This window comes from Monodon monoceros, unplaced genomic scaffold (genome assembly GCF_005190385.1).
Source record: "Monodon monoceros isolate NGI ecotype Baffin Bay Population unplaced genomic scaffold, NGI_Narwhal_1 Super_Scaffold_12, whole genome shotgun sequence".
In the NCBI taxonomy this organism is placed as follows: domain Eukaryota; kingdom Metazoa; phylum Chordata; class Mammalia; order Artiodactyla; family Monodontidae; genus Monodon; species Monodon monoceros.
The window spans coordinates 158,551,280-158,670,813 of NW_021703768.1; the positions used below are offsets into that span (position 1 = coordinate 158,551,280).

General features: G+C 53.3%; 3 protein-coding genes across 5 annotated transcripts; 2 read left to right on the forward strand and 1 right to left on the reverse strand.

Annotated features, from left to right (window-relative positions):
• Positions 1 to 11,559: 11,559 nt before the first annotated feature.
• ZFR2 (zinc finger RNA binding protein 2) lies at positions 11,560 to 54,290 on the reverse strand. The gene is made up of 19 exons (XM_029218138.1): positions 54,238 to 54,290; positions 35,123 to 35,354; positions 33,860 to 33,980; positions 33,188 to 33,391; positions 32,785 to 33,059; positions 29,865 to 30,047; positions 27,842 to 28,052; positions 26,529 to 26,689; positions 25,622 to 25,741; positions 24,153 to 24,292; positions 23,865 to 24,000; positions 23,192 to 23,382; positions 20,246 to 20,417; positions 16,982 to 17,120; positions 15,417 to 15,514; positions 14,892 to 14,987; positions 13,365 to 13,476; positions 12,510 to 12,607; positions 11,560 to 11,772 (listed from the first exon to the last, which is right to left on the reverse strand). The coding sequence occupies exons 1-19, from the start codon at positions 54,288 to 54,290 to the stop codon at positions 11,560 to 11,562; spliced, it is 2,955 nt and encodes a 984-aa protein (XP_029073971.1).
• Positions 54,291 to 76,300: 22,010 nt separating this feature from the next.
• ATCAY (ATCAY kinesin light chain interacting caytaxin) lies at positions 76,301 to 97,215 on the forward strand. 3 transcript variants are annotated; one of them, XM_029218995.1, is made up of 11 exons: positions 76,301 to 76,493; positions 79,665 to 79,886; positions 81,238 to 81,423; positions 81,848 to 81,950; positions 83,547 to 83,678; positions 84,347 to 84,433; positions 88,406 to 88,504; positions 89,237 to 89,272; positions 91,676 to 91,747; positions 92,750 to 92,782; positions 94,626 to 97,215. In XM_029218995.1, the coding sequence occupies exons 1-11, from the start codon at positions 76,409 to 76,411 to the stop codon at positions 94,633 to 94,635; spliced, it is 1,065 nt and encodes a 354-aa protein (XP_029074828.1). In that variant the 5' UTR covers positions 76,301 to 76,408; the 3' UTR covers positions 94,636 to 97,215. The 3 variants fall into 3 exon arrangements, with proteins under 3 accessions (XP_029074828.1, XP_029074826.1, XP_029074827.1); XM_029218993.1 differs by lacking the exon at positions 94,626 to 97,215 and having other exon boundaries at positions 92,750 to 93,219; XM_029218994.1 differs by lacking the exon at positions 94,626 to 97,215 and having other exon boundaries at positions 91,676 to 91,708; positions 92,750 to 93,219.
• A 7,675-nt stretch (positions 97,216 to 104,890) lies between these two features.
• Positions 104,891 to 109,260, forward strand: NMRK2 (nicotinamide riboside kinase 2). The gene is given in 8 exon segments (XM_029217967.1): positions 104,891 to 105,046; positions 106,822 to 106,912; positions 107,480 to 107,528; positions 107,613 to 107,769; positions 108,121 to 108,192; positions 108,567 to 108,591; positions 108,593 to 108,674; positions 108,947 to 109,260. Coding segments are annotated over 8 exon segments (588 nt in total). The 5' UTR covers positions 104,891 to 105,020; the 3' UTR covers positions 109,033 to 109,260.
• Positions 109,261 to 119,534: the final 10,274 nt, after the last annotated feature.

Here is a 119,534-nt window from a genome sequence, read left to right on the forward strand (position 1 = left end):
TTTTCCGCCTTGCTATCATACACCTTCCACTGCACCAACACGGGATGAAAACGTGGTTGTGCCCCCCCCCCCACTCCACACTCTATACCCTTGCATAGCTCCCCACTGCCCGAGGACAGAGCCTCAGATGCTCAGTCCGGCACTCAGGGCTCTTCGTGTTCAGCCTCCAGCTGACCCCCCGGGCCTCGTCTCCTGCTCCTACCAAGTATCTCCCAGTCTGGCAGTGCTGAACTGCAGGAGTTTGCCTGGCTGTCCCCTCTGCCTGGGATGTCTCCTACCCCCTTGTCCAGCGGGCATCCCCAGCTCTCGCCATCTTTCTGAAGGCTTCCCCACGCTTCTCAGAGTAAGACCCCACTTCTATGCCCTGAAAGGACAAAACAGTAGCCCTCTTATCTTGCTGTGTGAAGGGCGTGGACCTGGCCTTAGTGACTAAGCCCATCAGCCTGCCTGAGAAGGAACCAGCCCAAGGGAAGCAGAGAGACTGAACCCCTCGGGGAGAATTCAAATGCTTGGATCCAGCCATGCCTGGAGTTCATGCTCTACCTAGTGTTGGAAGCTGGTCTTTGCTTTTTGGTGGCTTCAGGAGGGGGTTTCTACCACTTGCAACCAAAGGGATTCTTAGTACTGAAAATGGGACCAGGAGTTGGGTGTTGAAATGAACAGAATCCGGGCTTCCCTGGCGGTCCAGTGGTTAAGACTCCGCGATTCCAATGCAGGAGGTGTGGGTTCGATTCCTGGTAGGGGAACTAAGATCCCACATTCTGAGTGGCCAAAAAAAAAAAAAAAGAAAAGAAATGAACGGACTCTATGATGTGGAACTGGTGAGTCAGATTAGGTTGCCCTAAACCCAGCTAGGAAGAGGGAACTCCTGGGTGTCCCCTTCCACAAGCTGATAAATCCGCCATCCACCCACCGGGTCAGGTGGCGCTGGCAACAGAGGAGCCCTGATGGACCTACCCCATCCCCCTCCCAAAGACCTTTCTTTTGCTCGTCCAAATCTCACTGTTCATCACCTTTCTCATCTTTCTCCTGTTTTCACTGTTGCAGTTTGCCCAACCCTCCCTTCTCCAAACTCCTGGAGATTATTGGGGCCAATCCTCTCTCTTTGGAATTGGAGCAGCTGAGACAGAGAGGCGAGGCTGCTTGCCCTTGGTCACACAGCTGGCTGGGGCTGAGAGTCAGGCCCGCGGACTCCCCCACTGGGGTTCTAAACTTCTCAAGGGCGGGGCACATTTCTTATTCTCCTTTACTAATACAGAGGAAAATCGTAGTAGGCATGAACAAAGGGCATCATGTGACAGGCACTTTACGTAATGCATCAGTTGGAATTAGGATTGGCTACATGGGGTGGAAGACCCCCAGTGCTAGAGGTTTGAATTAGATAGGAATTAATCCTCTCTGAGGGAGGCAATCCAGGGCTGTGACGGGGACCCAGGCTCCTGCGTCTTCTGGCTCTGCCCCTCTCAGCACTTGAATTTCCACCTCCTGATACAAGATGACTGCTCAAGCTCCATCTATCCCATCTGCATTCCAGCCAATAGGAAGCAGGAAGTTTCAGAGACCAATGGTGCACCTCTTCCCTTTAAGGACTTTTCCTGCAAGATGCACATGACATCTTCCCTTCTTCCCATTGGGTAGAATTTAGCTACAAGGCCAAACCCAGGAGCAGGGGAAGCTGGGAAATATGGACTTCACACTAGGGGCCAAGGAAGAGGGGGAGGCAGGAGCATTGGCCTCCTCTTCCTCAAAGCTCCCAGGTTCACGCCCACCTCAGGGCCTTTGCATTCCTGTTCCTCCTGCCTGGGACACTTCCCCAGACATACCCAACATTCCAGAAACCCCACAGAATATTTCAACCCGCTGACACTTCACACCCCCTTCCTTTGAAGCTCTGTAGAACTACCACGTTCAGACCGAACATATATTTTACTTTATCTTGTTCACTGGCTGCGTCTTCTCTAGAACGTCAGCTCCCCGAAGGCAGGGATTTTGGACGGTGTCATTCACTGCTGTGGCCTCAGTATCTGGCACACAGCACGTGCTCAGAACATACTTTTTAAGCCAGTGAATGTTGGGGAGAGAAGAGGTAATGAGCAGTGCCTGTCACTTGTGAGGTGAGCGCTCTCATTGGACCCATTTTGCAGATGAGAAAGCTGAGGCTCGGAGGGTGCCATGCTCCAGGACATGGGGAGTGGTGGGCTGGGCTTTAAGCTCAGGCCCGTCTGGCTCCAGGGCCCACATACCGGCTGCCCGGCAAGGTGTGGGGCACCCGGTCGACCTCCCAAAGGGAATGCGCCAGTAACAGCTTTCTGGATGTGGAGGGGCAGGTGAGGCAGGGCAGCTGCTGCCAGGTGTGGGGACAGCTGAGCTGCGGGGCCCCAGTGGATCTTCGGCTGAAGCACGCTGGATCAGACTCGGCTGGATCAGACTGCCCCAGTTAACACACCTTTAAATTTAGCTTTCTCTCCCTGCCAGGGGACACAGGGGATTCAGCGCAGGAATACTCCCCTCTTTCGAGGAAAAATGCTTTGCAACCAGAGTGCGGTCTGCTGGGCCATTCTTGACTTGTCCAAGGAAGGGCCTCTTGGACGACCCGCTTTGGGTGCCAAGGGTGAGCTTCAGGCGGATCTGCCTTTGATGGGAGAGGGTGCCTGCTCTTCCCCCATGTCCCTTGGTCCCGTCTTCCTTGTACCAAAGGTGGAGCTGGGCACCTCACTTCCCAGGCATGCTCAAGGGTTCAATATATGTAACCTGGGTCTGTGTCACCTCCTGGCTTGGAACCTTCCCCTGGTGCCTGCTGTGCTCGCGAAACCCAGCTCCCCGCTGTGGCTTGGCAGGCCGCTGTCACCTCTCTGCTCCCAGCTCTCTCCTATTCCTCAAATGCTCCAGGCACCGTCCAGCCTCAGGGCCTTTGCACGTGCTGTTTTTGGCCTCCTAGTGTGTGCTCCTCTCAGCTCTTCGCAAGGCAGCCTCCTTCTTATCATTTCCAACTCCTCCAAGAGACGGTGCCTGACCACTCAGAGGGGCCACCCACCATCAAAGCCCGAATCACTGCCGGTTACCCTGTCTTACTCGCTCCTGTTGATTGCCTTTGACTCACCTTGCTCCCCTTGACAGAGCGTAGGCTCCGTGAGCGAGGGCAGGTACTGGCTCTGGCCTGGGCAAGCATTTATCTCTGGAGCCTGGCACGCGGTAGGCCCTCCCAGAACAAATGAACGCAGACTTGTGTGAGAGGGTAAAGTCAGAGGGACAGCGGGCGATCCACAAGGTACCGGAAGACTTGCCCCTGTGCCCCTGCTCCAGGATCCCACCTTGAGCCTCCCCATCCTGTCCCCCACACCCTCATCCTCTAACGTAGGAGTCAGCAAACTCTCTGTCAAGGGCCACATGTCTTGACTACTCAGCTCTGCCGTTGTAGCTCGAAAGCCACCAGAGAGAGAGAACACAAGGGAAAGAGAAGAGGTACGGCTGCATTCCAATAAAACGTTACTTATGGATGCTGAAATTTCAACTTCATGTACTATACACATGTCATGCAATATTGTGACTCTTTTTTCCCCGCCATTTAAAAATGTAAAGAACCGGGCTTCCCTGGTGGCGCAGTGGTTAAGAATCTGCCTGCCAATGCAGGGGACACGGGTTCGAGCCCTGGTCCGGGAAGATCCCACATGCTGCGGAGCAACTAAGCCCGTGCACCACAACTACTAAGCCTGTGCTCTAGAGCCCTCGAGCCACAACTACTGAGCCCGAGTGCCACAACTACTGAAGCCCACGGGCCTAGAGCCCATGCTCCGCGACGAGAGAAGCCACCGCAATGAGAAGCCTGCACACCTCAGCAAAGAGTAGCCCCTGCTCGCCACAGCTACAGAAAGCCCACGCGCAGCAATGAAGACCCAACACAGCGAAAATTTAATTAATTAATTAAATTTAAAAATATTTTTTAAAAAATGTAAAGAACCATTTTTAGCTCACTGGATGCACAAAATCAGATGGTGTGCGCTAGATGGTGGGTAAGTGGGCTGTAGTTTGCTGACCTCTGGTCTCTCTCTGTTTTTATTTTCTTATAAGTAGGCACATTTTCTAATCTATTTGATCCTGTAAGTGCACTTCTCATCTATTAAATTAAATGTGTCGCTATTCATGGCACATAGTAAGCTCTCAAGTGCTCTCCAAACTACATAAAGCTCCCCGACTCAGCGATGAGTCCCTCGAAGGTATGGATGTTTTATTCTTGTCAAAATTAATAGTAGCAATACTTGTAGAGTGTTTGGCTGTGTGCTGAAGACTGTGCGAAGCTTAAAAAAAACTGTTTTAAACAAAGCACTGTGTGTCTCACTCCCCAAGGGCTGCCACTGCTGTTTCTATTGGCTGTTTCTCTGGCATTTGCTTCCATCTTCCCAAATAATGGTTTACACATCTCTGGATTTACCAGTTGAACATTGTCCACTGATTTCCTACTCCTGAAAGTATAGATTTAGCTCTATTAGGCATATTGCTTTCCCAAAAGTTATATCACAACTTTTGTTTAAATGAATATTCAGTGCTTATGTTATTATATGAAAATATTGTTCACAGTGCAACAGTGTGCACTAAGGAACACTTTTATTTTCTAGGACTTGTTTTTTGATTTTCCTGGAGTTAGTGATTGCCTTTGTTTTTTTGTGTGTCTGTGACTCTCTCTCTCCCCAGTCCCCTCAGGTGGAACTAACTTCTCCACACAGGGGCAGTTTTTGCCCGGCTGTGCTTCTGGCTCCTCTTCTTCAGCTCCTGGGATTCTTGGGATGTAGCTCCAGTTTCTTGGGGTAAGGTCTCCTGTTTCTTGGTTTGTGCCCTTGTTTTGGGAAGGTATACTCCCTGGGCATTTCCAGAGAAAGTGTTTTCCTTCAGCTCTCCTGTGTGATTGGTGGTTTGGCTGAGGACAAGTGTTCTGAGTAGTGGATATATTCCCTTGTCTTAGGTCTTCCAGCTTCCAGTCTTGGGCAGTTGAACAATCTGAACCGTTCTGCTTCCTCATTTTCTGCTTGTCACTCCCTTTCTCTCTGGAAGCTTGTAGAATCTGCTCCATCTTCTCTTTATTCTCCACATCTTGCATTTTCACAGTGTGGGTTTGGTATGGGTCTATTTTTCACCTGTGGTGCTGTACATTCAGTGGGCTCTATCATATCTTCCATTCCTGGCAAACTTTCTTGGATGATGTCACTAGTGATTTTTCCACTTTTAATTTCTCTGGTCTCTCTCTGTGGAACTCTTCTTTGCCATATATTGGGCTTCCTGGATCGATCTAATTTTCTTGTCTACATTTTTTTCTTTTTATCTTCTCATTCTGTTTTTTTTTCTTCCAACGCTTCTGTTGCCATTTGAATTTTGATCCTCAGGTTTTTCATTTCCAAGAGCTTCTTCTGGTTCTTTGAATGTTCTTTTTCAAAAGGCAAATTTAAACTTGTTTCCTGGCTAGTGAACTTTCTATTTGCTCTCTGAGGATAATATATATGCATAAGGTTTTTTTCTAGAATTGCTTTCTTCTGTTCTCATTCTCTCTTTCCTCCAAGTTACTTTCCCCCCCTCTCTTTGGGTTTTGGCCTCTTCGCTGGCTAACATTTATGAGGGGAGGGCTACAGAGCTGACAGGAAGCCCCTCGCCATGGGAGTGGCTTCACTCTGGGGGTAATTGTGGGGGGACTGGCCACTGTTGGGGAGTCCCCAAACATCAGCAGCACCTGTAGGGCTTTTCTCACACATGGAACATGCATGACTTCCATTTTAATCACTGGTTTTCACTCTCACCCGTGCCCTCCATCATGCCCGTGTCCCTGAGGCTATACCTTTCTGGGCAGCAAGTGTTTAAAAAAATGCATTTTATTACTGAGTTCTCCCCACAGCTCTACAAGTTTGCTGCTATGAGTTTTAATCCAATTTTATAAGAGTCTTAGGAGGTAAAGTGAGCACCTGACACCCCATGGCTAATATGATAAAGGGCCACGGAGTCACCCTCACTGCAGGAAGTGACAACTCTGGTTCATCTTTGGGTTCTCCCAAGAAAGTGGTGTTTGCTGATTGAAATTGAATAAATTTCAACATTCTCAATGGGAGACACAGGGAAGCCCTATGGCCCATGGCACATAATAGGTGTTCAATCAACATGTGTTGAATGAATGAGATAATGAAAGAACAGCATAATGAGGATACAAGATGTGGCAGAATGAAACCTAACTGTTAAACGTATGTGCAGGAAAGAATTTTGGAAAATAAGAGGGCACAGTCCTGACTTGGGGACGGTGAATGAGGCTCCTTTGTCTGCAGTGGTGGGGGGAGGTGTGCGGGGGAACTCACAAACCTCTGGTGGAATGCGGTCTTCTACATGGAAGTTTCAAATGCCTTAAAATGTTCATGCCTTTCGATCTTGGGCATCTGTGGAAGGGAGAGAATCCCAAATGTTCAGGAACGTGTTTGCAGAGGTATAATTTATAATTTGAAAACAATCTAAATGTCCAACAGTAGGGGAACAGTTAAGCAAATTAGGGTATGTTCATTTGGTGGAATGTTATGCAGCTATTAAAAATTACATCTCTTCATAGTAGCCAAAAAGTGGAAATGACCCACATGTCCATCAACTGGTGAATGGATAAAATGTGGTCCATCCACACACTGGAATATTATCATCCATAAAAGAAGAGTGAAACACTGACATACACTGCAACATGGATGGACTTTGGGAGCATGATGCTCAGTGAGAGAAGCCAGACACAGAAGGACACACAGGGTGTGATTCCATTTGTGTGAAATATCCAGAACAGGCAAATCCACAGAGACAGAAAGTGGATTCATGATTACCAGGGGCTGGGGAGGGGGATGGGGAGTGACTGCTAATGGGGATGGGGCTTCTTTAGGGGATGATGGAATGTTCTGGAATTAAATATTGGTGATGGTTACACAACGCTGTGAAAATACCAAAAACCACTTAGTCATACACTTTGAAATAGAGTGGTGAATTTTATATTATGTGTATATTAGCACCATAATAATAATGAAAAAGATGTGTCTCCAAAGGTCTCCAGAAGAATTAAATTAGAAAAGTATATCTAAGCACCTCGAAAACACAGTTGAGAAATCAAAGTTGTTACAATGTCAACTGAAGAAAAGGAGGAATCAAAGTCGTATAAACAGCCCATCTGTAACCAAGAGTGTAGAAAATGAGAAAACTGGAAGGAAACACAGAGTATTAACAGTGGTTGACTTTGTTTCCCTTCTTCCATTCTTCTGAAACTTCCAAGATTTTTGTAATTGGAAAACCCAATGCATTAGAATTTTTTTATTGTGTTAAAATAGACATAAAATTCACCATTGTAACTATTTTTAAGTGCACAGTTCAGTGGCATTAAGTATCTTCACATTGTTGGGCAACCATCCCCACCATCATCTCCAGAACTTTCCCATCTCCCCAAACTGAAACTCTGTCCCCATGAAACACTGACTCCCCCTCCCCCAGCCCCTGCCCCCCACCATCTACTTCCTGTCTCTGTGGATTTGACTCCTCTAGGGACCTGCCATGAGTGGAATCAGACAGTATTTGTCCTTTTGTGTCTGGTTTCTCTCACTGAGCATCATGTCCTCAAGGTTCATCTACGTTATTTGTAGCAGGTGTCAGAATCTCTTTCCTTTTTAAGGCTGAGTAATATTCCACTGTATGGATGGACCACATTTGTTTATTATCTGTTAATGGATACTTGGCTTTTGGCTTTTTCCCACATTTTGGCTGCTGTGAATCATGCTGTGGTGAACATGGGTGTGCAAGTATCTGTTTCCCAGTACACTTATTTTTCAGAACTTTGGCAGATATAAACAGGGTGATACCCCCACACACACACCCCTTACCCCGGGCAGCCCTCTCCATCTTAAGGAGAAACATGGGTCCTCTGGCTTGTCCACTCAGCAGAGCCTTAATCCGCTTACCTGAAACGTCTTCTCATTCCGGAAGCCAAACTAACGGGTGACCAGGGAGAAGATGGAGCCAACATTTCCCCAAAGAAGCCTCGGACGGGCTGAGCCGTGGAGATGCTCCCTCTACCACCGAGTGCAACTTATTTGGACCAGGAGATGCAGTGCGTTTTCGTGGCTCTCTTTCTGTGTTACTGGTGACTTTGCAGGTGGAGTTGGCAGATCTGCACTTTCATGTCTGTCTCTCCTGGACTGCCTGCCAGGTCTGGCTCCAGCCCTGCCCACACGGCCCCGCGTCATCCCTCCTACACTCACCACCATCTCCTAGCAACCAGGCTGGCCCACCAGCATCCCGAAGCCTGAGGTCCTGCGTCGCTGTCTTGGGCTGCTTGTCCCCGCTCAGCGGTCCGAATTCTCAAGTGCCTGGTCCCGTGTCACCCCGCCAGCTGCCAGCCTGCTCTGGGGTCCTCTGCCTGGTGGGGAGAGGGCTGGAGAGGAAAGATGAGAAGCAACCGCTCTTCAGGCCTGCAGCGAGCACCATAGCCCAGGTGTCCCATCCATCTGGACCGAGTACATCGCTAACCAGCTGTCTGATTTTGTGGCTGCATTGCCTAAACTCGATGTTCTGGAGTTGCTGAGGCGGGGGGCAGATTTAACTCTCTGTCAACTGGATTGGTTTTACACCACCTGGAGAAGATCACATCCATCTTCCCTAGGAGGCAGGGATGGGATGGTGAGCAGTGGGTCGTGAGATTTCCCGGAGCTGCTACTGCCAGGATGTGAGGAAGGCTCATGGTAGCGGGACAGGGGCTTTCCACAAAAGTGCAGCGGTGATGGCCACCCCTGAATGCCAACCCGTTCTCCCTTCCCTTCATCCTCTTGCCACCGCCTTAGCCAAAGGCTGTCATCCTGGTCGGTACAGTAATCTCCTGGGATGACACCGAAACAAACAAACGGTGTCTTCTTATCTGCTAGGAGGTGAATTCCTCCAACACAGACACCCATCCTTGAGGGTCAGAGCATGGTTTCAAGCATTAACATATTTACTAAACTTGGTCTATTCTAGACCTGGAGTGCCGTCGTAAGGCATATATACTTGCTGCCCGCAGACAGTTCACAGCGTGGGAGCAAGGCAGATAACAAATGATTTTAATCAGTGGCGTGTGGCATAAAGGAAATGAATAGGGTTATGTGACAGGTTGAGGTGTTAAAGGAGGCCTCTCTGAGACCCAAAGGAGGAGAGGAGCAGCTGGCCATACAGGCCAGGGGAAGAGCTTAACAGGCAGTGGGAAAAGCATGTGCAAAGGCCCTGGGGCAGGAAGAAGTTTGGCTGGTTCACTGAGGACCAGCAGAGACTAGTAGGTCTGAAGTGGAGTTACTGAGGCAGAGGGTGGCAGTTGGGTTCTCTGGGGGGGCTTTGTCGGGATTTGGGGTTTTATCTTGAGTGTAATCCTGAGTTTTATCCTGAGGCCCCAGCTGCTGGAGGGTTGAAGCTGCAGAGTGCTAGAGGCTGTGAATGGAGAGCAACAGAAGTGGGACCAATAGGACTTCCAGATGGCTCAGCCCCGAGCACAAAGGAACCCAGAAGGACTCCTCAGTGGTGGTGGTGGTCAGCCTGGGCAGCTGGATGAATAGCAGAGCTGTCGACAGAGATGCAGAGGGAGAGAGTGTGTGAGGGTGAAGCCTCCCCCACATGAGGTGAAGAATGTCCCCCGTGCCCGGTGTGCAGCTGTAGCCGAGGGGCTGCTCTGCCTTCACTCGTGCTGTTGGGGTGCTGCTCCCTCAGGAAGGGCCCAGAGGCAGAGGAGAGCGGCCTGCCCTTCCGGGGAGGTCAGAGTGGTCAGGCACCAGCTGGCTGCTTCTTGTTTCCGGTAGATAATGTGTCTGGTAGAACCAGGCTAAGCTTTGCCTGCATGGGGGGCCGACACTCCCTTGGCCCAGCTCTGAGAAGGGGGTCCTGGCCATCTCCCTGCCCTGGTCTGTGCCCACGGGCATGTGCCACTTCCGCTACGGGCCACTGCAACCTCGCCTGCCTCCTCCCCTCTCTGCCCTCCAACCTGCCCTCTCCCTGTCTGGACCCCCGCCACCCCCTGAGGTTTGCAATGAGAATTTGGGGAAACTGCGGGGGAACTCTTGGTAGAGGGCCTGCAGGCGGAGAGCCTCCCCTCCCAACTCAGCTTGGCTGCCCCCTCCTCCAGGAAGCCTTCGGGTCCCCAACCCTCCCGCTGACGGTCCCGCTGTGTATCTCCTGGACCAGGCCAGGGTGGGTTCCTTGAGTGGCTGTGGGATGTGTGTGAGATGAGTGCTTCCTGGGCTGGATCCCCGGGATTGGGGGTGGGGTCTGCAGAGCCTGGCTCCTCTGCATTCCCAGGGGACCTCAGTGTGGAGATGGCCTGAGAGGCCCACACCTGGGCAGCACCAGCCCCTTGGACCTCCTCCCCATCCATACTCCCAGCCTCAGAGCCTCGGGGAGAAGTTCTGGCTGGTCAGGGCCCCTGCCTGGGGCCCTGAGAGGCTGCAGGAGCCCAGCAGGGTCACTGCACCCCGAGGAAGGACTGCACGGTCCACACCAAGAGACAGGCATATCTCGTTTATTCCCCACCCCCCCAAACTTCCAGGTAGTTCTACGAAGACATTAGATGTGAAGCCACACACAGGCTGTCCCTTAAACACAGAAATGAGCTTGAGACAATCAAGTGACCAGAAAAGATCGTGTCAGCCCAAAGATGGACTTATCTCCTTCAGTGCCACAGGGCAGCCGGACAAGAGAAGCTGTCGCAAAGAGGGAAGTTTGGACAGATCGGGGTGGGGGCTGGGCAAGGGTGCCTTCATGTCCACCAGTGCCAGGAGGCGCCTGATTCTGTGCCCCGCACCAGGCAGAGCCCCCAGACTCCACTTTCAAGGGGCGGGCCCTGGACCCACATTGGCTGCACCTATGCAAGGAGGACGGGAGAAAGACAAGGCAAACCCAGCCTCGAATGAGGCATACAGAGCTGTTCCTCGTGGTGCAGAAGGCCCGGAGTGGCACGGGGTGCAGTGCCATGGGGGTCACAGATACTCCGGGGGTCAGGGGCATGCCCAGCCTGCATGCTCATCACCCTTCGGCCCTGTGGCCCTCCCATGGCTGGCTGGGGGACGAGCCCAGCTCAGGCCCTGCAGACCTCTGGCCGCGGGGCCGTCTCCAGGCTGGGGAGCTGGAGGCGGCAGCGTGTTTGGAGACTGGGCTTGGGGACTGAGGACCCCGGCCTGGGCACACTCTCAGGCTTGGCCATCACCCCAGATCCTCCCAACCTACCTTCCGGGGACAGGCTTCCTGATGTCGGACCCCCAGGGGGCTTGCCCGTGAGATTTCAAATCCATGCACGGCTGGTGTGTCCTCACAAAGCCATTTAAAAACCCACACCCTTAGTAGGCCACAGGGTGAGTTTAAAGCTAGCAAGAAATGCCAGGGTTTAAAATTGTGCTGCACCTTCTCGCCCGGGTGAAGGCAGGCCTTGGGGCGCCAGATGAAGAGATTTTGCTAATGATTTAAGCACAAGTGTCTTTAAAGAAATCTATGGAACATAACTGCAAAGGAAAACAGGACTGCCCAGCGTCAGGGGTGAAGCAGCCATTCGGTGGGGCGTCAGGTCCCGTTGGGGAGGCGAGGCTGCTCACACGGGCCCCTCTCTGCCCCGCCGGCCCGCTTCCTCTGGCCGGCGCCCTCCTCGGCCTCGGCCTCGCTTGCCTCCCGTGGCCTCTTCCGGAAGCGCGCCCCAGGCCTGCTTTTGGGGGGCGGCAGAGGGTCGATGCCCAGGATCTTGTGGATCTGCCGGAACGCCAACATGCGCAGGGCGTGCTGGGGGCAAATGACCCGTCAGGACCCTTCTGCCCGCGGCCTCCTGGCCCGCCTCTCATGGCCCCGTGCGGACTCAGGGGCTTGCTGGGCATCCTCGACACCCTTCTAGCAACTGCAGAGCTCACGTCACCCTTGGGCGTGAAGAACTGTACTGGGAGTTGCTTGCGCCAGCTGGTGGTGAGTACTGTGCCAGGAAGCCCCTCGGAATTTCAGCTCTTTCTCTCCTCGCTACAGGGACCTTAGATCCTGCCTCTCCAGGTTCGGCTCTGATCAAGAGCAATTTGACTCTTTCCACTGAAGGCCATTCATAAATGTCAGGCCCAGTGCGATTTCTGTACTGCTGGGAGACTTGCTTATAAGTAAAAATTTGCAAACAAAAGGGAAGCCACAGACGGGGTCTCTGCTTTGGGGCCTGAAGCTCTTTAGGCCCAGCTGGAGGCCTTGGCTGGGTGTTTGCAGACCACAGGGCAGGGTTGGGGAGGACAGTGCCAGCCAAGGAGGCCCCAAGTCTGCGCCTCATCACGGGAGTAGCTTTGTTTCTGGGCCAGGCTGGCCCTGCCCCCGAAGCAGTCCTGTCACCCACAAGCCACCTGTCTCTGTAAGGGAGGGGGTGGGAAGGGGAGTCCCAGACCATTTCCTGGGATGCAGCAAAGAAGCGAATGGGGGCTGGGACCTGGGTCGCCCACAGCCAGGTCGAGCTGGCCTGAGTCGGGGAGCCCCGTCGGCTGGCCTCCTACCTGGGCACTGGCCGTGATGTCCTCCCGCTCCTGGAGGGTCATGGACCCGAGAGCGTCCATCTGGTCTCTCTCGCAGGGATCCTGGAGCCCCGGCCCATCTTTGAGAGGGGAGGTGGGAGTGGCAGAGAAGGAGACTGCACCCTTACGAAGGCGCCACTGCGGCTCTGCAGTGCTGGGGGCTCTGCACCTGGCCGCCTCGCGCCCACGGGCCACACCGGGCCTCTCCCCTGCCAGTCCTCCCTCCAGCCCCACACGCGTTCAGCAGACCTCCTCACCGCCTGCGTGTGTGTGTGTGTGTGTGTGCACACGTGGGCGAGCATGTAGTTACAGAAAAGGCTCACACCACGGGCCAGTGTATCATCCTCTTCTTCCACTTAAAATGCTATCGTCCCATGTCCCTGAAATGACTGGAAAACACCGTTTTGCATCTAACATGTCACGCGGGCCACATGCATGCTCTCCTCCTTCTGCTACCGTGAAGGACATCGTGGTGAACATCTTTGTACAAAGCCCATCATGGAATTCCTGTTGTTTCCTTCGGAAATGTCCCCCCGGCTGTCCCTGGCTCCCCAGAGAGGGTGGGTGTGCCATCAGAGGAGCGTGAGAGAAGGCACGGACCCCTCCCCTCCAGCCTCCACCCCGCCTCTCCTTCCAGCTGGTCCACACCTCCGCGCGGCTCCCTTGAGTGGTGACATGTGTGTGCACGTCTGTGTCTGCTGTCCTGCCTGTGCTGGACGTGGTTCTTGAGTGTTCCTAAGAGGCTCCTCTGCGCTCCCCCGTCCCCCCGCCCCCGCCATGGCCCTTGGTCTCTGCCACGTGCTCCAGGGTCTGGGCTCCCGGCCGACGGGGACTGACCTGTCAGGAGCGTCCCCGAGGCCACGCACTCCAGGACCCGTCTCACGGCGTTCCCGGGGCTCAGGGGCCCCTTCGTGCTGCTCAGAGCCTTCTCCACCAGCAGCTCCATGGCCTGGGCCGGGTGGGGACAGAGAAGGAGACCCGGGCCTTTGAGGATGGTGCGGCTGTGTGGCCTCAGCCAGGTCTCCAGGGGACCGGGGATGTGAGGCCCCCCTCCCAGCTCTTCCCCTCACACCCACCCACCCCTGAACTTCTACAAGGAGGGGGTCACCGGGGCCTTGCCACCCTGGTGTGGCCTTGGGCGGGTTTCTCTCAGTTCTCTAGGGAACTCTCTCGCCTAGTTTTGACATCAGCAAAATCCCATAGATGGTAACATTGCAAACCAGTGTCATGAGGGTTAAAAGAAACTCATTCTCCATGACCCGAGGTTCAGACAGTGAGGGCCATGAGGGTCACAAGGACTTGGGGACTCACGCAGGCTTGTCCCTACCTCCAAGGAGCCCAGGGCCGGAGCTGTGACCGTCATGGGGGTTGCATCTATACTTACAGGGAAATGGGCTCCGGGGAATGTGGGGCCCTCCCAGCATCTGAGTGAACCCCTCTTGTCACTCAGCACAGAGCCACCCACTGTGCCATCCACCAGGGGTGGTGCTGAGAGTGGACGTCTCCCCGGTCCATGGGCAGGAAGCCGAGGTCCGGGTGGGCACCAGAGCCCTCACGAGCAAGGCCAAGGGTAGCTTGGGCTCAGGCGGGAGGGGTCCAAGAACCTGTCTTTGGGTGTGGGAGCCGATGAACTGGCAGCAGAAGGCTGCACATAAGATGCACGCGTACCTCCAAGTTCAGGGCACTCGGCCTCCTTCCCAAGGATAATGTCGAAGGTGAAAGGCTTAAAAACCTACACATCTGCGCTCTCTGGGGGATCAGTGGGTGTGTGATGGGAGAGGGACACTCAGAGACAGGCCTGCCGAGGGGCGCACAGATGAGATGAGATCCTGAAAGACGGGGCAGGGGGGCCCACGGAGGGCAGGAGCTGGGGGTCTCACAACACGGCAGCTTGGGGATTTGGGGGACAGGGGGCCTTCGCATCCTCTCCCCGCAGAAGGGCTCGGGGCCTGCTGACCGGGGGTGTCAGGGCCGCAGGGGACCACCCCTTCAGAGGACGTGGGTCTGCACCAGGCTGCCTGCCCCCACGGGGGCCTCTGCACTGTCACCTGCAGGTCTAGGCAAACACCCCACCTCTTGCTGGGGCGCCCTTGTATTTGCACGCTTCCTGATTCTGCCCGCAAGGTTGTGGGTTCCAGATAATGCAGTCAAATGAGACTGTGTCTGTAGCAAGCCTCACCCTGGGGCCAAGGGACCCCGATATGCCCCACCGCGATCCACCTCTCCTGGCACTCAGACGGACACCAGCCCTTTGTTGGAAAGCTGAGCGCTGAACCAGGAAATGAGGCTCAGCCTCCCAGGGCTGTGGCCTATCAGGGGTTGGGGGCTTCCTAAAGCAGGGCCAGCCCCCTGGCACTGCCTTACCCAGTCCGGCAGGGCCCCCCAGGTGGGCACACGCTGGCAGAGGTCCCGAAGGACCCTGATGACGATCACACAGGGCTGCAGGCCACTGGCTCTCGCCTTCGGGGAAAGAAGCACATGGTTAGCTCCAAGGAGCTGTAAGCACGTGGCCAAGGGGGGGATGTGCATGGGGCCGAGGGAACAAGGGCTGATCCAGGGGTAGCGAGCCCAGCCGGGGGTCCTGTCCTGGCAGTGGAGGCAGTGAGGGACTCCGGGAGGCATGGGCCGGCCGGCCTCACAGCTGGCGAAAGGAAGCAGACTCCATTCCCAAACGGCCCACGGCTGAGCCCTAGTGCCGGCCGTTGCGGCCCCCCACCCCCAGAGTGGTGGTCACTCCTTTCAGGTTCCCGACCCAATCAGCCAGGATGCAACCTCCATCAGGTTAGTGCTGGGCGTGGACACGTGGGTCGAGCAGCCGGCCAAGCAACCGCCCCACCCACGTCTGTCTCTCATTTGTACTGGGAGCCCGCTCTGGGCCCGACCCCTGACCTGGAACCACTTGGCGTGGCGGAGGGCAGCCAGCGACTGGAGGCACTTCTCTGAGCTCAGGACATCTCCCGGGTCAGGCGGAGGCGCCGCTGTTCCTTCTAGAAGAGAAGGGCACATGGGCCAGGCGCCCCTCTCCCTGCTCCCACTGCCCGGGCCACGTGGCCGGGCCCTCAGGTCCCTAGGCCTCTTTGCATTTATCCAGAAGACACATGGTTCTGCTCGCTGGCCCTTTCTCCGGGATGCTGCAAGGACCACGGACATCCTCTCCACGAAGATCCCATCTCCTCCGGGTTCTGCGCTCTCACGAGGAGAGAGCTCCACGCTTGTCACCCGGTGCCATCAGCGCTGACTCCCTTGGTTAGCAAATCACGGTTCAGATGGAAAACTATGAATGAAGCTGGATTTCCAGAAACTTCCGCATGCATAATTAAGAGGGAGACAGCGGGTCAGGTTTGAGCACACGCCATCACGGGTGACCAGGGCCCTGTGTCTGGGGAAAATTCTGGCCTGTTTTTGATTCCTTCTTCTTCTTGCTTCAGGAAAATTCTTCTCCCCTTATTCTGCGAGGTCCTGGTGTTTTAGGTCACAGGAGGGAGCAGAGGTTTCTCTTTCACCCATAAACCCCCCAACCCCCAGGCCTGGGTCTGCTCCTCTGGGGCTGAGAGCAAGCAACAGAGGAAGCTGAAAGCTCCCCTCCCAGCAGCAACCAGCAGGGCGGGGACATCGCAGCTCTTGGGGGCCCGGGGCTCCCTCGGAGGGGTTTCCAGTTCTCTAGCCCCCTCCAGTCCACCTCTTTCCATGGCCTTGGACTTTGAACCCTTTCCGACATTCCCAATCCCCGCCTCCGAGCAAGCCGGAGCAGGGCCTCCACCTGGAACTGAAGGGCATCACTTTTTCTTCCCACTGTATTTATTTTCAGATGGCACTCTCTTTATGACAACTGGTACAGCTTTCCACTTACGGTTCAAAGGCTCTCCTCTTTAAAAATTTAAGAGTCAAAAAGGAATTGATTCAGAGGAAAGCATCAGTGGTTCGTGGCCCTCAGATCTGACAACAATCATGAAGGGGGTCCAAGAAAGACTGGAGTTTGGGAAACAGTCTCCAGGGCTGTTCCAGGAGGTTCCACGGCTGGATGAGACTCGGGTGCATCCCCATCGGCTTGGCCTGCACCCTCCCTGTTGGCTGCCCTCTGGCCTCGCCCCCCACCCCCTCCCACTGCCTCAGGCAATGCGCATCTGTCTCAGGTCCCCAGGCCCCTGTCTTGCTGGGGGATGGGGCACAGCTGGTCTCCTCTGGCACAGCCAGGAGGGATGGGAGGAAGTGCTCCCTGCGCACATGCCCCACAGCTGAGTACTGAGCCACTTGACACTCTGCCCCAGCTCTCTACCTCCCTTCCTCTGCAGCCCCAAGGCCCAGCTCTTATCTCACCAGGGCATCCGGGCTGACGGAAGTGCCGGAAACTGGCTGTGGCAACCCCTCCACCTCCTGTCCAGAGCAGAGGCGGATGCTGCCCTAGGCCACCGGGTGTGTGGAGAGGAGGGCTGGACGGAAGGGCCCTGACGCACCTCGGTCTGCAGAGGGGTCCTCCCGCATCAGGGGCGAGGTGATGGACACAGTGACCTGTATCCTGGGCTCCTCGCAGGAGGAGATGACGATGTTGGCTTCAGGGTCGGAGGAGACCTCGTACTTGTCCTCTGTCACCATCTACGGGGTGCAAATACAACACAAGGCCTCATTACTCTAGCTGAGAGGCAGGACGCGGTTGGGTACCAGGCCCCATGCTGGGTGTTCTGGAACCTCCTAGGGACACAGACACAGCCCCAGCCTCCAGAAGTGCACATGTAGAAATGCATACAGACAGCAGACCCAGCATCAAGGTGCCTTCATATGTAAAAACACCCAAAGCTCAATAACAACAAGATCAGCAACCCAACAGCAAAAAATTGGCAAGTGGGGACTTCCCTGGTGGTCCAGTGGTAAAGAATCTGCCTTCCATTGCAGGGGACTCGGGTTCAATCTCTGGTTGGGGAGCTAAGATCTCACATGCCGCATGCCACAACTACTGAGCTTGCGGCCCTCAACTGGAGAGCCCACGTGCCCTGGAGCCTGCCTGCCACAACTAGTGAAGAGAAAACCCGCATGCCACAACTAGAGAGAAGCCCGCGTGCCGCAACAAAGATCCCGCATGCCTCAGTGAAGATCCCGTGTGCCGCAACTAAGACCTGACACAGTCACAAAAAATAAATAAATAATAAATCTTAAAAAAAAAAAACTGGCAAGTGATAGATAGTTTGCAGAAAGAGAAACCAAAGTGACCCTTTCTACATAATGACAAAAAAAACCTCCCATGGCAAGGGAGAATCACGTTAAAACTAGAATGGGGTACCATAGTCAGCTGTAGGAAGGACAAAGCTCAAGAGTCTGAGGAGGCGCTGGGCTGGCAAATCCATGCGTCTCTAAACTGCTGGTGGAGGCTGACCTGGCCACACTCAGCAGAAGCCTCCAGGCTCATGCCTCAGCCCCCGCGACTCTGCCCCGGGACGTGCTCCCACATGTGTGGAGCAGTGTGTGTACAAGGTTCTTCATCTGCTGCAGCCTCACTGGTAACACAGAACACTGGACACAACCTAAATGTCCAACTACATGGAAGGACCCAGCTAGTTATGGACAAGCGGCAATAGAATACTCTTTGGCCACAAAAAAGAATGAAGCTCCCTAAGTAAGAATATGGAATGTGACCCAAGAGATGCTCTTCAGTGAAAAATGCAAAATCCTTCAGTTGGCCCAGCAGGCTACTGTTTGGGTAATGAGGGCAGAACGATGGTTTCTCAGGACACTGGACAGGGGCTGCCTCCAGGCAAGATCTGAGGCCCCTCGGCTCTGGTACCCACCCCATGGCTGCCCAGGGTTCAGCCCTGCCCCAGCACACGCATCCTTAGGACCCAGCCTGCGCTGGCTGCATCACTGGGGGATACCCTGAGGGTCAGGCCCACTGCAAGCAGAGCCTCCAGACAAGCCCCGCCCTCTCGGCAGATCTCTCTCCCCTCCATTTACACCCTCTCCGGCTTGTCACTCTCAGGGGCTCAGGAAGAAGGGACCCCTTGCGCACAGTCATCAGAACTCCGACTGCCATCCCCGATTACCAGCCTCCCGGGGAGACTGCACAACAAAGGCGGGTTTGGTGCAGTGACCCAGTGCCTGCATAGAAGAGCTTTACTGTGTCCCTCATCTTGCTTTGGGGTCCCCCGAGACACTTGGCCAGGTAATGGCTAGGAGGGTCTGTCTACACAGCTGGGAGTGGGGGGCACTGCCAGCTCTCCCGTGGCCTTAGCCATCTTCCCCATGGCCTCATCCATCTTCATGGGGCTTAGGGCTTTGTCTTAGCCACTGGGCTGCAAGGTTCCGGAGAACAGGGCTTGCATCTGAGCCATCTTTGCAACCCATACGGTATTGAGCAGAAAACTGTCATGTCGTGGGTGTTCAGGAAACGAGTGATTAAATTGGTGAAGTCGGAGCATGTCACTCCCCTGCTTAAAACCCTCCAGTCTCCCCATTTCCCTGAGGAGGCAATCTTACCTCCCCACATGGCCTTCAGGCCCAGCTTGATCTAGGCCTTTGTCCATTCGGGCACGCATCTCCCTGGGCCTCCTGCCTCTTGGCCTCTGCAGGTGCAGGTCCTTCTATGTGGAACACTGCCCACCCCCACATCTTTCAAGGCCTCTCCTCATCTCTCAGCTCTCACCTCACCTGCTCCATCTTCTGTCAGGACACACACCTCCCACAGTCCTGTCTGAAGTGGCCCCCACTCTCCCCAGGTGCTCGCTACTTGACATCAGGTTTTAATTTCTCTACAGAAGATAAACTGGAAGTTAGCTTGCTCTATGTTTGTTTATTGCATTTCCTGACCAGACTGGGAGTCCCAGAGGTGAGCCTGGGTCTGCCCGGCCCCCAGTGCTCACTACATGAGTCGGAGGAACGGTGCTGAATTCTCTCGGGAAGGGCAGCAGACACATCAGGAAGAAGAAACCGCCCTGGGAACTGAGTATTTTAATGGAAGATGATCAATTTAAATCATGACATGATTTCACTCTTCTCCCGGTTACCATCTCGCTTGAGAAAAGCTTTATGACAGGGACTTCCCTGGTGGCGCAGTGGTTAAGAATCTGCCTGCCAGTTCAGGGGACACGGGTTCAAGCCCCGGTCCGGGAAGATCCCACATGCCGCGGAGCAACTAAGCCTGTGTGCCACAACTACTGAGCCTGCACTCTAGAGCCCGTGAGCCACAACTATTGAGCCTGCGAGCCACAACTACTGAAGCCCACGCGCGTAGAACCTGTGCTCCACAACAAGAAGCCACCACAACGAGAAGCCCGCGCACCACAACGAAGAGTAGCCCCCGCTCGCCGCAACTAGAGAAAGCCGCGCGCAGCAACGAAGACCCAACTCAGCCAAAAATAAATAAATAGTTTTATTTAAAAAAAAAAAAAAAAAAAAAAAGGCTCTATGACAACAACAGGAACTGCTCTGGAGGAGAAAGTCCGGCCGACCCCCAGCCCTGTGCCTCTCTAGTCTCATGAGCCTGAGTGTCTGTCCTGTGGATTTCGTCCTGTCTGTGCTCCGTCCCGGCTGGCTGGGCTCTGCTGTGGATGTGACGGAAGTAACCGTCCTCAGTGACCGGACATTTAGAGCGTTTCCAGGCTCTACTCTCAACCCCCTCTGTAAAGGAACCCTCAAGTTCCACCACTCTCTCCTTGCGCCAGTTTCTAAAAACAAACCGGTTTGTGTCCAAGCCGCGTAGAAGCCACGCGATGCGCGGCCGGGCGCCTCACCGGGAGCTGGAGGGGCAGCTGCTCCGTGACTCTGCGCAGCAGCGCGCGGCTGGGCTTCTGGGAGCAGAGCAGGATCAGCTGCACAGCCCTGTCTCCCCGCAGGAGGAGGCCCTTCGCCAGCAGGCCGACCCGCATCACGCCTTTCAGGATCCGAGCAGAGGGGCCTGGGCGGCTGCCGAGACAAACCCGCAAACGCGTGGGCAGAGGGTGGGGAGGAAGGGTCCCCTGCTCCTGCACGCAGGGCCGCTTCCTCATCTGTAAAACGGGAGCACGGCCCTCCCCAGGGGCACCTGATCAAAGAGCCACGAGGAGACAGATCTGGGAGAAGTGCTTGGAACCGCCGCTAGGAAGTTGTGTTGCTCAGCAGGGCTGGCGGCCGTCACCGTTTCCTAATGAACTGCATTCTGGAAGAGGCCACCCGCGGCCACCCCCAGCGGCGCCCTGGTCCTCAGCCAGCAGGGCCCCCTTGTCGGTCCTTTTGGCTTCATGCTGCTGAGCCGCCTCTGTGGCCGCTTCGCCCCCAGCTGAACTCCCCCGAGGCCGCCGGCCAGACGCTCCCTGCCTCTCCCCGAGTCGTGTCCCCACCTGCACTGCACCGGCCTGGTCACTTTCTGCAGGTGACTGCCACCACCGCGTCCTCCCAGCAGCCTCCCTCCCAGTGCTGCCCCTCTGCAGACTGGGGACACCGAGCTTCCTCCTGGGGTCCGAGGTCCCCAGCCTGACCCCTGGGCCGCCTCGCCACCGCCCTCTCCTTCCACTCCCTCCCCAGGAGGCTCATCCCACCTGGACCACTGCCTGGGGTGCCCTCACGCGGTGGCCCTCCCCACGGCTGTCACAACACAAATGTCCGCCCCTTGGCTCTCGAAGCTGCCACCTGATCCTGCCACTCCCTGATCCCCACTTTGCTGTTTTCTTTGTGACACTTCTCAGGATACGAGATAACCTAATTCTGTAATGCATTTGTGTATTTCTCTGTGGTCTCTCTCCGGACTGCAAGTGCTGGAGCCTGGGATGGTCCGAGGGGACCTGGCCACACCTGAGACTCTACGGGACCAGGACCAGATCCTTCAGGGGAAGACAAAGCAGAGAGGCGGGGAACCTGCAGATAAAGAGACTGACAGGTTGTCAATCAATTTGGACCCTGATTCAACACCAACTGCAAAACAAAAAAAAACCCTAAACAAAAAACTGGAAATTTCAGCACTGACTGGATATTTGATGGGGTTGAAGAATTATTGTTCATTTTTTTCAAGTATGATAATGGTGTTCTGGTTTTGTTAAATGAAAAAGAGTCTTGTTTAGAGACATGTACTCCACCCTCAGGCTGATGCCTGATATCGTCTTTAACCGCAGCGGTCTGTCCAGGAGGGGGGTGGGTAGAGAGCAAGTGAGTCATCCCTGGTTTAGGGATGGTCACTTGGGCCTCGTCACCTTTTGTGTGTGTTAGAGAATTTCCATAATAAAATAGAAAAAAAAAAACAAACCAAACATACTCTTTGCGATAGTTAATAATGGAACATCCACGACTTCCCTGGCGGTCCAGTGGTTAAGACTTGGCGCTTCCACTGCAGGGAGCACCAGTTCAATCTCTGGTCAGGGAACTAAGATCCCACATGCCCCAGGGCTACGGAGCCCACGCACCACAACTAGAGAGTCCTCGCGCCGCAACTAATGAGCCTGCACACCACGACTACAGAGAAGCCCGCGCACGGCAACGAAGAGCCCACACGCCGCAACGAAAGATCCCACATACTGCAACCAAGACCCCACATGCCGCAACTAAGACCAAACGCAGCCATAAATAAATAAATAAAATATTTTCAAACAAACAAACAACAAAAAACCCAAAACACGAGTACAGGGAGAAAACGGGAGCAAAACTGCAAGGGGCCTTTTCCTTCAGAATACAACGGGGTAGGGGTTAAGGGAGGGCCCTCCTTTCTGCCCGAGGGGCTGCGCCTGCTTCCCCTTCCAGGCGGTGAGGAAGGCCCACTGTCCCGGGGAGGCAGCTGCGTTCACGCTGAGGGGCGAGTGCATTTCGTTATGACACCTGGTGACCCACGAGTGGCTCGCATGTTCTTGTCGGGGAGCAAACACTGTGGCAGGAAGAAGCTACTGGTTCGAATCAGCCAGACACAAAAGGACAGATGCTGCATGATTCCACTGGCGTGAAACGTCCAGAACAGGCCAAGCCGTGGAGACAGGGAGTGGAAAGGTGGGTGCCAGGGGCAGGGGCAGCGGGTGGCCTGGGGAATTTCACGGGACGGATTTCTGTTTTGGATCATGAAAAAGTTCTGGAAATGGACAGCGGTGATGGTTGCACAACCTTGTGAATGTACTTAGTGCTGCCGTAGTGTACACGTAAAAATGGTCACGATGGCAAATTTTGTGTTATGAGTATTTTACCACCAAAAAACCCCACAAAAAACCTTAAAAAAGTAAATGATGGCATTCCCTGGCGGTCCAGGGGTTAGGACTCCGCGCTCTCACTGCTGGGGACCCGGGTTCAATCCCTGGTCGGAGAACTAAGATCCCACAAGCTGTGTGGTGCGGCCAGAAAAGTAAATGGATACAAGGCATCAGGACTTTCCATCTTGCAACACTCCTGGCAGCTGGAAAGATGATTCATGCGGACGCTAGGCAACACCTCCTGCTCCAGGAGAATCACACTTACGTCCGCGTTATGGGTGAGGAAACAGAGGGGCTAATCCCCTGTGAACTACATTTCTACACATGTCTTCGACAGGAAAAGTAACTTCTGGTGTTAGAACAACGGCTCTCTCCAGTTGGGACTACAATTCCCTGTGAGCCTCGGGGCTCCGGCTCTGAACCTCTCTTGGGGAGTTTTCTGGAAAGCCCTGGGCGTCCAAGGGCTCGAAGCCACCTGGCAGTGGAGCCACCTCTGTCACCCCGGGCCCCCCCGGACAGGAGGGCGATGCCCATTACCTGCACTCCCCGCCCTCTGGCTCTGGGCGTGCGGAATCCTCCTCGGCCATTGTGTCGGACACCAGTTTGAGGGCGCGCTCTGAGTGGGAGACGGCCTTCTGGATGGCCAGGAGCTCCTCCTCTGTGGGGTAGATGGCGGCGTGCTTGCACATGACATGCCGGTCGTCGCTGGACTCCGGCCGCCTCATGGGCTTCGGGGAAAGGCACACGTGTCACGTCACGGGCAGGTTGAGAGGCCCCGGTGGCCCGGGGGACGCGGGGGGCCCGGAGTCAGGCTGGCTTTGAGAGGCAAGTGGTGGCCGGAGAGCCAGGCAGAGGAATGAGAGGGTCCACAGGGGAGGTGGACCAGTGAGAACCCCAGGGCCCCGATGGCTGTGGGGAACTTGGGCCGACTGGGGGGTCCAGTGGGCTCCCTGGGCAACATTGTCGAATTTCCGAGCCAGAGGCCCCGAGGCAGCTGGTGACCCCCTCCGTCAGCAGGGTGCAATCCACAGTTCCCATCCAACCCGGCCCGCCCCCTCGGATGGACAGACACCCAAAGGCTCCCAAGGGATGTGACCACTGGGGCCTCAGGAAGCTTTAAGGGATCGCTGTGGCTGGAAGTAAGGCCCTCAGCCCCCTCCAGTCCCCAGCCCCTGAGGCATTCGGACATCAAGATGAGACCACCACCCACCAGAGGCTTGGCTGTGGACAACCCCGGCCTGCTCCTGAGGGGAGGTGCATGCTGGTCGGGCGGTGAGCGTCCCGAGCGTGCCTCCTGCGCCTGTGGCGCCTCTTCTAGCCACCTCTTGCACAAGCCGTAGCGCCTGCTGGGGTGGCAGGGACAAGGAGCCGTGAGCGGCGGCGGGACCCTGGGCCGGTCACGCGGGAGAGCGTGGGGAGCCCCAGAAGCGGCTCCGCGTGCTGCCTCGTCCGGCCGGGCTGAGCGCAGCTGGCGGGGGAGGGCCCTGAGGCCCCGCACCTCATCTCGTCATGCTGGCGCCGCAGCTCCCCCAGACGCTGCTTGCTCAGCTGCCGCTGCTTCCTCAGCCTCTCCTCCAGCAGCTTCCGAACTCTCGTGCTGGGCTTGTCCGCAATCGGAAGATCGGGGTTCACTTTTTTCTGGGAAAATAGGGGACCTTCGTTCAGATGAGAATGCTGGGGGTGCCACCTCCTGCCAGGTTTATTTTTTATTTTTTTATTGTTTGGCCATGCCCCACGGCATGCGGGATCTTAGTTCCCCAACCAGGGATCGAACCCACACCCCCTGCAGTGGAAGCACAGTCTTACCCGCTGGACCGCCAGGGAAGTCCCTCCTGCCAGGTTTAGACAACAGTGAGTTTCAATCCCCAAAGTGTCAACACTCCTCGTCCCCAAAGGCCATGGCAGGAAAGGGAACCACAGCGGGGAACAAAACTATGACCGACTTGCAGAGCGGCAGACGTGACGTCCGCCACTGCGCAAGCCAACCGTCCACGCATCTGACAGAGGAGCCGAGGGAGAAGGCACCGCAACACGGAGGCGCACCCGCGGTCAGTGGTCACGCATGCTGACGGACGACTGAACGGAAATGCTCGTCCCGATCAGAGTAACCCAGGGAAACTCCGTTTGTGTGGGATCCAGATCTATATATTCTAAATAGCATTGCCAATTCGCTCACTGGGCTTTTTCCTTAGTACTTAATTCTATCACTCAAAGAGTGTAGTGTTGTCTAAGGATTGGTCACTGGTGGAAACAACACAAGTGTGCTTCAGCGGGTGAAACACACACAACGTGTCCCTCCACACACGGGAGCATCTCTCAGCCAGGAAAAGGGGTGAAGCACTGACACTCGCTACACCGTGGACGGACCCTGAGAACACGATGCTCAGTGAGAGAAGCCAGACACAGAAGGACACCCAGTGTGTGATTCCACTGATGGGAAACGTCCAGAACAGGCAGATCCATAGACACAGAGAGTGGGTTCCTGGTTGTCAGGGCCTGGGGGAGGGGGAGGGGGTGGCTGCCAATGCGAACGGGGCTCCTGACGGACTGTTCTGGAACTAGATGGAGCTGCTGGTTGCACACTCTGTGAATGTAGTAAAAGCCACTTTACATGGGTGAGCTGTGTGGTGTGTGAATTATATCTCAACAAGGCTGCTGAAAAGAGGAAATATCCAGAAGCCATTGTTTGTCATGAGGAGAGTCACAGTGTGTGCTGTGCACAAGCGTACACGGGGCCTGATAGTCAAGTGTGTCTAAACACACATGTGCATGCATGCCCCGGCAAACCTGTGACAAGAAGGCATCGTGAAAGCAGCCAACGGTCCCTCTGGCTGAGCCCGGGGTGCTGAAGGGCCCAGGGGCTCCGACTCACGGGGCAAAACGTGTGTTTTGAGACGTGAGCCAAGATGTCAAGAGCACAGACGCTCACCCCCAGCCAGGCCCACCAGACGCCCCCTGCAGGCACACCTTATACTGCAGCCGGTGCCGCCGCCCCCTCACGTGCATGTCCCGGGCATTGGGGTCATTGAAGCTGCACTCGCACAGCTTGCAGTGGAACCGGATCACTCTGCCCTCCTCGTTGCACACCTGAGACACAAGGCACGGCTGAGCGCCGCCCACGGCCCCCACGCGTCGGGTCTGGGCTCCAGCAGGGCACCTCCTTCCCCCAGGGCCATCCAGGCCGGGTGCTGGTTTCCTGTCTGCCCAGCGGTTTACGCTTTCAGAGGAGTGGCTCTTCACCAGCGCGCCCTCCCAGGCCCGGCTCCCCTCTGCCACCACCGTCCCGTCCTCCCTTCCCCTGTCCCCCCAATCCCGGGGCTGCCACCAGACTGGCAGGAAGCCTGCCTGGTGTGGCTACTTTGCAGGGGACAAAACAGAAGGTGCTGAGTTGGGTGAACAAAAGCACGAACACAAGCACGGAAGAAATGCCCACATGCACAGCCCAGGAGGCACCCGGGAGGCTGGGACTGTGGGCTCGTAGGGAGGGGCTCAGAACCTGAGCTCCACAAAGCCCCAGGCGTGCAGGTGGTGCTGTGTGGGGCGCACACTGGCTCCTGTGCCCGAGGATCACGTGCCCGTGGGTTTCCAGGACACAGATCCCTCCTGCCACCTTCCTTGCCGCAGGAAGAGGGGCTGCCCGGTGGCAGGAAACGCCTCTGCCTGTCTTGGGCCTTCCTTCTAAGATCTGAAGCCCAGCACCCGGGCCTTCCAGTGAGATCCAAGGGATGCTGGCTCACTGAGGTCTTCCCGGGGCGGGTGTGCAAGTCTCAGGGGGAGAACTGGGACGAGGCCTCCAGGCCCGGCTCCGCAAGGTCCTTCTCCTGGAGCCCAGGGTGAAGCAGGGTGAGTTGATGGCTGGACGCCCAGCACTTACCTCCTCCACATAGCCTGGGCCCACCGGCTGTGCGTCACAGCACGTTCCAGAAGCTTCCACAGAGCCTCCTTGGGCGGGCAGTTCTCCGGGCCGCTCTGATCTGGGGTGTGCCGGTTTCCCCTGGGGGGATCTGCTGTCTGCCGCCAGCAGCGCAGGAGGCCCTGGAAGGAAGAACCGCGTGACTTATAATCTGCTCCAGCCAGCAACCAGGGTCGGCTTCTGGTCCGCCAGCACGAAGGGTACAACTCGATGCCACCGGGTCTCCCACTGCCCCCCTCCCCCTTCCGTGACGTCAGCCAGTGGGATCCAGAGTCTCACGAGACCCCTTCCCACCAGCCTGGGTCACGACTGGGAGAGCGAGGCCCTCACGGCGTTTGGTGCCAAGGTGGACGGGTCCACAGGGAGGCGCAGGTCGTAGGCCCCTCTCTGAGGACAACCGCCACTGCTGCACAAGTCTGCAGCCCTTAGTTAACCAACAGTGGAACATCAGGCAGATGAGGGTTTACTGAGCCTCAGAAGGGAGACATTTCTTTGTCACCAAAACCGCTTTACAGTTTGATCTTCAACATCACGTGACGGTTCAAATCTCAGGCCTGCCGAGGCTCAAAATAAAATAGGCCCCGCCTCCCACACAAAGCGTGGTGGTAGAGGGCAGAGACTGGGCTGGAATCCCACCTCCACCGCTCACCGGGTGGTCCAGAGCCAAGTGCTTTTCCTCCCCTCCCCTCGGTTCTTCCATCTGTAAAGTGGGACTAATGACAAACCTAGAGCCGTGGAGGGTGAATCAGGCACGTGGAGTGAGTGCCTGACATGTAAGCCTATTTACCCTTGAAATGCATGTCCCTCGGCAGCCGTGACTGCCCAGGGGTCATAGCAGGTGCGGGTGACACACGCTCGAGGGAAGGCAGGGTTGGAGGTGGGGCTGCGAGGAACCTGCCTGGATTTCCCGGGGCCCACCTCACTTATCAGAGTGCCCGGTGTGAAGGGGGCTGCTTCCAGCACGTGGAAGGCGGCAGCCCAGGGGATTCTCCAGGCCTAGGGCCGGCTTCGCAAGTGTGGCCAGCACGCAGCTCAGTCCCAAGCTCCACGGGAAGAAATGGAAGCTGCACTGGTTCTGCCCACGCTTCCCCAGGGTGGGCCAAAGGCGGCAGAAGGCACCCCGCCGGTGGGGATCTGGGAGAGAACCACCCCCTTCATAGGTCCTGCCTCCCCAGAAGTGATGGCCGCACGCACACCGCTGACTGGACCATCCCGTTTCTGAGGCTCGAGCTTGTTAAGGCAGGGCAGGGGCTGTGAAGCGCAGAGACACGTACCCATGTGTGAGGCCTTCGAGGCGGCCGGTCTCCTGGCTGGCGCTGGCCTGCTTGGGGCACACATGCTGGGGCTGGCAGGGGCCGCGGGGGGGCTCTCTGCGGTGAGGGGGGTGGAGGCCGGCCGGCTGGTGCTGGTGGCCTGGGCCGAATTCGCTGGCGCCGGGTCCATGCTGGGAATGGGCTTCCCCAATTTGGTGTGCAGCTTGAAGACCTGGAACAGACCCAGCCCCCTGTAAGGGCTGCTCAGGCCTGGTCAACCTTCCTCAGGGGTAGGAAGAGCACCTCACCGGGCATGGGGGAGCTGGCAGACTGTGGAAGTGAGGGCGGTGGTCCACCCTGTCCCCGGGGACCCTGCCCCTTCCCCCTGCTCCCACTTAAATGCTTTGGGAAGGGCCTTCCTGAGCTGTCTCCTGCTTCTAGGCCCCCACTACTCCTGCATATGGGGGACCTATAACTTTGACACCCCTGCTGGCTTACACAGACCCCCTTCCTCCAAACTCCACCGCCTGCGCTGAGAAGCACGGCTGTTTTCTGCATGCCAAGCACCAGCCCAGTGCCAGCCCCAGGTAGAAACACAGTGTGTGTAGAGCACCTGCTAAGATGGACACATGTACGTGTCCACGACACAGATCCATGTTCGGTATACGTGGGTGTACACGTCCATAGACACACCTCCACATTCTGCAGGAACTCACATACATGTCCAGGGACACAGATCCACCTAGGATACAGTCACCCACCCTGTCCTCGGCATGCCCCGCCGCCAACAAAGGCACTTAATTGCAAAAGTTCCCATTGGAAAGGACTGTTCCACCACCCCCAGAGTCTGCACTGACGACCGTCTCGGACACCTTCTCTGGCTCTAAGTCTGACACTCACGGCTCAAACCTGCCCCCCACGCCGGGGCTGGCTGCAGGGCCTCCTGACCCCAGAACGAGTCCCAGCCTGTGAGCTGTGACACCCGCAGCCCACCCCGCCTGGGCCCAGCTCTCCCGCCTGCACCCCTGCTACCACCAGGCCGGCACGTCCCCTTTTCCACGCCTCACTGCTCCTTCCTTGGTGGGTTTTGTGGGTTCACGCAGGCATTCGAGAGCCTGTCCCAGCTGGGCTGGGGAACGAGGCCCTTGATGAGCAGGGGGAGAAGACAGATCCTCAGGCAGGCGCTCGGGGAGGCCCAGCCTGCAGCGGGGGCTGGAAGGGGGCTGCCGAAGGCAGGGTGTGAGCAAAGGCCCGGGGGCAGGAGGGAGAATGGCCGGTGATCTGGGGCAGCTGGAGGGGGTTCTGTGGACGGGGCAGAGAGAGGCAGCCACGGGACAGGGGCCTTCCTAACCCTCTCACTCTAAACCTCGTGGTGCAGCTCAAAGCAGGCGTCCAGCCAGGAATTCCCCCTCCTCCTGTCCTCAGCGCACACCCAAAGGGTGAGCATCACCTTGCAGGTTCATGATGCCATTTGGGGAAGGTTTGCTGATTTCCAAAAAGCACCTCTGGACCATAGAAAGAGGGCATAGGGAGAGGGGCCCTACCTTCTCTCGGGTGGAGGAGCCCATTCATTTCCTCACAATATGACATACTACAGGCATTTTTAAGCCCACAGGAAAACGTTGATATTAAAATAGTAATAAATATGACAAATGCTGATATTAAATAATTTAGTATCAATGAAAACTTTGATATTAAAATATTAAACCTTACTACTTTAATTTGATTTTTAATAAATAAGGACCCCAAATGGAATATACCATTTGATCTCATCAACATACAAACTCTGGTTCACATATACATGCAGACACACCCAAGGCCAAGAACATTTTCCTCTGGGGTCTGGGTACGAGCTGCCCTGCTCCATGCTTCTGTCCAGGGGCAGATGTGACTTTTATAACTGGGAGAAGGCGTTTGGCTTTGGAGGAAGGAGGACGCGTGGGCCTGCAGGGAAAGCCGCTTCTCGTGGGTGGCTGCCCACCCCCCGTGTCATGGGATGCCCCTCTGGGTCCCGAGTGGGCCGGGGCCTGTGAGGGGCTCCTACCTTCTGGTGCTTGGACCCCCGGATGTGGGCGGCATAGGCCTCCGCCCCGGTGCAGGACACGGCACACAGGTCGCAGTGCAGCTGCGCCTGCACCCCTCGTGGGCTGCTGCTGGGCTGGATGCTCATATTCTGAGCCGCCTCTTTCTTTTTGTGCTTCTGCCCTTCCAGGTGCTCACGGTAGGTCTGCCGGCAGAGAGCGAGGGCAGCCTGAGGGGGGTGTGCCCACCTGGCACCGCGCCTTCCCCGTCGCCGCAGTTCACGGGAGGCCTGATGTCCCCATCCCTCTGTTCACGGCCTCCTTTTAAAGCCCAGTCAACAGAGAGAAGACTCAGAAGCTCGGACTGAAAGACATAAGGTTGCCTTCTCTTTTGTTTTTTCTAAAAATCAGTGAGTTTCTTCAAGCATCCTCAAAGGAGCACACATTTAGTTTCCGGGGCTGCTTGAAAGAATATTCCGGCTTTTCAGAATCTGACCTCAGAAGCCAAGCAAGGATGCGTGCTACTGGAACGATGGGGGACACACTTCACTGTTAGAGCACTGCTCCCAAACCGCGGGGTCCACCTGGGGGAGGTGGCCACGAGGCACAGACCCACGCTTCCCGCACCGCGTGCCCGAGATGTCTGACAGCGTCTGGCACACGACTGAGCTCTCACGGGGCAGCCCTGACTTGTCTCTGGGAAGCCTTAAGATGAGGCAAAGTGGGGCTGCTAACCCAATGCCCTCTAACCATGCCAAGAGTCAACATTCCGCGGAATAGAAATGCCTCTGGAAAATACCAAAGGCACTGGTGACGTTGGCTGGCTCTGGGGGCAGGGACAGGAGTAGGAAGGGTGCTCTCGGAATGTAGAAATCTGTGGGGTTTTTTTTTTTGGCTGTGCCTTGTGGCATGTGGGATCTTAGTTCCCTGACCAAGGATTGAACCCATGCCCCCTGCAGTGGAAGCGCAGAGTCTTAACCACTGGACCGCCAGGGAAGTCCCAGGAATCTGTGTTTTTACCTAAGCCACAGAACACACACACACGCACACACACACACACACACACACACACACGCACGGACATGACGTAAAAGCCTGTGGGCCGGAGACAAGCCTGGAAGGATATACACCAAGGCGCCAACAGTAAACTACTTCAGAACACACTTCGCAGAGTCTGAGCCCGTAGAAAGAACAAATGTTCGCAGTTTATGCCATCACGATGCCTGACTCTCCGTCACAGACACGGACCAGATGTGGAATGAGAAAAAACCCAGAGGAGCATTAGAAGGAGGCCTGCCTGGCGCCCCGCGGCTCCTGAAGCCCACAGCTGCCCTGGCGGCCCCTCGCTTGGCCGGGACGGAGACCGCACCGCCAACTGTGCCGTCCTGGACTCAAAGACAGGTGCCCGGAAAAGAGGTAGAAGTGCTGCCCCCGCTGCGAGAAGGCCACACCAACCAAGTCCTTCCGATGCAGATGGAGGCCGTGTGTGGCTGCTTCCACGTTAACCGTGTCTCAAGCGGCGCTGGGTGGGCGCGGGAGGGGTGAGCAGGAAAGGGCAGCACGGGGACTCCGCAGAAGCACCCGGCATCTCGGTGGTGGAGGCGGATGTGCGAGCCTGGGCAGGTGATGAGCTCGCATGGAGCAGACCACACGCATGCACACGCACGTGCACACAGGCATACACAGGTGCAAGTGAGACCGGTAAAACCTGGGACCTCTGACTCAGTGGACGGGTTCAAGGCCAACATGCCAGCTGTGATAGTGACTGTAGTTTGGCAAAACGTCAGCACCCGGGGCGCTGGGTGAGGGCACGTGGGCCTCTGCGCGGTGTTTCTTACAACCACCTGTGAAACCACCACTACCTCAATGAAAAGTCCAACGAACAAGCGCTGTTAACATTACCAAAAAGCTGGGAACAACTGGAGCTGACACGTCTGCGTGCCAGATGCTATGCCAAGTGGTGACACGCTTGGGGAAACCCGGTCCCACGGGGAGACGAGGCTCAGAGAGGCCTCGACACCCACTCGGGTGATGCTCACGTGCCCACGCTCCGTCACACCCCACGGCCATGGGGAGCGTCACACCCTTGCTCAACGTGATGCCACAAAGAGTCTAGAATCACAGGAGCAGACCTTGTATTGGACTGGTGAGAGGAACCAAGAATCCTCACGATGCAGTCCTGAGTGCGGGCCGCCTGGCCCTCATCCCTCTGCCAGGGAAGTTGGGGCTGAATGAGGGGTTCTGGGCTCCTCCCACACCTCTATAGCCTGCGATTTGGAGTCTCTGCATGCCTCCACGGTGCCAGCTTTCTCTCAGATTACTAAGAACAAGACAAAGTCCACACGGGGTGTTTTGTAAGGACCAGCCCTAGCGTCTGATGATCTTTGCAGGGAGCGAGGTGGGTCACTTGCGAGCGTCGTTGGGGAGGTCCTTTGCTTAGACAGCAGTGCACTCGCCCGCACGCGCGCCCGAACATGCTGCTTTTACCCGCCTGCGGCCCTGCCTACACGGCCCTGTCTGCACGGCCCTGCCTACACGGTCCTGTCTGCACGGCCCTGCCTACACGGTCCTGTCTGCACGGCTCTGCCTACACGGCCCTGCAGCAAAGGTGCACTGTGACCAGCCGCACCTACCGGCCCTCATGTCCAGGAGGGTGCGCTGAGGGCCTCCGTGCTGCAGGTGGCCTCAGGGTGCAAGACCACGCTTCTGCGGCCAACAGCCAGCGCTGGGCCCGCTCTCGTGTCTTTCACAAGAACACCAGGCAGTTTTAAGGTTATGCTGATGCGCACTTGGCATTGCAAATTAATAACAGGCAACGACCCTTCTGAGGGTCTTTTGAGCAGGCAACGACCCTGACCTCTGGCCGGTCGTAGGGGGCAAGGGAGGGCTCTCCCACCCGTGGGGGCAGGAAGGCCTGCCCAGCGTGGGGCGGGGCCGGCTGACCTGGGGACCAGCACAGCTGATCTTGCAGATGTCACAATAGTGAAGCAGGAGCTGCTTGGGGCCACCCCTGGGTTTCGGCAGCTTGGTGGCAACTGGTAGCTTCTTGGCGAAGCTGTCAGTGCAATGGGCACCGGGACTGCTTCCCGAGCCGCCCCACAGGGACGAGTCCACGGGCTTTGGGAGCGGGGGCGGCCGCATCTGTGGGAGGAGCAGCGGGGGGTAGTAAGGACTGATGGCTGAGTACGGGGATGTGTCATAGCCCGGACAGCTTGGTCCTAAGAAGCGGAGAGAAAAATGAGAGGGGGAGATGGGTTGGTTTTGAGGAAAGGACCACATTTATTTCGGCAGCAAATAAAAGGAACAGCCTGCACTTGCATGCCTGCGGGGGAAACCACCATCTTACCAGTGTACGGGGCGGAGGCCGGGCCGAACGAGGATGAGGAAGGCAGCGTGGAGAGGGAGGAGGCCGCGGGCAGAGCGCTGCTCGCAGGGGGGTAGGTGGAGGTGGAGGGCGAAGTGCTGGCCAGCTGCCCCGCCTCGGCGGTGGGCACCTGCGGCAGGGGCTGAGCTTGGTTGTACCCAATGCCACCGTAGGCTCCTTGGGGCCCTGGAGAGCAAGCACAGCCTCTGCAGAGCCACTCCTGTGACACCGGGCCCAGGGAGCAGAGAAAGCGTGACCAACACGACGGCCCGGCTGCCAGGAGCTGGCACGGCCTGGGTGCAACTTGCTGTGAAGCCCGGGTGTCTGAGCCGCGCTGGAGGCCGGAGCCCCGGGCTCTCCCAATCTCTAAACTCCAAGTCCTCAACAGAACCCACCTCCTTGGAAAACACTTCCAGCCCCACCTTCGTCTCTCCCCCATCTCTCTGTCTGGGTCTCTCCGCCCCTCTCTCTCGCACACACAGGCCCATTGACTAGTGGAGACTTCGGGGCGTATCTGAGGGGACAGCCCTGAGACCCACGCTACCGCTGCACCTCCTGTGAACCTGACGTGCTTGAAACCTGACTTTCCTGGGGTCCCTCCCGTGTAAGCGAGGCCCGTTTGCCCCCGCCCTGACCCTGCAGAGACCCACCCACCTGGTGGGCAGAGTGTGGCCGTGGCCATGGCTGGGAGCTGAGGCTGGCCAGCAGCAGGTGTTGGGTCCCGTTTGTTCTCGTAGCCACCAGCGGCTGTCAATGGTCCATAGCTGTAACTGTCCTGTGAGAGGGTTTCCATGGGGAACACAGAGCAGGAGAAAGGTGCTCAGGGTGGGGCAAGGCCCCCTCCTTGCCCCCTGCAAGGCCTGCATCCATGTGGTTCCCGAGCTCCTGCTCTGTACCAGCCTCTGTTTTGGGACCTGGGGACGCAGCGACCAGGGAGAGGCATGTGGCCTGCTTCGTCAAAACTGATGCTAATGTCTGAGAGAAAAAGTGCTCTGAGGAACATGCAACGGGACAAGGGCTGCCAGGGATGGCTCGGAGGAGGAGGCAAGCGTGTGGAGACTGGGGACAAGGCTCCTGGCCAGGTTGGCAGGGAGCAGAGGCCCTGGTGGGGGTCAGCGAGTGGGCTGGCAGGAGACCCGGAAGCTGTTTGGAGCAGAGGACTGCGAGCACCAGGGGAGGGGCTGGGGGGGCAGGCGGGGCCGGGGGCGCTGGAAGGGGCTGGGGCAACAGGAAGCACGGCTGGATTCTGGTTCACAGGGAGATATGAGCTGTTGCGTGGACCAGGGACTAACTGCATGGAGGTGAGGACGGAACCAAGAGGCCAGGAGGAGGCCCTGGGAGCAGGACAGGAACTCAGGATGGGAGGTTGGGAGAAGTACCAGAGGTCCTGGGGAAGCAAAGGGGAGTAAAGGAGGGAGGGGACGGAGCCAAGTGGGTACGAGCTTGGCCGAGCAAATCAGGAACAAGCTGTGGGTGACAGAGGCTCAGGGGGTTGGGCCACATGGAGCGTGGGACGCCCTGGCGATTCCATGTGGAAACACAGCTGCCGGATCTGCGGTCCTAGAGCTCGGGGTCAGGAAGGGGGCATCGTCAGCACCGGAAAGGCCTGGGAAAGAGGGGAAAGTTCCATCCCCTCTAAGGGGGATGTTCCTACAACCCTCCTACACTGTTGTTGGGAATGTACATTGGTGTAGCCACTATGGAAAACAGTATGGAAGTTCCTTAAAAAATAAAAATAGATGGGAATTCCCTGGTGGTCAAGTGGTTAGGACTCAGCACTTTCACTGCTGAGGGCCAGGGTTCAATCCTTGGTCGGGGAACTAAGATCCCACTCTAAGCATCAGGAGGGTGATGGCCCGTCTGGATTGCATTTTCAAGGAAGGACTGGTGCTGGGCAGAGAAAAGTCGGGCTGATACCTGGTAGGAGGGAGCCATGGTGGCCGCCGGCACAGGCTCCTGGGGCTGGCCGCCGTAACCGAGGTCCTGGCCGGGGTGGGGCTGGTACCCGCCGTACCCCGCTGGAGTGATGGGCCTGGGTGGCTGGGCGGCCTCGGGAAACGGGATCAAGGCAGGGCCCAGTCCAGGAGCAGGCTGAACGGCCAAGCTGGTTCCAGCAGCTGGGACGGGAAAAGCCATTGGAGGCTGGGCGCTAGAACCACAGATAAACAGACAACCCAGCAGCGTTAGACCCTGGCATTCGAGAACCTGCATTGAGCACAAAAATGCCATCTGACACTAGACATCAGCCACTTGGATGCCTCCAGTCCAAGACCTTTCTTCTGTGAGCACAGGCGCCATTGGAAGCGCTTTTCATGAATTAACACAATCTCACAGCAACCCTGAGTGCTCGGAGCCAGCCTGGTCCCCATTTTCGCAGTTGAGAAAAATCATGGAAGGTCGATTAACGCTAAACTAAGAACTCTTTACCTATAAGAACCAGCTCTTGCTTGTGGTTCGTTCTGCAGGAAGCCCAGAGCTGAGGCCTTTTGTCTGCCTCACGTCATCCCTACCTTCCTGCCCTTAGAGAAGGCACTGCCAGCTGTCTGTATGTCCATCTGTTGGTCTGTCCCCGCTGTCTGGAAGATGAAACTCTGAGGACAGGTGACAAGTGCCGGATTCAGACCCAGATCTTTCTGATCCCCGCGCTCCTCACTCCGCTAAATATCAGTCACCCAGTAGACAGTCCTCAAATGTAAAAGTCCGTCTGTCGGGGACGGGTATTGGCAAAGAGTTTAGCCCAGTGCCAATAAGAATCATGTAAGAAAGTTCCTACAACCCTCCTACACTGTTGTTGGGAATGTACATTGGTGTAGCCACTATGGAAAACAGTATGGAAGTTCCTTAAAAAATAAAAATAGATGGGAATTCCCTGGTGGTCAAGTGGTTAGGACTCAGCACTTTCACTGCTGAGGGCCAGGGTTCAATCCTTGGTCGGGGAACTAAGATCCCACAAGCCGCATGGAACGGCCAAAAACTTTAAAAATTAAAATAAATAAATAAATAAAAATAGAGCAACCGTACGATCCAGCAATCCCAATCCTGGATACATATCCAGAAAAGATGAAAACTCTAATTCAGAAAGATGTATGCACGCCAATGTTCACTGCAGCACTATCCACAATAGCCAGGATGTGGAAGCAACCTAAGCACCCATCGACAGAGGAATGGATGAAGAAGATGTGGTTTATACATACAATGGAATATTACTCAGCCATAAAAAAGAATGAAATATTGCCACTTGCAGCAACATGGATGGACCTAGAGATTCTCATACTAAGTGAAGTAAGTTAAAGACAAATATTATATGATATCACTTATATGTCAAATCTGAAAATAATACAAATGAACTTATTTACACAACAGAAACAGACACACAGACATAGTAAACAATCTTACGGTTACCAAAGGGGAGGGGAGGGAGGAATAAATTAGGAATATGGGATTAACAGGTACACACTACTATATGGAAAATAGATAAACAACAAGGGCCTACTGTAGAGCACAGGGAACTATATTTAGTATCTTATAATAACCTATAACGGAAAAGATCTTTAAAGAAAATACTGAATCACTTTGCTGTACGCCTGAAACTAATACAATATTGTATATCAACTCTACTTCAATTTTTAAAAGAAGGAAGTTCCCGCAAACCCTGTAGGGCAGGGGTCCCCAACCCCCAGGCCACAGCCCGGTACTGGTCTGCGGGCTGTTAGGAACTGAGCCGCACAGCAGGGGGTGCACAGCGGGCAGGAGAGCGAGTGAAGCTTCATCTGCTACTCCCCGTCGCTTGCATTATTGCCTGAACCGTCCCCTCCACTCTGGCCATGGGAAATCTGTCTTCCACGAAACCGATCCCTGGTGCCAAAAACGTTGGGGACCGCTGCCGCAGGGGATGAGGCAAGGCGTGTGCGCAGCTCAGAGGCAGGCAGACCTGAGTATAGAGGGACGACGGCTGGCAGCACTTGTCCACTGGCACCTTCGCACACATTCTGGGCTGATGCTAGACTCACATGTGATGCTTGCAGTGTCATTCCTGCCCCCCAAAGTGGCTCACTGCCCAGTGGGGAGGGCCATGGAGAAATGGGGACAACTTGGGGGGGGTGTTATCCAGGCCATCCTGGGGGCTGAGGGACCCGCCAGGGAGAGAGAAGCGCGCTGCTGAGGGTCAAGCAGAGCCCGCTGCATCGGCCCTGCCCATCTCCTAGCCAGCATCTCTTCGTCCTCCTGGCAGCCAGAGGGGTCCGCTCAAAGCACAGACCTGACCACCTCTGCCTCCTGCTCAGAACCCTCCCAACGCCCTCTGCCCCCATCCCCTCCCACACCTGCTCGCTCCCTTCCTCACTTCCTTCTGCAGCCCTTCCTGAGCCCCTGCTGGAGAGCAGCAGGGCCCTGTAACCCGTCATCCTGCCCCCTCAACCTGCTTGATTTTCCCTCCCAGCACCGCCTGACGCAATCCTTCCACCAACACGAAGCCACAGGAACTGAGGTGGGTCCCAAGCTATTTGTCGGCACGACAGTGGCACCTGGCACATAGCAGGTGCTCAGGAAATATTAGTATGGCCTACAGTCAGGCATTTGGGAAATGGTGGGTGGGAGCAGCCCAATCGCAGGTGGGGTCCTAGCCCGCCGGGGTCCCAGGGATCTTCTCCTCGCATTTTCACATGGTCTCCCTCTATGTGTGTCTGTGTCCTAATCTCTTCTTCTTATAAGGACACCAGTCATATTGAATCAGGGCCACCCTAATACCTCATTTTACCTTAATTATCTCTTTAAAGACCCCATCTCCTACAGTCACATTCTTTAGTTAGCAATGAAGCCCTAACCCCTAATACCTAACACCCAAATATGAATTTTAGGAGGACACAAGTCAGCCCATGACAGAGTCATTATTGTAACAAAACTCAAATGACATGAAAATCTTGATTACACAAACATCATTCATGCTGAACTGAAAGCACCTAAAATACATTTTACAGAATATATAATCATTTATAAATTAGTATGTTTTTACTTTAGTTAAGACACCCAAACATCATCAGCCCATCACCAGAATGCCCAGACACGCACAGTAATGATAACCTTTGATGTTCTGACAACTGTAAACCTAGCATCACTCTTTTTTTTCTTCTTGGTCATTAGAAAGGTATATTTGTTAAGGTAGGTGGGACAGAACATACTGTATTTAACTTTTGCCAGTTTGGTCTATAATGTTGAAATATTTAGACATGGCATGCTGGCTTCCATTTGTACTTTTGCCCTGGGCCTCTCAAACTGTGAAGGCTATTCATTTGTTTGGCTGTATTTCATTTGCCTATTTTACTATTGGTAAGTAGTTATATTATATATCAGTTTCTATTGCAGAATTAAAAATTACCCCCAACAAATGTCAATTGGTACAGCCACTATGGAAAACAATATGAAGCTTCCTCAAAAAATTAAAAATAGAACTAGCATATGATCCAGCAATTCCACTTCTGGGGATTTTTCTGAAGAAAACAAAAACACTAATTCAAAAAGATTATGCACCCCTATGTTCACTGCAGCATTATTTACAAAAGCCAAGATATGGAATCAATCTAAGTGTCCATTGATAGATGAATGGATAAAGAAGATGGATAAAGGAGATATATATCTTTATCCATTTGTCTAACGACGGATACTTAGGTACACACACACACACACACACATATGTATGCATGCACGTGTACTCGTGCACGACAGAATATTACTCAGCCGTAAAAAAAAGAATGATATCTTGCCATTTGTGACATGGATAGACCTACAGGGTATTATGCCGAGTGAAATAGGTCAGACAGAGAAAGACAAATACCACATGATCCCACTTATGTGAAGAATCTAAAAAATAAAACGAATGAGTAAACATAACAAAACAGAAACAGACTCATAGATACAGAGAATAAACTGGTGGTAGCCAGAAGGGAGGGGGTTGGGAGGATGAGTTAAGTAGGTGAGGGAGATTAAGAGGTACAAACTTCCAGTCCTTAAATAAGTCAGTCTGAGGAGTGTAATATACAGCATGGGGAATATAGTCAATAATACGGCAATACATTTGCATGGTCGCAGATGACAACTGGACTTATCGTGGTGATCATTTTGTAATGTACAAAAATACCAAATCACTATGTTACACACCTGAAACTAATAGAATGTTGTAAGTGATTATACTTCAATTTAAAAACTTACCCCCAACGATGTGGCTGCAAACAATAATAAATATTTACCATCTTCACAGATTCTGTCGGTCAGAATTTGAGAGTGGCGTGGATGGGCTCTGACTCAGAGTCTTTAAGACGTTGCCAATAAGAAGTCAACTGGGGGAATTCCCTGGCAGTCCAGTGGTTAAGACTCCACGCCCCCAATGCAGGGCACGAATTCAGTCCCTGGTCGGGGAACTAAGGTTCCCCATGCTGCACGGCACGGCCAAAAAAAAAAAAAAAAAAAAAGAAGTTGGCTAGGACAGCATCATCTGAAGGCTCGACTGGCGTAGTGGGGATAGTGAGATCTGCTTCTAGGATGGCTCCTTAACATGGCTGGTGCTTTCCCAATGCTGCTTGAGTGTTCTTACCACATGGCGACCAGCTTCCCCCAGAATGAGAGATGCCAGAGAGAGAGAGAGAGGAAGGACCAGGTGGAAGCTATCCTTGTAATGAGCCTCAGACATCACATGGCATAACTTCTGCCACATTCTGCCTTAGAAGTGAACCACTAAATACACCCCACCCTCAAGGGGAGAGGATTAAGCACCATCTTTTGAAGGGAGGAGTGAATTTATTTATGGGAATATGGAATATGAATTCTCTTAATGAATACTGAATATGAGAATTTATGGCAATATTTTTAAACCACCACATGCTATTCCCCATTTTCTACTGTTACACATGTTCTACGTATGTTCTGTATATGCTTTCTTGTGCCAGCTTCCCCTCATGGCTTCTTGTCCAGCCTGGGTCCCACACGACCTGCTCCAAACAGGGCACAGCTGAGGAGAATGGGGTGAGGATGGCTGCCTCAGATCCATAAGGATTTAACCTGGAGCTGGGGCCACCTTCTCCTGAGTCACATGGGAGAGGTGTGGACCAACCCAAACCGGCAAGGAAAACGGATGGGATGGGCTTTGGGAGGACGATAAAAAGCCATGCCGTTGAAGCCACTCAGAAGGCTCGACAAAGGGGTCTGAGCTGCCCAAGCTGCAAGGGCGGGAGTGCTGGAGTCCAAGTGTGAGCGCAGACCTGGAACTCTCTGGACTCTGAGCCCTGCTGCCTCTGCTGGGTAAGAGGCCATCAGGACTGCAGTGATGCTTTCCTTCTTGCCTGGCTTCCCAGCGTGCCAATGGCCTCCACCTCCAGAAGGGTCTCTGCCCCCAGTCCTGAAGACCAGCACACCAAGTGGTGCCAACTGAGGGTGCTGAGGCAAAGTGTCTCCTGCGGTGGAGGGCAAGTCTTGTCCTTTAGCTGAGGGCCTGAGGGAGTAGAGACAACCTTGGGGCTTTCTTCACCTGCTCCCGCAGTGACCCAGCTCAAGTCAAAAGCTGTGTCTCCATCTGGTGGGGGGCCCACCTAGGGAACCAGTGAGGCGGGCAGTTGTTGACCTTGTTCCAGGCCAGGAGATCAAACAGCCTGTTCTGTCTAGGGCAGGGTTTCTCGATCCAGGCAATGCTGACATTGCAGCCCGATCACTCTCTGTAGGGGACCATCCTGGGCACTTTGGGCTGTGGAACAGCATCCGTGGCCTCCACCTGCCCAATGCCAGAGGTGTCCCCAGTTCAAACAACCACAGATTTCCCCAGACACTGTCCGGGTGAGAACCACTGGTCTAGGACAAGCCCAATCCCAGGGCACCAGCTCTGAGTCCCCAGCTGCAGATGGGCAACGTCATGTGTTGGTTTACAGCTGATCCAGACCCTACTCCAGAAGGATCACCGGAACACTGCGGGCTACCCTGTGACTCGGGATCAGGCTCGAGACAGCACATTTGCGGGCGTAAACTAAGAATTCAGGACATGTTTTGGTTGTATACGACCCTGAGTAGTGATGCTTATGCACCCTGAGGTTTGAAGACCACTGAGCTAGACCAAAGTCAAGGACAAAAGGAGAATCTGCCCACAGATGGCTGGGCGTCCAAGCCGTTTGGTCTTGATGTAACTCAGTGGTGGGAAATCTCAGGTGTTCCCGTGCCCTGCAGGGTGACTCCCGTCAGTTTTATTACGAGGGCCTGCAAACGTCACAGCTGTGAGCAGACTGATTGACTGTGAGGCGTACAGGGTCAGGGTAGATATCAGCTTTGAGTTTTATGTGGGATGCTGAAACGCCCTTGATCTCACCGGAGGTCACCCCTGCCCCCTTCTACTCAGATGACAGGATGAAGCACCTCTCCTGTGCAAACAGCTGAGACGCTGGGGGAGGGGCGGGGGAGACAGAGACACACAGTCTGGAAGAAGTATGGATGTGCTGACAGCCCAGCAGGCAGCAGGAGCCTCCCCCTCCAACCCAGAGCCTGAAAAGGCCTCACCTATGAAGAATACTGGGATTCCAGAGAGGGGCTCAGATGCAGCCCCCTGGGCTGAGAGAAGGGCCTGGCACACACGTGGGAAAGGGAGAAGAGCACAGGGGCTGACAGGGGAATGGCCCTGTGTGCTGAGGGACAGAGGAGGGGTGGGTGACAGGAGGCTGGATGGTGGGCTTGGGACTCTGGGATGCCAGGCAGAATCCGAGTTTTATCCAGTAAACAATCCGGAGTCACCACGGTATCTCAGGACAAGATCTGTCCTGTTTTAGGATGCTAAGGTGCTGTGGACTGAGTTGTGCCCGCCCCCCCTCAAATTCACGTGAAGCCCTAACCCCAATAAGACTGTGTTTGGAGATAGAGCCTTTAAAGAATTAAATGAGGCCATAAGAGTGGGGTCCTAATCCTATAGGACTGGTATCCTTATGAGAAGAGACACCAGGGATGCCCACACAGAGGGAAGACCACACAGGGACACAGGAAGAAGGCAGCCATCTGCAGGCCAAGGAGAGAGGCCTCAGGAGAAACCCTGCCAGCACCTGGATCTTGAATGTCCAGCTTCCAGACTGTGACGAATACGTGCATTGTTTAGGCCACTCAGTCTGTGGTGTTTTGTTATGGCAGCTCGAGCAGACTAGACAGGTGGTGATGGCTGTAGAGTGGAGAAGCTGAGGGCAAAGCTGATAGGAGACACACAGAGGCCACTTCAGGTCACCTATGCAAATTTCAGCCAGGTCAGCTCCCGGTGGTCGAGGGCTTTGCAGACACCCAAAACGGGGCTTGCAAAGCAGTCAAGTAAACGTTTCATGACTATGGTCAAAGTGGTAGCTGTGACCCCAAAGGGAACAGTAGGCCCACCTGAGTAACTGCTCAGGGCAACACAAAGCTGTTTGTGGTCCGGGAGCATGACGTGTTGCTTGGCTTTTATTTAGCTAAGCAAGCTCTGCGGAAGTGGAGCATGGATGCCCTCAAGCTGGGGAGGGTGCACGTGCCATGGGACTCGTGCCCTTCTCAGGAGAGGGCTCAGCACAGTGGAGCCCAGACGGAAGGGATAAAGGGAGAAATGGAAGGGATTTAAAAGAAGGCTAGGCCAAGTATGGCCACATCTGCCCACTGCCTGTTTTTTGCACAGCCCATGAGCAAAAAATGAATTTTGCATTTTTAAGTGGTTGGAGAAAGTTAAGAGAGTACTATTTCATGACACGTGAAAATTATACAAAACTCACATTTCAGTGTCAAAATATAAAGTTTTGATGGCACATAGCCATGCCCACCTGTTTATGTATTGCTTTCAGCCACTTTTGCCCTATAGTGGCCGAGCTCTGTAGCTGCAACAGACCCAGTGTAGCCCGCTGTTGTGGACTGAATGTTTGTGTCTCCCCAAAATTGTTATGTTGAACCCCTACCCCTCAATGTGATGGTGTTAGGAGGTGGGGCCTTTGGGAGGTAACTAGGATTAGATGAGGTCATGAGGGTGGGGCCCCCCGTGATGGGATGAGTACCCTTATAAAAGTCACAGGAGAGCTTGCCTCCCCACTCCGCTCTCCTCCAGGTGAGGACACAGTGAGAAGTCAGCATTTGCAACCCAAAGAGGGTTCTCACCAGAACCCAACCCTGCCTGCACCCTGATCGCAGACCTCCAGAGGAATAAACTCCTGTTGTTTACAAGCCACCCAGACTGTGGTACTTTCTCACAGCAGCCTGAACTAAGACACCCCTGGAATGGAAAATATTTACTCTCTGACCTTTTAGGAAAAGGCTTGCTGATCCCCAGCTTAAAACAGCCATCGTTTATTTTGTTCCTAACTCTGTAGGCTGGGCTGGGCTGCATCTGAGGTCAGCAGCAGGCAGCTCCACTTCTGGAGGGCAGCTGGCTGTCCAACGGGCACTGAAGCCCTCCTCCCTATAGTATCTTCTCCTCCAGTGGTCCAGCTGGGGGCCCTTCACGTGGCAGGGTCCCCCAAGATGGAGAGGACGTGTGCAAAGGCTCTGGAGGTCTACGCTTAGAACAGGCATGAACAGGATTGGCAGCTCGAACAGATGTTACACCAGAATACCATAGATTGTGTGGCTTATAAACAACAGAAATTTCTCAGTTCTGGAGACTGGGAAGTCCAAGATGAAGGAACCAGCAGACCAGTATCTGGTGAGAGCCTGCGTCCCGGTTCATAGATAGCCATCTTCTCACTGTGTCCTCAAATGGCACAAGGGGTAAGGGAGCTCTCTGAGGTCCCTTTCAAAGGGTACTAATCCCATTCACAAGGGACCCCACCCTCATGACCTAATCACCTCCAAAAGGCCCCACCTCCTAATGCCATCAACTTGGGGGTTAGGTTTCAACATACGAATGGGGGGCGGGGGGTGTATAAACCTTCAGTCTATGGCAGTATCTCTTCCGCTGCAATCTACGGGCCAAGGAGGAACACAAGGAAGCCCAGGCTCGAGGGCCAGGGAAATGGATGTATTGATAATTTCTAGATGGAAAGAGCTGCATGGTCACAGTGGAAAGGGCGTGGATATAAGAAGGAACAACATAAAGGACAGGGGTGTTTTGGCAACCAATCTACCACATCGAGGTTTTAGGAGTTGAGCTAGCCAAAAAATAGCTCATAGGAGAGACTCCTCAGGCATGGCCCATATGGTTGTCAAAGCCTAGGTAACCTAGAGCAGGGGTTCTCACCTGGGGTGATCCTGCCCCCAGGGGAAAGGGGGTGATATTGAGGACATCTGTGGTTGTCACTTTGGGGGGCTCCTGGCATCGAGTAGGTGGGGGCCAGGGATGCTGCTCCACACCCCACAGCGCCCAGGACGGCCTCACAGAGAACAATCTGAGAAACTCAGACCTGCAAGGTCGGGGTGCCCAGGGTTGGGGATCAGGGATTAGAGCCTAACATTTAAAGGTAGGGGGCATGAAGGTGAGTCAGCAGCAGAGGCTATCACTCCCGCCCAGGCTCCCTGCCCCAAGTCTGAAGGGAGAGTCCCCACACCTCTTCTCCAGCTCCCTTTGGTAAGAGGTCAATTTCTAATAGCCTTTTTCTAGGTCCTTTTACTAATGAGATGAAAGCTGTGACTCCCTGGAAATGGCACAGCTTTGCCGGTAATCACCTGGGGCCTCACAGGCCCCAGCTTAAGAATCTCTCCTTGAATGGGAGAGCAAAAAGCATTTGCTGAGATTAAAGGCAAAGTTTACGTGCCCCTGTGTGGTGTGGCGTGTTCCCTTCTCTCGGAAAATGTAATAAATCCTCATTCAATGGCAAGATGGCCCCTGTCGTCAGTCACCTCCATGCATGAAAATCCTGCAGGCACAAATGAGACACTCCCTTAGAGCAAGGTTAAGAGAAGAGGTTGAGGACGCGAGGGTTCTGCATGAGGACCAAGGACCAAGATCAAGATCAAGGAAGAGCTCACAGAGGTTTCAAGCTTAGGAACTGGGAGGAGAGCCACAGTCCAGCAGCTGGCATGGGAACAGGAGCCACACCACCTGGCTTCCAATCCTGGCTCTGGCTCACCGCGGGGCCTTGAGCGAGTCACTTCTTCTTTCCTCGTCTCAGTTTACTCACCTGTAAAATGGGAACACCTACCTCTCGGGATGTCGTGACAAACAAGAACTCACGTGCTACAGTGCCTCGCACAGGAGCTCACAACGCAGCCCAGAGTGGCCAGATCTTCCCATTTTAAATGATACCAGAAATCTTTGGAAAGTCTCCCAATTTTAAAATACTGGCACCTAACTCAAATATAGCAAGTAAAAAACCCACTGCACGGGCCGAAGAGAGCTGGTGTGATAATCAAACATGGTCTGCAGGCTACCAATTCTCAGCCCCGACCAAGAGCAAGGAGTTGGGAGTAGTTGTTGAAGAACAGAGTCACACATTTACTCTCGGTGAAGCCTCCCCTCAAGCAAGGGGCCTAAGCTTGTGCTGCTGCCGTCTGAAGTCACCTGCTGCTCACGGGAGAGGGTGCCGCTGCACCACAAGGCCCAGGGCCGCTGTCCCCATGACAACAAGGGCCCGGTGAGTGCCGCCTGCCTGGCAGGGAGAAGAGCTGAGGCGGGAAGCTGGGGAGAAAGCACGGGCACCTGTTGGCTCAGGAAGAGTGGGACTGAAGCACATCTGTGTGACGCAGACTCACAAGTCCTGGCTGCCATCCTTGTCTTTGGGTCGCAGGATTTTTGGTCTGAATTTTGTTTTGGAGAGTCAGGCTTCTTTGGGTGCATCGTCTAGATAAGATTTAAGAATGCAAGGCTGGCAAGACCCATGGATATGAGCTTGTTCAGTGAGTCACCTAACTGATGGGGACACGGAGGCCCGGAGATGGAAGGGACTCGTCTGGGGAGGCCACATTCCCCGACCCAGGAAACTCTCTGGTACACGCTCTGCTTGCTCCTAAAAGGCCAATCGTAAGGACACATTGCACCTTGAGTGTAGACCTCACTTCAGAAGGGCGCATCTGAGGAATCTACAGGCAGGTGATGAAATGTCGCAGGGATGGTCAGGAGGAAAGACAAGTCACTCTGGGTTTGCTGTAACAATGATCTCTGTTGCAGACTGCTTTCAAAGAATCATTCAGTGAGCACACAAACACAATCAAAACATTTAGAGTATAAGAAAAAAAAATCAAGTGGAAGAAAGATTTTTGTGGAATCACAGTGCTGAGAAACCTTACATAGTGCTTTCTTTTTAAATCATGGACTCTTCCTTCCAGGGCATAGCTCTTCACCCACTTATCTATCAACCCTCCTCCTAAGGACCCCCACCCCCACCCCAATGGCAGAAACTAAACCAGAAGGAGGGGTTAAACCTGAGTGCCTAGCACTTGGAAATCGCAACCTCAACGATCACCTACTTTGCAGTGCTATGGGGAGAAAACCTCGGCTCCGGCATCCTGACCTAGCTCAGTTTCCCAGGTGCGTCTGTGACTACTCACAGGGTTGAGGAACATTTGGAGCTTAGACGGTGCACTGTGAAGGGCGATACCCAAGGCTAACATGCGCACTCAAGACATTCATCAGGGAGGATATTTTCAAACCCGTTTTACTGGCAGTAAGATCACATTTGTTATTTTGTGGGTACACGCATACATATACACCCAGAGAGGTGACTTCATTTGGCACTTCAGTTCACAAGGTTTTTTTTTTTTTTTTTTGGTACGCGGGCCTCTCACTATTGTGGCCTCTCCCGTTGGCGGAGCACAGGCTCTGGACGCGCAGGCTCAGCAGCCATGGCTCACGGGCCCAGCTGCTCCGTGGCATGTGGGATCTTCCCGGACCGGGGAACGAACCCATGTCCCCTGCATCGGCAGGCGGACTCTCAACCACTGCGCCACCAGGGAAGCCCCACAAGGGTTTTATTTTATTTTTATTTTTTGCGGTACACGGGCCTCTCACTGTCGTGGCCTCTCCCGTTGCGGAGCACAGGCTCCAGACGCGCAGGCTCAGCGGCTATGGCTCACGGGCCTAGCCGCTCCGCGGCATGTGGGATCTTCCCGGACCGGGGCACGAACCCGTGTCCCCTGCATCGGCAGGCGGACTCTCAACCACTGAGCCACCAGGGAAGCCCCCCACAAGGGTTTTATATTCAAAACATACAGCATACCATACATTCACTCCCATAACAATTCTGATTTTTCTAACAGTTTTTTTTTTTCCACGAAAGCCTTATATGCACTCTCCATGTTAAATATCCATTTCAGACCCAGGTACTCCCGGAAGACATCCTGGAAAGGGATCTGGAGAACTAAATCCTTGGGCTCTTGAGAAGATGATGCAGAATTTCATTCCCTTACGCCCATCTGCAGCCTTCTTTAAAATGTAGTCAGGAGTCTCCAGCTCCCAGTCAGGGCCAGCCTAGCTCCTCAAGACAGAGCCACTGGGCTGCTTGGTGTTCCCGAGGCAGGGATTCCAGAGACTCGTGAAGGGAGTTTCCTGAGCGTTGAGGGTGAGCCATGTTCTGTTTGGCAGTGGAACTCCCAGAATTCTCTTCTGTCCTTCTGAAAAGGAACGTGGTGCTCACATGGAAGGTGGCTGCATAGTTAGCCCCACTGGTCAGATGCTTAAGAATGCCATCTTGTTGATACATGCTGGTTAAGCTAAAGAGAAAGCATTATGTACACTCGCCCTCCCCAGAAGCAGTGCAAGTGAGAGGACGCCCAACCAGGATCAATACGGCCGTGCCTTTTTGCTGCCATGAACCAAATAGGTGAAATGCTGTTCTGGGCAGAGAGGGCTCATCCGTGGTTCCAGCCCTCTCCTGCTGCTTTAAGGGGCAGAAAAACCTCCACAGCAACATCTATGCTGGTCTAGCACATGGGCCTCTCGTGTCAACAGAGGGAGGTGGGACTAGACAGCCAGTGTGAGTTTCTCATAAGCAAGTACAACAGACGTCGAACCACCAACCCTGATTCAAGCAATGACATTCAAAATTTAAAAGAAGCCACTGGCTTTTTTAAAAACATTCATTCCGGGCTTCCCTGGTGGCGCAGTGGTTAAGCATCCGCCTGCTAATGCAGGGGACACGGGTTCCAGCCCTGGTCCGGGAAGATCCCACATGCCGCGGAGCAATAAAGCCCGTGCGCCACAACTACTGAGCCCGTGTGACACAACTACTGAAGCCTGCGTGCCTGGAGCCTGTGCTCTGCAACAAGAGAAGCCACCGCAATGAGAAGCCCTCGGCAACTAGAGAAAGCCCGCGCACAGCCACGGAAGACACAACGCAGCCGATAAATAAATAAATAAAATCTATTTTAAAAACATTCATTCCAAGAGTCTTAGACATTATAGTTCTTTCTGTTCCCAGAGAGCAAAACTCACAAGGAGTTAACCTCAGTCAACAAAAGTGAGTTTCCAAACTACAAAGTGCTACAGAACCAAAGTGAAGCAATTCTCAATTCTTAGTCAACAGTTAATTTAAATATGCAAGCGGACAGTGATGTGCTGCAAATGCAACTTACCTCTGGGGGGAAAGAAAACCTGCCCAAAGCACAATATGTACCAAAAAAAAAAGTCCCGTTCCCCCAAATATTTACAAATGAAGTTTCTAGCTAGAAAAGTCTGGCAAGCTTAGAATTACCCTCTAACGCAAGTATAAGAGAAAAGGACAGGCAGAGAATGTCAGTTCCCAGCTGGTGTGCAGATACCACAGTACAAGGGACAGAACAAGGGAACAATTACCCACCAGTTAGACCTTGGGTGTACCAAAAGCTTTTCCTACCAAGATTCTAGAATACCCTATGAGTAAAGAGCACACTTCAGATTTAAGGTGTCACAGACATACAAAAAAACAAAAGAAACAAGCAAAAAATCCCTGCGTTTTGTCAAAGCTTCCTAATTTTGTTTTGAATTAGACAGCGTTTCTCACCTTAGATGAATAAGCTATCTGAACAGCTCAGAGCCGTGATGAAGACAAAAACTGGTATTATCTTCTTAACATACACGCAAAACCCCACGACCTTCTTAATCGACTAAAACCAGTCAAAAAGGAGGGCTCCTCCTTCTAGCTGGAATACATACTATTCCTTTTAATTATCAAATGTATCTATAATGTCTTCTACATTATCCTTCTGTGATTAAGCTTTTAAGAACAGAAAGCAAGGTCATAAAGTGGAAACAGGTGTCATTTGGCTCACAGTCTGACTTTGGTTCTGGTATTTAAAATTTGGGGGATTTCACGTAGGACAGGGAATTGTGGGTTCTCTGGGAAACTGGGAAGACTTGCCACTCTGGGTTCAGTGCCACGTGTCAATGACAGGTGGTAGGGTGGGGTGCACACGCTGTTTTGATCCTCCCCTGACAGACCCTCTATCCTCTATCTTAGACGGTATTCACACATGTACGTGTCTGCTCCTTACAAGACCATCTGCAATCCCTGATCTGAAGGTTCACAAACTTTTGATCTACTAATAAAGAATGAATAAAGAATGAATATAAAGTAATGAATATAAAATATAGACTATAAAATAAGGAATGAATACGAGGTTTATAAATACCCTTTCTACACGTTTCCCTTACTTTTTAGGACTGCTCAGTTATTCATCCAGATCAATGGTCTTTGTCTCCTTACCTCCAAAACCACATAAGAGAACACCAATCATACTCACATGAAAAAAGAATTTTAAAGGATTATTTGAAAATGCTTTTAAATTTGATGTATTTGTTCTGATCATTCTAAATACACACATTGGTAGATCCAGACAAAAGACAAAATATAAAATAAAACTTTAAAAAATTCAGAAACAGAATATGTTGAGGAAAAAAATCTCTATTAGGAATTAACTTATGCTCTGATGTTGGTGAGTTGACTTTTAGCTCTAAAATGGATAAAATGAAAATTCAAAATCCACACTTCAAAAATTTTAAATGTACCTAATGTACGTGTGGTTGGAACACAGATAGTATAGTTCTGTCATTTGAAAGGTTTTCCTTAAAATATGCTGAAATCAGGTCTCGCCTGCAGCTGAGAGCCTTTCTGAGATGGGTCTTTAAGAAAACAACAGCAGGCACACTGTAAAAGGAGAACTCCTGTGCCTTGCTTTCCCAGGGTCCGCCTCCAGTCAATCCCATCGGGGAGTACGCGGGAAGTGCTGCTGAGGTGCAATCATTGTCAGGACTGCTTCAAACACAACTACAGGTTCCCACGAGCCCCACTCTCCTGCTTTTGGGTGTGGTGGCAGGTGCACCCCAGTCCCTGAGGCAATGACACCAGATTCTCTCTAGCAGCTTGTGTTTCTGGGACCTAAGCTCAGGGGACAGACAGGCCTTGGAGGGTAACGTTCACTCTAGAAGGGCCTGGAGACCAGGGGGTCAGAGATGGGGTGCAGGCAACAGAGGCTGGCCTGGGTATGACCAGGACCATTCTGAATCTGGTCGTAGCCATACCTGACAGGGCAGCGGTCTCCTACCTGGGTGGTGTTAATGGGTGATTTTTCATCTGGCAGCACTGGGGCTGCCTATGCTGCCCCCCATGGCTGACGTGGGCTCTGTTGCCTTTCCCAAGCTATCTGTTGCCTCTGGAAGAGATTATTGAGAGACATGGCTTGGGTTATCATTACCATCCCCATGACACTGGACCAGATACTTCCTTAGCCTCCCCACTCTAGAGCAAGTAATTTTGCAAGGTCTGAAGAATGCGGCCCTAAACCACAATCTGACTAGGACCCAAACGAAAGGGGCAGGATCCAGGTGACAGCGTAAAGAATGGCGGAACCCAGTCTCTGCCAGCAGGCCCCACTGCTGAGCGGCTGCATCAGGCTAGGTCTGCCACCACGAGCACCTCCCCAGGCTCGGGCATGCCCTACCATGGGGCAAAGGCACGGCCTGGGAGCCAGGCAGCCCTCATTCCTAGCCAGACACCACCACTCACCACCCTGGGGATCCTATACCAGTTACTGCACCCCGAGCTTCGTTTCCTTATCAGCAAAATGGGTATCATTAATACCTAGCTCACAGGATTACTGTGAGGACTGGACGAGATATCAAGTGCTTGGGACTTATTCAATACAGAGAATCAGTAACCAGCACTTCATATTGTTATCCACCACTAACAGAGTTTGATGGGGTTCCAATCAGGCTTCCAACTTCCTGATATTCTCCAGATGAAGGAATGCGGCTATTAACATTTATGCCAAAAGTTTATTAAAATAGAACTTCTCCTGATGAGAAATCAAGTATTACACCAAAACCCAGTAGCTGTCTTATTTAGGTTTAACAAGGATGCAAAGGTAGAGGTAGCCAGCTACACTAGATGGGTAGTATTTTGACAAAACTGCTAGAAAAGGGAAATATTACAGTAGATCTGGCCCACCTGTCACATTCCACCCCCGGGGACATCCACCATACAGCTCTGAGCTCTCAATGCTTTCATTACCAACTCGACTTAACTCACACAGAGCTCTGCTGGATTTCTTGAGCAGCTCTCAGCCTCACACCTGAAAACTGCATTCAGTGTTAATTAAACACACTGTCAGATTCAATTTTCCACATGGGATTAATCCTTAATTCTGAACACGTGCAGCACTAACTCTAAGTCTAAAAAAGCTTTATGAGATTTAAAAGACCACCTAAAGTAAAATAAATGAAAATCATCATTATTTACAAGTAATTACAAACTTTTCTTATAACTTCATGAGTAAGTGTACATCCGATTCTTACTGAACAACAATTTAAGAACAGTTCCAATTCCAACCCTATTTATGGATGACAATGTAAGGAATATTACTATCCAGGGCTATGGTTACCAATTTTAAAAGCCTATGCAAATTTAAATACCTATGCAAAATTCCTCTAAGAAATAAACTGTCGTCTTTGCTTTGGCAATGCATGAAATGGGCTTTGTAAATACTGTTGTCCAGTATTTGTCCATAAAGTTGGTACTCACAAAATCTGTTACCTGATCAGTTTTTCCATGGCACATTATGTAAGAAATATATACTTTAAAAGCAGCTGAAGGTTTCAAGCAAAAGTTGTTTCCCCCAAAAGAGAATGTCTAGTTAACTTAAAGCTATTCAGACAACGCAGATTATCTTGTTTCAAGGTTTTCTGAGACTAAAATTGATTTTGCTATGATTCCTATCGGCATGTGGGATCTTCCCGGACCGGAGCACGAACCCGTGTCCCCTGCATCGGCAGGCGGACTCTCAACCACTGTGCCACCAGGGAAGCCCGATTCCTATGTTTTTGATTTAGTTAAATCTACTCCTTTCTCAAGGAATAACACACACCCTTGGGGACAATTCTAAAGACACTGACTAATTTGACATTCAGTTCGTGGTAGTTTAACATCCTTAGTCACATGTGTGTTTACTGTATCACCTAAGTCATCAGAATCCAGACAAGAGCTGTGCCAAAGTGTTTAAATACCTTAATTCAGGTAAATGACAAAAACATCTGCTGAAGGCCTGCAATTACCTGTTTTACCAGTTAAGTGCTCAAACTTCTCCTCTGGAAGGTAATCTTAATAGAAAACCTAACATTCTAGTGATTCTCCGCATCTCACTAAATAATGCACCGGAGAAAGAGAGAAAGAAAGAGAAAGGAGAGAGAAAGGAAAGAAAGCAGTGGCAGCAAGCAGGCAGAGGGGCAGAACATTTCCAAAAGGGTGTGGTCTCTGACAGCCTAGCCTAGTCCTGCTGCTGTAACTAAGCACTGGCAATAAGAATGCTGTACCACCAAGGATGATGGTAACAGGGAAGGATAACATAAAAATGTAACACTCTGCAGCCATTCTTTCCCTGACCAGCCAACACTACACCTTTCAGACCACTCTGGATACAGAAAGCAGGAAGAGCTCTCAACTTCCACAACCCCTGGTTCCAAGGCCTGACCGAATTCCTCCTGATCCCACAGGAAAGAACACAGCAGCACCACAACAACGGGGTTGAGGGAGGGGTGGACACTAACTTTCCACTAGCCTTACCTATTTTCAACGTGCTGAATGAGAGCATGAAACAACCCTAACAGGCCTGTGGTGCAGCAGGCACCTGTCGCTCAGTTATCTAAGGGGCGGTTTGAATCCAGTCTGTGAGAAACTGGCCCAGGAGGAGGTTCTGCCAGGCTACCAGTTGGCAAGTGACACCAGGGCGACAAAGGAAAGTGGGTAGGGGAGCACCTTCCCCCAGGGATGGCCGCTCTGCCTGCATCCCCGCCTGGGATCTGGTCTGGAGTGCCAGGTTGAAGGACTGAGACCGCAGACAGGCTCCAAGAAGAAGCCCTGGAGAATGATGTGCATGTGTACATTTGGGGTACAGACACACCCATGTGTCTCTACCCACAGAGCCCTCCTTCCCCAGGCTGCTTCCCATCCCTGCCCACCCCCATCCCTGGCTCTTCCCTAGGCCCCTGTCTACCAGGAGATCTTAAAATATCCAGTCGCCTCCTCCACTGAGTTTCCAGGTCCCTCTACCCTTCCTTACTGTTCTCCCTCCCCAGGAAGCCCCAGGTGCCCACTCTCCTATTGGGTCTCAGGACTTCGCTCAGGTCAAGACCGCTACGCCATCAAGTCTCTGCCCGCCCCTCCAGTCAGGCCTCTATCCCCCCCCCCCCTGCCCCCGCCCCCCCCCCCCGTCACCCTCTCAGGTCTCCGTGTTCTCTAACACCCCCTCCCCCCATCAGGGTTCTTACCTCCAAACCCCACATCCCCCTGCCTGGCCAGGAACCCCTCCAGGGCTGTCTTCCCTCCCACCTCCACTCCGCTCTCCCTCGCCGAGGTCTCTGCTCCACCCTCTGCCCCGCCAGGTGCACTCCCAGATCTCTGTCTTCTCCCCACCCCCACCCCAAGTCAGGAGGCTTGACCTCCCCGCCCTCCGTCCTTGGCCCTTTCCCCTCCCCCAGTCCGGCCAGGTACCCTCCCAGGCAACCCCACCTCTCGTCAGATCTCGGCGCCCCCTCAGGTCCATCCCCGCGACAAGCCCAGAACCCTCTCCCACGTCAGGAGCCCCTCTGCTCTCCCCGACAGTTACAACTCGGGGCCGCGGCCTCCCCGGGGCCGGGGCAGCGCGGGCGGCGCGGGGGCCATTACCTGTACTGCGAGCCGGCGCCCTGCGCGAAGCCGTAATAATTACTCGCCGCCATCTTGGCTTCTCTACAGCGCGCCCGCTGACCCGGAGGCGCGAAGGGGCGGGGCCGCCGGCGCGTGACGTCATCCGGCCCGCGCCCAGGCCTCGTGCCGCTTGCGCCCCGCCACGCGCCCCAGGCCCCGCCCCCCGCGCGAAGCTTGCGCCTTCTCGCTTCCTAGTCTGCGCCTGGGGGCGTGTCTTTGCCTCGAGCCCGCCCCGCCGCAAGCCCCGCCCCTTGCTTGGAGCTCCCACCTTCCCTGTGAGCGCCCAGTATCCGGGGTCTTTGGCTCCACCCCCTCCTTCCCGCCAAGCCCCAGATCCGGCCCTCTCTGTTTCCGTTCAAGCCCCGCCCCTCGCCGAAAGCCCCGCCCCTTATCGGATTCCCCTCCTTCTCTTTAACCTCTCAGCTTGGGGATTTCTAGGCTGGAAGTGATTTTCCTTTTTGTGCCCTCGGGTGGATTTGGTTGCCCCGCTGACCGTTTCTGGCTGGGTGAATGTGGCCCTACTGATACGGCCAAGTCCTGCTTGTCCCTTCAGCAGCCCCCTGGGTGCCAGTCTTTTCGTGGAGCCTTCTAAGGCTCCAGTACCTAAAATTCAGTGGCTCTAAATTAGTGCTTCTCAACTGGAGTGTTTTGCCCCCAGAGGAGAGTGGGCAGTGTCTGGGGACATCTGTGGTTGTCACGACTGGAGGTGCTCCTGGCATTAAGTGGATGGGGACCAGGGGTGCTGCTCAATGCCCCACAGTTCCCAGGAGGGCCCCCACGACAGAGAATGACCTGGCACCAACGTCAGCAGTGCCAAGGTGGAGAAACCCTATTCTAAGGGTAATTCATTTTGAGGGCTATTTCTTGACCCACTTACTATAGGCAGGGCCATCTTGGGGGGGGGGGTGCAACAGTAAGCTGCATGGCACCAGTCCTCAAGAACTTAGATTCAGGGAAGCAGATCATAACCAAACTATTACAATTAAGGTAGTCTTTGGTTAACAACAGATTTATTGAGATATAATTCATGTACCATACAATTCGCCCAACTAAGGAGTGCAATTCAGTGGTTTTTAGTATATTCACAAAGTTGTGCAACCATCACAACTAATTCCAGAACATTTTCATCACCCAAGAATAAACCATGAACTCTTAACAGTCACTTCCCCACCCCCACCCCAGCCCCTGGCCACCATTAGTTTGCTTTCTGTCTCTATGGATTTGCCAGTTCTGGACATTTCCTATAAATGGAATATTAGTCAGCAATAAAAAGGCATAAACTCTTGATACACACCACAACTTGGATAAAGCTCTAGAGAATTATGCTGAGTGGGAAAAGTTCCATTTACATAAAATTCTTGAAAGGTCAAAAATCATAGAAATGGAGAACATATTTGTGATTTCTAGGGGTTAAGGACATGGGGAGGGGGTAATGGGGACTGGGGGTAGCTATAAAAGGGCAACATGAGAGATCCTGTGGTGATTGAAATGTTCCGTATCTTGACTATGTCAAAAGCAATAGTGCTACTGCATTATACTATAATTTTGCAAGATGTTACCATTGGGTAACATGGTGGAAAAGGGTACATGGGATCTCTCTGTGTGATTTTTTACAACCCCATGTGAATCTACAATTATTTCAAGTTTTTATATTAATTTTTTAAAGGCAAAAAAAAAAGAGTACATTTACCAACCGTGGTGGGGTGGTGTTCTTTTGCCACCCTTTTAAGCAGGCACAGGGCTAGTTAATTCTTGGATGGAAACCATGGCAAGCCCAGGGTGCCAAGGAAAGCCGTATGGGTGATTTAGTGGATGGCATTCTTCCATTTGTGTCTTAATGACCATGTGTGGCCACAAGAAACAATCTAGTGCGTCTGGCAAACGCAGCTCTCCTGCCATGCCCTGGCTAAAGGCCAGCGTGGTAATTACACATGGCCTCCCTCCAATTCCCTGCAGCTCTAACTAGATAACCCAGGCTGCATGCCTTTTACAGAAGCAGGTCTGTTTTGATGTTTTCTCTGGTTGCATAATATCTTTTCTTTCCTGTTATTTGCTATAAGCATTGTGCTAAATGCTTTACATGCATAATCTTATCTAGTCCTCACAATAGCCCTCAGAAGTAGGTATAGTTGATTCTCATTATTGGCAGCAGTTCTGTTCTATAAAGTTGCTGCAAACACTGAAATAGCAAAATACTGACCCATTGCTCCTAGGGGAAATACAGGGTTAGGTTCCTGCAAGCCTCTGGTCACAACATTTTCATCAACTGATCAATACATAACCTTGTGTTACGTGGTTTTTTTTTTGTTGTTTGTTTAAAGGCTTCTTATTTAATATACATTGTAGATTCCTTAACATTGAACTCACATTCCAGAGCACTATAACTCACACCTCAGTGAAGCTTATCTAACATGCTTATTTTCTCCATAAGGGCACAGCACAGCCTTCTTGTGCTAACAAACACTAGACAGCACTTCAGCACCATGTGTGGGGGCCATTATAAATAGCCAAATCACCAAAAAAAAAAAAAGCACAAAAATGTTAAAAGCACGGCACTAAATAGACCCAAAAAAGGACAGCTGTTTACAGCCTAGGCTGGAATAAACATCATCTGGTTCAACCTCAGCTGACAGCACATGCACTCAGATTTTTTCACTTCTCTGTGTTGTCTACAAATGACCCTGGAAGCACCATGAGTATTAATTTTGGGGGTTACAAATAAATTTCAGCCAGTAGGCAAATTTACAAATACTGTGAATAATGAGGATCAAATGTATTTGTATGAATCCCCTTTGCAAGTCAGGAAAAGGAGGTTTAGTAATTTCATTGCCTCAACAAACTCCACTGAGAACTAACTTCGTTTCAGGTATTCTTCTAGGGCAGGGTTTCTCAATGACTGCACCATTGATATTTCAGACTAGATAATTCTCTTGGGGAAGGGGCTGTCCTGTGCACTGTAGAGTGTTGAGCAGCATCTCTGGTCTTTACCCACTCGATGCCAGAATCACCTCCATCCCCCAAGTCATGATAACCAAAAATGTCCCCAGACATCACCAGATGTCCCATGGTGGGGTAAAATCACCCACAGGTGAGAACCACTGGTCTAGGGATTAAAGATATAGCAATGACAAAATGAAACATCTCTGATCTCAAGAAACTTACATTCTCGGGGAATGGGGCTGGGGAGTTAGTGTTTCATGGGGACAGAGTTTTGGTTTGGGAAGATGAGAAAGTTCTGGAGATGGATGGTGGGGATGGTTACACATTGTGAATGGAATTAATGCCACTGAACTTTACATTTAAAAATGATTAGCATGGCAAACTTTATGTTATGCGTATATATTAATATATATAACCACCATTAACGATAAACCAGACGACAACCAATCTTGGTTCACGCAGCGGCTCGGTGGCGGGCTGCAGCACCACGGACAGCTCCCAGCGCGCTCTCGGAGGAAGAGCTACTGCTTTACAAATGTCCTTCTGTTCCAAATGCTTTTCTCCCCTTTCTTCATCCATCCAACTCCTACTCACTCCTCAGCGCCCAACCCACACGGTCACCACCCCTGCCCCACTCTGAGAAATCTCCCCATGTGCCCCCCAAGCCACTCTGCTCCAAAGATGTCAGCCCAGACTCCCTTGCCCATCTCCTTCTCCGAGTGGGAGTTCTACGAAAGCAAAAAGTCTTCCTCACGTTTCGGACCCCAGCGCCCAGTACTAGAACAAACCTGGATTTCCCGCTCAGTGTCTCTTCCCAGAGCGCCACGTCCTCCAGCCAAGAGGTGCAAAGTCCAGATCTTGTGCTGGAGTCTCTGGGCTCTCCTTCTCTGCTGTGGGGCGGTTGCCTTTATGCCTTTGGCTTGGAGGGGGACCGATCCCGATGCAGTGAGTGGGGTAGCCACGTGAATAGATTGTTGTCTGAGACCCACAAGGGGAGCCAGCGTCCGTGCATTCTACCTGCATTTCCCGAGCATCTCCTTTGTGACGCGTGCTACTGCCTTGGCACATTACAGTGTACGAAACCAACCAAGTCTCTTTTGAAATTTCTATTCCAATGGGGGTGTGTGTGTGTGTCCTAGAATAAACAAAGAAACAAGTAAATAATCTCAAATAGCGGTAAGTGTTATGAAAAAAGACTCATCAGGTTCCTCAATACCGTAAACACAGAATTAGTGTATGACGTAGCATTGCCACTCCCAGGTATATACCCCAAAGGACTGAAAACAGGGATTCAAATAAAACCATGTACACCCATGTTCACAGCAGCACTATTCACAACAGCCACAATGTAGAAACACTTTTTGTTTATCCACTGGTGAATGAATAAACAAAAAGTGGCACATGCATACAATGATATATATGATTCAGCCATAAAAATGAATGAAGCACTGACACACATCACAATGTGGATGATCCTTGAAAAATGATGCTCAGTGAGAGAAGCTAGACACAAAAGATGGCATAGTAGATTATTCCATTTATATGAAATATCCAGAACAGGCAAATCCACAGAGACAGAAAGTGGATTAGTGGTTGCCAGGGGCTGGGAAGGGAGACGTAAGAGACTGCTTAATGGGTACGGGTTTCCATTTGGGGTGATGAAAAAGTTCTGGAACTAGACAGTGCTGATGGTGGTACAACACTGAACATACTTAATGTCACTGAACTATACACTTTCAAATGGTCAAAATGGTAAACTTTACATTATGTGTGTTTTACCACAGTAAAAAAGAAAAAAAATTTTTTAAAAACTGAAAAACAAATCAGACTAGATAATGGGATGGAAGATGATGGAGTGAGAGGCAAGGTAGGCGGTGAGATTAGGAAAGTCCTCTTTGAGGAGATTACTTCTGAGCTGACACCTGAATAATGCAAACATCTGGGGGAAGAGCATACCTGGCAGAGGGAGCAGCTTGTGCAAAGGCCCCGTGGTGGGAATGAGCCTGATGTGTTCACAGAACAGGCGAAAACCATCACAGTGATTAAGAGGGGCAGGAGGTAACAACAGACGTCCATTCCTACTTAGGATCATGTATTGATATTAGTTTCCTGCCATAACAAAGTACCACGAACTAGGTGGCTCAAAACAATAGCTTTTTTTTTTTCTCTCTCTCACAGTTTTGGAGGCCAGAAGTCTGAAATCAAGGTATTGGCAGTGTTGGCTTCTCCTGGGGGCTGTGAGGGAGAATCCATTTGGTGCCTCTCCAGCTTCCGGTGGTCACTGGCAACCCTCCATGTTCCTTGGCTTGTCGATGCATCATCCTGACCTCACATGATGTGCCCCCCCCTTCTCTTCTCTTATGAAGTCACTTGTCATGGGATTTAGAGCACATCTTAAATCCAGGATGATCTCATCTGGAGATCCTTAACTTAATTCCATCTGCAAAGACCCTTTTTTCCAAATAAGGTCACATTCACAAGTTCCAGGGGTTAGGACATGGACATATCTTTGGTGGGGGGGGGGCACCATTCAACCTGCTACCAGTCTAAAAATAAAAACAGCAACAGCAAGAAACACGCATAGAACTTTTCTCATGCTGCGGCACTGTGCCAAGCACCCTCCCTGCATCACTTCATTAAATGCCGAAAGGCCAGTACCCTAATGTTTCCATTTCACAGATGAGGAAACTGAGGTCCAGGAAGTGTGATCACTTACCCAACCAAGTCCCCAGCCAGTGGCTGAGCCAGTGTCCCGATCCACTTATGGTTTGATTTCAGAGGGTGCACTCTTAACTCTATACCATTCTATGGTCTTCCAGGGCGGGGCTGACGCACGCACACCTGCAGGGGGCGCCTTTCCCTCGGAGGCCCCGAGCGAATGTGTCTGAGAAGGTTCTGTCTCCCCAGCCCCCAGCCCGGTCTTCGGCCCATGGCTCATCGTAAGTGGTCGGCTGAAGGACCCATGAAATGGGTCCATGAGGATATTATTTCCTCCCTCCCTCTTAATCTAAGGAATGAGGCCATCGCTGCCACTTATTTATTTGTTCCTTGTTTTGTTTTTAAATCTGTGATGCGCCATCAGGAAATCATTTCCGCTTCTGCCCCTGGTGAGGCTCTTGGAAATGCTCCCCTCTCAGCCAATGGAGAGCACCGATTCTGGCAGGGGGCTGTGCTTTTTGGTCAGCCCTGCCCCCATCCACCCACCCTGCACACAAAAGCAGCATAATTAACTGTCTTAAGGAAGCCGAGCCTCCGCCAGCTGCGAGCTGGCAAGAAGAAAATACCTCGGAGGCACGAGGACCAGGGACGCAGCCGCAGCCGAGCGAGGGGGAGCCGACCGCTGACTGCAAGCTGTTCCCCACCCGTGGACAAAAGCGCCCATCCGCGCCCGTCGCATTGCCCTGGGTGACCTTCCTTGGATGCGGAGTCCGCGCCAGAGTGCATCTTCCTCGGATGCTCTGAAGGCGAGGCATGCCCGGCTGCATCCGCCCAAGGCTCTTCTTTGTTTGCGCGTAACCGGGAGAGGCCGCGGAGGTAGCCGGGACTCACGCGGAGGTGAATCCACTTTCTTTCTCCCCGCCCTGCCGAGGAAGATTGTCCGCAGGTATCCGCTGCTACAAACCCCCTTCTGGCAGATGGGGCGGGTGGGAGCAGAGAACCAGGGTCTTGTGATTCTTGGGATGCTACCAGCTCCATTTTACCCCACGCGGAGAAAAGCATCCGCCCCACACACACCCCCACAGTTCACCTCCCATGCCCACCGTTCACCTGGATGGCAGAGGATTGCACCATTTCCGGGACGTGCTTAGAGATTAGGCAGCTCAAACCCTCAGCCCCTCTCTGGGACGCCTCCTGAGAGACCGAAATGTACACGTCCCACCTCTGTGCATTTCCTATTTATAACGCCGTGAGCGGATTTGGAAAAGGATTTGATAGATGTGTACGTAAAAGCTTGCCTGTGGGGTGGGGAGGAAGGGAAACGGTTGAAGACAGAGATTCCTCCTCCTCTGCCTGAACTTGTATGTGATGTGCTGATAATTCAGCACCACAGCGGGAAGGCACGCTTCTCAGCTCCCCCTCGCTGCCTTATTTGCCGTCCTCGAACGTGAAGTCGGGATCAGGGGGCGGGAGCGTCCGGGGCCCTCCGGTCACCCACCCACACCCCTCATTTAGAGGATCGTTGGGCCAACATGTGTGTCCCCAGTCTCAGCTGTGGGTGGGGTGGAGGTGGGTGGTCCTTTCTGGGGGTTGAGGTCACACCCAGCTCAGGATAAGGAAAACAGACGCAAAGACCACTCCCTTCAGAAAGGAAATGAATTTCCATTGATGGGAACTTTCGCTTGCAGTAAGTTCCTGGGCAGTTGTTGCCCACAGCATCAGGAAGACATCTCCCTCTCTCTCTTTTCCGTACTGCGTCTTACTGTCCCTCCTCCATGAATGAATGACGACATTCAGGGCAGTGACAAGAATGGAGTGAGAAACTCTCACTGAAGTGGGGGAGGGTCGAATTTCAGACATCCCGTCCCCCCTGCCTGGCCCTCACCTGTCTCCGGCTCCCTCTGAGCCCCAATCCCAAATGCAGACCCTCCATCCACAGGGGCTTAGGTCCAGCGAGGGGCTCTGGAAGACACACCCAAACTAAGAGCCACCCACCGGCTCTAGAGGGGCAGCCGCAGTGAGTGGGGAGGGGGGAGGGGCTGGAGGCGGGACCTTAGGTGCTGGCAAGTGAGGTTGACAACTTCTCAATCTCAGATCTATGGACATTTGGGGCCGGATCATTCTTGGTCATGGGGTACCATCTGGGGCACTGTAGGGCACTGAGCAGCATCCCTGGTCTCCACCCACTTGATGTCAGTAGCACACCGCCACCCCCACCCCCACCCCCGCACTTGTGACAACCCAAAATGCCTCCAAACATTGCCAGATGTCTGGTGGGGGAAGGCAGAATCACTGCCCGTTGAGAACCACTGGTTTAAAAGCTCAGAACCTGCACTATTAGTTGAGTCATAAGATCCTGGGGGATCCTTTCTAGACCAATTCTTTCATTCACAGGCAGGGAAACTGAGACGGCGGAAGTCTGCCATGCCCCAGGATAGACCCAAATTCAGTCCCACTCGGCAGTTCTCACCACACTCCCAGACAGCCCAGCACTCAAGCCCCACCTAGAGTGCTGCCTCCACCCCATCCTTGCCCCCAGCTGGTTCCTGGCATTTTGTGGTTGGTACAAATGATGATCCTGATTTCCAGCCCCAGGCACTTTCCGCACTTCCTTTTTCAGTCCTAGGGTCAGTTGTCAGGACTTGCTTCTTCGTTGGGGGAGGGGAGGGGACAGAGGGGCAGGACAGGTGGGCTGCAGCAGATAGAGGTGGGTTGGCGTTAACCAGGTCTTGTCTGAATGTCAATCCCAGCAAGGAAGCTTAATTATATCAGTCATTAACACTAAATGACTAAACGTCATTTAGTGTAAATGACTTTAATTGGATTTATTGCTTCCTAGTTGAAGTCCAAGGTAAGGGAGGGATGGTGAACCTTGCAGAGGATGGATTTCAGAGCTTCAAAGGGGGGGGTGCTTTTAGCTGGAGGCTCAGCCCCTCCTTTGGTTTCAAACTCCAGACCCACATGGGTGTTCAGCTTTCTATGCCTCTGTTTTCTCACTGGTGAAATGGAGAAGCCTCATGGGGCTGGGCAATGGTTCAATAAGACAATGGACACAAGAGCTCTTTGCAGATCCATCTCTGAAGTTCTGTGTGTGAGCGGGGAATTGTCATTATGATTGTCCAGTAAAACCTCCATCCACTGCCCTCCTTCAGGATTCATCCTTGCTTCAAGTCGGTCCTTTCTTCCCAACTCCCATGGGGACCACTGAAGCCACACTCCGGATGGAAAACGTGGACGTGAAGGAAGAATGGCAGGACGAAACTCTGCCCAGGTACAGCTCCCTAGGTGTGCGTGTCAGACGTGGAAGGAGTGGGCCCGACGCTGCTCCCAGGTGTGAGGCAGAGGCACCCCAGTTGACTGGGCCAAGAGCATAATTGATATTTGCTGAATTATTTAAGATTGATTTCCCACCTCCCTACCCCGCCCATCCCTGCCCAAAGTGCCAAAATAGCTCCCATTCCCACACTATCATAAGAATTCTAAACATTCTTCTAAAACCATCTCATGGGCGGTTACAATATTCTTACCTGGGTTCCCATGAATTCAGGTAACAATGTGTTTTTACCTGCAGCAGCCAGAGGGACCCTGTCATACCCCTTAAAAGCCCTGGGGCAGGGACTTCTCTGGCAGTTCAGTGGTTAAGACTCTGTCTTCCTAATGCAGGGGACCCGGGTTCTATCCCTGTTCAGGGAACTAGATCCCTCATGCCACAGCTAAAGATCCCGCACGTGAATGAAGATCCCGCGTGCTGCAACTAGGACCCGGCGCAGCCAAAACAAAACAAAAGGCACGGTGGCTTCCCTGGTGGCGCAGTGGTTGAGAGTCTGCCTGCCAGCGCAGGGGACGTGGGTTCGTGCCCTGGTCCGGGAAGATGCCGCGGAGCGGCTGGGCCTGTGGGCCATGGCCGCTGAGCCTGCGCGTCCGGACCCTGTGCTCCACAACGGGAGAGGCCACAACAGTGAGAGGCCCACATACTGCAAAAAAAAAAAAAAAAAAAGGCACGGAAACAGATTCTCCCCCAGAGCCTCCAGGAGGAACCAGCCCTGCCGGTGAAACTGATTTCAGACTTACTTCTTTTCTAGATTCGTAAGAAAATACATACGTGTCGTGTTGTTGTTGTTTTTATTTTTTATTTATTTATTTTTGGCTGCGTTGGGTCCTCGTTGCTGTGCACAGACTTTCTCTGGTTGCGGCGAGCCGGGACTGCTCTTCGTTGTGGTGTGCGGGCTTCTCATCGCGGTGGCTTCTCTTGTTGCAGAGCATGGGCTCTAGGCGCCCGGGCTTCATACGATTGAATATGCTGAGTATTTCACATACTTGTTTACAGTCTGTTCCCCACCATGGTACCCACGAGAGCAGGGGCCTTTGGTTTGATCACAGGCATACGGCTGATGCTCAGTGGATATTGGGTGAATGGATGACGGTCATTGGTACGAATTCAAAATTGTAGGAAGCAAGCTGTGCGTGCTCACTGCTGAGATACTTATCTCTCTGTATTCTCCTCTGGCGAGGCGTTGGGTAAGAGAAAATATAGTCAGCACAGGCTCCCCTTAATTCGTCGGCTGGATGCAACTGCTCATCTCCCTCCCACTTTTTTTTTTTTTTTTTTGGCCAGCTTGCAGGATCTTAGGATCTTAGTTCCCCAACCAGGGATCGAACCCGTACCCATGGCAGTGAAAGTGCAGAGTCCTAACCACTGGATCGCCAGGGAATTCCCTCTCCCTCCCACTTTAATGCAAGGAGTTTACGCACAGGAGATGATGCCCAAGAGTTAGTTGCATAACCATCCAGGAAGGAAGAGTCAAAGGGACTGGGCATATTCACCCTGGAAAGGAGAATTTGGAAAGGATCTCAGTTGGTGAGGGTGCTCAGGGCAGAACAAGGGTGATGGACAGGCATGAAAGGGATGCAGGTTTGAGTCTAAAGTGGACTCTTTGGACTCAAATGATCCAATCTGTGCATGCTTTGTACGGCCAGCCGGCCCATTCAAAAGCAAAATGGGCTGATGGGGGAGGTCTGGAGCTTCCTGTCCACCTGTCCCAGGAGAAGCTGTGATGTCAAGGGCATCACCCCCTCATTTGAGAATCTTTAGTCCTCTCTCCAGTCTAGTCATTTTCAGTGTCAGTGTTTCACGCACATCCTCATGATTCTTAAAGCGATAGATGGGGACTTCCCTGGTGGTGCGGTGGTTAAGAATCCGCCTGCCAATGCCAAGGACACAAGTTCGATCCCTGGTCCGGGAAGATCCCACATGCCGTGGAGCAACTAGTGCCACAACTACTGAGCCAGTGCTCTAGAGCCCACGAGCTCCAACTACTGAGCCCACGTACTGCAACTACTGAAGCCCATGTGCCTAGAGCCCATGCTCCACAACAAGAGAAGCCACCGCAATGAGAAGCCCGTGCATCGCAACAAAGAGTAGCCCCCGCTGGCCACAACTAGAGAAAGCCCGCGCACAGCAACGCAGCCAAAAATAAATAAAATTTAAAAATAAAAAATAAAGTGATAGATCCCCACCTCAGAATAGCCGAGAATCTCTTGTCTGCACAGTACCGTTGTCTTCAGGAAGACAAGTATTTCGGGAAAGAGACGGCGACTTCATTGGAGCCGACCTCCTGTTCTTTCACTGTTAAAATGTTCTTCGTTCTACATTCCCTCTTATAAGTATTTCTCTTTAACTCAGTACAAGGAGTGCTGATGCCTGGACTTGTAGAAAGGGGTCTGATGACACCCGGACCTGGCAATTTGGGCGAATTAAGGACTGTTTTTATCAGGGGCTCCTGATATGGCTAGGAATGCTCCAGAATGGACAAGAGCCACCTTGGGGAGCTGTCCCTCGTTCCCAGCATGGGAGATCTGTTTCCTCCCATGGAAAAGGTGGAAACAGATGGGATGATCTCTGTGGGTTCCTTCCAGCATCAAACACCCGGGGTTTGGAGGCATCTCCAACCAGTGTCAGCATCATTTACCCTGTGGTCCCGTGAACCCTGGCCCCTGTCCGAGACCAAAGCGTCCCTCGGTCTGGACTTTGAGAACCTTCTGATTCAACCCTGCCTGCCCGGGTGGCAAACCCCAACCCTTCCTGGACATAAAAAAAATTCTCTGATGACAGCACAGGACTCACCTTGCTCACTCTAATTTTATTTCAAGCAACACAGCGGAACCAAGAGGGTACGAGCTGTGGAACCGGACAGCCGTGGGTTCAGATTCCAATTCTCCAGTGGGCTCGCTTGCCCACCTTGGGCAGCTCTTCGAGCATCTTTGTGCCTCAGTTTTCCTATCTGTAAAATAGGGACAATCATTCCTGGCTCACGAAGTTGTCGTGAGAAGTCGATGAGGTATGAGTTGCGAGGCAGCTGAGCCAGGCTGTCTAGATGCAGAGGGCTGCCCACGGGACTTGCTGCCCTCAGCCTCATTCTTATCAGCCTGTACCTTGTTCACTCTGGTTCCTTTTTCCCATTCCCCCATAAAAGAGACCCTCCTCTCCCAAGCCTTGTTGAGACAAAGTGGAGCTGACTGCAGCTGCAAATGTGAATTTCAAGTGAGTTTCCCCAGCTGCAGAGGGTTCCTCTCCCTTTTCAGTAGTTCAGTGTTTGCAGGATAGTGGCCTGGCTGTGCAGCCCTGGGGTCAGGGACATGCCTTTGTCAAGGCTGTGTCCTCCTCGTTCTGGGAGAAATGAGTACAGCTTCTTATACAGCGTCCAGCTGCAGCTCAACATAAGCACCTCTGTCTGATGCCAGACAACCCACAATTCTATTCCTTCGAGATCAGTGATCCCTTCCTGGGTGGGATCCTCGAGCTGCCCCGGGTGTGTCCGGGTGCTCGCCCTGTGCCCACAGCCCCCTCCTGCTGCCATTGCCTTGCGGCGTCTTCCTGCACCTCCTGCTCTTCTGCAGGTACCTGTGGACCCTGGCTGAGAGAGGGCAGCCTGGAGACGATCCATCTACCTGCCTTGCTTCCACATTCATTCATTCTAGTGATATGCACCGACTGTATGCCAGGCCCTGGGTGAGATGCTGGGGACACGTGGAGAACAGGAGAGCCGCCCTTGTGGGGTGTTCACAGTCTGGCGCAGAGACAGGCGGTCCCTTATAACCTCACAGACCAATGAAAAATTGCAGCTGGGTTCTTGGCACCTGGAGAGCGCCAGGTGGGGTCTGACTGGGTTGGGGACATTGGGGGAGACGCTGACCCTGAGCTCTGAAGGATGAAGAGGTATGAACAGGGGAAAGAGGCTGGGGGTAGGGGTCAAGCATTCCAAGCAGAGAGAGCAGCACGTGCAAAGGCCCTGAAGCCAGCGGAAGCAGATTGAGGGACTGAAGAAAGGTTGGGTGGGGAAACTGAGGACCAGGGTGGGAAAGGGCTTGGCCCGGGTCTCACAGCTAAGGAGAGGCAGGTACAGGGTTAGATGTCTGAATGGTGTCTCAGCCTGCTCTGCCTTCTATAACCAAGTGGTCGCGGGTTTTGCTTGTAACTTTTTATTCTTTTTTTTCCTTTTTTTTTTTAATTGGAGTGTAGGTGATTTACAATGTTGTGTTAGTTTCTACTGTACAGCAAAGTGAGTCAGTTATACAGATACATATATCCACTCTTTTTTATTTATTTTATTTTTGGCTGCATTGGGTCTTCGTTGCAGTGCATGGGCTTCTCATTGCCGGTGGCTTCTCTTGTTGCGGAGCACGGGCTCTAGGCGCACGGGCTTCAATAGCTGCGGCACGGGGGCTCAGTAGTTGTGGCACACGGGCTTAGTTGCTCCGTGGCATGTGGGATCTTCCCGGACCAGGGATGGAACCCGTGTCCCCTGCATTGGCAGGAGGATTCTTAACCATTGTGCCACCAGGGAAATCCCTTCCACTCTTTTTTAGATTCTGTTCCCATATAGATCATTAAAGAGTATTGAATAGAGTTCCCTATGCTACACAGTACGTTCTTATTATTTATCTATTTTATATATAGTAGTGTGTATGTGTCCATCCCAATCTCTCAATTTTTTTTTTTTTTCGGTACGCGGGCCTCTCACTGTTGTGGCCTCTCCCGTTGCGGAGCACAGGTTCCGGACGTGCAGGCTCAGCGGCCATGGCTCACGGGCCCAGCCGCTCCGCGGCATGTGGGATCTTCCCAGACCGGGGCACGAACCCATGTCCCCTGCATCGGCTGGCGGACTCTCAACCACTGCGCCACCAGGGAAGCCCCCAATCTCTCAATTTATCCCTCCCCCTGGAACTTTTTATTCTGACATAGTCCCAAGCTTAGAAAAAAAAACTATAAGAATGGTATAAGGAATATCTGTAAACTCTTACCCAGATTTGCTGATTGTTAAGATTTTACTTCCTTTGCTTTATCATTCTCTCCCCCAACCCCGGTCTTTCTCTTCTGCCCTGTCTCTCCCTGTGTCTGTCTGTCTCTCTATCTATGCTCAATCTGTTTGTATCTGCCCACCCCTGCACAGGGCAGGCCAGGCAATGTCCCTTCCCCAGCCCAACACACGCACAGAGGTGATTTCCTGTTGCCCAGCTCAGCAGTCCCTCATGCAGGAGCCGTGGGTTTAGGCCAGGAAGTGATGGCAGGCTCTGAGCAGCCTTAGCATCTTCTGCCTTCCTCAACTCCGCCATTCTCTTTCCTGTGCTCCAGCGATGCCGGGCTATCATAGCAGGATACCACACCCCGGGCAGCTTCAACAGCAGACATTTATTCTCTCACAGCTCCAGAAGCTGGATGTCTGAGATCGAGGTGCCAGCAGGGTTGGCTTCTGGTGAGGGCTCTCTTCCTGGCCTTCTCACTGCATCCTCACATGGTCTTTCCTCTGTGCTTGCATGTGCTGGGGGAGCTTTCTCGTGGCTCTCCCTCTTCTCGTAAGGTCACAGTCCTAGGGGATCAGGGCCCCAACCTTTTGTTTTTTTGGCCATGCTGCACGTGTACACAAAATGGGCATGTAAGTTGTCTTCAGTCTCAATCTGAAAAAAAGATGCCTTTTTAAAACCTTCTGACTTAATCTGAAGCTTGCTTTTTTTTCTTTTTTAAATGGAGGTGAAATTTACATAACATAAAAATAACCATTTTATTTTATTTTATTCTGTGCCACGAGCATGTGGGATCTTAGTTTCCCAACCAAGAGGTGATGGTGCTGGGGGAGACCAGAGCAAGATGAATGGACAGAGGTGTTGGAAATTGCAGAGAAGGAAAAGGGGCAGATTTATCTGAGTATCTGAAACCACCAACGTTGCCAATGGATAATTCTTGAATGCCTTTCAGCAGTTCCCTCTCTGGTTCTCCCGACTTAGCTCTGCAGGAGTCCTGTGATAAGCCCCAGTGCTGCTGGCCCTGCATTGAGCCCTCGAAAAGCCTACTTATGCCCAGAAAGAGTTTTTGCTGTTACCCTGCACCAGAGGTGGCCGCCGTCAAACAGAAACAGAGGCTGGAAAGCCCTGGGTGGGAGACTGAGGCAGCACAGCCGATCTTAATGCCGTCAAAGCCCTGGGGCACCAGTTGGGAAGCAGGAGGCATGTTCAAAGGTCCTGAGGCCCACAGTTTATTCCCAATTCCCTTCTTTCACACTGTGAGTAACATTAAGCCAGACGCTAGGATCTGAGAGTGGAATTCGGTCCAGGAGCCACCTCTGAAGCCAGAACTATTGCAATAACAGCTGATTCCGGGTGACAGGTGTTTCTAGATTTTGGCCTTTCCCCGCCACTTACATAATGTGCCCTCACTTGCTCCTTCCTTCAAAACCCTTGCTGAGGGCTGCTTCTCCCAGGTCCAGGCCCGTGACTCACCAAAGCAAGAGAGGAAGAGGCACTTCCTCCCCTTCAAGGGCTCACAGTCGGCCCAGGAAACAAGCAATTAGCACACAGTACCACAGATTCAGTGCTAAAGGAGGCTTCTGAGGCAGGATGCAGGAGTGGGGTGGATGTCAGATTCAGATGGGGCCTCCTGGAGGACGCTGACCTAGCCTGAGAGGCTGAGCAAGTTCACCAGTCAAAGAAAGCAGGAAGTGGACCTCTAGGCAGAGGGGGTGGGATGTGCAAAGGCACTGGGGCAGAGAGGACCTTGGCATGGTAGGGGATGCGGTAGGAGAGAAATTTGGATTTCACGCTGAGAGGGCGTGTGAGTTTCCCGGAGCTGCCATAACAAAGTACCAAGAACTTGCTTAAAACATAAGAAATGTTTCCTCTCACAGTTCTGGAGGCTAAAAATCCAAAATCAAGGTGTCAGCAGGGCCATACTCCCTATGACGGCTCTAGGAAAGGATGCTTCCAGCCTCCTCCAGCTTCAAATGGTGGCCGGCAATCCTCGGCCTGCCTTGGCTTGTAGATGCATCACTCCAATCTCTGCCTTCCTCCATCTTTTTATTTTTTAAGCTTGTGTTTTTTTATTTTTACTTTTTAAAATTTTTATTGGAGCACAGTTGATTTACAATGTGTGTTAGTTTCAGGTGTACAGCAGAGTGAATCTGTTATACATATACATATATCCACTCTTTTTCTTTTTTTTGGCTGCGTTGGGTCTTCATTGCTGCATTCAGGCTTTCTCTAGTTGCAGCAAGTGGGGGCTACTCTCCATTGCAGTGCGCGGGCTTCTCATTGCGGTGGCTTCTCGTGTTGTGGAACACGGCTCTAGGCACGCGGGCTTCAGTTTTTGCAGCACACAGGCTCAGTAGTTGCGGTGCATGAGCTCAGTAGTTGTGGCTCGCGGGCTCTAGAGTGCAGGCTCAGTAGTTGTGATGCATGGGCTTAGTTGCTCTGTGGCATGTGGGCTTCCCAGACCAGGGCTCGAGCCTGTGTCCCCTGCATTGGCAGGCGGATTCTTAACCTCTGCACCACCAGGGAGGTCCTGCATTCTTTTTTAGATTCTTTTCCCATACAGGCCATTAAAGAGTATTCAGTAGAGTTCCCTGTGCTGTATAGTAGGTCCTTATTAGCTATCTCTTCTGTATATAGTAGTATGTATATGTCAATCCCAGTCTCCCAGTTTATCCCTCCCCCCCGACCCCCTGGTAACCATAAGTTTATTTTCTACATCTGTAACTCTATTTCTGTTTTGTAAATAAGTTCATTTGTACGCTTTTTGTAGATTCCACATATAAGCGATATCATGTGTTTGTCTTTCTCTGCCTGACTTACTTCCCTCAGTATGACAATCTCTAGGTCCATCCATGTTGCTGCTAATGGCATTATTTTGTTCTTTTTTATGGCTGAGTAGTATTCCATTACATATATGAGATTTATTTATTTATCCATCCATCCCTCTGTTGATGGACATTTAGGTTGCTTCCATGTCCTGGCTATTTTAAATAGTGCTGCAGTGAACATTGGGGTGTATGTATCTTTTCGAACTATGGTTTTCTCCGGATATACGCCCAGGAGTGGGATTGCTGGATCATATGGTAGCTCTCTTTTTAGTTTTTTGAGGAACCTCCATACTGTTCTCCATAGTGGCTGTACAAATTTACATTCCCACCAACAGTGTAGGAGGGTTCCCTTTTCTCCACACTCTCTCCAGCATTTATTGTTTGTAGATTTTTTGATGATGGCCATTCTGCCCGATATGAGGTGATACCTCATTGTAGTTCTTTTTCTTTAATAAATTTATTTATTTGTTTGTTTTTATTTTTGGCTGAGTTGGGTCTTCGTTGCTGTGTGCGGGCTTTCTCTAGTTGCAGCGAGTGGGGGCTACTCTTCGTTGCGGTGCGCGGGCTTCTTATTGTGGTGGCTTCTCTTGTTGCAGAACACGGGCTCCAGGCACGTGGGCTTCAGTAGTTGTGGCACGTGGGCTTCAGTAGTTGTGGCACGCGGGCTCTAGAGCACAGGCTCAGTAGTTGTGGTGCACGGGCTTAGTTGCTTCGCGGCATGTGAGATCTTCCCGGGCCAGCGCTCGAACCCGTGTGCCCTGAATTGGCAGGCGGATTCTTAACCACTGCGCCCCAGGGAAGCCCCTCATTATAGTTTTTTTTGTTTGTTTGTTTGTTTGTTGCGGTAGGCGGGCCTCTCACTGTTGTGGCCTCTCCCGTTGCGAAGCACAGGCTCCGGATGCGCAGGCTCAGCGGCCATGGCTCACGGGCCCAGCCGCTCCGCGGCATGTGGGATCTTCCTGGACCGGGGCACGAACCCGTGTCCCCTGCATCGGCAGGCAGACTCTCAACCACTGCGCCACCAGGGAAGCCCCCCTCATTGTAGTTTTGATCTGAATCTGCCTCCATCTTCACACAGCCTTCTCCTCTGCGTCTCTGTGTCCAAACTTGCCTCTTCTTACAATCATACCACTGATTGGCTGTAGGGCCCACCTTGCTCCAGTATGATGTCATCTCAACTTAATGCTGTCTACAACAACCTTATTTCCAAACAGGTCACATTCCCAGGTTCTGGGAGTTAACACCTGAATTATGTTTTGGGGGGGATGCAAGTCAACCCACACCAGAAGAATAAAGCCACACTGTACACCTGGTGGATTAGGGGGAACCCCACTTTTTACATGGGTTTCCCAGCACAGACTGAAAGCCAGTGCTGCAGGGAGCCCTCTGGATCCACTTTGAGTTCGTGAAGGGGCTTCAGCTCTGCATTAGCTGAGGCCTTCCTGGGGCTTGTGGAAATAACCAGGTCTCACCTGACCTTGAAAGCTGCAGCCCTGTGGACCTGTGGGGTTTGTTCACATGAGCCGACTGGACACAAGGGGGCAGTAGAGGGCAATGACCGGATTCAGCTCTACCTCTGTGAGTGGTTCGCTCTGCCCTTGGGCATCTGGTTTAGCCTCCGTTTCCTCCTCTGTGAAATGGGCTGCTACCTGCCTCATAGGGATACTGTGAGGAGGAAACAAGATGATGATGCCGTCAACATTCCAACAGAGTGAGTGCCCTGTCCGTGGGGGTACAGTACGGTTCTAGTTGATTCTAGAACAACAGGGATTACAGCCTCAGACTGATGGAAACAGGGAAGGCAGAGTAAATGAGGGGAAGGAGCCGGAAGGAAATCCTGACACCCAGGTGAGCAGGGGTGGCGGACAGTCAGCTCCTGGTGGCGGTTACCATGCACGAAGCGCAGATCTGATTCAAGAAAAGACTGATATCTAGACGTATCTCTGATTTGACAGCAAATTTAAAATGTTGTGAAATGCTGTGTGGGCAGGATAAAACTAGGGGTGGTGCATCAGCTGTCAGCCTGCAATTTCAGAGCATGATTTTGGGTAACCTTGCAAGTAGGTGGTGTGCCTCCTGTACTCCCAGATCCCGGACTTATTTGTGAGTTACCAGCTGCCCTCCCCATGTTGAGAGCAGGGGTGTCAGCTACGGACCAGAGGGAACAGAGCAACGTGTACACGAAATGGGCGTGTGAGTGGTCTTCAGTCTCAAACTGAAAAAAAGATCCCTCTTTAAAACCTTCTGACTTAATCTGAAGCTTGCTTTTTTTCTTTTTTAAATGGAGGTGAAATTTACATAACATAAAAAGAACCATTTTATTTCATTTTATTTTATTTTTGGCCGTGCGGTGGGCATGTGAGATCTTAGTTCCCCAAGCAGGGATCGAACCTGTGCCCCCTGCATTGGAAGCACGGAATCTTAACCACTCGACCGCCAGGGAAGTCCCCAAAATAGCCATTTTAGCGTGGGCCCTAATTTTTTTTTTTTTTTTTTTTTGCGGTACGTGGGCCTCTCACTGTTGTGGCCTCTCCTGTTGCGGAGCACAGCCTCCGGACGCGCAGGCTTAGCGGCCATGGCTCACGGGCCTAGCCGCTCCGTGGCATATGGGACCTTCCCGGACTGGGGCACGAACCCATGTCCCCTGCATCGGCAGGCGGACTCTCAACCACTGCGTCACCAGGGAAGCCCTGGGCCCTAATTTTTTAAATTATTTATTTATTTATTTGGCTGCACCAGGTCTTAGTTGTGGCATGTGGGATCTTTAGTTGAGGCATGTGGGATCTAGTTCCCTGACCAAGGATGGAACCCGGGCCCCCTGCATCGGGAACGTGGAGTCTTAGCCACTGGACCACCAGGGAAGTCCCAAAATAACCATTTTAAATGAACAGCTCACATGTTGTACAGCCGTCACCTCTATCTAGTTGTAAAACGTTCCATCACCCCGAAATGAAACCCTATCCCCGTGGCAACCACAAATGCACCACCTGTCTCTGTGGATTTGCCTGTTTTGGATGTTTCATATAAATGGAATCATACATTATGTAGCCTTTTGTGTCTGGCTTCTCTCACTGAGCATCATGTTCTCAAGGTCCATCCACATTGTAGCAGATGTCAGCGCTTCACTCCTTTTCATGGCTGAATAATATTCCATTGTACGATGGACCATGTTTTGTTTATCCGTTCATCACTTGGTAGACATTTGGGTTGTTTCCAATGTGATCATGCTGCTGTGAGCATTCAGGTATGAGCTTTTGCATGGATATGTGTCTTCATTTCCTTTGTCATTTTTAAAAAATAAATTTATTAATTTATTTATGTCTGTGTTGGGTCTTCGTTGCTGTGTGCAGGCTTTTTCCAGTTGCAGCGAGAGGGGGCTACTCTTTGTTGTGGTGCGTGGGCCTCTCATTGTGGTGGCTTCTCTTGTTGCAGAGCACAGGATCTAGGCGACCGGGCTTCAGTAGTTGTGGCACACGGGCTTAGTTGTTCTCCGGCATGTGGGATCCTCCCAGACCAGGGCTTGAACCCGTGTCCCCTGCATTGGCAGGAGGATTCTTAACCACTGCACCACCAGGGAAGCCCTTCATTTCCTTTGGACCTCTGCTCTATTTTGACTTTCGACCTCTATGAGAGCAGGGCAACATGTGATTCATTCTTTACCTCCAAGACCCTCCAAGACCTCCAATGCACCTGGAAGGTAGTGGTTACTCAAAGAACATTCGAAGCATGGTGAATGGGAGAAAGATGGGCGGGGTGGCGGGTGCGGAGGAAGAAGCATGGATAGATCTCACCCTACAGAGGGTGCCAGCTCATGCCCTACAAGGAACAGAGGTGATGGAATGAATGGTTTTGTTAAAGGAAAAGAAAAAGCATTCTACTGTCCTTCCCCATCTAACCAGCTCCCATTCCAGCTGAGCTGGCACTGCTGAGTTGCAGAGATGAATTAACGCTGCAGTGCTTCCCTGAGCCAGCACACCCTGCAGCTAGAGCCTCTGACAGCCCCATGCACTCTGAAAAATTATTTCCCTAGGGAGCAAAGGAGCCAGAGCACGTGGGTCAAAGTCAGGCGGCATGAGCTGTGGTCCAAAAAAAAAACAGTCTGGGCATGGCCAGAGAAACAGGTTTTATTTTGCAAATTCGTGCTCCACTAAGCATTAAAGGGGCACAAATGTGTAGCTGGCTGCCTTTCTTTTTTAAAAAAAATTTACTTTTTAGAAGATTTAGGTTTACAGAAAAGTTGCAAGAATATTACAGAAAATTTCCATACACCTCCCCACACACTCAGCTTCTCCTAAATTAACATTTTACATTAGGCTGATACATTTGTTACAATTAATAGACTGATATTGATACACTGTTGTTAACTGAAGTCCAGAATTTATTCAGATTTCCATAGTCCTTTTCTCCTGATACCCTGTTTCTTTCCTAGGATCCCACCCAAGTTCCCACGTCACATTCAGGCATCATGTCTCCTCAGGCTCCTCTGGGCTGTGACAGTTTCTCAGACTTTCCTTGTTCTCGATGCCCTTGACGGGTTTGAGGAGGACTGTGGCCAGAGATTTTGTAGAATCTCCCTCAGTAGGAACTTGTCTGGTGTTTTTCTCATGGTTACACTGGGACGCTGGGTGCTGGGAGGAGGACCACCTGTGAAGGGCCGTCTCATCCTTCATCTCAGGGTGGCTGCCATCAACATGACTCATCTCTGCTGGTGTTGACCTCAGTCCCCTGGCTGAGTTCATGCTGGTTGGGTGTCTCCACTGTAAAGTCACACCTCCCCCATTCCCATACTGTCCTCTTTGGAAGGAAGTCACTGTGCCCAGCCCACACTTACAGAGAAGAGTGTTACTTTCCATCTCCTTGAGGGCAGAATATCTACAGACATTATATGAAATTCTTCTCTGCAGGAAAAATTTGTCTCTTCTCCCTGTATTTATTTATTCAATCATTTATTTATATCTGTATGGACTCATGGACATTTTATTTTAAACACTGGCTCACAATCCAATATTTCATGATATATTTTGTTGGTCAGACCAGTCCAGCATTGGCCACAGAGAGCTCTTTCTGTTGTCTGCTATGTCCATTGGACAACTTCTGGCTGTGTTAATAGCAACAATTCATCGGAGACAAAACCCTGCGGGGTCAGCCCATGAAGAATGCTGCTTATATTCCAAATATAATATAGATGAGACCCTTCTTCTCACTGGGCCTTAGCTTTCCCCGTCCCCACCCCCCCAAAAAAAGGCTTAATATTTATTAGATGATCCAATGGGAGCCCTCCAGCGCTGATTGTTTATGATTTTCTGTGCTCGCGAGCAGATGTATTTTGTTCCAACGGTTTCTCAAAGCTAAACAGATTTTGTTGGTGTCATTTTGTCTGAACTCCACGCTCCTGTGGCTGGACTTGTGGGGCCTGGTGGCTGATGTCCGCTCCCGGCTGGGTCTGCAGGCCACTCTCGGAAGAGACGGGGATGGACTTGCTTGGCAGTGCCACAGAAGACACATCCTGTAAGTTTCCATGCATGCAGAAATGGGCACACGGTCTGGGCTGTGCCCAGCACTATGACTGTAGAAATGTCAGAGGTCATGCCTCCTGGGTGGAATGTCAGGAAAGGGGGTTGCTCTGCTCCAAGTCCTGCAGGGAAAGCAGTGTGGTTGTGGGCCAGAGACGTGTGTGGGCGCCATCATGAAGTCAGTTGCTGTGTGTCCTTGAACTAGTTGCTTAGCTTCTCTGTGCCTCCAATTCCTCATCTACTAAATACAGGTAGTGAGCCTCCCACAGAAGGGGCATGCAAGGATTAAACAAGATGATTCCTGTAAAGTGCCCAGGGGATGCCAGGCACAAAGTCAGCCCTGGGAGGGCTTTGCTGCCCTGAGCACTCAGGAGGGCTCATGGCTCTGAGGATCCAAAGCTCCAGACTTTGAGGACAGGGGGTCTGGGGCAGCCAGAGAAGCTGCCTCAAACATGTGTTCTCCTCGATGACATCTCCTGGCAGAGTTCTGCTGAGGGTCCCCGCTCTGCCTGCATTTCCCCCATGCAGCCCATCACAGAGCCCACCCTACAGGGGAAAGACTGCCCAGAGAGGGACAGCCACATCCCTGAGGTCACACAGCAGTGAGAGCCATCTCTGCCTGCCCCTGTACCACACTATGCCCATGAGCCAGGTAGGGGGACCAATTTGTTCCAGGTTTCTGGGGCCCATCTGGGTAGTTGGTCACCCTGGAATACCAGCCCTTCTTCCTGCCTGAGCACATGGGCTCTGCCTGGTGTTGTCACATTCCCACAGGGTAACCTTGGGCAAATCCTTTCACCCCTCTGGGCCTCCATTTCCTACTTCTGTAAAACGAGGAGTGTGTAGTAACAGTACCCGACTTCCTAGGTGTCACTGGCTGAATGATGACCCCCAAAGATATCCAGATTCTAATTCCAGGAACCCCTGAACGTTCCCTCACATGGCAAAAGGGATTTTGCAGATAGGATTAAGTTAAGGAACTTGAGATGGGGAGATGTGATCATTAATTTTATGTATTCACTTGCCTGGCCCATGGTACCCAGCTATGTGGTCAAACATAATTCTAGATGTTTCTGTTGAGGGTGTTTTTTTAGATGGGAGTTACATTTAAATTCATGGACTTTGAGTAAGGCAGATTGCCTTCCATTGTGTGGGTGGGCCGTGTCTAATCAGTCGAAGGGCTCAGGAGGCAGGAGGAAAAAAAAACCTCAGGTGTGATTCATCCCGGGGCAAAATTCCTCTCCAGCTGTGGACCTATGAAATCAGGCGATGTCTCTGCTTCCAAAACGCGATGGCGGGATGAACATAGAATAGATATTCTCATTCCAAATGGGAGAAATTGGAAGGAAGAAAGGGGTCACGGGTCCCAGCAAGTCTGAAACTTGTTCCAATAGGTTTTAAGCCTGGAGAACCATCTTCTTTGGCTCAATGCCCTATCCTCCAGGTCCATGTGGTGGCATACTGCCGCCGTGCTTCCTTGTACCTTTAGTCTTACTGCCACCATGCTGTGACCCACAGCTTGACCCCATCAGGAAGAGTAGCAGTATTTTAAATCAAGCACTCCTGATTCACTGCTCCTAACACACTTCCCGTGAAAAAGGCAGAGTGCGTTGAGAAGCCTGGGGTCGGATCCCTGGGCAAGTCTCTGCCTCTATGTCCGCATCTGTAAAATGGGTAACACTTCCCACCACACAAGGTCATGGTGAGAGCTAGAAATCATGCCAGTGCCCCGCACATAGCAGGCACTTGATAAATGTGACTGCTGTGTTTTGATCATTTTCTGCCAAAGCGAATGTTTCTATCCCAGTGTCTCCTGAAGCAGTTACCTCTGACCTGCTTAGGGACCGAGAGATTCAAAGTGAAAAAAAGTGAGATTCAAACTGAAAAAAAAAAATGTGGTCCATTTAATTATGGATCAATGGGGGCTTCTTTGGTGGCGCAGTGGTTAAGAATCCATCTGCCAGTGCAGGGGACACGGGTTCGAGCCCTGGTCTGGAAAGATTCCACATGCCACGGGGCAACTAAGCCCATGTGCCACAACTACTGAGCCTGCGCTCTAGAGCCCGCGAGCAACTACTGAGCCCACATGCCACAACTACTGAAGCCCGCATGCCTAGAGTCCATGCTCCGCAACAAGAGAAGCCACCGCAATGAGAAGCCCGTGCACCGCAACGAAGAGTAGCCCCCGCTCACCACAACTAGAGAAAGCCCATGCGCAGCAACAAAGACCCAACGCAGCCAAAAATATTAATTAATTAATTAATTTTAAAAAATTATGGATCAATGAATGTCTTCATCCAATAAAAGAGGGGTAGGGGTCTCCTACTAGTTTACTTATTTTGTCCTCAAAGGCCGTGTAATGAAACAGGGTAAACCTGAGGGGCTGGCTCTGCTCCGCGGGCTGTCAGATGGGGGGCAGCCCAGGAGGAGAAACCACCTTTTACAAGGAGACCAGAGTCCAGGCTAAGAGTCTTTAGGAGGAAGCGGTCTAAACCATGGGGAATATCCATCCCGACAGGCTTCAGAGTGACATGGGAGGATCCTGCCCTTCTGTGCCTCAGTTTGCTCATCTGTTAAAGGGGGCAATAGCAAAGTTGGAACGTGAAAACGCAGGGGAGAGCTTTGCAGAGTGTCTGGCTTACATTACACGATCACTAAAAGTTAGTTGTTAGAGTTGAGCGTCACAGAGAGGCCAAAAGCAGAACGTGGACATTCTCTGCCAGCCTTAGCCGGAAGAAACAAGACTCGCAGATATTGGTAGGTCCAGAGCACACCATCTGGAGCCCAGGCTGCCCGGGGTCTAATCCCCACATCATTGTTCAACCTTGACTCGACCCACCTGTGAGTTCCATTTTGCAGATGATAAAAGTGAGTCAAGCTCAGAGCAACGTGGCACTGCAGGGTCACGGAGCTGGTGAGTAGCGAGGTCAGGCTCTGAACCCAGGTCTGCCCTACGTCCAAGCGTCCGCCCTTGACCTCCACGCTACAGGGTTATATTAACCGCCGCCGTGAAAGGATGTCCTCTGACTTCTAACCACTCCCCTCAACAGGGCGGAGTGGATCTCCACTGGGTTGGGAACAGGAGAGGGGGAAGAAGAAAGAAAACAGCAAAAGTGACTGATCTTGTTTCGCTTTTGTTTTTTTCTGTTTTCCTGTTCCCCCACAGCCCCACCCAACACTCTGAACTTCAACGCGGCTCATCGTAAGCGGAAGACGCTGGTGGCCCCTGAGATCAACATTTCCCTGGACCAGAGTGAGGGCTCCCTGCTGTCCGATGACTTCCTGGACACCCCCGATGACCTGGATATCAACGTGGATGACATCGAGACCCCAGATGAGACCGACTCGCTGGAATTCCTGGGGAATGGCAATGAATTGGAGTGGGAAGGTGAGGTCGCTCGTCGCACCTGCCCAGCCCCCAAATCGGACCCCAGCGCTCCCTTTGGCTTGGGGACCAGCTGACCAGAGCCCCCCTCCTCCATCCCCGTAGGCTCAAGGGGGACAGGTCTTCCAACCTGGGGCTCCCAGGACAGCTCCTGGGACTCCACGCACATTTTCTCATGGACTTGTGGACTTTGCTGGGAGATGTGTCTTTCACCCGATTCTCAAAGGGGACCGAAACCAGAGGAAGGGCCTCCCCCTGATTCCACAGGTGTTTGTGGAGGAGGTCTTGATTGCAGTGTAGGGGGCGGCAGGGAGATCGGGCGGGGCATGTCAGGAATAGACATCGCCTGCCTGCTCGCATGGCCATTGGAAAGCCAGGCTCTGGGTAACAGAAAAAATGTACACAAGATAATTGCACCTGGTCATCGGTGCTGTGAGGGAAACGAGGTGATGGGAGAGGGCAGGGGGTTCTCACTGGGGCAATTCAGCCCCCTGCCCCCAGGGGACACTGGGCCATATTTGGGGACATCTGCGGTTGTCATGACTGGGGGAATCCTGGCATCAAGTAGGTGGGGTCAGGGAGGTGGCTCCACACCTCACAGCGCCTGGGATGGAGGAGGGGGATCCACAGAGAATGACCGGCCCTCAAAGGTCAAAAGTGCCCAGGCCGAGACTCCTTGAACCAGAACCAGGCTACCTGGGGGTGGGGAGGCCTCTTTGCAGGGTTGCCAGGACAGGCTTCCCTGGATGGGTGTTATTTGAGCTGACATGCCAAGGCAAGAGCACAGGTCAGAAAGGTGGCGATGGCGGTGGCCATGGGGACGGAAGCAGAGCCACAGCACTTGCTGGGTGGATGTGGAGTATGAAGGGGAAGAGGGTGTTGAACGTGACACCTGGGTGTGGGGTCTGAGCAGCTGGGAAAACGGCCAGGCTATTTTCTGAGGCGGGAAGATCGCAGGATGACGGGTGGGAAAGAGGCAGATATTTCAAACGTGGTTAAGAATCCTGAGAAGCCCAGAGAGGGAAAGAATGTGTGCAAGGTCACACAGCAAGAGACGGGCTCTACCCAGGCCAACCTGACTGAGCACTTTCCTGTGTTCCACGGCTTGGGGAAAGAAAAATTATTATTTAGGCGTGACTTTGGGACTCCCAGGTCCTCCATCTCGCCCAGCAGCCCCAATCTAACACCGCCTGTCAGCAAAGGGTAGGATGAGTGGTTTCACCTCTGGCCTGGGGAGAGAGGAGAGGGCTCCATGGCCACAGGCGGCAAAGGTAGCCCAGAGAGGGAAGCTGGGATGAGGTGTCCGGACTCAGGTGTCCATTCCGCTCACCTTCCACCCCCCTGCTGCTTCCAGATGACACCCCCGTGGCCGCCGCCAAGAATATGCCTGGGGATAGTGCAGACCTGTTTGGGGATGGCTCGGCCGAGGACGGCAGTGCCGCCAACGGGCGTCTGTGGAGGACAGTGATCATTGGGGAACAGGAACACCGGATTGACCTGCACATGATCCGGCCCTACATGAGGGTGGTGACCCACGGAGGTAAGGCCACACCCCTTGGGCCCCCTCCCGGCTCCAGCAACTGGAGGCCCATCAGTGGTCCTCTCTGGACCTCAGTCTCTTCTTCTGACCCAGGGGGATGTTAAATTAAGCCCTAGTGTCCGGGTGTGCAGGGGTGAAACTCGCAGGGGGGCAAGGCATAGACGTGCCAGATGCACACCAGAGATGTCTACGAGGGTGGCTGGCGTCCCCCACCAAAGGCGGAGACAGGTCAAGCGTTGGCTGGCTTCTCCAGCCAGGCTGCTGTGACTCAGAGCTGTACCCTCTGAGTGTGCGCAGTGGGTGGGAAGGGGCTGGCCAGCGACGAGGCCGCTGCACGGGGCAGAGCAGGGTGCGGCTCAGAGCTGGGAGACGGCTCTACCCATCTCTGCTTGGGGCTGCTCACTCACTGGCCGCCTCTCCCCAGGGTACTACGGGGAAGGTCTCAATGCCATCATCGTCTTTGCCGCCTGCTTCCTCCCAGACAGCAGCTCCCCCGACTACCACTACGTCATGGAGAACCTCTTCCTGTAAGTGGCCCACCCGCTCCGTCCCAGCTGCCCACAGTTCTGAGGGTCCCACCCGGTGGGCAGGACCATGCTGCAAGAACCACGTTGGGTGGGGGGCTCTGCCCGGCACCAGGGAAGGGCTGGGCCGCCAGCAGACCTGCATCTGAGTCCCCTGCTCGCCCGCTGGGCCTCACGGGTGCAACTGTCATCATCCCTAGCAGTTATGGAGCATTTACTACGTGGCAGCCACGAAGTGAAGGGCTTGGTATGTGATAACGAATTCCACCCTCGACAGGACCCTGTGGATTACTGTTGCCTCCCATTCTGTGGCTGCAGAGCCTGAGGCACAGAGAGGTTAAGTCACTTGCCCAAGGACACACAGGTACAGTTTTATTATGATGGAGACAGATAATATGGATAAAGCGCCTGGCAGATGACAGTAGGAACTCAGCAAATTGTTATCACTCTTATTATCATCATTACGAAGATTTCCTTCTTACACAGCGGGGCTTGGATGCCAGGTGGGGCCAGAGGACAAGGAGGTAGCCATGGAAGGTCAGATCGGAAAGTGGCCTGAGATACCAGGGAGCCCAGTCTCCCCAGTCTACAGATGGGGAATTAGAGGCTGAAAAAGAGGAAAGGATTCTTCTGGGACTTCCCTGGTGGTGCAGTGGGTAAGACTCACGCTCCCAATGCAGGGGGCTTGGGTTCGATCCCTGGTCAGGGAACTACAACCCACATGCATGCTGCAACTAAGAGTTTGCATGCCACAACTAAGGAGCCGGCGAGCTGCAACTAAGGAGCCTGCCTGCCACAACTAAGACCTGGTGCAACCAAATACATAACTAAATATTAAAAAAAAAGAAAAAGGGACTTCCCTGGTGGCACAGGGTTAAGAATCCGCCTGCCAATTCAGGGGACATGGGTTCGAGCCCTGGTCCAGGAAGATCCCACATGCCGCGGAGCAGCTAAGCCCGTGCACCACAACTACTGAAGCCCGCACACCTAGAGCCCATGCTCCGCAACAAGAGAAGCCACCGCAATGAGAAGCCCGCACACCGCAACAAAGAGTAGCCCCGACTCGACACAACTAGAGAAAGCGCATGCACAGCAACGAAGACCCAACGCAGCCAAAAATAAATATATAAAATTTTTAAAGAATGTTGTTTGAAAAAAAAAGAAAGAATTCTTCTGAAATCATGTAGGGGGAGACAGGGCTGGGACAGACCCCAGGTCCCTAATGTCTGGTGCAATGGACTGTTGGCTGTGGGTGCCTGTTCCCCAGGTGTATCTGGGGCTATTGAAGCCCACCTCCCAGGATTATCGGAGACCATGCATATAAATCACTTAGCATCTAGTAAGTGCTCAATAAAATAGTAACTACTACAATCACTGTGCCCACTGACACAAATTTGGGGTGGGCTGGGGTCATCCCCCACCCTCCGCTCGGGCCGAGTATGCCAGGACAGCCAACAACACCTGAACAGGTGTGGCTGGCAGAGCCAGGGCAGGCGGAGGCAGAAAGGACAGGTGCCCCAGGGGTTCAGTCCCGGGAACTGGGCTTCCTGACTCTGAGCCCCTCCGTCGGGTCCTCTGTCGTCTGTGTCCCATGACCAGGTACGTCATCAGCAGTCTGGAACTCCTTGTGGCCGAGGATTACATGATCGTGTACCTGAATGGTGCCACGCCTCGGCGGAGGATGCCCGGCATCGGCTGGCTGAAGAAGTGTTACCAGATGATTGATAGGAGGTGAGTGGGTGGGGCTGGGGGACCTCCTCCTCGGGATGCAAGGGGTCCTGAGGTCCCTCTGAAAGATGTATAGTGGTCAGCTGGGGCAGCTGTAACAAAGCACCAGACTGGGTGGCTTGAACAATAGATATGTGTTGTCTCCTAGCTCTGGGGGCTAGAAGTCCGAGATCAAGGTGTCTGCAGGGTTGGTTCTTTCTGGGGCCGTGAGGGAGAATCTCCCCTGTGGACACTTGTGTGCAAATGTCCCCTTTTTATAAGGACACCAGTCATAGTGGATTAGGGGCCCACCCTACTCCTATATGACCTCACCTTAACTAATTTCTCCTACAATGACCCTCTTCCCAAATAAGGGGGCTGCAATTCAACATGCCCATAATAGGTGCTCAGAACCATGGGACCCCAGAAAAATCTTTCAGAAATGGGAGACGGTGTGGCCACGAAGTCAAATGCTCAGACTCTAAATTAAGAGAGATTGGAGACCAGACATCAGCTCTGCCACCTGCAAACTCTGCGAGGGGGCTTAGCTTTACTGAGATTCCACCTCCTCCCTGCCAATGGAGATAAGCATAGCACCTCCTGGGCACAGAGAGAAGGTAACACCGGTTAACTGCTCCCTCCCCGGGGCTTTCCCAAGGAGCCCATCTTGCTTCCTCTGTCTCCCCACACAGATTGCGGAAAAACCTGAAGTCCTTAATCATAGTCCACCCATCCTGGTTCATCCGCACCGTGCTGGCCATCTCCCGCCCTTTCATCAGGTAAGATCATGACCTGTGCCCGGATAGCCACCTGGGTTTTTGTGTGTCTTATTTTTTAATCTGCATTTTCCAGCTCCTCTCTGATGAATCTATATTGTTGCGTTAAACAGTTTAAAATCATATGTATTGTTATTTAATGACGAATATACATCACGGGGTAGGGGGGTAGGGAGGTGGGAATAAGTAACAACCAGCTCTCCCATACTGAATGTTGGATACCTTTTAAAGTTTACAACCACAGCCCTGAAAGGTTGACTTGGCCGTGCCCGTTTCATGGATGAGGAAACTGAGGCTCAGAATATTCCAGGGAATCACCCAGAGTCACACAGCAAGGTCACCAGCCCACCACACGCCCTCAGAAGGAAGCCCGGCTCCATCCACTCTGGAATCTGTGAGGGAGGGGCATTAGGATGGCAGGAGGGTCTGACCCACTCCTGCACAATGATGTGGTAAAACGATACATGTGTGTTTTGGGGGTGCCCGAGACTACCCTCAGGTTTGATGATTTACCAAGAGGACTCACAGAACCCAGAAAAGCTGTTGTGTTCAGGGTTATAGCTGATTACAGAGAAAGGATGAACCCTGAAATCAGCAAAGGAAAAAGGTGCATGTGGGAGTCCAGGAGAAGCCAGAAGGGAGCTTCTGATTGCCCTGTCCCAGTGGAGTTGTACCCAAAGCCCTTCGTTCTCCCTGCAATGACGTGTGACCACGTGTAGGAAGTACTGCCAACAGAGAAGCTGACCTTGGTGTCCAGGGTTTCCACCAAGGCGTGGCCACATGGGGATGGAGTGCCCACGCAGCCCCCTTAGTTCCTCAGTAACTGATATGATGGCCCAAGACCCCACCAGGAAGCACATCTTTAGCACAGACTATGGGCCCCGGGTAAATGAAGACGCTTACCAGACGGGACATTCCTAGGGCTTACAGGTGACCTCCTGTGAGTCTCAGGGACTGGCTCTTTCTTTGGAATATGCAGGAGATAGAAGCACCTGGACACACAGAGCAAGTGAAACAAAATTAGTCATGTTAAACGCCCTCGTCAATCACATAAAAGTAAACGCACATTTAATGTAATATAATTCAAAACATTGAATTAAATGAAGGCCCTTCATTTCCACGTTCCCAGTGAAGAATCTGTGATGAGTTTAATAGACGGAGTCAAACTTTGCCTTGAGAGCATCACAGCACTGAGGCAAGGAGGCAACTTCAGACGCTCTGTTCAGTGACTCCCAAGCACTCTCAGACATTTGCACATTAGTGAAATCAGGCCTTTAATACACTGATTATGGGTCATTTGTGCTAACGATGACAATTACCGGGCAAAACGGTAGACACACACTTCAGCCTAACAGAATTGCCTTCTGTCCTCAACATCCCGTAATTCGGGAACTGAAATTTGCCTTGAATGCAAATAATTCTCTCACTTTGGGTTGCTTTTCCTACTTTTATTTTATTTTATTATTTTTTTGGCCATGCTGCACAGCTTGTGGGATCTTAGTTCCCCAAGCGGGAATCAAACCTGTGCCCTCAGCAGTGAAAGTGTGGAGTCCTAACCACAGGACCGCCTGGGAATTCCCTGGGTTGCTTTTCCTGTGGTGAATTTCAAAGGTCTCATTTTGAGCTTTCAGGGAAATAGGAGGGGAAAGTGGGGTAAAGTAAGCTTCCCTGTTTAAAAGCCGAGGGAAGTGGAGACAGATTCTGAGCTGCCACCTGGCCCTAGCCGTGAGGTTCTGTGATTGTATCTCAAAAAGAACTCCCCCGATGATCTAAACATGGGCATGTGCCTCGCCCTGGACTGGAATTCTCCCTCCCGAGAGCCCTGCTTCCAAGACAGAGCTCAGCTCACAGGCAGACAGCATTGTCACGTGGAAACCGGGTACCCATTTCCAACAACGTGGAAAGCTTTACCATGGCGTCCTCACGATGTGATCTCGCCTGTATTTATAGCCCACTGCTCAGACCACAGGTGTCGCCTCTGTGCCCCCTAAAAAAACCTTTGCAACCAATCAGATCATCCACCCTCAGAGCCTCTCAGACCCGGGGTATTCAGGTAGAGTCGGTCTGAGACTCACTCCCTGTCCCTGGGCCCTTTACTTTTCTGTCACACCAACTGGAGGAAGAACTCATGTTCCAAGAATAATTTTTTTTTTTAATTAAGAAAATAAATTTCGGGACTTCCCTGGTGGAGCAGTGGTTAAGAATCCACCTGCCAGTGCGGGGGACATGGGTTCGAGCCCTGGTCCGGGAGGATCCCACATGCCGCAGAGCAACTAAGCCCGTGCGCCACAACTACTGAGCCTGTGCTCTAGAGCCCGCGAGCCACAACTACTGAGCACGTGTGCCACAACTACTGAAGCCCACACTCCTAGAGCCCGTGCTCCGCAATGCGAAGCCAGCGCACTGCAACAAAGAGTAGCCCCCACTCGCCGCAACTAGAGAAAGCCCACGTGCAGCAACGAAGACCCAACGCAGCCAAAAATAAATTTTTTAAAAAAGAGATGATTCTTTAAAAAAGAAAAAAGAAAATAAATTTCAGGGACTTCCCTGGCGGTCCAATGATTAGGACTCTGCTCTTTCACTGTTGAGGGCCCGGCTTCAGTCTCTGGTGGGAGAAATAAGATCCTGCAAGCTTTGTAGCTCAGCGAAGGAAGGAAGGTAGGAAGGGAGGGAGGGAGGGAGGGAGGGAGAGAGAGGGAGACAGAGAGAAAGAGAGAGAGAGAGAGAAAGAGAGAAAGAAAGGAAGGAAGGAAGGAAGAAAGAAAAGAAATTTCAACTGCACAAAAGCGGTGGGGTTTATTTATTCTGGTACACATGGCCGCTTTGTGACTCTCTGTGGGAAAACCGTCTATCATTCCCTGATCAGTTACCAGTGGCCTCTGCTGATTAACCCGTGTATTTTTCTCTTATGGACACTGCGAACTGTAACATTCCTCATGGGTCTCCGTTTTTGCCAGGTGCCGGAAAGTTTGAGCCGAATTCTTATCTAATCTCTAAAATTAGATGTAAAACTTCTGACACAGTTTTGTAACTATGTGACTCTATCTTACTTTTTTTCTTTTCTTTATTGTTATTTGATTATTTTATGACTTAGTGTCCTGTTACATTCTCTTGGCCTTATATTTCTCATCGTTAGAAAAACTGATGTGAGGGACTTCCCTGGTGGTGCGGTGGATAAGACCACGCACTCCCAGCGCAGGGGGCCCGGGTTCCATCCCTGGTCAGGGAACGAGATCCCACATGCATGCCACAACTAAGGAGCTTGTGTGCTGCAACTAAGGGGCCCACCTGCCGCAACTAACACGCGGCGCAACTAAATAAATAATTTTTTTAAAGGAAAAAAAAACTGATTTGACCTTGAAAAAAGTTTATTGGACATTTTACCAAAATTAGGTTTAAGGTAATTTTTTAAAAAATAATCACGAGTTCAAAGCAATGCGCTGATGACAAAGCACCTCAGTGGGTAGCAGACAGCCAGAGCTGGGGTTTGGACCGGAACAAGCCATTCATCCCGAAAGAATGTGGAATGAATCAGCCGTCCCCATGTGCATCTGTCTCGTGACCAAATGACTACTGGTGCCACCCAGGCAGTGGCGATTGTGCCAGAAAAGCATTCTTGGGAAGATTCACACAGAGGAACAACTCCTGGGGAGGATGGGGCCTGGAGTCTAGCAGCATCTCTTTCCTCTCTGCTTCCTTCAAAGAATTTCCTCAGCTCAGCAAGGACTGGTGTCCAACACGTAGTTCAGGACGCTTCTCTTCTTGCAAGGGGAGACCCCGGGTTCTGCTCTGTTCCCCCACTAGGGGCCAGGGGTGGAGGCTGGCACAGGTGGGGAGGGAAGCTTGGGCGAAGGTGCTTGGGGCATCCCGGAGTACTGCTGCGTGTGCAACCCTGTCGGCCATCGCTCCTTCTGGCCCTGAGGGGCCACCTTGAGGGCTTGCTTTCAGATGTCTCCCTGCTTCTTCTCCCACCAGCGTCAAGTTCATCAACAAGATCCAGTATGTGCACAGCTTGGAAGATCTGGAGCAGCTCATCCCCATGGAGCACGTGCAGATCCCAGACTGTGTGCTACAGTGAGTGTCCCTGGGCCATGGGAACACCCCCCCACCTCCATCCCCATTGCTCCTGGGCTGCTCGCCTCTCAGCCACCTCTGATCAGCTCAACCGAGCTGCCAGGGAACCAGACCTGTGTGGGAAAGCAGAAAAGAAGGAAATACAGGGAAACAAGCTCCTGTGAAATTACAGAACACAGCGGGCCTGGCTATCTAGTGCAGGCCGGGGGCCAATGAGCCCTGGCCCCCTGGCTTGTCTTTATAAATAAAGTTTTATTGGCACACGGCTACATGCATCCATTTACAAACCATCCATGGCTGCTTTCGAGCTACAACAGAATCGAGAGGTTGCCACAGAGACTGGCCTGCAAAGCCAAAAATACTGATTCTCTGGCCCTTTACAGGAAAACTTTGCCCTGATGGAGGGGCCTGTAGACCAAACCCACGTCAATGAGGGGGTCGCTTTATACTGGCTGTGTTCGAGGCTGATGCAAAAAATGTCCGCTGAGCCGCATCTACTCCAGATGGTGGAATATACCAACAAAACAGATATCCCCTGCCCTGGGGTGGGGTGGGCGTGGGCAGGCTTGAAGGAAACATAAAAAAGACCAGTAGACCCGTCAGCTCCGGCTGTCCTTTCTGCTCTAAGACCTGGCGTGTATTCAGATGTGACAGTGAGATTGCTTCCCTGTTCCCAGAGGGAAGGGGATTCCCAGGCTGCATCTCATGTGCTTTCCTTTCTCTCTCTTCCAGGTACGAAGAGGAAAGGCTCAAGGCCAGGAGAGAAAGGTGTGTGCGGAGTGGCCTGTGCCCGGGCCAGGTTAGGGCTGGCGCTGAGCCGGGCCCACAGCTGGGGGGGAAATTGGTGGCTTCAGCTCAGTGGGGACCCATGTCATGCACACATGTAGCTCAAGGCCCTGCCCTTCTCTCGAGGGCTTGGAGTCAGATCCAGGCTCAAATCCAGGCTCCCTCACTTAGTCACAGAGTGACATTAGGCAAGTGAAAAGTTCACAGCCACTCTGAGGATTATTGTGAGAATCAGGACCAAGGTAACCCACTGGACAAAAATAGTAGACTCCACAGAGAGTCCTCCTAGTAATCCTGATGACAGTGGGGGGAACACAACCCGCTCCATGCTCGCCCCTGCCAGACTTACCCCAGAATCGCCCCTTCACTGACTTATTGGCTAATTTTCGAAAGTGGCAGTGCTCACAGAACTTCAGGACTATTTTGGTCCCACCCAGTTATGGAGCCCTTATACCATTCCTGTATCCTTTCTCATCCCCCCCATCCCCACCCCTCCACCCCAAGAGGAGGGCAGGGCCAGTATTCCTAAAAGCGTCTGACAGGCTGGGAATCCGGGGCTCAGAGAGGGCAAGGCACCTGCTCAAGGCCACACAGCAAGTCTGAGAAAGAGTTGGGGCTTTCAGTGAGTTGAAAGCATGCCAGGCCCTGTGCCAGCCTGGGGGAGACTGAGGCGATTAAGACTGAAACTTCTGGTCCAGAAGTTTCCTCAAAGGGCAAAGGGGAGGGTTGCCTCACCGAGTGAGGAAAGCAGATCCTGGGGCAGGACGGGTGATGTCGGCAGATGAGATACATAATGAGAAAAATTACGGCGGCTTCACACAGCGTCGTTTAATAGTGATGAGTGTGAGCGGAGTGGAAGGGGGCGTGGAGGGCAGCAGGGCCCGCCATCCCACGCCTTCCAGGGAGTTCTCCTCCTTCCCCTCCTCTCTCTTCTCTACTCCCTCCCTCCCTCCCCTTCCTCTTTCCTTCCTTCCTGTCTTTTTCTTTTTTTTTTCAATACCTTTAGTTGCAGTAAAATACACAGGACATACAATTCACCATCTTAACCATTTTTAAGTGCACAGCCAGGTGGCATTAAATACATTCACATTGTCCTGCAACCATTCCCACCATCCATCTCCAGAACTTTCTCATCTTCCCAAACTGAAACTCTGTCCCCATGAAACACTGACTCCCAAGCCCCTCCCCCAGCCCCTGGCCCCTAACCATCTACTTCCTGTCTCTGTGGATCTGACTCTCCAGGACCTCGTGTGAGTGCAATCAGACGGTATTTGTCCTTCTGCGTCTGGTTTATCCAACTGAGCATAAGGTTCCCAAGGTTCATCCACATTGTAGCAAGTGTCAGAATCTCCTTCCTTTTTAAGGCTGAGTAATATTCCAGCGTGCGGATAGACCACATTTTGTTCATCCATCACCTCTCGATGGACACTGGGGGTTTCCACCTCTTGGCTGTTGTGAATTGTGCTGCTGTGAACACGCGTGTACAGTTATCTATTCAAGTGCTTGCTTTCACTTCTTTGGGGTGTATATAGACCCAGGAGTGGAGTTGCTGGATCTTATGGTAACTCGATGTTTCATCTTTCAAGGAGCAGCTAGAATCTTTGCCACAGCGGCTGCCCCATTTGATATCCTCACCCCACCAGCCATGCGCAGTTCCAATCTCTCCACATCCTCGCCAACATAGAAACATAACACACGTTCTACATTTAAGGTAGTAGCCATCCTGCAAACTTCCCTGGCAGTCCAGTGGTTAAGACTCTGTGCTTCCACTGCAGGGGCTGTGGGTTCGATCCCTGGTTGGGGAACGGAGATCCCGCACACCACGTGGTGTGGCCAAAAAAATTTTTTTTTTTTTAATTTTAAAGGTAGTAGCCATCCTGATGGGTGTGAGGTAGTCATGTCTGTCGGTCTGGCTTCTTTCTTTTCCTCCCTTTCTCCCCACCCCCAGGTCCCCCTCTCCTCTGTCTCTCTGTCTGAGTTACGCTCCCCCCGCCTCCTGAGCCTTAGCTATGGATGGGAGTAGAGAGATGACAGGACAAGCAGGGTGCCCACCTTCCAGAATCACGGCACACGCGCAGCAGCGTCCAGGGAGCAAGTGCATGAGGCCCCTGCGGCGGCGATAAGCTGAGATAAGCGCCCCCAAGGAATGGCCCACAGCCCCTCCCCCTCCCCCCCGCCAACCATCTGCGTCCATCTTCATGAACCCCTGGCCATCCCATCACGCAGTCCACCCTCTGGGCCCCCGCGCTTCCCCGGGCGCAGCCAAACCCTCTCCTGATCGCTGTCGGGCCATGGTGGGTCCAGACAGAGGGGCCAGTGGGAGCCGAGAGCCCCTGGGCCCACTCGGCTGGCTGGTCATCCCTCGTCACCTCTTTCTGTCCCCAGCGCAAGGCCGCAGCCAGAGTGCGTCCTGCCCAGGTCTGAAGAGAAGGCGGAGGCGGGGCTGGCAGAGGACAGGTAAGTGTGTGCAGGTGGCCACAGGGCCAGAGCCCACACCCGCGGGGGGCTGCTGAGCCCAGGGAACCTCAGTGAAGGTGATCTGACATTGCCATGGTGCTGAAGTAAGACCACCACTGTGAATCGGCCAGCATGAGGCCCATTCCATTGAGCCATTTTAATGTAAATTTAGTGCATCTGTAGTTTTGGGCAACCAGCACCTTCTCCAGTTCCAGAACATTCCACAGCCCACAGGGAGACCCTGTACCCTGTTAAGCAGTTGTTCCCATTCCTATACTCCTTTTTTTTTTTTTTCCTCCAGCTGGGCCACGGTATGAGAGATCTTAGTTCCCCAACCAGGGATAGAACCTGTACCCCCTGCAGTGGAAGCACGGAGCCCTAACAACCGGACCGCCAGGGAATCCCTCCTTTTTTTTTTTAAATCCAGCAACTCTCTACTGAAAGTCCTTTAGTGCCTCACCCTGGGATGTGTAGACAGATGGCATGACCCCCTCCCTGGCCTCTAGAGGCCCGTCCCACCTTTCCTGTCTCTTTCTTCAGGTCTGCCTCCTGCATTTGACCCTTGTCGTACCCTACTTCTCCTGTCCTTGAGCTCCTTGAGGGCAGCGGTTGCATCTTGGGACCACTGCCCCCTCCTCCCACCCTGCATCCAGTACAGGCCAAGCATGGGGACCAGGGGCAGCTGCTGTGGCCGAGAGACCAAGATCTGCCTCAGATGAAGGTTCCAGCTGGTGACCTTTGTGCAGGTCCCGGTGGATGGGTTCAGCCTTCTCAGTGGGTGGACCTGGAGCAGCAATAGTGATTTCATTTTGTGGCAGCGAAGGGGCTCAGCCATTCTCACGACTGCCTGCCCTGGCTCATCTGTTACACAGCTGACACGTGCTGACACTTGCTTTGTGCCAGATCAGGGTGAAGCCATATTGGCCCTCATGGGGCTCATGGCCAAATGCCAAGGCTCCCCAGACAGGCAACTAATGCTGAGACTCCTTCCTTTTCCCACAGGTCTGCTCTGGCCACAGAAGATCAGGAAACAAGGTGGGTGGGAAGCGGGGCGATCTTGGCACCTTTTTTTGGAAACATTCTATGTGGAACCTACCCTGGGATGAGTGCCTCATGACTTATTGTTGATGGGGGGAGGATGCTGCACCAGGGAGGCAGGGAGACCGTGGTTACCATGACAACAGGGCCTCCTCTGGGGCCAGGCAGCCGGTCCCTGCTCCACTCCAGTGGGGTGTCATTAACAGGAGGCCCCAGAGCTGAGCCACACAGCGGCCCTGACTGAGATGTCCACCCAGAGCCAGGCCCCCTGAAGCCCAGGATTTTACTCAGCCAGAGGGTGCACTGTCTGCCCACAACCTATCTCAGTGTGTCTGCCTGACTGCCAGGAAAAGCCTCCCTGTGTGTCACGGGTCCTGGAGACCACCCTCAGGGCCAGTGGTTTGCTAGAAGGACTCACAGGACTCAGCAAAGCTGATCTGCTGACAGTTATGGTTTATTAAGGTGGAAGTGTGGGTACAGCTCAAAGTCAGCAATGGGAAAAAGAGCGTGGGGTGGGGTGAGGGGAGACAGGTGCATGCTTCCAGTTGTTGTCTCCCAAGGGAGTTGTTTTGGGACAGCCCTTAATTCTCCCAGCAGCCAGGCGTGGTGATGCACACCAAGTGTCACCAACCAGGTGTGCTCATTTGAGCTCTGGTGTCCAGGGTATTTACTGGGGGTCAGTCACATGCACGGTGGACCACCCATATGGCTGACCTTCGTCTCTAGCCTCTCCAGAGGTTGAACTGATACCACATGGTCCATGGCTCCTGCCTTAAATCACATTGTCAGCATAGACTATCCAGGGTGACCCCAGGTCCCAGGCAAACAAAGATACTCTTATCAGGAAGGACGTTCCAAGGACTTAGAGGTGACCTCCCAGAAGCCAGGCAAGGGCCAGACCTTCCTTTGGAACCTACAGGGTTAATCCTTGATCACACACTCTGCTATAAATATGTTACATGGCCCGGCCACATGCCTTAATACTACCCATGTGACCCAAGAAGCCCCAGGCTGAGAAATAAACATCAAAAATCGTCTTAGACCAGTACTGCCCTGGGCGCACTGAATAGAAGCAAGTTCTCAATGCATTTCTGACAAGACCATCTCAGTCCTTCTGGAGCTGAGTTCCCAGCCACAGACACAAAACACGCGAGGAAATCATTCACCATGAGAAAAAGTCGGCGGTACAACAGATAGCAGCATTAGACCTCCTCCTGGGAATCCTCAGGTAGAGGTGATAAAAACAAGCATGTCTAAAATGATTAAATACATAAAAGAAGGAATGGTTGGGAGCAATGGATGGATGGACAGATGGACAGACAGATGGACTGGTGGGTAGGTGGGAGGGTGGATAGATGGATGGATGGATAGGTAGATGGACAGGTATATGGGTGGATGGGTGGATAAATGGATAGACAGATAGGTGGATGGGTGATGGATAAGTGAATGAATAATGGATGGTTGGATAGGTGGATGGACAGATGGATGGATGGATGGATGGATGGTTGGGTGGATGGATGGATGGATGGGTGGGTGGGTGGATGGATGGACAGATGGGTTGGTGCATAGATGGGTGAGATGAAGCCTCCCTCCAGTCTGATCGAGGGCACCAGCCCTGGGGCCTTGTTCTTTGGCTGGGGCACCAAGGGAGAAGTCCCCTTCAGAACCATACCTAGAAGGTGGGTGACAGGTGGCAGACCTTGAAAGGCAGGTGCCACTCTTGCTGCTGAGGGCACACTAAAGCCGATTAGATCATTCTTTTGGATTCCCCACACATGGAACATTTTCCACTTTCTTTAAATACAATAATAATAACTTGACTGTGTTTCTGCCTCTCCAGCATGTCCTGAGGTGACGTGAGCACAGAGGAGGACGCAAAAGAAGATCCCAGATGCCAGGAAACCTCTGTCGGACGCCCTCTGACCCTGGATCTTGTCCCCACCTCATCCTGAGTCACAGTCTCCGGGGGGTGTCCGTCTCCTCCATCCATGTCTGAAACCCAACATCCTTTCCAGCTGCTTGAAAACTTTTTTTTTTAATGATGCAGTATTAGTGCGTTCTGGAAAAGGACCCAGTTCTCCACCCTCCCACACTCATGAGCTCATGGCCAAGAAGAGCAAGAAGCGTTGAGCATGGCCTGTGCATCCTTGGTGGCCTCAGAGACCCCCCGCACCACCACCACACCACTGCACAGAATCCTGGTCAGGACCCTTCTCTTGCTTGTCACCTGGTTCAGGTTGGAGCCACAGATGCCCATCGACTCCCTGGCCGGGTCTGGATTCCTTCTTGTGCCTTTCCTGCCAGAACGGCCCCCGCAGCCCTGGGCATCTGGCCTGGAAACTCAACCCCCACCCCCAGCAGCGCCGTGCCCCCCGGGCACTGCCCAGCCTTTGAACTCACAGCTTTTCCTTTGAACAGCCCTCCCCTTGCCTCTTATAACTTCCACTTTCTTAGGGAGCATCGGAGCCCACAGCGCCAGTGAGGGCCGCTGATAATCATCCTTGTTCTACAGTTGTGAACCTACATCCCCCTCAATCTAGAACATTCTCAAGCCCCTTGAACGCAGAGGCCACGCCACAGGGCAATCCCGATCAATACCTCCTACCGAGGGAATGAGCCTCCCCACTTCCCTAATCTCCCCGACAACATGGGGTTGGGATGCGCCCCCTTGGGCTCCCACCAGGAACAGAGGCCGAGAAACCAGTGCTGAAATAAGCTCATCCCAGAAACGCAGGTCGAGAAAAAGGAAGATACAGGGTACTGAACGTTCGAGTGTTACAAAGGTCACTGGGGAGAATTAAAACCAGCGGGCTGGATACTACGACCACCTGCATTCAAAGGAAGCAGATATCCTTAGGACAAAAAAACACATTTTTCTAATGCGGTTGAAACGCCAGTCAGCTCGGAGCTAAAGGGAGTGAGTCCCCCATCTCTAGAGGCATTCAAGAAAAGGCTGGACGGTACTTGCACAAAGTGGCCCTCTGCGGTCCCCTCCAACCCTGAGAGTCTCTGTTTCTATGAATCTGAGCAAAAGTCGAGCAGATGCATCGTCTGGCCCCCCTTGCTGGCTCTGTAGCTGGCTTCTTAGCGGGTGTCATCCAGGTTTGGTTGACCCTCCCTCCCCCAATAATTTCCCAGTAGGAGATTCTTGGCCTCAAAGGAGATGTTGAATGCTTCTCCACCTGGGATATCAAGGGGGTGCGTTTGGGGTTATCCCAATGGCAGGAGGGAGCCAGTGGCGTTCAGTGCTGAGCGAAAGGGACAGCAGTGCTTCCTGCATGTCAAGGAATTGTCCCACCCCAAATGCCAGTGGCTCCTGCCTTGGAAAATTTGGGGTTTCTAAGCAGCCTTGGACCTGCATCTTCTGGAACCCAGCACTGCTCCGGTGAGGCCAGGACATTTGGGCGTCTGGTGGGGTTTTTTAATTTGTGTTTCTGCTCTGTTTCCCAAATGTCTAATAAAGGACTGGGACCATGTTCCAGGCGCAGATGAGTTACCTGGAGGCTGAGGCAGGAGAGGCTGGTGGATGGGCCTCTGCAGGCTGCCCTCCGAAAGGCCGCTCCATCCTGGGCCAGCTTGTCCCCCACCCCTGCCCAGAGTGCCTCCTTTTCTAAAAGGTGCCTGGGCATCTGCCAGGTCACCCCGAACTCCAGGTTCAGGTGGCTGGCTCTGCTCAGCTGAGAGGGACACGTGACCCGCGAGGCCCGCAAGTCCACAGTAAATGCAATAACTCCTGGAAAGCCAGTGTTCCACTGGAAGAGAAAAAGGAGCCCGGGACAGGAACAGATGCATTCCACCTAACCCGACAATTACTGAGCGGCTGCAGAGGCGACAGAAGGACGAAAGAGGCAGACCCATCCCGCCCTCAAGGAGCCTGCAGCATAACAAGAAATTCCAGCACGGACCCCCTGGTTCACCGTGGCCCACCGACCACCCCCTCCGGACCACCAGCAGCCATAGACAATGGGCAAGTGGAACCAAGGACCCCAACCCAACCTCACAGCCCCTCCAGAATAGAGAGAAACCCCTGGGGTGGCTGTCTCCAGGTCGGCCACCTGTCCACAGGTGTGTGAAGTTCTGAGGCACAGCTCCGTCCATACGGGGCCACTGTGTCCTCGGTAGCACCTAGGGCTGCTTACCCACACCCTCTGAAATCGGCTTTGAGAAAGATTTTTATCTGCGGGGCAGCTTTTGGCTGAAATGCAACGGATGTCGAGCCCTCCTTGTAAAGGAACATTGAGTTTTCCTCTTGTGACACATGGGATGTATCATAAGTCCCTCCCCAAGTCGTAGTTCACACACCCATCCTTCCGACGGCGAGTTCTGTGGTTTTTAAAAACAATTCATTCTGATTACTGTCGTGATATGAAGGCATCATTTCCATGAGCTTTGGGGGATTTTTATGTGAAATAAATAAACTATCACTGAGAAGGGAGGTTTGTGACTTTTGTCCACGTCCAAGGGATGTGGCACTGGTCTTGGTCGCGGTGCAGAGGAAGGAGCTTTCACGGGATGGGAGGGGGCACAGCTACAATGCCAAGCGACCTTGGGCAACCTTGGGTGACTTTGGGCCATGGCCTATATCCTCTTCTGCTTCTATCTCCCATCTGCAGAATGGGAGACCCGGCTGGGTTCTTCCCGAGGCCCCTTTTGGCTCTGCCTGTCTGTGATTCAGGTTCCTTTCCTGTCCCCAGTCTTCTCTGGAATCAAACTTAGTCAACAGTTAATAATATTAATTACTAGTCTTAAGCAATTCTCCAATCCCCGGCAGACACGAGCTGGGTATCCTACAATTTATCTCAATCCTGACACTACCGGTTCGGGCAGACCTTACAGGCTAAGGGTTCAGTCCCACAAGATGGCCCTGACTTCAGACACCAGTCAATCTCAGGTCCTAGAATAGGGTACAATTCAGCAGTAGTCAGATGGAAGAGATGCACAGGTGAGGTGTGGGGAAGGGGGCGGAGCTTCCACGCCCCCTCTGGGCACCACCCTCCCAGCACCTCCCTGTGTCCACCTAGCGGAAGTTCTACAAAATTTGTTCAGGGATTTTCATAGAGGCATGATGGATTACACCACTGGCCATTGATGAAAGTTCCATCCCTCAAATACCAGGGTCAGTGGGGTCCCCTGGCCACCAGCCCCGATCCTGTGGTTATAGGGCGTTTCCAAAAGTCACCTCGTAGCATAAACTCAGGTGTGGTTGAAAGAGCTTGTTATGAAAGCAAAGGATGCTTCCTTCATCTTTACTATCTGGAGCCATTTCAGGCACAGAGGACATAAGACCAAATATTATCATAAAAGGGACTTCCCTGGTAGGCCAGTGGTTAGAACTCCACGCTTCCACGGCAGGGGGCACGGGTTAGATCCCTGGTCGGGGAAGTTCCACATGCTGTGCAGTGTGACAAAAAAATTTCCAAAAAAAAAAATGTATATATTATAACAAAAGATGTTCCCTCTTCTGACGTAGGAAATTACAAGGGTTTTAGGGGCTGTGTGCCGGGAACTGGGAACTAAGTCCAACTATGTTTCTTATTATAAATCATAATATCACAATAATAATAACAGTAGCAGTAATAATAATAGTCTGAGTCCAACCTAGCACAGGCCCCATGTTACTGAGAGGGGGGGTCTGAGGCAGAGAGAGGGTATGTGGCTCACCTGGGGTCACCCGGACCCTGAGTGATTGGTCTGAGGTCTGATTCTGTGTCACCTCCGGCCACCCCATCGCTCGGCTGGAGACACACGACCCTCTGTCAGCTGCAGGACATTGGGGGCTGTGCCCCTCAAAGGGTCAGAGTGGACCCTCCCATGTCAGGTACAAGAGGAGTCCTCCCGTTGTCCCCGCCCAGGATTTTGGGACCTGCTGGTGGCAGGGGTGCCAGGACAGGTGTGAGGTCCACACAAAGTCACCATCAGGTTGATGGCGGGAGCTGGCAGGTGCCAGCCCACCTGCCTCTGCCATCCTGCCCCTCTGATGTCCAGTGAGGTGCCCTTCGCGGAGAAGGTCGCTTCACGGGGGCTGGGAGGGGGCCTCAAGTAGAAGGGGCGAGCTGGCATGAAGGCGGCGAGGAAGGGGTGTCGAAGATGGCAGAGCTGGCGCTGGGATCAGGGGGTGCCCTCTTTGGAGGGGATGGACCCCCCCTCTTTCCCACCCCACCGAGTCTCTGATTATCCTAAGGGGGCTCTTGCGAACCTCATTCATCCATTCGTTCATCCATTTGCTGAGCACTGGGGATCCCGCAAGGCCCAAGCACCCCTTATGTTGCTCCCAGCCCAGTGGGGGAGTTTGACAAAAGGGAACCAGGGCCTCACTGGGGACCAGGAGGAAAGTCCAGGAAGGGTCCCTGGAGGGAGGGTCCTCGGTGACTGGAGACCAGAGAGAGAAGTAGCAGTTAGCTAGGCCAACGGGCGGGCGGAGAGGTGTCCCCGGCGGAGGGCTCGGCAAGGACAAAGTCCTGGAGGCCAGACAGAGCTGGGTGAACCAGAAGCAGGAAAATGAAGGGCGGCGGGAGTGCAGGGCGGGTGCTGGGGGGAGATTTTTACTATCAGTGGCATCCAGCACAGTCACAGTGTTGTGCACCTCCGGTCCAGAGCTTTTCCATCCCCGCAAAAGGAGCCCCCATCCCCATCAGCAATCACCCCCCCACCCCTCCCCTAGCCCCTGACAACCAGGAATCCACTCTCCGTCTCTGTGGATTTGCCTGTTCTGGACGTTTCACACTATGGGACAGGATGGTCAATTTTTTTTTTTTTTTTTGCGGTACGCGGGCCTCTCACTGTTCTGGCCTCTCCCGTTGCGGAGCACAGGCTCCGGACGCGCAGGCTCAGCGGCCATGGCTCACGGGCCCAGCCGCTCCGCAGCATGTGGGATCCTCCCAGACCGGGGCACGAACCCGTGTCCCCTGCATCGGCAGGCGGACTCTCAACCACTGCGCCACCAGGGAAGCCCAGGATGGTCACTTTTAATAACCTTGGACCAGTGGGCTGTTTAAGGATCGGCAGATCTGCACTGGGAGCCCATGTGCCAGGGTGAGCCGACCAGGAGGCCTCCCAGCAGTGCCCTGCCAGGGCCTCTATCTGGGCATGTCACCGTCACCCATGGCTTGGGCCACACGCCTCACAAGGAGGCTCCCAGGAAATTCTTGCCACTGAAACTGAGCCAGAGGTCACACCCAGAGCTGGCTTTCCCCCTGCCTACGGGGCAGCTGATGGAGCTCAGTGGCACAGGTCCGGCCACGCTGAGCTGCCAAGAGAGGCAACTGAGACCCAGAAGGGGCTGGACGGGGGAAAAGCGGATGGGAGCCAGTGGACAAGACCCCTGTCTTGGCCATTTGCTCACTCTGCCCCTGGTGGCCACCTTTGAAGTGAGGGTCACTGCTCCCAGTGACCTCTCCTGACCTCTGTGCCAGGTGAGTCCCGCCTGAGGCCACTAGGTGAGTCCATTAACCAGTTATCAACAAGATCCATCACTTTCTGTCTCCACCGCTGGTTGGCCCTCAGCAGCTATCTTGGCCACAGCAGGTCCTGCCAGTGGAATCGGGGGGTGAGGGAGGTCATGGCGGTCCAGACAGGGCAGGGCCTGGGCGTGAGGACAGTGGGCTTCTTTTCTTTTCTTTTCTTTCTTTATTTTTAGTTGTGGCACGCAGGATCTTTTTCTTTAGTTGCAGCATGCAGGATCTAGTTCCCTGACCAGGGATTGAACCCGGGGCCCCCTGCATTGAAAGCGTGGAGTCTTAACCACTGGACCACCAGGGAAGTCCCTGTGCTTCTTTTAAATGCAAATAAGAATGGGGAGGCATGTGGCAAAGGAGAGTTGAAACAGAGGAAAGCCCCTGGTCTGGGTTTTTACAAAGCTCCTCCCCCTGGCCATCATACAGAGGTAGTTGGTTTAAAGAAAAACCAGTGCCAGACAGTTCAAGCTGTAAAACCGGATTATACTCAGGAGCCACTGCAATGGCTCCACTCCTAACACAGCACAGGCAAGCAGGTTCACAGCGAAGGGACCGGTGGGCTCGGTGGACAGAGAATCACTAGGAGGAGATGTGAGGGGTAAGGGGGGGATTCTGGCTACACTGACTTAGCAGATTCTTGCTGAAACACCCTCGTGTTTCACCCGGCGGCTGGATTCAAAGATCTCCTGCCCCTCCCTGTTTCATTCATTCCCTCTGCTACCATTTAGGGAGCCTCTGCCTTTTGTGGACCCACCCTTGTTAGGCACCCAGGACACATCAGAGAACAAGACACATCTGGCCCTGCCTGCCCCGGAGGGAACTCACAGTGTGGAGGGAGGGAATGGGGATCCAGAAAGGCTTCCTGGAGGAGGGGACTGATGTCCAAGGTGACACAGGATGGCTTAGTCAAAGTTAGCCCAGGGGAGGAGGATTGGGTAAGAGGAGAGGGGTTCCTGGAAGAGAGAACAGCATGTACAAAGGCCCTGTGGCAGCAGCTCTGGGTGCTGAGGGACAGGTAAGTGATGGGTAGGGCAGGGCATCCTCCCTTCATAAAGCCTCCTGGAGGTGGAAGCCCAAAGCCAAGAGAGCCTCCCTTCCTTGGTTGGGGCCAGCAGCCTCCCTTTATAAAGATAAGAACAGGTGAGGCACAGAGATGCAAGGGTGGGGCCCGAGCTCCCCCAGGTGGCAAGTGGCAGAACCAAGATTCAAATGCAGGATTCTTAACCAGGGCTTCTTAAAGTGTGTCCAGTTTGGGTGAGGGTGGTGGTTGCTGAGACCATTACAGGGGGTCTTCAAGGTCAAAATCACACATGAGCAAAAGATCCATTCAAAGTGCAAAGACAGGGACTTCCCTGGCGGACCAATGGTTAAGACTCTGTGCTCCCAATGCAGGGGAGCACGGGTTGGATCCCTGGTCGGGGAACTAAGATTCCACATGCCGCACAGTGTGGCCAAAAATAAAAATTAAAAATTAAAATAAAATTTAAAAAAGTGCAAAGATAGACGAATGGCCTTTAATGGAGCAGAGAATGAAAGAGAACAGGCCACCTTCATAAACCTCTACCTGTCCAGTTCGGGTGTAGGACAAAGAAGACTACCCATGATGACCTAAAAAGGCTAAAAATCCTCCTCTCTCTGTGTGAAGCTGGGTTTTCTTCCTATATATCAACCGAGACAACTATGGAAATGGGCTGAATGACAAGCAGATGTGAGAATCCTTCTAAACCAGATATTAAAGAGACTTGCAAAAATGCAGAATATCACTTTTACCTAAAAATTTTTTTTTTAAATTTCAACAAGATGAATTTATTCTCTGACAGTTCTGGAGGTGAGGAGTCTGACACGGGTCTCACGGGGCTAAGATCAAGATGTGGGCAGGTGGGCTTCCCTGGTGGCGCAGTGGTTGAGAGTCCGCCTGCCGATGCAGGGGACACGGGTTCGTGCCCCGGTCCGGGAGGATCCCACATGCCGCAGAGCGGCCCGTGAGCCATGGCCGCTGAGCCTGCGCGTCCGTAGCCTGTGCTCCGCAAGGGGAGAGGCCACAAGAGTGAGAGGCCCGTGTACCGCAAAAAAAAAAAAAAAAAAAAAAAGATGTGGGCAGGGCTGGTTCCTTCCGGAGGCTGCACGGGAGCATCAGTTCCCGCCTTTTCCAGCTTCTAGAGGTGCCGCATCCTTGGCTCACAGCCCCATCCTCCATCCTCACAGGCAGCAGAGGGGTATCTTTCTGAACCTTCTGCTGTAGCTACATGTCCCTTCCCTGTGATTGTAGCTGGAAAGGTTCTCAGTTTTTTTTGTTGTTAATTGAGGTGAAATTCACATAATACACAACTAGCCATTATTGTAAAGTATACGATTCAGTGACATTTAGTGTGTTCACAATGCTGTGCAACCATCACCTCTAATTCCAGAACATTCTCATCACCCCAGAAGAACACCATATAAGTAATCACTCCCTATTTTCCCTCTCCCAGCCCCTGACAACCAGGAACCCACTCTGTGTGTCTGTGGATCTGCCTGTTCTGAACGTTTCCCGTCAATGGATCCACACACTGTGTGTCCTTCTGTGTCTGGCTTCTCTCACTGAGCATCGTGTTCTCAAGGTCCATCCATGTTGCAGCGACTGTCAGTGCTTCACCCCTTTTCATGGCTGAATAATATTCCATGTGTGGATGGAACACAGTTTGTGTATCCATCATCTGTGGATGGACACTTGAGTTGTTTCTACCTTTTAGCGCCTGTGAATTATGCTGCTGTAAACATTCATGTACAAGCTTCTGTGGGCACATATGTTTTCATTTCTCTTGGGTAGACACTTTGAAGTGAAATTGGGTCATAAAACCTCTAACTGTTTTCCACAGCGACTGTCCCATTTTCCATCACCACCAGCAACACACAGGGTTGCCGTATCTCCCCATTCTCACCAACACTCTTTATCGTCCATCTCTTTGACTATGGCCACCCTAGTAGGCGTGAGTGTTCTCTCACTGTGGTTTTGATTTGCATTTCCCTGATAATCAGTGATGCTGAGCATCTTTTCATGTGTTTGTTGGCCGTGAGTATATCTTCTTTGGAGAAATGTCGAGTCAGATTCTTTGCCCATTTTTAAATTGGGTCGTTTGTCTTTTTGTTGTTGACTTGTAAGAGTTCTTTATATATTCTGGCTAGTAACCCCTTACCATATATCAATATATGACTTGTAAAAATTTTCTCCCACACCCTGCTTTGTCTTTTCACTTCCTTAATAACGTCATTCAATGCACAAGACATTTTTAATTTGATCAAGCCCACTCCCTTTTTTTATTTTAAAAAAATGTTATTATTTTTCATTAAAAATATTATATTTGGGGCTTCCCTGGTGGCGCAGTGGTTAAGAATCCGCTTGCCAATGCAGGGGACACAGGTTCGATCCCTGGTCCGCGAAGATCCCATACGCCGTGGAGCAACTAAGCCCGTGCGCCACAACTACTGAGCCCTTGTCCCACAACTACTGAAGTCTGCGCACCTACAGCCCATGCTCTACAACAAAAGAAGCCACCGCAATAAGAAGCACGTGCACTGCAACAAAGAGTAGCCCCCGCTCCGCGCAACTAGAGAAAGCCCGTGTGCAGCAACGAAGACCCAACACAGCCGAACATAAATAAATTAAAAATATATGTATTATGTTTATGTGACCATGTAGTGATCAGTTGTCTTTTTTGTTTTTAGTTGCAGCATGTGAACTCTTAGTTGCAGCATGCGGGATCTAGTTCCCCCACCAGGGATGGAACCCAGGCCCCCTGCATTGGGAATGTGGAGTCTTACCCACTGGACCACAAGGGAAGACACTGGTTGTCATTTTTTAAAGTTAACAAACCTTTAATTTTTCTCAGTTTTAATGTATAACGTGGTAAATATTATCCATGACGATAATCCATTTAAATAAAAGCTCCCCGGGGCTTCAGTCCTTTTCAAGAGTGGAAAAGGGGTCCTGAAACCAAAAGGTCTCCTCTGGTGGGGAGGCGGGGTGGGGCATGTGGTCCCATCTGGTCAGTAAGGGGGCGGGGATCAGCAGGGCCCTGCCTACCCCACCCCCTAGCTGCTGAGAGGCCTGAAGCCAAACGCAGTGACGCTAGCCCTCACGTGGGCGCCCGCTGAACAGCCACTGGTGTCACGCTGAGATTTCCTGGCGGCCAGGGTCACGAGAACAAAGCTTAAGTTCATCTTGGCATCAACCCCCTTGGAAAAGGAAGTCCCCTGTCGTGCGGTACCTCTGGGACTGGCCCGCTGCTGTCGCTGGAGACGGGGGAGGGGGGGGTGAGCTCCTTTTTTCAGCCCCCAGAACCGGCCTTAATGTCAGGGTCAGGCGAGGGTACACACCGGGCTGGATATTTTTAGGGAGGGAGGAGGTGTGGCTGGTTATCTGCCCCGTGGGCAGTCTGGCTAGGAGGGGGCAGGCGGGGAGGAGGGGGGAAGAGGCAGCGGGGTGACTTCCACCCGCACCCCCCCGCCCGGCCGACCCGTGACTAATTTAGGCAAAAGACAGAGTGGAGCTATTTCCATCCAGTGGGAACAGGTGCGGCGCCCCCAGCGCTCCCCGCCCAACACTTCATCGCGCCGCCGGCCGCGCTCCCCATAGGCCGTGGGCCGCCTCCCTAGGGGCGGCCTCCGGGCTGCTCCAGCCTATAAAGGCGCAGGGTTTTCTCAATGAAGCCGGGACGCACTGCGGGGTCGGGCCCAGCCGGGTACCAGGGAGTCGGGAGTTGGCCTGCCAACCGCGGTCCCCGCCGCCCCTCCGCGCGGAGATGAAGTACATCGTGGGCATCGGAGGGTGAGCGTCCAGGGCCCCCGGCGGACCGCCCCGCGGGGGCAAAGGTGCCGAGCTCTCGGGAGAGGCCGGCCGGGTGCTCTCCTGTGCGGGCCGAGGTGGCCTGGGCAGGAGGCCGGGGAATGAATGGAGGGCTGCCTGGCGACTGGTGTCGCAGGGACCCGATGCCCAAGGTCGGAGTGCGGGGAGGGGTCTCTGCCCTCTGTTCGGCACAGGGCCGGGTGCGGGGCCCAATTAAAAAATTCCAAATGTAAGTCACTTCCCCATGCCGCACCCCTGACTAGATTCAGGGGGGAATAGAAGACTTTATAAAGCCCAGGCCGACCTTCCTTAAGGCGCGCGGGGGAGGGGGGGGCGAAGGGGAGGAAGGTGGGGAAACTCCGACCCCAGGGAGGCACGTGGGCAGGTGCTGCGGGGTCCCCCAGAATGGCACTCCCCTGACTGTGTGGCACCTGCCTTTGCAGCCACTTCTGCTGACCCCAGGCAGGGGCCTTGCCTTCCCGGAGATTTATTACCAGTAACCAGGCCTTTTTAAGATGATGCTCGGGAAGCATTTAGCATAAGCAGGGCTGGCTTGGCGCTCCCACCTGGGAGGTCGCCCTGGGTCCTGCCCCTCTTGGTTTAATGCTCCATCACCCTCTTGAAATTCCTAATAGACACCAGGGCCCTCCATTTCTGCACGTTCTGTAGCCGGCCCTGAGAGCACGGTGTGTCTTTCAGCAACAAGTCAAATTAACATCAGGCATGTTCTAACCTGCTCCCCTTAATGTATGGGGGTCACCTTTCCCATTGGCCCTTTTAAACGGCTGCAGGTCCCCCCCTTCCACACCCAGCTTTCCACCCCTGATTCCTAGGAGAGGGACAACCAGGTCAAGGGGACACTCATTCCCAGAAAGGCCTGACAGCCAGCCTTCTCTGTCCTTCAGCGGCCCCAGTCCAGAGTCCTTAGGGTGACCATCTGTCCTGCTCTTCCTGGGACTGAAGGGTCCCCAGGATTTGGGACTTTGAGCACTAAAACCAGAGACGTCCCGGGCACACCAGGATGAGGTGGTCACCCGGCTTTGCCCATTTCTTTTTTTAATAATCCTTTCCCTTTGTCATAAGGTGATTATCTCTTCCCGGTTTTGCAGTGAACTGCCGGTTTTCCTATCACAAATATCCTTTTCTCCCCCAGTCTGCACTTGCTTTAACAATTTGGCTTTTTTTAAAGCCCTGCTGAGGCTAAGTCACACGTGGGCCTCAGTTTCCTCGAGCTCCGGGCACCACCTCCTGGGTTTGCAGTAACACTGGACGAGTCTGAACACAGAAAACAGTGCTTCCATGACCCCAGCCAAGGCTGTGTTCACTTTTTTGGTTGTTTGTTTTCATACCCTCTGCCCCCTTTCTCTGTTTCGTCAGGCAGGTGAGCACAGGCCTGTGCCTGGCCCCAGCGGGCAGTGGGCAGTAGTGGGCCAGGCAGCCCAGATCGGCTGATTAGAAAGCCTCCTCTGACCTAACGTGAATAGAAATACCCTCTTAGCGCTACTGTTTTACAGGCCTGTGTTTGTTTTGCTTTGTTTTGTTTTTGGCCACACAGCTTGGCTTGCGGGATCTTAGTTCCCAACCAGGGATCGAATCACGCCCCCTGCAGTGGAAGTGCAGCGTCCTAACCACTGGACCACCAGGAAAGTCCCTACAGGCCTGCGTTTTAGATTTGAGTCTGATCCTGGGGGCCCCTCAGACCCAGAGAGGTCCAGAGAGGGGACCCAGGCAGCCTCACGTGTATGCTCTCTCCACAGCATGACCAACGGCGGCAAGACCACACTGACCAACAGCCTCCTTAAGTCACTGCCCAACTGCTGTGTGATCCACCAGGATGACTTCTTCAAGGTAGCTGCCCTGGCTGGGGACGGGGGGTGGCAGCCCGGAGAAGGAGACTCAGGGGAGCAGACCCCTCCCGGGGCACCCTGGGCTAACCCGAGTCGGGAGATCGAGGGACCGGCGATCTCGGTTACTGAGCACCTACTGCGTGCCTGGCACGTTCTCACGGCACACCCGTTCCCCATGGGACAGATGGGGAAACTGCGGTTCCCAGAGGGCGCGTGCCACCTGGGTGGTACCCTTTATCCTCTGCAACTCCGCTTTCCCATCTGCAAAATGGGCTCTGAGCCCGCCCTTGATGCTTTGTGGAGGGTGAGGGGGTAACTAGATCATAGATGCAACATCCCCCCGCCCCTGGTCCCAACAGTCACAAGGTTGGGGAGGGGTTCTGAATGCCAGCCTGGAGCCCCCCACCCCCGCCTGGGACCTCGAAGCCTATGACTATCAGCTGCAGGGGGCCGAGGCAGGCAGGGGCACCCAGACCCTCACCGGGGGCTCTCCAGGCGCTGTCACCCCAGGGTGGGGTAAGGTGGGAAGGCGGGCACTGAGCCCGCGGCTTGGGCTCCTCTGTTTCAGCCCCAAGACCAAATAGCAGTTGGGGAGGACGGCTTCAAACAGTGGGACGGTAAGGACGGACGGCAGCCCCGCGCCCCCTGCCCTCACTGCCCCATGGCCCCCACCCCACCAACACTCGCTTTCCCGCCCCCAGTGCTGGAGTCCCTGGACATGGAGGCCATGCTGAGCACCGTGCAGGCCTGGATGATCAGCCCCCGGAAGTTCGCCCGTGCCCACGGGGTCAGTGTCCAGCTGGACGCCTCAGACACCCACATCCTCATCCTGGAAGGCTTCCTTCTCTACAGCTACAAGTGAGCATCTCCAAGTCTGGGCCCTGGACAGTCCGGGCCCTCCCAGGTCACCAAGTCTCTATTTTGACAGACAACCTTGCTGGGTGACCCTGGGCAGGACATCGTACCTCTCTGGGCCCATCCAAATTGGGAGAGAGGGAGGATTCCATCCTCAGGGTGAGGGGCTAATGCGGGCATAGTAGGAGGCTGGCCGATGCTGGTCCCCTCACTCGTCCCTAACCGAATCAGCCCAGACAAACCGCCCCCCCCACAACCAGTCCTCATCACCCAGGAATGTCCCTGGAGGCCAAGGCCATGGGGGGTTGTGTACTTTGACCCACGGGCGCTGACCGGGTCCCCTACCCCTGCCAGGCCCCTGGTGGACTTGTATAGCCGACGGTACTTCCTGACCGTCCCGTACGAAGAGTGCAAGTGGAGGAGAAGGTGAGCCTGGGGGCCCTGTCTGCATTCCCAGGTGGGACCAGGAAACTGGGTAATGCCTGCTGGACATGGCCACCCTGAAGCTGCAGGCTGACGGGCAGCAGGCACCTGGGTGGTCAGTGCTGGGTTCCAGAGGCCCATAGCCTGCGGCCTGGAGAGCGTGGCCCACCCATGCCCTACCCTGGGCATCTCCCAGGCCCACCGGGGAAAATGCTGGAAGTTGGGGCACCCAGGCCCCAGCACGGGGCCCCTGAATCAGTGGGGTCCCCGTTCTCAGTGGTGCCACCCCGACCTAGTTCCCTCACCCCAGGCTCTGCTTGTGGCACCACCCTTGGGCGACATGGGTGTTGCTCATTCTTGCCCATCTCCCTCCCCAGTACTCGACGCTACATGGTCCCCGACCCCCCCCGGCCTCTTCGACGGCCACGTGTGGCCTATGTACCAGAAGTATAAGCGCGAGATGGAGGCCAATGGCGTGGAAGTGGGTAAGTCCCTGAGTAAGATGAGGCCAGCTCCTCCCCACTGGGACCATTTGGGAAACCTGAAAGTCCCTCCTCGAGTCTCACCACCAGTCTCTCTCACTTTGGGCCCCAGAGGCTGGTCTGTTCCCGCAGGCTGACTCTGCAGGCCAGCTTCCTCCTGACCTGCAGTCCTCTAGTCCTCTGTGAGCTGGCCACCCGCCTCCTGGCAGCAGCCCCAGTGACCCGGGCCACGGTTGGGCCCCCAGGGCCCCTGACTGTGGCCTTTCTGATTTCAGTGTACCTGGACGGCATGAAGTCCCGCGAGGAGCTCTTCCACCAAGTCCTGGAAGACATTCAGAACTCGCTTCTGAACCGCTCCTAGGTGTGGCTGGAGAGGAGGGGCCCAGCCCCCAATGCAGGGACCCAGACACAATTCCGGCCACAGTACGGCCAGGCTGGCGGCATCCCAGCCAGACACTGCGTGACCATTTCCCTTTGGGGAAGTCTACATATGAGAGTGGAGGCCCCACTCACAGCCCAGCATCTCAGGGCCCAGGCATTCTGTCCTGAGATGCTTCTGTAACCTCGATGGCGGCTTACGTACTAAACCTGATCCTGTTTTTTAATCGTTGGGGTCCAGCCTGTTGTGTTCGAGGTGCTGAGAGGGACCCTCCTGCCCCATCTCCTTGGTGCATTGGTGGCATCGGGGGGGGGGCGACACCGAGGGCTCTGGGCAGTTACAGTCTCCACCTGTTGGATCCATGGCAATGTGACCCTGGGTGGCTGCTTGAGGGTCTTTTGGTCTAGCTTCCTCAAAAGGGAAATTTCCTGCCAGCTTTCAGAAAACAGCGCAGCATGGCCCAGAGCAGGGGCTGGGAGGTCAGCCAAGCCTGAGGGTGCCCCTGACTCTTAGCTGAGCCCCGCTGTCACTGCATCCCGGCGCCTCCTCCGTGACTGGAGCTGACACCTACTTCTCATGACCCAGGATGCTCGTAAGGACACACTCCCTGTCCCAGGAACCACATCTCCCTGAGCCTTCCCTAGAATGTTGGTGAGGCAGTTTATCGTATACACCCATTTCACAGATGGGAAGACTGAGGCTCAGATATGGTCAGTGGCTTGGGAGCTGGTATTTGAACTCAGGTCTCCTCAGACCCTGTTCTTTTTGCCCAAGGGAGGTTGGAAGGCTCCCGTGGAGCCTGAAGACAGGGTGGGGAGGGGGAGGGTGGACGGAGTAGGGGCAGACAGGAGGAGGACAGAGTACCCCTTGACCTGAGGGTGATACCCCAGGGCCAGCCGTGGAACTGTAGCCACCCACCCCACTCAGTCCAGAAGGGCAGGAAAAACCTGAAGTGTAGACAGTTTTGGACAAAGCCATTGAACATTTGGAAATTATGGGGGAAAAAAAAAAAACAATTACCGTATGACCTAGCAATTCCACTCCTAGAGAAGATAACCAAAAGGATTGAAAACAGGTGTTCAAACAAAAACTTGTACATGAATGATTCAAAGTAGCACTATTCACAGTAGCCAAAAGGTGAGAGCAACCTAAAAAGTCCATCAAATGATGGATGGATAAACAAAACGTGGTCCATCCACACACGGCCTTAGGAAGAAGGAAAGTCTGATACTCAGTACAACATGGATGAACCTTGAGGACATGATGCTCAGTAAAATAAGCCAGACACAGAAGGACAAATACTGTCTGATTCCACGTATATGAAATGTCCAGAACCGGCAAATCCACAGAGATAGAAAGTAGACTCATGGTTGCCAGGGGCTGGGCTTCGGGGGAAGGGGGGGTGCGGGAGTGACTGATGATAGGGACAAGGTTTCTTTTTGGGGTGATTTTGGGGTGACAACATTGTGAATGCACCAACTGTCACTGAATTGTTCACTTAAAATGATTAATTGTATGTTATGGAAATTTCACTTCAATAAAAAGAAAAGGAAGGGATGCAGGGAGGGAGGATCAGGGCACAGGGGCAGTGGGGGTTCCGTGTGCTTTCACGTTTGTCGGTGGCAAGAAGGCTGTGGGGTGAGGAGTGTGGGTGTCCAGAGCCCTGCCCCTCACTTGCCACACAACACTCCCACTGTCCTCTGAGCTTCCTGCAGTGGCATCCATGGAGTGGGCTCTCCGTGTGCCCCAAGGCTCCCTGCCCTTCACCACAGAACGGGCTGGGCAGCAGGTCGGCGCTACACGTCCTGTCCTGCCCTGGACTCGGGGTCCCAGGCTCCTGGGAAACTGCTCACTTCCTGTGCCCCAGCTGCGGGAAGCCTCCTACTCAGCTGCTGTCCCTTCTAAACACAGCCTTCCTGCCAACAGAAATCACCTAGCGGTGCAATCACCACTGCCCTTTGCCCCTGTGGCCTCACAACCCAGCACAGAGCAAAACACAAAGGAGAGAGTGGTAAGCAGATGGACAGATGGACGGCAGCAGAGCCGGGAGGCCCCGCTGGGCCTGGGGCTCGTCCCTGGCACTAGCTTCAGCTAAGGCCTCATGCAGCCCTTTCCCCACCAACCTGAAGACCCAGTGCAGATCACTAGTAGGGTGACCAACTGTCCCTATTTTCCAAATACTTTCCCTTTACTTTTTTTTTTTTTTTTTTTAATACGTTGCGTGCCTTGCGGTATCTTAGCTCCCCGACCAGGAATTTGAACCTGCGCCCTTGGCAGGGAAAGCGCGGAGTCCTAACCACTGGACTGCCAGGGAATTCCCATCCCTTTACTTTAGCATGGAAAGTCCTGCTTCCCCAGAAATCCCTCAGAACCAACCAACCGAGATGGTTGGTCACCGTATCTGCTAGTCTGCTGGGGGCTGCAGAACAGAGGTGAAAGGGCCCACAGGCCGAGAGTCAGGAGGGGCTGGGTTCCCATCCCTCCCAGGCCATTGACAAGCTGTGTACCTTATGGCTCAGAACACCATGTCCTGGTATGTTTGAGCAGGATTTGAATCTGTTAAGACTCTCCTTGCTTCAAACAAACAAAACCAAAAAGCAAACGACACTATTACGGGCTGAATTGTGTACACTTAAAATTCGTATGTTGAATCCCCTGACCCTTAGGACCTCAGAGTATGACAGCATTTGGAGGTCACTAAGTTAAAGTGGGGTCGTGAGGATGGGCCTTAATCCAGTATGACTGGTGTCCATATAAGAAGAAGTTGGGACACACCGAGGGAAGACCATGTGAGGACACAGGGAGAAGATGCCCACCTGTAAGCCAGGGGGAAAAGAGGCCTCGGGAGGACCAACCCTGCAAATCCAGAGAGACAGAAAGCAGACTCGTGGTTGCCAGGGGCTGGGGAGGGGTGGGGGGTGGCTCCTAGTGGGGATAAAACATTCTCAAGTTTTTTTTTTCTTTTTTCGGCCATGCCACGCAGCTTGTGGGATCTTAGTTCCCGGACCAGGGGTTGAACCTGCGCCCTCGGCAGTGACACTGCAGAGACCTAACCACTGGACCGCCAGGGAATTCCCAAAATATTCGCAAGCTGATCGTAGTTGATGGTTGTACAACCCTGTGAATACACCCCAAAAACTGAAGTTTACACATTAAATGGATAAATTGAACGGTATGTTAATTCTATGTCAATAAAGCTGTTTTTTTAAAGTCCTCTGGGCCGGGAATTCCCTGGTAGTCCAGGACTCAATGCTTTCTCTGCCGAGGGCCTGGGTTCAATCCCTGGTTGGGGAACTAAGATCCCACAAGCCTCGAAGCCCCCCCCCCCCAAAAAAATCACCCAATGTGACTTTTATTTTATTCGGTGGCATTTCCAACACTTGTGACTTTAATAAAAAATGTACAAAAATAAATGTACAAATGCCCATATACTCGCTAACAGCACGTAACTGTCACGCTAATAAATTAGTGCCTGCTTTAACGGGGCACTAAACATTATTCACTCAACAAATGTTTATTGGGTGTGTAGTACTTGGGGCAGCAAAGTATGGCCCATGGGCTAAATCCAGCCCACTGCATGTTTTGGTATAGCCCTCGAGCTAAGAATGGCTTCACATTTTTAAATGGTCATGGGAAAAAATAACAAGAAGAATTAAATTTCGTGACAGATGCAAGTTACACGGAATTCAAATTTCAGCATCTATAAATAAAGTTGTCTTGGCTGGCAGCCACGCCTACTTGAGTACGTGTCAGCTGTGGCTGCTTTCAAGCTACGCGGCTGAGCTGGGGGGCTGGGGTGGAGACCCTCATGTCTGCACGGCTGAAATCACTCATTTCCCGCAGCGTCTGCTGATGGCTGCAGTGTATGCAGGGTCTGGGGTGGAGGGTGGCGGGAAGAGCCCACTGTGTCCTGGAGGGCAGGTGGGAGCTGGTGCAGGGCGTGGAGGGAGCCTCGGACAGCCTGCCAAGGCCTGCCCTTTGTCACAGTCACGGAGCACGGTGAGGCTGATCCTCTGGTCACCAGGCCCGAAATAGTCCAGGATGGGATAGGGACACGGGAGAGGTGGCTCCGGGGCAGCCAGAGCCCTGCCTGGCCACCAGACACCTCGGTCACTATAAGAACAGTAGCGGGATGGGGGACCACCTCATCCTGATTGCATAGCACTTTCCCAGTTTCAGCACTGAAAGTTCCCCATCCTGGGAAAGGCCAGGCCCAGGCAAACTGAGCCAGTTTGTCACCCTGATCGGGGCCGACCACCTTGAGTGGTCGGATTATTCTATGACCCGCCTCTCTAGGGCTCAGAGAGGAAAGGGACCTGCCCAAGGTCACTCAGCGGAGCTGAGATCTGAACATATCTGTCAAATGCTGACCCAGGACCGTCTCCAGCCAAGGAGGTGTGCCAGGCAGCTCACCCTCGCCCCATTCGCCTTCAGTGCCCATATCCCGGGAAGATTCTCTCAGTCCTCTCACAGCCACCTGATGGGCCCAGTGAATCCGGCCCCACCTGCCCCTGGCTGGGCAGCTCTGGGCACAGTGTGGACTCCAGCTGGGCTAACCTGTGCGTTTCCTGCAGCCCCTGCCCTCCCCAGACAGAACCCCAAGACTAACCTGATGTGCCCCTGTCACATCCACCAAGCACCCCCTAGGTCAGTGCCTGGCGGTCTTCCCAGGCCCCAGGACGGGACACCCTAAGACCGGGCAGCCTAGAGCGTGAGTGGGCGGCTCCAGAACCCGGCCGTCTCAGGGCCACCTGCGCCTCAGCGTCCTCCCCTGGGCTTCGGATGCCCGTTGCTGCTGGGTTTTTGTGGCAGGTGTTGCCACTCACTGGGACAAGGAGCCCAAGGCCCGCCCCCCCGCCCCAGGCCGGCCCCCAACCCCGGGGAGGGCACTCACACCTGCTGGACCCCTGTCCGGTGTTCGGGATGGGGGCTGGGAATTGTCTCCCATGCTCCTGTGACCAGTACAACCTACTCCTTTTCCGCAGATGAGGAAACTGAGGCTGCCGGAGGTGGAGTCCCTTAGCTGCAGGCCACAAAGGAAGGAGACAGGATTCCAGGCCAGGCTGGTGCGCCTGGGACGCAGCTGTGCCCACTGTCCTGCCTGGGCTGGCGGCAGGACCAGTCACCGCCAGGCTCCCCTGCGACCCCGGGCCCGGAGGAGGCCCCCCAGCTCCCGATGCCCCCAGCGCCTCCCTCCGAGGTCCCTTCTGAGGCCGTTCGTTCTCCTCCCACCCTTGTGAGAGGGCTGGGGCCGCAGACTCCCCCATAATTACTATGGTATTTATTAGTTTTCTTTATGAGTCTCCCTCATTTTATTGATTTTAACTAAATTTGTTGGAAGAGGAAACTTCATGGCCTTGCTGTGGATGGGAAACCTTGAACTTCCTGAAAGCACTTCGCTACAAACACTAAGAATGCCTGCCCCCCATCCCTCCCCTAAAATCATCCCGGGGAGGCCCAGGGATAAGCACTCCACCTTCCCGGAATGCTGAAGGCTAAGAACAACCTCAGGTCAGTGCTTCTCAACTGGGGGCGACTCTGCCCCCCGCCCAGGGGACACTGGGCAACGTCTGGGGACGTCTGTGGTTGTCACACTGGGGGACTCCTGGCATCAAGGGGGTGGGGGCCAGGGATGCTGCTCCACACGCCGCAGCGCCCAGGACAGGCCCACAGCCAAGAACAATCCAGCCCGAATGTCAGCAGTGCCGAGGGGAGACACCCTGGACTAAGGGCAGAGAATTGGCTCAAACCGCCATCCCCCCGGGACTCCCCTGGTGGCACAGTGGTTAAGAATCTTGCAGGGGCCACAGGTTCGAGACCTGGTCCGGGAAGATCCCACATGCTGCAGAGCAACTAAGCCCGTGAGCCACAACTATTGAGCCCTCGTGCCACAACTACTGAGGCCTGCGTGCTTAGAGCCCGTGCTCTGCAACAAGAGTAGTCACCGCAAAGAGAAGCCCGCGCACCACAACGAAGAGGAGCCCCCGCTCACCGCAACTAGAGAAAGCCCACGTGAAGCAACGAAGACCTAAGGCAGACAAAAACAAATTAAAAAACAAATTAAAAAAAAAAAACACCCCCTGGAGGCGCCCCGAGTGGGACTCGATGTGCAGAGAAGGCTGAGAGCCCAGGATTGGACAGACCCTGACACACACCCACGTGACACACACACACTCACGTGCCAGTCATCCTGTGGCTGACACCTTGCTGGGCCAAGTCCTTCCCCACGCCCAGGAAGTGGGCCTGGCCTGCCCGCACCAGGGAGCTCACTCCGTGGGGGAGGAGGTGTGGCCTCGGGACTGCTGGGGGCCCAGGCGGGTAGGCGGGACCCCAGGGGCCTCTCGCTGGAACCTGGCTCCTCTGAGGCCACCCCAATTCGGAAGCCTTGCCAGGGAGACCCTACCCCACCTCAGCTCACCGCATACAGACAGGCGACCTTCCATGCGAAGCGTCCTCACATGGGCCCCTGTACAGTCCCCCCACCAGAGCTCTGCCCTGGGGCCCTTCCCCAAATGTCCTAACAGCCATCGGGGGAGAAAGATGGAGGGAGAGGCTCCAGGCGGTGGGGCAAGGCTGCAGAGCCGGCTCCCGGGGCCCTTCTTTCCTCATTCTATTTCAGGACCCCCCCAACCCCAAGCACTTGCCACTCACGTCAAGTAGCACTCAGGGACCATCTTAATCAGCAGTTACTCTGCCTGCCCTACCCACGTCCCAACAGGGCCAGGGCAGTCACCTCCAAAGGCTGCCTCCACCTCAGGTGCCATCTGCCAGGCCCCTGAGGGGGCATCCTTGGGGCAGACTAGGGGGCCAGCCGGTGCCTGGGGGAGGAGCAGGCTGACCGGCACAGACAGGGGCAGCCATATGCCCTCCGCTGCCACTCAGGAGCCCCCCCCCGCCAAGTCCTCCCAGCACATTCTGGAGGGAGCCTGGGGCGCCCAAGAAATGTCCTCATCACCTCCCCGTTCCCTTTAAATTTCTCTTCAACAAGCCCGGAAGGGGAGGGGGCGCAGAGGCAACTTTCAATCATGCAAACAGGGCTCACTTCCGCAGGGGTCTGGAAGTCCTCCCATACAGGGACCCTCAAAAATGCAAAACCCCAAGGGGTGGGGTGGGGGACACCGGGGGAGTCGGGGTGGCAGGGGGAGGAAGCCACGCACTCCCCGAGGGGAGCCGGCACCACGGCCATCACTGCAAGACACACATGCATCCTGGGGTCACCTGGCCAGGGCAGGGGTCCCCGGCTCTCTCCCCTCCAGGACAAGGAGAATCAGGGAGGAGAAGTCCCAGCCCCCTCCTCCTCCTCCCCGCCCCTCACTGCCCTCCTCCCACCTGGGCCGGTTAAGTGCCCCCTAGGCTGTGTTTCAGACGTCCTTTGCATGGGGTATGTCTTTCACCACTGTCCTGTGTCTCACTTTTCAGGCCACAGAGTGGGGCCAGGCAGAGGGACAAGGGGATGGTTTCGGTACTTACTTTTCTTTTTCTCTCTGTACAACAGGGGGGCTAAAGGTCTCGGGGGCTGAAGGAGCCTCTCAGAGCTGGTGGGTCTGGCTTTATAGACCACCCCGTGCCCTGGCAGCCCCACTGGTTATTAATAGCGGCCACCGCCTCTTGCCCAAGTATGGTCATGAGCACAGCAGCTGTGGGTGCGCAGCCCCTGGGCAGGACAGGTGGCGCGAGGAGAGCCCTCTGCCCTACGAGAGGCGGGCAGCGCTGCAGGGGACCCATCATGGCTTGGTGACTCCTGCGCCCGAGCCCCCGAATCTAACAAGACACACTTAGTGAGGGGGCGCCCAGAGTGTGCTAGACCCTGACACATCCTTGCTTCCAACCCTCACTGCCACCTTAGAAACCACTGTCCCTAAGGACAAAGCTGGCACACACACAGAGGTGCCGTGTCTGCCGAGAGCCAGGAGCCCAACTGGGCTGCACCGAACCCAGGCCTGTCTGACTCATTTTGCAAACGGCGCGTGACTAATGTGAGCTGTGGTGAAGCCCTCGATTGAGGGTGAATCTCACACGCTAGGACAACACGGAGGGTCCCCCACAGCTGCCGCCGATGAGGTCAGATAGCCCAAGGCCCTCCTTCTCGAGGGACCGAGGGACCGGCTGGGCTTCTGCTGTCACTGCCCTGCCAGCCTGCAGAATGATTCAAGCAAGTCAGCGACATACTCCCACAGAACTGGAGGCCACCTCATCCTCTTGTCACTAAAGTCTGCCTGCACACCCTGCTCCTGACTGCGCCTCAAGTGCCCTGCAGGGCCTGCGGCATCCTTCTCCCCGGGGCTGTCGGTCCTTGTGCCTAATAAAGAGCCGTCTACTCATCTGTCCGTGTCAGACGTCCTGCATCCAGCCACCCCTTTCCCCGCAGTGGGACTCCCGCCCTCTCTAACTGGTGACAAGGAGGCAGTTGAAACACAAGTCACTGGGAATCCTCGGGTGGACCAGTGGTTAGGACTCAGCACTTTCACTGCCGTGGCCCGGGGTTCGATCCCTGGTCGGGGAACTAAGATCTCGCATGCCATGCAGTGCGGCCAAAAAAAAAAAAAAATACAAGTCACTGACCCAAGAGCCTCTGGCTCAGCAGCCCAACCATGACCAGCAAGTCCGTCCCTGCCCAGCCCGGGAGGGCATTTTGCCACAGCCCCAGGCTGCCTCACCAGGGACGCACCCGGCCTGAGGGAGGGGATGTAAGCAGATATGGTACGGGTCCGAGAAACAGAATCAGACGTGGCTTTCTTGACATCAGAGAAGCCATTTTTTGGCCTAAGCCATTTTGGGATCTAAGCCTGGCCACAGTGTTTGTCCTTGAACAGGTCTTAATAACTAATGAGCTTAAGGAAACAAAAGAATGTAGGGATGAAAGACTGTTATCAGACAAGAGAAGTAACAATAGCGAAGATAATAAACCAGTTGTAAAGACTCGCCAGAAGCACTTTCTTGAGCTGTTCTGCCAAATTTATTTATTTACTGCCTGCCGTGGCATGCGGGATCTCAGTTCCCTGACCAGGGATGGAACCCGTGCCCCCTGCATTGACAGCATGAAGTCTTAACCACTGGACCGCCAGGGAAGTCCCTGTTTTGCCAAATTTAAGCCCCTTCAAGAGCTCAGCCACCAGATCAAGCTGGAACCTAAGCGATAATGATGTTGACCTTCTCTGACCCTCGTGATTTCAATCTAATAAAGCTTGGAATCTGTCGACCGCCCAAAATCTGAGCCCTGCCAGACCCTCTCCCCTCCCCAGCGGCGGGGGTGTAGGGCTGAGTGGCTCTAGAGGCACGATCGTGACCCCTGTGCCCGCTGCTGTCTCTCTCTGCAGCTGGTGTCACAATGTCCACTTGGAGAACTTGACCTACCCGGGGACACGAGCTCTGCTGGTCTGAGGTCTCATCCCTCTGACCTGATCAGCTTCCACAGTGCTCTCCAGGTTCCTGGTTACTCCTCATAGCGTCTCGGGGGGCGGGGGGGACGGGCGGGGGGCACCACCACCGTGCGGCAGAAAGGCAGGGGGATCACCACAGTTTCGGGGTGGAGCCGGCGGTGGAAGCTCAGCCTCCCTCACTCGCCATCCTCTGCGCAAGCTTTGCTCTGAGATAAACACGGGCTTTCAACACCTTCCTTGCAACGAGCTTCATGCACATGGCAGCCAAACCCTAAGCGAACCTCGGGGCAGGTCCAGCCTGACTCTCGCCAGCTGCAGGGACAGGGTTCACGGCTCCCACAGTTCATTCCCCCCTCATCCGTCTCAAGAAGCAGGCAAGAAGACATTTCCATTTTGCATAAGAGCAAAACCAGATGCAGGGGGGACCTCCCTGGTGGTGCAGTGGATAGGACTCCGTCCTCCCAATCCAGGGGGCCCGGGTTCAACCCTGGTCAGGGAACTAGATCCCACATGCATGCTGCAACTAAGAGTTCGCATGCTACAACTAAGGAGCCCGTGTGCTGCAACTGAGCCCACGTGCTGCAACTAAGACCTGGTGCAACCAAATAAATATTTAAAAAACAAACAAAAAACAGATGTGGGGAGCCTTCGCTCTGCAGACCTGCTGGGAGCCCTCTCTCCTCAGAGCAGAAGGTGCTAACATGCAGCCCCCCCAATCACACCCCTGAAAGAAAAGGGGCTGAGGGCGTGGCAGAGGGACAGGGTACCAAAAGAGGGGAAGTGAGAGTTGAATTGCTCGGTGAACCTGTAAGTGGATGCAGCACACCTTCATCAGCATGACTCAGCTACTGCTGTGTAACAAAGCACCACAAACCTAGTGCCTTAAAGCAATACGCGCTATCATCTCACAGTAGTGGGTCAGGAGTCTTGATTGGCTTACCTGGGTCCTGTGCTCAAGGTCCCTCAGGAGGCTGCAATCCAGGTGTCAGTCCAGGCTGGATTTTATCCAAAGGCTCGACTAGGGAGGGGCCCACTGTTAGGACCCCTCACGTGGTCGGTGGGCTTCGCTGCTTGCTGGCTGTTCCTTGCCACGTGGGCCTGTCC

Excerpts from the sequence above, each read along its gene's own strand:
- ATCAY (XM_029218993.1), top strand. The coding sequence starts at position 76,409 with ATGTCCGCTCCCGGCTGGGTCTGCAGGCCACTCTCGGAAGAGACGGGG. Across the intron at positions 83,679-84,346 it reads TACCAGATGATTGATAGGAG|ATTGCGGAAAAACCTGAAGT; the intron begins GTGAGTGGGTGG and ends CTCCCCACACAG. Across the intron at positions 91,748-92,749 it reads GCGGGGCTGGCAGAGGACAG|GTCTGCTCTGGCCACAGAAG; the intron begins GTAAGTGTGTGC and ends CTTTTCCCACAG.
- ZFR2 (XM_029218138.1), bottom strand. The coding sequence starts at position 54,290 with ATGGCGGCGAGTAATTATTACGGCTTCGCGCAGGGCGCCGGCTCGCAG. Across the intron at positions 24,293-25,621 it reads GGCACCGGCTGCAGTATAAG|AAAAAAGTGAACCCCGATCT; the intron begins GTGTGCCTGCAG and ends CTATTTTCCCAG. Across the intron at positions 23,383-23,864 it reads TGTCCACAGCCAAGCCTCTG|CCCATGAGGCGGCCGGAGTC; the intron begins GTGGGTGGTGGT and ends CTTTCCCCGAAG.